We start from the raw sequence: 102,054 nt of genomic DNA on the forward strand, positions 1-102,054 counted from the left end.
TCGATGAGAGAGAAACATCGATCAGCTGCCTCTTGCACACCCCCTACTGGGGATGTACCCGCAACCTAGGTACATGCCCTTGACCGAAATCGAACCCGGGACCTTTCAGTCCAAAGGCCGACGCTCTATCCACTGAGCCAAACCGGCTTTGGCATCAGTACTTATTGAGTGCAGCTCACCTTCCATAGGAGACAAACGAGGCTCAGAGCAGTTAAGGTCGCACAGGTGGAGGCGCTGGTGGTCCTCCCAGGACACTTCACTAGGACATACACAGCTGCTTTCGGGCCGCAAGTCGGACCTGGAGGCTGCGGTGCCCAGTTCCCAGGACCAAAGTGTGCTTTCCACCCGCCGGGTCCCGCTCCCGCCCCGCCAGCGCGGTTCCTGCTTTGCCCTCTGCAGGCCGGGCGGCCGCCGACCGGTCAGCGCCGGGCCCCGCCCCGGGGGTGGGCCGCGGGCGGAGACGCGTCCCGAGCGGCTGCGTCGCCGGCTCCCTCGCTTCCTGCGCAGGCGCCGAGGGGTCGGGGCTGGACGCAGAAATGGCGGCCTCCATATTCTCCGGCCGGCTGCTGGCCGCCGCCGCCCTTAGGAGCCACCCGCCCCGGACGGCGCTGCGGGCCGCCGCCCAGGTATTGAGCCCAGCCTGCTCTTGCTTGGAGGGTCGGCAGGAGAAAGGGCGAGGCGGGCAGGGATCCGAGGCCGGACGCGGGGTCACTGCTCCGCCAGTGACATTGGTCGACTCGGGGCGCCCGCCGGGGAGTGCCGGCGGCCGGGACGACGAGCTGGCTCTCGTTGGCGTCGCCTTGCCCCGGCCCTCCGCCGGCGAGGAGCCCGGCGACCCGGCGGCAGCCGCGGCCCCCGTTTCCGCGGGGGCTGCCGCCGTGTCTGCCGCCTCCTCGGCTGGCGCGGGGGCCCACGGCGGTCGGCCCGCTGCGGGGAGGGGGCATGCCCTTGAGGCGAACTTTGTGTCCCTGGGAGCGCCGAGGGCCGGAGGACTGTGCCAGGGCCGGCCTGCCTGCTGACTGCGCTTTCCTGGGGCGAGGCGGCGACGTTTCTTCCCTCCCCCGGTAGTCTGTTCCTTTCTGCTTGTTAAGGGTGGTGATAAGATGGTGTGTACGAGGTTTCTCATTGGGGGAGTAATCTTTTGGGTCACTCCAGTTTTGAATCGATTATCGCATAATGGCCTCGGGTTTTGTGTTGCTTTTTGAGTGTTTACCGCGTGCCAGGCCGTCTCACTAGGCTTTTCAGCCACACAGTAAGGGAGTCAGCTACGTTTGCATCATCGATGAAGAAACTGTTGCCCAGAGAACAAGTAATTTGGGTTGTTGGGTCAGGACGTAGGTAAGGTCAAAGCTTAGGTTGAATTCCAGAACCGAATGGCTCCAGAGCTTGTGTGCTTGAATCTGCCCTACAGTGTTTTCCAGAACATAAGAATTGGCCGGTTCTTTTCAAGGATAAAACTTGTGGAAGGGCGTAATTGGCTTTGTAAGCCAGTTTGTTATGTTATGAAGTAACTCAGACGTGCCATACATGAACTGATTTTAACTATTATTTTTTCTTTTAAAAGCTGGTCATACTTTCAACTTACAGATAGTGAGTCCCATGAGTTTGCTTCCTAATAAAAGTGTTGTTTTTTTGGTCTTGAACTTCCTTATGAGTCGTAAAGGGTGCTGTCTAGTTTTTAGAATATGTTTTCATCCTAATCATAATCTTTAGCCTTTTGGAAATTCCTTTGTAAGCCTTTATGTCTCCATATGGAGATGCCTAATGTATTGTCTTAATAACATCTCTTCTACTCTCACATTAAGTAATGTAGCTTTAGAGTTTGGAAGGACCTCAGCTGCCACAACCAACACTCCCAGCAGCTGGGGCAGTGAGTGCTTTCGTGCCGAAGGGAGGATCTGGACAATACACCAGAATATCCAATACAGGCTTTGACTCTTAAAAACAAAACAAAACACTTTTTTTTTTTTATTGATTTCAGAGAGGAAGGGAGAGGGAGAGAGAGAGAGAAACATCAATGATGAGAGAGAATCATGGATCGGCTGCCTCCCGCACACCCCACACTGGGGATCAAGCCTGCAACCTGGGCATGTGCCCTGACCAGGAATCGAACTGTGGCCTTCTGGTTCATAGGTCGATGCTCAACCACTGAGCCATGCTGGCCGGGAGGCTTTGACTCTGGATTGTATGGAAGAGTAATGTTACCAAGTCATGCAATTAATCACATATCTAGTGCCAGGCAATTTGTTAGGTGCTGGAGGAATCCTACCTAACGAAAAGGTAATATGCAAATTACCCTCGACACACCCACAAGCCAATCAGAGCGAGTACGCAAATTAACCCAACCAAGATGGCTACAGCCGCAGAGAGCAAGGTTTCCCAGGTAACAGAGCAAGCCAAGCTTTCCGTGAGCTGTTGCAGGCCTAAGCCTCCACTCAAGCTACAAAGTTTGAATTATAGAAGGTAAACAAATTCAAACAGAAATGGCAGCAGAACCAAACAGAAATGGTGGCAGAACGGAGCTTGAGAGAGTAAGCCAGGGTTGCCGGCGGCAACAGGGGAAGCAAAGCTTTCCGCACACCCTGGCCGGGCCCAGCCTCCTCTTAAGGCTACAAAGTTTCAATTGTAGAAGGTGAATTAACTGCCACAGAAATGGCTGCCGGCCGCGGAGGGAGCAGCAGGCTTGGCTCCTCTCCAGGCTACAAAGTTTCAATTGTAGAAGAAAAATAAATACCAGATACCAGGGCCTCCCCTTGGGTTGCCAGGGGGCGTAGCTGGCCTGCAAACCACCACAGGCCCCTCGCTCAGGCTGCCCCACGCCCCAAGGGAACCCCCACCCTGATCTGGGACACCATTCAGGGCAAACCAGCTGGCCCCCACTCCTGCACCAGGCCTCTATCCTATCTAATAAAAGAGTAATATGCAGATTGACCATCACTCCAACACACATTATGTCTGCCCCCATATGGTCAAAGATCCTGCCCCCAAGTGGACACAAGATGGCCAGCAGGAGAGGGCAGTTGGGAGGCACCCGGCCTGCAAGGGAGGGCAGTTGAGAGGGACCAGGCCTGCAAGGGAGGGCAGTTGAGAGGGACCAGGCTTGCAAGGGAGGGCAGTTGGAGGTGATCAACCCTGCAGGAGAGGGCAGTTAGGGGTGACCAGGCCGGCAGAGGAGGGAAGTTGGGGGCAAACAGGCTGGCAGGGGAGCAGTTAAGCATCAACCAGGCTGGCAGCGGAGTGGTTAGGGGGTGATCAGGCTGGCAGGCAGAAGCGGTTAGGGGCAATCAGGAAGGCAGGCAGGCAAGCAGTTGGGAGCCAGCAGTCCTGGATTGTGAGAGGGATGTCCGACTGCCCATTTAGGCCCGATCCCACCCACCGGGATCGGGCCTAAACGGTCAGTCGGACATCCCTCCAGGAGTCCCAGATTGGAGAGGGTACAGGCTGGGCTAAGGGACAACCCCCCTCCGTGCACGAATTTCGTGCACCGGGCTTCTAGTGGTGGAGAGAAGAAAGTTGGGAAGGATTTTTGATTTGTTGGGCAAATAAGATTGGTTTTACATCTGCTGAATTTGGCCTTGAGGCAGAAATGCTTTGAATATCATTAGAGATATGGAAGTAAAGCTCAAATGAAAGATAAGGACTAGAGATGATGAGGAAATAGTTAAAACCACTAGGGTAACATTTGACATTTAGCTGGCAGATTAGCTTTTAATTTTAAATTGTAAATTAGGTACTGTGAATGTTATATTTTATTTAGTGTAATAGGTTTATTAGCGGCTATGAAGAACCAAGTACTATATAGAGACAAATAATTTTGAGAAGGTGTTTTTAATAAGAATAACTGCCAATTTAGTATATATAATTATATCCCCAATTTCTTTAGGTTCTGGGAAGTTCTGGATTGTTTAACAACCATGGATTCCAAGTACAACAACAACAACAAAGGAATCTCTCACTACATGAATACATGAGTATGGAATTGTTGCAAGAAGCTGGAGTCGCCATTCCCAAAGGACACGTGGCTAAGTCACCAGATGAAGCTTATGCAATTGCCAAAAAATTAGGTACTAAACTTAAAAAATTCATGCTACCTTGACATGGCAGCTCTGATAAGATGTGAACTGTACTTTTGATTTAATAACTTTTAGTTTTTATTTTATTAGTAAAATAAACAATAAATTTTATTTACTTAAAAGAGAAAGCAAAACTTTATGATTGTTGACATTCTAAAATTATTATGAACTCCCATAGTGCTAGTGACTTAAGAATCACTTATGTTGGCATTAGGAAGCTGAAGTGCTACTTTTAGTTGGAATATGATGTATTGAGAAGAAAATTATACTACTCCATAGTTTAAAAGTATTGTGGCTGTGATGATTCTTCAGGGAATTGGTGAAGGATAATCTTAGCTGTTTATGTGAGAGTAAAGAGAGGTCCAATATCCTCCCTCCCCTTTTTGACATTAAAAAAGAAGGAAGCTCAAGGGGAAAAAAGAAAGTCAAGCCCTAGAATGTAAACTCTATGAGGGCTTCTTTGTCTAATTTTGTTTACTGGTATCTCCCAAACTCAGAAGAGTAAGAGTATCTGACACTTAGGTAATCAGTAAATATTAATGTTTGTTAAATGAATTAAGCAATTACCTATGTTTATTAGTAGGTCCTTTTATTGATAACAGAAATCTTAATAGCTTATATTATTTGAATTTAATCTCTGAATTAAAAAATAAGTTTTGATTAGAAAATATGCTTCAGTTTACATTTTTTATAATTTAATATGAGAACTTAAGTAATATACTAGCTATATAATGCATTTTCTTTTTAGAAGTATTTAAAATTCCACCAATATCTTAGTGGGTTAACACAATTGATTGCTCTTGTATGTACCTTTGATTAATATGGCTTTAAATGTGCTTTGGTGAAGACTTTGTTTTTATTAATGTTTTAAGATGTGGAACATTAAAAAATTTTTTTTAAAGTTAAAGTTTTATCTAGGTTTGTACTTATTTGTTTCTAGAATGGGTTTTGTTTTTTTTCAAAAGTGAGGGCATATACAAGTTTATAATGTATATTATAAGCTGTTCTTTTGTGATTTCTTTGACTTGAAAAACATCATTTTTCATTTACAGTATTTTTTTGTTAATGTGAAAAAAATTCTTTATATTCATATTACAAGCAAACTTCTTTTTATTTAGCAAAAAGCCTTGTAAAAGTTCATACTGATTTTGGTGAAATTTTTATTAATTAATGGTGACCTGCAGTTTGAACTTACACATGGTGAGTGATGTACCTCATTTTTACCTTTGAAACAATCTATACTAATAAAAGGGTAATATGCTAATTAGACCCGAGTCTTCCGGATGTGCTTCCAGACAAAGCCACAGCAGGTGCTGTGAGGGCCGGGCCGAGGCTCAGGCCGCTGCTGTGGCTGCGAGGGCTGAGGCTCAGGCAGCTGTGGTGGCTGGCAGTGGCAGCAGCAACGGTGTGATGGGGGCATTGCCTTCCCCAGATCGGCCCAGTCGCCTCCCGCAGAGGGAGGCCAGAGGCAGCAGCAGCGAGAGGGTGGTGGGGGTAGTGCCTTCCCCTGATCAGCCGGTCGCCTCCCACAGAGGGAGGACAGACAGTAGGACATCCCCTGAGGGCTCCTGGACTGTGAGAAGGGGGCAGGCCGGGCTGAGGGACCTCCCCCCCCCCCCCGCAGTGCATGAATTTTCGTGCACAGGGCCTCTAGTGTATATATGAGTCTCTTAAGGGTCAAGGCTTAAAAAAAACTAATGATTGTACTTCATATATCTATAGTATTTCTTTTTTTTTTTAATAATTTTATTTATTTATTTATTTATTTTGTTTAAATTTCTTTATTGATTAAGGTATCACATATTTGTCCTCATCCCCCCATTCCCATCCCACACTCCTCCCCACACATGCCCTCACCCCCCTGTTGTCCTTAACCACTGGTTAGGCTCATATGCATGCACACAAGTCCTTTGGTTGGTCTCTCCCCTTTATCCCCACTCTCCCCTACCCTCCCTCTGAGGTCCAACAGTCTGATCCGTGCCTCCTTGTTTCTGGGTCTGTCCTTGTTCATCAGTCTATGTTGTTTATCATTTCCCCTAGATGAGTGAGATCATGTGCTACTAGAAATACACTTAAAATAACCAAAAATGAGACAAGCAATAATGGTTATGCTGAAAGGCAAATGAATCAGTCTGTAGTGAGTTTCTTTCTGGGCCAACAGTTCTTTTGAGACCCAATTTCAATGTCAAACAGTTCCTTATGTGTACATGTCAGCAATGATATTTCAGTTCTGGATGGTGGACAAATTGTGGTAATGCAGGTCCGACCCTCTCTGGTTTGGTCCTGGGCAACCAGCAGTGACGCACAGCTGCTAACTGCTAGTATGGGAAGGCCGCATCAGCGTCTTCCATCTCTGGACTGCTTCTCTTCTGTCTTCATGGCTGGAGTAGTCCTGTCGATTCTTCTCTGTTGCCGGAATCCACATGGTCTCGGAGTTGTTTTCTGAAAATATACAAACATATTCTTGACCAAAAGTTAATAAAGGGATATTTTCTATAAAATTGACTTGGGGTCCTTTTTCATTTTTTGCCCAAATGATTTTCCTCTGGCTTGTTTTGACACCATGTGTGTTTTTCATGGGTGTCTTGCTTTTAGCCTTACAATTAATTTTCTAAAGTACAAATTTTCTAGATGTAATTTACTTACAGGATATTTTTCCTTACATGATATTCTTCTACTATTCCCCCCTTTTTTGATTTAAATATTAGGAGGCTTTTGGAAATTTTATAATGTAGTCTTGATAGCTTTTAAATTTTAATTTTTTGCACTATAATATTACTGCTTTAGGTTCATTACATGTTATGCAATTTTATCATGAGATGAACTACCAATAAAAATTTAGTTAACACTTTAGGAACTGCTTTTTGTCCAGTACAATTAATTTTTCTAGAATATTCGCTTGTTTCAATTAGCCAATTTAAATTAGCCTGAAAACTTGACTACTATTTTACTATCAAATTTATTACTCTAACAACAATCTTATTTTACCCTGTAAATATTAGTGGAAAGGATTATTTGCCTTCTTGAGTAGGCCCTGAGCATTCCTGGTGCTAGGCTGGATTTAGATATCAAAAACCCACTTCCCCACACAATGGGTACACGACAACTCAAACAATTCTTGTTGCAGTGAGAGGGCAGCTGCTGTCGGCCAAGTCTCTGTCTGTTACCAGGGTCCCGATTTGAGCTGGGTATGGGAAGTTAAGCAGCCATGGGGGCAGGAGACTTCCTTCAGAAGGGGTGAGTGTTCAGGCCCCTGCAAAGTTGAGAGGGTGAGGGTCTGTGCCCCACCTCTGTTGACCTCCAAGTTCTCTCCTGATGGCCCCTCTGCGACTGTGCCTGTCTTAGGTTGTTCCTTCCCTGAGGAATCTTACCCGTCTTTGACTAACCAGCCATCCTCCGGGGCCAAGCAGGGTGCTGTGAGGTTCAGTTCTGTCTCCTTGGTAGCCTATGCCCCCGTGGCCTCCACGCCCAGGACCTGCCTTGGGATCCCCTTGCCTGCTGGTGGGGCCCCAGCACTGATCACATATCTTTTGGAACCCGGGTTTCTTCTCCAGGGAGGGCTCAGTTCGCCCCACTGGGTGAGCGACAGATCCATGGCACCAGTCATCACGAGGCTTCAACCTCGACATGAACAGAAAGCTCAGGCAACAGCTGTGGGCAATTGGATTGTGAGAAGAGTGTCCCTCTTGGGCAATATCTATAGTATTTCTTGCAAAGGTTAATTTTTAATAACTATTTTGAGATTCAATCTTATATGTATGACCTAAATGTTAATTTTTAAAGAAGACCTAGCTAAGAAAGAAGGAAAACTTGGAAATGTAATTGAAAAAGGATAAGTTTTTCTAATTCTATCCTGTTTCCTTAAGGATGAATTTCCAATCATTTGACTTTCTTTTTCTATTTTTGTTAGTCTAATTTCTTGAGTGATTTTGTTGTTGTTGTTTCTTTTTTTTGTTTTACCAATGTTTACCTTCATAATGCTGAATGTTTTTCATACCAATATTATTAGGGCCTGATTTATATACAGTGAAGTCAGTAAAAGTTATTTCTTTTTCTATTTCCAAATTATTATAATTGGTTTTCTGTAGTTTTCCATATACTTTCTCATTTAGTCTAATTTCACTATTTTGTTAAAATAATTTGTAGAAACTTTCACAAAATGAATAGGATTTATTTAATTGCCAATCTTTTTATTTCTTTATTCTTTGTAAACATCTTTAATGATTCTTAGCTATGGTAAAAAGAATAGTTATATTTAAGATATAATAAAACTATGATTATTTCTTGCAAGTTCTCTGGGGCTAGGATTTACAAGTAGTAAGGAGTAGGTAAGCTGCTCTGATTTTGATCCCCCCCTTGCTACAAAAAGCATCTTGTTCATCTAGAGAGTGCTTTTTGTTGTTAATTTTCACCCAAGGATATGTTTTCCATTGATTTTTCAGAAAGAGTAGAAAGGAAGGAGAGAGGGAGGGAGAAAGAGAGTGAGAAAAACAATTGATGTGAGAGACGTATCAATTGGTTGCTTCCCGCATGGGCCCCAACTGGGCCCAGAGATCGGTGTGTGGGTCGACACTCTAACCAATGAGCCATGCCAACCAGGGCTAGAAAGTGAGTTCTTCTTAAAGAACACTACAAATGAAGATTGTAGTGGGATTAGTAACTAATAAGGACCTTTAAATGTAGAGGAACAGAAACTACTTTTTTGTAATCCTCACCTGAGGATGTTTTTATTGATTTGAGAGAGGAAAGGAAAGAGAGAGCGAGAGAGAGAAACATCGATCAGTTGCCTCCCGTATGCACCCTGATGGGGTCGAACCTGAAACCTGGGTGAATCGACTTGAACCCACCACCTTTCTGTGTATGGGGTGACACTCCAACCAACTGAGCCACACTGGCCAAGGCTAAGGATAGAGATTTTTAAGAGCATACAATAGGACTTTGCCTTCTTTTTTCTTGTTTTTAAAATAATTTTTAATTTTTCAATTACAGTTGACATACAATAGTATATTAGTTTCAGCTTTATAGCATAGTAATTGTGCATTTTTATAACGTACAAAGTGATCTTCCTGTTAAGTCTAGCACCCATCTGACACTATACTTAGTTGTTACAAAATTGACTATATTCCCTGTACATTCCCATGACTTGTTTTTATAACTGGCAATATGCACATCTTAATGCCTTCCCCCTTTTCACCCATACTACACCCCCCTCCCATATGGCAACTGTCAAAATGTCCTCTATGAGTTCATTTCTATTTTGTTTTTTTGTTTTTAGTTTCCATATGTAAATGAAATTATATAGCATTTGTCTGTCTCTGACTTAGTTCACTTAGTATAATACCATCTAGGTCCATCCGCATTGAAAATGGCAAAATGTCATTAGTTTTTTATAGCTGAGTAATACTTCATTGTATATATGTACCACAACTTCTTTGCCTATTTATCTATTGATGGACGTTGAGATTGCTTCCATACCTTGCCTATTATAAATAACTAGAGGTCCGGTGCATGAAATCATGCATGGGTGGGGTCCCTACACCTGGTCAGCGATCAGGGCTGATTGGGGCCATCTCGCCCAGTCCAATTGGGGCCGGGCTGATCGGAGCCTGCTGGCCAGGGGGAGGGACTGCAGGAGGTTGGCCGGCTGGCCAGGGGGAGGGACTGTGGGAGGTTGGCTAGCCCTGATCAGGGTGAATCAGGGCTGGCCAGTCGGGGGGAGGGACTGGCTGAGGGGAAGGTTGGCTGGCTTCAGAGGGTTGGCTGTGGGAACGCACTGACCACCAGCGAGCGGCTCCTGCATTGAGCGCCTGCCCCCTGGTGGTCAATGCGCGTCATAGTGACTGGTTGACTGGTCGTTTGGTCATAACAGTTGCTTAGGCTTTTATATATATACTAGCGTTCCCGTTGCAGGAAAAATCCTGCAATAGGGTTTCCTGCTGCACTCTACCCCGCCCTGCCTGCTCTCCTCCCTTGTCCTCTGCCCCGCCTTCTCCGCCAGCCCGCCTGCTTTTCCCTTTTCCCCCGGCCCCGCCTCCGCTCCTCCCTTCTCCCCCGCCCCGCCTTCTCCGCCAGCCCGCCTGCTTTTCCCTTCTCCCCCGGCCCCGCCTCCGCTCCTCCCTTCTCCCCCGCCCCGCCTTCTCCGCCAGCCCGCCTGCTTTTCCCTTCTCCCCCGGCCCCGCTTCCGCTCCTCCCTTCTCCTCCTCCCTCCCGCCCCCGCTTGCTTGCTTCTCCGCAGCTTTGCTCCCTTCTGCAGCTCTTGGCTTCTTTCTATGCTGTCTTGATATGCAAATTAGCCGCCATCTTTGTTGGGTAATTTGCATACTCATCCTGATTGGTTGGTGGGCTTGGCTTGGCTGGTGGGCGTGGCTTGTGCATAGCGAAGGTGCGGTCAATTTGCATATTTGTCTATTATTAGGTAGGACTAGAGGCCCAATGCATGAAATTCGTGCATGGGGGGGGGGGTCCCTGAGCCCAGCCTGCACCCTCTCCAATCCAGGACCCCTTGGGGGATGTCCAACTGCCTCTCGCCATCCGGGACCAGTGGCTCCTAACCACTTGCCTGCCTGATCGCCCCTAACCCCTCTGCCTGCCTGCCTAATCGCCCCTAACCCCTCTGCTTGCCTGCCTGATCGCCCCTAACCACCTTTGCCTGCCTGCCTGATCACCCCAACCACCTATGTCTGCCTGCCTGATTGCCCCTAACTGCTCCCCTACCGGCCTGATCGTCCCTAATTCCTCCCCTGCTGGCCTGATCGCCCCTAACCGCCTCTGCCTTGCCCTGCACCCGGGACCCAGGATTCCCTCCTATGGTTGGTCGCAGTCACCGGGACCCGGGCTTCCCTCCCTTTGGCCGGCCTCAGGCACCCAGGACCTGGGCCAGCTTTGCCCGGGCCGGCTGCAGCCACAGGGGACCACAGGGCGGGCGGCTTGTACATCTTCCGGGCCACAGGCATAGCCGTTGGCACCCGGGACCACGGGGCGGGCGGCTTGACCCTCTCCCGGGCCGCAAGCTGGCTGGTCCCCATTCCTCTCTTGCGAGCTCATTTGTGCCTGGCTGCTCCACATTCCTCTCTCGTGTGCTTAATTTGTACCTGGCTGGTCCCCATTCCTCTCTCCCCAGTGTTGAGTGTCTGAGCAGTTCCAGCTTAAGGGCGTGAGGGTGTGATGACCATTTGCATATTAGCTCTTTATTATATAGGACTAGAGGCCCAGTCCACGAATTCGTGCACGGGTGGGGTCTGGCCAGCCCGGCCCTAATCGGGGTGGATCAGGGCCCAGCCTGTTGGGAGGAGATGGCGGGAGGTTGGCTGGCCGCCACCCCCCCATCGATCAGGGCCCAATCAGGGCCGGGCTGCCCGGGGAGGAGGGTCCACGGGTGATTGGCCATGGGGAGAGGCTGTGGGCGGTGGGCTGGCTGGCTCCACCCGATTGATGTGGGGGGGGCGGTCGGGGGCAGAGCTGGCTGGGGGGAGTTGGTCACAGGCCAATCGGGATGGTGGGGGCTGATTGGGGGTGGGGCCAGCCAGGGGGAGGGGTCGCAGGTGGTTGGCCGGCCAGCCCTGCTCCCGATTGGAGTGGGGGGGCCGAGTGGGGGCAGAGCTGGCTGGTGGGAGGGGCCGTGGGCCTATTAGGGTGGTGGGGGCCCATTGGGGGCAGGCTAGGTGGAGGGGCCACAGGTGGTTGGCTGGCTGGCCTTTCCCCCTGTTGGAGTAAGGGGGCGATTGGGAGTGGGACCGGCCAGGGGGAGGAGCTGCGGGCCAGTCGTGGTGGTGGGGGCCCATTGGGGGCAGGGCCTGTTGGGGGGTGGGGCTGCAGGAAGTTGGCTGGCTGGCCCCGCCCCCTGTTGGGGTAGGCGGGGTGATTGGGGGCAGGGCTGGCTGGAGGGAGTGGCCGCGGGAGGTTGGTCCCCGGCCCCACCCACAATTGAGCTGGTTCGCTGACCACAGTGTGCATCATAGCGACTGGTCATTCTGGTTGTTACAGCGTTCTGGTTGCTGGTTTTTATATATATAGATAGATGCTGCAGTGAACATAGGGATGTATATATCTTTTTTTTAAAAAATATTTTTTTATTGATTTGAGAGAGGAAGGGAGAGGGAGATAGAAACATCAATGGTGAGAGAGAATCATCGATTGACTGCCCCCTACTGGGGCTTGAGCCCACAACCCGGGCATGTGCCCTTGACTGGAATTGAACCTGGGACCCTTCAGTCCCTAGGCCGATGCTCTATCCACTGAGCCAAACCGGGTAGGATTATATATCTTTTTGAATCAGTGTTTTTGGTTTCTTTGGATACATATCCAGAAGTGGAATTGCTGAGTCCTTCTTTGTCTCTTGCTATAGCCTGTTTTGTAGTCTAATTTTTTCTGATATAAATATTGCTACTCCAGCTTTTATTCCATTTTCATTTGCATGAAATATCTTTTTCCATCTTTTTACTTCCAGTCAGTGTGCTTTTCTTAAATTTGAAGTGGGTCTCTTATAGGCAGAATGTGCATGGGTCTTGTTTTCTTATCCATTCAGACACCCCATGTCTTTTGATTAGAGCATTTAACACATTTACATTTAAAGTAATTGTTAATAGACATGTAGAAATTGCCATTTTAATATTCATATTTTGTCATCTTTTTTTTTCTTCTTAAAGAAGTTCCTTTAACATTTCTTGTACTAAAGGTTTAGTGGTGGTAAACTCCTTTAGCTTTTTCTTGTCTGGGAAGCTCTTTATTTGTCCTTTCATTCTAAATGATAGATTTGCTGGATAGAGTAATCTTGGTTGCAGGTCCTTACTTCATCACTTTGAATATTTCATGCCAATCCCTTCTGGCCTGCAAATTTTCTGATGAGAAATCAGTTGACAGTCTTATGGGAACTCCCTTGTAGATAATAACTAAGTTATTTTCTCTTGCTGTTTTTGAGATTCACTCTTTGTATTTAACCTTTGGCATTTAAATTATGTTGTGTCTTGGTGTGGACCTCTTTAGGTTCATCTTGTTTGGGACTCTGCTTCCTGGGCTTGTATGTCTATTGACTTTGCCAGGTTAGGGAAGTTTTCTTTTTTTCTTTTCTTTTCTTTTTTTAAAGTTTTCTGTCATTATTACTTTAAATACATTTTCAACATTTAGCTCTCTCCTCCTTCTGATATGCCTATGACATGAATGTTGTTACACTTAATGTTGTCCCAGAGGCACCTTAAACTAGTGGTCGCCAACCTTTTGGACTTCACGACCACCAGTGGTCCGTGGACCACTGGTTGGCGACCGCTGCTCCCAGGGTTTCCTTAACCCAGCAGTTGCCAACCTTTCGGACCTCACGGACCACCAGTTGGCGACCGCTGCCTTAAACTATTCTTATCTTTTTTGGATTTTCTTTTTCCTATTCTGATCGGGTGTTTTCTGTAACCTTGTCTTCCAAATCACTGATTTGATTCTGTGCTTCATATAATCTGTTGATTCTCTCTAATATATTCTTTTTTTTTTTTAAATATATTTTATTGATTTTTTACAGAGAGAAAGAGAGAGGGATAGAGAGTTAGAAACATCGATCAGCCGCCTCCTGCACACTCCCCACTGGGTATGTGCCCGCAACCAAGGTACATGCCCTTGACCGGAATCGAACCCGGGACCCTTCAGTCCACAGGCCGATGCTCTATCCACTGAGCCAAACCAGTTTCGGCCTCTCTAATATATTCTTCGTTTCAATTATTGTATTCTTAATTTCTGACTGGCTCTTTTTTTATGTTCATCTTCATTTTTACGTTTTCTGTCTCTTTGTTAAAGTTCTCATTGGGTTCATCTGTTCTTCTCCTAAGGTCATTGAGCATCCTTATGACCACTGATTTGAACTCTGCATCTGGTAGACTGCTTGTTTTGGTTTTGTTTAGTTCTTTTTCTGGAATTTTGTTCTGTTCTTTCATTTGTCTCCTCATTTTAACTCCTACCCTGTGTTTGTTTCTATGTATTAGGTAGATCTGCATGTCTCCTCATTTGGGCAGGTTGGCCTTATGTAGTAGGTGTCCTATGTGGCCCAGTGGCGCCATATCCCTGGTCACCTGGGCTGGGTGCCCTGGGGTGTCCCTTGTGTGGGTTTTTGGGCCCTCTTGTTGTTGAGCCTTGATTGCTATTGTCATGTCAGTGGATTGGATTGACCCTCAGGCTAACTTGCTGTGAGGACTGGCCATGAGTATAATGGACAAGCTGTTGTTTGGGACTTTGGTGTCTACTGAGTCCACCCTTTGGGAGTGTTGTTTGTAGAGCCAATTGGGAGGAGGGTGATGCTCTGGACACTTGAGTTTGCTCTGGGGCCTCTTGGAAGGGGCTCTGATGCAATCTAAGGTTAGCCACTGCCTGTGCCTGGCTCAGGGCCACCTGGTCTGAGCTACAAAATGATCTGTAGATAATTGCCTTGTACTTGGAGGTGCCTGGAAGAGGTTAAGCTGCCAACTGAGGCCAGCTGCCATTAGTGCTGGTCTTTGGGCTGCTTAGCAAGAGGTATGGGGCATGCCATGGCCAGTTGCTGCTTGTTTGGAGTTGGGAACATTTGAGAGGTTTTGGGAAAGTTTGCTGCAGAATGGAGACAGACCGTTTGTATGGAAAAGTTGCTGGAAGTTACTTGGTTGGGCCTGCAAGTTGGGTTGGATGGAGTCTCTGAGAATCAGCAGGGTAGTGCAAGTGGTGTTAGCCAGTTTAGTGTAGACTCAGATTTGGTGCCTGTCTGTGCCTGCAGGCTAGGTGGATGAAGGACTTACCTAGGAACAATGGTGTCTGTCAGCGTTTCTGTCTGGGAGAAAGCTGTTCATCCAGTCCTCACCTTGAAGCCAGACAATTCATTTCTTACCTGGATGTCCCTGGCACTTTTTGAGCTGCTGCCCCATTGCTGGAGTTCAGAATGAGTGAGTCCGTCAGCAAATAATTCTTGTGCCTGGGACTTCAGCAGCCCTCTGTGGAGCCCTGGGCTGGGGAGCCTTGTAGGGGGCATGGGAACTCCTCAACGAGGATGTGGGTGGTGAGGAGACTATGCAGCCAAGATATCCCTCCTGGTTTTTAACTACCACACCATGGATGTCGGGCCTTCCTGATCTGTCTTTTTGCCCTTCCTACCAGTCTCCATGTGGCTTCTTCTGTACTTCTTCCCCCTTCCTCTTCCCCTTCCCCTTCCTCTTCCCCTTCCCCTTCCCCTTCCCCTTCCCCTTCCCCTTCCCCTTCCCCTTCCCCTTCCCCTTCCCCTTCCCCTTCCCCTTCCCCTTCCCCTTCCCCTTCCCCTTCCCTTCCCTTCCCTTCCCTTCATTATTTATTTATTTGATTGATTGATTTTAGAGAGAGAGAGAGAAACATGGATTTTGTTGTTCCACTCACTTATGTATTTACTGGAGGCCCAGTGCACAAATTCGTGCACGGGTGGGGTCCCTCTGGGTGGCCTGCAGGGATCAAACCGAAACCCGCAGTCCAACGCTGCCTGCAGCTCCTACCTATCGCTCCTGCTCATCCCGGCCCCACTGTGCCTGCTGCAGGCTTGCGCCCAATCAGTCCCGATCAGGAGAGGCTCCCGCTGCCACAGCAGCACTCGTTAGCCATGAGCCCTGCGTCTGGCGCCCTCCCAAGGGGAGTGGCCTGTGGGATATGGCTGAAACCGGCTCTCTGACATCCCCCAAGGGGTCCCGGATTGCAAGAGGGCACAGGCCAGGCTGAAGGACCACATTGGTGCATGATCGGGCCGGGGAGGGACCGCGGGAGGGCTCCAGGGCATGTCCAGCCCATCTCGCTCAGTCCCAATTGGCCAGACCCTAGCAGCAAGTTAACCTACCGGTCGGAGCATCTGCTCCCTGGTGATCAATGCACATCATAGTGAGCTGCTGAGCAGCCTTAGCATGTCATTAGCATATTACACTTTGATTGGTTGTTCGGTTGGTCTGCCGTTCTGTCTATTCTTATTCTCATATTATCCTTTTATTGTATAGGATTGGTTGCTTCTTGAATGTGTCCTGACAGACTGGAGATCAAACCCACAACATTGGTGTATGGAGACAATGCTTTAACCAACTGATCTACCTGATCAGGGCCTGCATATCATTAGTTACAGTACTTCTGTTCAGCTAAGAGTTAGGCATTCTCATACATGGAATGCCTATTTTTTTTACATTGTGGATAAATGACTTTACTGCATTTAATAATACCACTTAATACGTATGCTTAAATAACAAAATATTCTGTCTTGCATGCTTCCCCATGCTTTTTATCTAATAGAAGTGTTTTTTTTTCTAGGTTCAAAAGATGTTGTGATAAAGGCACAGGTTTTAGCTGGTGGTAGAGGAAAAGGAACATTTGAAAGTGGTCTCAAAGGAGGAGTGAAGATCGTTTTCTCGTAAGTCATGTTTTTCTCGTAAGTCATGAAGAAAACCCATTAATGAAAAAATCATTGTAAAAAATTCTCCTATTTATTGAATTGATGAAATACTGAGATTTCAGTATTAGATGAGATGAGATTTTGTCTATCATATGCTTTTGTTTTACTCATTTGGAGGAAAAAAGAATTTGAGTTGTTTTTCTTATTTCAGTCCAGAAGAAGCAAAAGCTGTTTCCTCACAAATGATTGGGAAAAAGTTGTTTACCAAGCAAACAGGAGAAAAGGGCAGAATTTGCAATCAAGTGTTGGTTTGTGAGCGAAGATATCCCAGGAGAGAATATTACTTTGCAATAACAATGGAAAGGTCATTTCAAGTGAGTAACTATAGTCATGATATATTTAGGATTTTAATACATTCAGTTTCAGAAGTTGATTATTCTGTTTATATGTGTCAAAGCACAATACTTATTTAATGTCATTTTTTAAAAAAAAATAGCATGATTAATGCTATAAAGTTTAATATATATTATCATGGCAAAAGAAGTTATAGGCAAAACCCTTCTGAAATAAAATCCACAGGATTTTAAAATTGTCAACTTGCTAAGAGCAACTTTAAATCATCTCTAGATTTTATAGACTGAGAAAATAATTTCTAGCAGAGTAAAATATTCTAACCAAAGAGAAAAGTCTCTGAACCCAGTAAGAGAATGTGAATCCCTGGCTTCATCTTTTTCTTTTTCATCCTGTTGGTATTTTTTATAGTTTGGGGTTTCTTTCACTAGATAATTTGGTACTTGGTAAGTTGGAAGTTAACATTCAATAACAAACGATATGATTCTAAGGAGCATAACCCTAGTTATGCTTCCCTCTCTTAATGGAACCTAAAATGTTAGTTGTGAACTTAAGTCATCAGGTGAAGAGAAAGCTTTTCATAGACCTGGTGTTTAGAGAGAACATTGGTAATCATTTTGTATTGTAAATATTTGGCTTTTTGCATGCATTGGTTAAGTTTTATGAGCTGAGTCTGTAACTAGCTTGTCTTCTGGAATAAGCTAGATATGTATTTGGAAGCCCTGGTAAGGATTTGTTGTAATCAGAATTTTAAGTCATGAAAATATTTTTCTTATATAAAACAGCTTTTTAAAAATAGTTATTTTCTATATTGTGATTTTTGTTCCTATAGTTAATTAAATCTATTAATGTTTCAATGATATTTTCAAGTGTTTTTGTAACTTTTAAGTTTTATAAGAAAGTATTTCTTAAGGTAACATTAGACGGTAGTAAAAACTACTCAGGTTTCGGTATAATAAAAGGCTAATATGCAAATCGACCAAAGGGTGGAACAACAGGTCGCTATGACACTCAGTGACCTCCAGGGGTCAGATGCTCAACGCAGGAGCTGCCGCCTGGTGGTCAGTGCACTCAGGCAGAAGCCCTGAGCTGGCTCACAGTTGGCGAGTGCAGGGGCAGTGGTGGGAGCCTCTCCTGCCTCTGCGGCACCACTAAGCCATCAATCAGACATCCCCCGAGGGCTCCCAGACTGCAAGAGTGCGCAGGCCAGGCTGAGCCCCCCCCCCCCCCCCCCCGAGTGAATGAATTTCGTGCACCAGGCCTCTGATATAAGATAAAAAGCACTGATGTCTTTACCTCTGTAGGTGTCTCTATACGGTAGAATTTAGTTTTGTAAGTTATTTTAAAAATCTCATAATATCCTTATATATTATACACATTTGCAAAAATTATATTCACTACATTTTCATTTCCTTTTTATATCAACATCTATCATTTTGTTACTTATTATGTTTTCACTTTTGGTTATAGCCAGAAACAAGGTATAAATGCCTGAACAATTTGAGATATGAGTCCCATTATGTTGTACATTCAGAGTAGTTCATATTGATTGCAGTAACTGTAGCAAACTAAATCTGCATTATTAAAGATACTATAATGCTCTAAGTATATTTTATTAAAGATATATTAGCATTAGAGGAAAGGATGAAATTTGAATTCATTTTAAGAACTTCAATAATCAGAGAACTATTTGAGTCTCATTAAGGAAATATGTTTTTATTTCATTTGCAAAAGTATTACATAGTTGTAATAATCCAGACTAAAAATTTCATCGTACTAATAGCAACATTTGGCCAAAGATATTATAATGTTAGACTAATGTGGAGTTGGTTGGTGTTACTTTTTTGGTATATAGTGAATTGTATTTTTGAATCCCTGTGGACAGGTCCTTATTAAACAACAAAAAAATTAATCAGCTATTAATAAAAAGAGCATTTTTTATTGAATTAAATTCCTGTGCATAGGAGTTAACTGATTATTAAAAGTTGCTTTTGTTGTTTATCTATTTTTAGGTGATGAATCATAGGTTTCTTTAGTGTGTATTCCATCAGGAAGCCTGGGGCAGATACTATCATAAAGTTGGTGTGCTAAGAAAAATCAATTTAAGTACCTACTCTATCTTGGCACTTTTTAAAAGTCAGATTTCTTAACATTTGCTCAGTGCCTGTTGTAGACATTTCTAATTTAAAAAGTCACATTTGCTACTTTATATTTCTAGTAGAACATTATAATCTGCTGTATATGGGTGGTACTATATCAATTTTTTATTTTGCTTGGAATAGATATTAAATGTGTTATAAGAATTACATATTTTATTTTTCATGTTTTTACTTTTTTAAAAGAGATCTTTATTAAGTGGCTTCTTTGTCATATAATTTTAAAGTCAAATTTATTTTAAGGCAAACATTTCTGCAAGCTAAAAGAGAAGGGAGATGTAGGTTAAGAAGGTGAAAATAGCATTATTAATTTATTTGAAATTATAACTTGGCTACAACTTAGATTGTTCTGAAAGTTTATTACTAAAATTTAAAAATCAAATTGTTTAAGTAAAAACAGCTATTCACTCAGCAATCATTATAAAATTCAGAACTGTAGTAATTTTTTAACTGATCTGTATTTAACCCATATAAGCTTTCTTCTGACCAGCTGGCTACAAATTTTGAGGTTTCTTTCTAATTTGTCAGGGAATTAGTACATTAAAGCCTATTTACTCATGGTTTTTGTATGTATAATTTCATATGTATTTTGTTTAGCTTTTTATTTAACTTACAGCTAACTCTTAGAGATCTAATCATTACTTTAGCGAGAATTTATATTATCTTTTTTCCCCTAGAAGTGTTGCCTTCTGTATATATATAAATATATATTTTTATTATTGATTATATTACAGATGTCTTCCATTTACCCCCATTTACCCCCCTCCTTTCAGCCTCTACATACACTCTCAGGTCTTCACTACCCTGTTGTCCATGTTCATGGGCTATGCATATCCTATATAATAAAGAGGTAATATGCAAATTAACCCTCACACCCTCACAAGATGGCTGCCTACCGCCACGCCGGCAGGGGGGTTAGTGAGGGACGACCAAACGACTGAACAGCAGGCTACATGGGGTGACCAGGTCAGCAGGGGGGCCGTGAGGGGCAACCAGGCCAGCAGGGGGGGCTGTTGAGGGTGACCAGGCCGGCAGGGGATGCAGTTAGGGGCAACCAGGCTAGCAGAGGGGGGCAGTTGGGGGTGACCAGGCCAGCAGGGGGGCAGTTAGAGGCCACCAGGCCGGTGGGGGGGCAGTTAGGGGCAACCAGGACAGCGGGGAGGGTGCAGTTGGGGGTGACCAGGCCAACAGGAGGGCAGTTGGGGGCAATTAGGCTGGCAGGGGGGGTAGTGAAGGGCAACTAGGCTGGCGGGGGGGGGGGGGAGTTGGGGGCAACCAGGCTGGCGAGGGGGCAGTTATGGGTGACCAGGCCAGCAGAGGGGGGCAGTTGGGGGTGACCAGGCCGGCAGGAGGAGCAGTAAGGGGTGATCAGGCCAGCGGGTGGTGGGGGGCAGTTAGGAGCGACCAGTCCGGTAGGGAGGGGGCAGTTGGGGGCAACCTGGCCGGCAGCGGGGGGCAGTTTGGGGTTACCAGGCCGGCACAGGGGTCAGTGAGGGGCGATCAGGCTGGCAGGGTGGGGGCACTTGGGGGCGACCTGACTGGCAGCGGGGGGCAGTTAGGGGTGACCAGGCTGGCAGGGGGGACAGTGAGGGGCGATCAGGCCAGCGGGCGGGGGGCAGTTAGGGGCGATCAGGCAAGCAGGCAGGTGAGTGAATAGGAGCCAGCGGTCCAGGATTGTCAGAGGGATGTCCCGGATTGGAGAGGGTGCAGGCTGGGCTGAGGGGACCCCCACCCCCACAAGCACGAATTTCATGCATCGGGCCTCTAGTAAGTATATAAGTTCTTTGGTTTATCTCTTCTCATTCCCCCATCCCCACATCAATGTATGTCAGTTTGTTCCATGCCTCCATGCTCGGGTCTTACATTGTTGGTCAATTCATTTTGTTTATTAGATTCCACAAATAAGTGAGATAATGTGATATTTGTCTTTCTCAGACTGGCTTATTTCACTTAGCATAATATTCTCCAGGTCCATCCATGCTGTCTCAAAGGGTAAGAGATCCCTCATTTTTACTGATGCATAGTATTTCATAGTATAAATGAACCACAGCATTTTTATCCACTCGTCTACTGGTGGGCACTTGAACTGTTTCCAAATCTTAGCTATTGTAAATAACGCTGCTATGAACATAGGGGTGCATACATTTTTTCTAATTGGTGTTTTGGAATTTTTAGGATATATTCCCAGAAGTGGGATTGCTGGGTAAAATGGAAAATCCATTTTTAAATTTTTGAGGAAACTCCATACTGTTTTCCATAGTAGCTGCAGCAGTCTGCATTCCCACCAGCAGTGAGCTAGTGTTCCCTTTCCACATTCTCACCCGCACTTGTTTGTTGATTTTTTTATGATAGCCATTCTGACAGGTGTGAAGTGATATCTCATTGTGGTTTAATTTGCATTTCTCTGATTATTAGTGACTTTGAGCATATTTTCATATATCTCTTGGCCATTTGTATATCCTCTTTGAAGAAATGTCTATTCAGGTCTTCTGCCCATCTTTTTTTAATTTGTTATATTTTAATAATTCTTTATTGTTGAAAATATTACATATGTGCCCTTTCCCCCCCCCCCCCCCCATTAACACCCTCCTGCCCATCCCCGCCCCCCACCTCAGGCGCTCACCGCCCCATTGTCTATGTCCATGGGCCATGCATATATGCATACAAGGTCCTTGGTTGATTACCTCCCACCCACCCATCCTCCCATGACTCTGAATCCACTCCGTTCATCAGTTTATTTTGTTAGTTAGATACAACATATCAGTGAGATCATGTGATACTAGTCTTTCTCTGACTGATTTATTTTACTTAGCATGATATTCTCCAGGTCCCTCCATGCTGTCTCAAAAGGTAAGAGATTCTTCTTTTTTACTGCTGCATAGTATTCCATTGTATAAATATACCACAGCTTTCTTATCCACTCATCTACTGAAGGGCACTTGAGCTGTTTGCAAATCTTAGCTATTGTAAATTGTGCTGCTATAAGCATAGGGGTGCATACATTCTTTTTGATTGGTGTTTTGGATTTCTTAGGCTATATTCCTACAAGTGGGATCACTGGGTCAAATGGCAGTTCCATATTTAATATTTTGAGGAAACTCCATTCTGTTTTCCATAATGGCTGCACCAGTCTGCATTTGGACCAGCAGTGTACTAGAGTTTCATTTTCTCCACATCCTCACCAGCACTTGTCATTTGTTGATTTGTAATGCGCATCTTTTAATTGGATTGTTTGTCTTCTTTTTGTTGAGTTGTATGAATACTTTATATATTTTGGATATTAACTCCTTATCAGATGTATTATTAGCAAATATGTTCTCCCATTCAGTGGGTTCCCTTTTCATTTTGATAGTGCTTTCTTTTGCTGTGCAGAATCTTTTTATTTTGATGTAGTCCCATTTGTTTATTTTCTCCTTAGTTTTCCTTTGCCCTAGGAGATGTGTCGTCAAAAATTCTGTTACTTGAGATGTCTGAGATTTTACTGCCTATGTTTTCTTCTAAGATTTTTATGGTTTCACGACTTACATTTAAGTCTTTTATCCATTTTGAGTTTATTCTTGTGTGTGGTGTAAGTTGGTGGTCTAGTTTCATCATTTCCATGTGGCTGTCCAATTTTCCCAACACCATTTGTTGAAAAGACTGTCTTTACTCCATTGTACGTTCTTGCCTCCTTTGGCAAATGTTAATCGACCGTAGTGGTGTGGGTCATTTTCTGGGGTCTCTGTTCTGATCCATTGCTCTATATACCAGTTCTTGTGCCAGTACCAGGCTGTTTTGGTTACAATGGCTTTGTAGTATAGTTTGATATCCGTTATTTTGATCATTCCAACTTTGTTCTTCTTTCTCAAGTTTGCTGCAGCTTATTCAGGTTCCTTTATGGTTCCATATAAAGTTTTGGAGTATTTGTTCTAGTTCTGTGAAGTATGCCATTGTTAATGTGGAACACTAATCACAAAGTAAAATAAAGATAAAATAAAACGACACTTTTTAAAAAGAGGTAAAATAGTAGTTGTAATAATACTGATTGAAAATAAAAATGTAATAATTAAAAAGGTAAAATCAAGTGAGCAAAAAAGAAAAAAAATTTAGTTTCTTAAATAAAAGATGAAAAAAAAAGTGCAGTAGTGAAGGTCATTCACTTCCTCTGCTGTTCTGTTTGGCACACCTGTTTCCTAGTCAGGACAGTATTGCAGTTCCCTGTGTTCCACTGATCCTCGGTGTTGTAGGCCACAGTCCTGATTTTCAAGCAGGCAGTACGTTTTTATTTCTTATACTCCTTTATTTGTGTTTACACAAGAGTAAATTTGTGATTCAACCCCTGGGTGGCAGTGTTTCTGGATTGACCTCCAGGTCTTAGGTCCTCTCTAGCTAGTGTTTAGATTTTGTTTTCCCTGTGGCACTTAATATTGGTTTTGGGGAAAGGGCCACCCCAGAGCTGGTTCTCTGATCGCCACTCCCCGCTCTGATCCCCAGGTTCCACAAAAACAACTTTCCCCTACAGTCTCCTAGAGTGTCCCCAATTGGGTGCTCCTGTGCACTGGGCTCAGTAATCAGAAGCAAGGATCCAAACAGAAAAAATAACAGTAAGAATAGACAGACAAAAGTATAATAGAATCAAAGGGAAGAGAGAAATTAGAGATATGAAAGAAAAAAATAGAAGAAATTTAAAAAGGGGAAAAAGGACAAAAAACAAAGAAATCCACTAACACACACACACACACACACACACAGCAAAAAAACAAAACCACCCACACACACACTAAAAACCCTTTGGGTCAGCTATTTATGGAGCTTCCTGAATTTTGCTCTGATGTTGTTGAATCTGGTCCCCTTGTGTGTCCATTTTGGGCCTCTTGGGAGTTTCTCTGGTGCAGGTCAATGTGTGTCACTATCCCTTTCTGGCCCTGAGCAAACTGATTGAGGTCCGAGAGGTTGAAGCCCCTAGTAGTCCAACTGGCAGGGACTCAGTCCAGAGGCTGGATTGCCTTGATTCTCACACCTTAATTGTCCTTGTTCTGAGTTGTACTCTATTCTCCCACAGAACTGGCCCCAAAGGGTCTGCTGCAGGCACTCAGGGTCCTGCTTGTGTTCATTTAGCTCTGCCTTAGTGATGTCTGCAGCAGGCGCACATCACAGGATCCTGCTGGTGTTCACTTAGGTGCGCGGTCCAGGCAGTGTCTGCTGCGGTCATGCATGGGCTGTGTCCTGGAGGCTCATGTGTGCGTGGGATCCAGGGCAGGGTGCCAGTGGGTTCGTGCCCAGGTCAAGGCTAGTCTCTGTGGTGGTGAGGCTGGCCACCTAGTCGCTGCCACTCCCTGCAGTCTCCTTTTAAGGAGGACCTTATAAACCCTTCAAGATGGTGTGGTTTCAGAGCCAGAGCCAGGCCTAGGGAGTGCCTGTGACGGTAGCAGGGAGGGCTCTTTGGTCAGGAGAGCCGCAACCACCTGCCCCAGAGACTCCTGTGGGATTGGACTGTCCCTCACACATACACTCATGCACACATCCACACACTCACCCTCTCACTCCCTCACTTAAACTCTCTTCCTCACTTAAACTCTTCCTCTCTCTAGTCCTGCTGGCCACCATGTTGGAATGCCTTCTATGTGGTTCTTCATTTCTACTATCAATAGATATAAAAAGAAAAGGAAAATAAAACTAAAAATGTTCAAATGCTTTAAAATTTTGTCGGTTTCTGCCTCTTCTGTTGAATCAAATTATATTTGGGGTTATCAATAGATTACTTGATATATTCAACTGCACGATAGCAGTCGAACAGGTTCTTTTTAAATATGAGGTTTTTCTCCTCTCTTTAGAACTTTGTTAAAGTTCATAACTATGAGCTGCCTTGCTAGAGAAGAAATGAAAAATACATTTGCATTTGACATTTAGAGGAACTGAAAATTAGACTATAATTTAAAACATTTCTCTTAAGTTTGCTGCTGTTCTCCTTGTAGTCTCAGAAGACAAAATGAATTCTTTTATTAAAAAGAACTTATGTCTTTTGTAGTGAGTACTAGAAACCCCCAAATTTTTAGCCAGTTGGTCAGAAATGAAGGTTGATTTGCATATTAGCCTTTTATTATATACTAGAGGCCCATTGTACAGAATTTGTGCATGGGGGGGCGGGTATGTGTGTCCCTCAGCCCAGCCTGTACCCTCTCCAATCCGGGACCCCTTGAGAAATGTCGGAAATCCCTCTCACAATCCAGAACTGCTGGCTCCCAACTGCTCGCCTGCCTGCCTGCCTAACTGCCCCTAACCGCTTCTGCCTGCCAGCCTGATCACCCCCTAACCACTCCCCTGCCAGCCTGATCAACGCCTAACTGCTCCCCTGCCAGCCTGATTGCCCCTAACTGCCCTCCCCTGCCAGCCTGGTCCCCCCCAACTGCCCTCCCCTGCAGGCCTGGTCCCCCCCAACTGCCCTCCCCTGCAGGCCTGGTCCCCCCCAACTGCCCTCCCCTGCTGGCCTGATCGCCCACAACTGCCCTCCACTGCTGGCTATCTTGTGGCGGCCATCTTGTGTCCACATGGGGGTGGCTATCTTGTGTGTTGGAGTGATGGTCAATTTGCATATTACCTCTTTATTATATAGGATGATTAGAGGCCTAGTGCACGAAATTCACGCACAGGTTGGGTCCCTCCGCCTGGCCGGCAATCCGGGCCAATCAGTGCCATCTCGCCCAGTCCCAATTGGGGTCGGTGGCCAGGGCAGGTCCATGGGAGGGCTCCAGGGTGTGTCTGGCCCCGTCTCGCCCAGTCCTGATCGGCCAGGCCCCAGCAGCAAGCTAACCTACCGGTTGGAGCATCTGCCCCCTGATGGTCAGTGCATGTCATAGTGACTGGTCGGTCAACCGGTTGGTCGGACACTTAACATATCAGGCTTTTATATATATACTAGAGGCCCGGTGCACGAAATTTGTTCACAGGGGGAATGGTCCCCTCAGCCCAGCCTGCACCCTCTCCAATTCTGGACCCCTTGGGGGATGTCTGACTGCTGGGGCCGCTGGCTCATAACTGCTCACCTGCCTGCCTGCCTGATTGCCCCTAACTCCCTCCTCCCCCGCCAGCCTAATCACCCCTAACTGCCTCTGCCTGCCAGCCTGATTGCCCCCAACTGCCCCCCTGCTGGCCTGGTCACCCCTAACTGCCACCCTCCAGCAGCCTGGTCACCCCTTAGTGTCCCCCCTGCCGGCCTGGTTGCCCCCAACTGCCCCCCTGCTGGCCTGGTCACCCCTAACTGCCACCCTCCAGCAGCCTGGTCACCCCTTAGTGCCCCCTCTGCTGGCCTGGTCATCCCTCACTGACCCGCCTGACTGCCTGGTTGCTCCATGCAGCCTGCTGTTCAGTTGTTACAGTTAGGACATTGTGGCTAATTTGCATATTACCCTTTTATTAGTATAGATAGATAGATTGTAACTCACGGTGTGGAATGCTGGGCACGCACTTTCCCTCCAGCCCCTGATCTTGGAGACCTCATGTCCTTCCAAGGCTCTGTTCACCCTCTTTAGCTACCACACGAAGTAAATTGTATCATGTGCATAGAAACCCTTTGCAGGCTCCATGGGTGTGTCTTTACCTCACTGCAGTTCCGATTACCCCAGCATAAGGAGAGACACCCTCATTATCAGGTAACACCATCGTGGTAAGACCCCTGCTCAGCCTATTGCAGCGGTTTTAAATAAGCCATGGGTCACCCTAGATGGGCTCAGTGGATAGAGCCATGGCCTGTGGACTAAGGGTTCCTGGGTTTGATTCCGGTCAAGGGCACATTCCTGGGTTGCGGGCTCGATCCCCAGTAGGGGGTGTGTGGGAGGCAGCAGATCGATTCTCTTTCATCATTGATCTTTCTATCTCTCTCTCCCTCTGCCTTCCTCTCTGAAATCAATAAAAATATATTAACAAAAATAAAAATAAATAGACCATGAATCAAATGTTGCTACTCTCCATCCAGTCCCCTCACACCCTCTTTTATCTTTGCACTCCCCGCCACACACACGCACACACACTCGGCTGGGGTCTATAAAATGGGGTCAGGATTTCTACTTCAATCAGGGGTGACACTTCCACATGGCCCTCCTTCCCCACCCATCTCTGTCCCCAGTCCTGTGGGGTCTCCCTCCCTCCCCTCCATCTAACTGGGTGGGCCCTGCTCTGCCCCCTCCTCCTGTGACCTCCTGTCTGCAGCCTCCCCCTTTCTCCTCCAGGTCCGGAGCTCCCCAAAGGCTGTGCAGGGCAGGGCTGTGTGGGCGCAGGGCGGGGCTGTGCGGGCCGAGCAGTGGTGCGGAGCTGTGCAGGGTAAGCCCAGGCTGGGCCTCGGAGGAGAGCTGGGGTGACGGGTCATGGGGAGGAGGAAGGAGGGGCGTGGAGCCTGTCCCGTGGGAGAGGCACCGGGCTCCTCAGCTGCCCCCACCCAGCAGCTTTTCTAGGCCCCTGCGCAGCTGTCACCCTCTGCCCCTCGCTGCCTCCCGCTTCCTTTCAAGTTTTGGACTCGGTTTCTCCAACTCAGCCCCGCCCCCTCTCGCCCCTTGGCCTTGGGCAGGCGTGCCTAGCCCACCCCTCTCCCCCCATAATGGTGCTACCCACTCTTCTGGATTAGTGAAACTTAACAAACAAAAAGAAGGAGCTCTGAAGACTATAAATTGTGCACTGAGAACGCCACAGGCTGTGGAGGGCTGTGCAGTCCATGGCTCTTGGGTCACGGGTAGCAGCCTCCTGTGCCACCTGATCCCTCCTGGCTCCCACCCCCGCCCATCTCTGCCCAGGGCTCGGGCCAAACCCTGGGAGCTTCTTGATGGCTCTCACATCACACCTTACTTTCCAGTTCAGCCCAGCCCACCAGCTTCCGCAGCAAGCTAACCTATTGGTTGGAACATCTGTCCCCTGGTGGTCAGTGTGCATCATAGCGATTGGTCGAGTGGTCAAACTCCCACTGGAACTCTGGTCAAGGGGACAGTTTGCATATTAGGCTTTTATTATAGAGGATAGCCAAGATTTGGAAGTAGCATCTTTTGTGAGCATGATGGACCTTGAGAGCATTATGCTAAGTGAAATAAGCCAGTGAGAGAAAGGCAAGTACCATATTATTTAACTCATATGTGGAATCTAATAAACAAAATAGAAATAGACTTACAGAGAACAAGACTGACATCTGTAAGAGAGGAGGGAAGTTGTGGGGCTGGGTGAAAAAGGTAAAGTAATTAAAAAAAATTTAAAACCCCAAACTCATAGACAACAGTATGGTGAATACCAGAGGGAAAGGGGGGTGGGAGGAGGTAAAAGAGGGTATAGAGGGATAAATGGCTATGGAAGGAGATTTGACTTGGGGTGGTGAACACACAATATAATGTACAGATCAGGCATTATAGAATTGTACACCTGAAACCTAGGTAATTTTATTAACTAATGTCACCCCAATAAATTCAGTTAAAAAAAATAAAGTTCAGGTACTTAGAGCCATTACTCTCTGTATGGGTGGATGAGTGAAAGATCAAATATGAATAAAATAAATAAATAAAAAGAATAATAAGAAAATTTAGACTGGGGGAAAAAAGGAATCCCACTGGATACTCATAAGTAAATGGAACTGAAGGGACCGTATACTTCATTTCTTTTCTCTTTATGATTCAAATCATCTCCTCCTGCTTAGACTATAGCTGGTTGAATCTAATATGTGACCAAAATATATTAGATGATTAACACTAATAGAGGCCATAAGGAAATATTAACGGTCTCAGCCAGGTTTTCCCATGATGCACAACCTGTCCAAAAGCACATCCCCTCTCTGTTCATTCCTATTCTGGTCAGAAACACAGAACAAACTTTGGTCACTACAAAAAAAAAAAAAAAGAATAATATGTTCATTGTAAACAAAATTTGGGTGGAGGGGGGCGTAGCTGGTGTGGCTCAGTTTGTTAAGCACCAGGAGTATGAAGTTCATTTAATCCCCAGTAGGGGACATGCAGGAGGCAGCGATCAATGTTTTTCTCCCCCTCTCCCTTCTTCTCTCTGATATCAATAAAAAACATTTTTAAAAAATTGTTGGGGGTGAGAATAGTAACATATGAAATAACAAAAGTATTATCACTTATTGTTTTTATTTACCTTGTTTTTTTCTATTTATATGAATAGTGAGTAGGTGCACATTTAAACACAATGTTAAATTAAAAAATACACCTGAGAATAACCATTAGTAATATCCTTTAACCATTTTCTTGTTTTTGCATAAGATTATTTCTAGTTTTGTGCGTACATTAGCAAATCTATTAGATAGTTTTGCCTTAAGATTTTTTATTTTTGATTGATTTTAGAGGACTTAAAATTTGATTAATATTTATATCTTATCTTCTTATATTGTTAACTAGAGGCCCGGTGCATGAAATTTGTGCCGGGGGGGGGGGGGGGCGGGCGGTGGGAGTGTCCCTCAGCCCGACCTGTACCCTCTCAAATACGGGAGCCCTCGGGGGATGTCCAACTGCCAGTTTAGGCCTGACCCTGCAGGGATCAGGCCTAAACTGGCAGTTGGATATCTCTCTCGCAATCCAGGACCTCTGGTTCCTAACTGCTCACCTGCCTGCCTGCCCTAACCACTCTGCCTGCCTGCCTGATCCCCCTAACTGCCCTCCCCTGCCGGCCTGGTCACCCCTATTAACTTTTTTTTAAAAATCTTATCCCCTTCACACACAATTGTATTTGACTTCCTTATTTGCTTCTCCTTCTCACACAATTTTTCTCTCTCCTTTATGTAACACTTTTTCCTACTGACTCATCATTTATAAACTTTTCTTTCCTCCTTATTTCCTACTTCTGTTCCATCATCCTTCCTATCTTTCTCCTCCTCTCCCTCCCTCCCCACATTCCTTCTTTCCTTTATTTTTACCCCTGCCCTCCTCCCCTTTTCCTTCCTTCTCACCTTAATTTTTTTCTTCACTTCATCCCCCAGACCTGCTTTGCTCCCTGCCCCATTTCTTCCTTCTTCCCATTCTCCTTTTAAGCTCTACCAGCTCCCCTTTAAAACTTTTCTCCCCTGCCTCTTTCTCTCTCATCCTACCTTTCCCATACACTCTTCTTTACTTACTTCCACTGTTTTAATATCTACCTACCTGCCTAATTATCCACTATCATTTATCTATTTTCTTTTCTGACTTCTACTTTTAAAATCTGTCCCCAGTATACAACTATACTTGATTTTCATTATAGCTCCTACAGTTCACTCATACATCCTCTTTCCTTCTTTAACTCTGCTCTCTACTGACTCCTTTATAAAGTTCTTCCCTCCCTCCTTCCCTTCTTCCCCATCTTCCCCCCTCCTCCCTCACTCTTTCACTCTTTTTACAGGCTAATTAAAAATTCTATGCTTCTCGTCCTTAGCACTGACTGCTTTCCTCTCTGGGACCTGTAGCCGCCTCTGTTTGGGCACTCGGGCCCCTCTCGCACCAGCTTTGAAGGGCCAAGCGACGACGCAGCTGTGTCTTGCCTACTGTGGCCCGCGTGTGTGCATTCATACGTGCTCGAGGCTTTTCTCCGTTGAGTGCTGAAGGGGTGGGGGGGGGGGGACGCGGAAGCCTTTTCCACCCCCCAGCATGCCCGCTCCCACACCTCCAGTGGCTCTCCGTCTGCTCCCCTCCAGAATTCGCAGGTGACGGGCGTGCGTGCTTGCCCAGCTTGTCCTGGAGGTGGGGAGGTGGGGAGGCATTCCGCCCAGGATGTGAGCCCCGTCCAGGTCTGACCGGGCAGATGAATGAATGATGGCTGGAGAAAGCTGCAGCGGCTTCCCTGTGGTGTGAGGGTTGTCTGTGCACTCTCTGTTGTCACACCCGGGCCCTTCCTTCGTGGTGTTGGGTCCACACCCTCTCAATTTGTATGCGCGACCCTCCCGGGGTCACCGCCGATGCACGCAACCCCCAGTTGGCGTCTGCTGACTCTGCCCCAAGATCCGGCCTTCTGCCGTGTGGGTGTTGTCCCTCGGTTCCCCGGGGGGGGGGGAGGGGTTGGTGGCGTACCCGGGCAGAGTGCTCTTGGATGGGGCGCAGTGTCCCATGGGTATTTGTTGGGCATGGGCACCCCAGAGGGAAAGAGGACTCCGGTGCTGGGGACAGGGAAGCGAGCCTCACGCAAGTCCCCCTGCTGTGCGCACAGCCTCCTGCTGGTCTGTCAATATGCAAATTGGTCATTACTGTGACACTATAACACAATTTGTATGTTACCTCTTTATTATATAGACTAGAGGCCCGGTGCACGAAATTCGTGCACGGGGTGGGGGTCCCTCAGCCCAGCCTGCACCCTCTCCAGTAGGATCGGGCCTAAACGGGCAGTCGGACATCCCTCTCACAATCCAGGACTGCTGGCTCCCAACTGCTCACCTGCCTGCCTTCCTGATTGCCCCTAACCACTTTTGCCTGCCAGCCTGATCACCCCCTAACCACTGCCCTGCCAGCCTGATTGATGTCTAACTGCTCCCCTGCCAGCCTGTTTGCCCCCAACCTCCCTCCTCTGCCGACCTTGTCACCCCTAACTGCCCTCCCCTGCAGGCTTGATTGCCCCCAACTGCCCTCCCTTGCAGGCCTGGTCCCTCCCAAATGCCCTCCCCTGCTGGCCATCTTGTGTCCACATAGGGGCAGCTATCTTGATCTTGTGTGTTGGAGTGATGGTCAATCTGCATATTACTCTTTTATTAGATAGGATAGAGGCCTGGTGTATGGGTGGGGGCCGGCTGGTTTGCCCTGAAGGGTGTCCTGGATCAGGGTGGGGGTTCCCTTGGGGCGTGGGGCAGCCTGGGCGAGGGGCCTGTGGTGGTTTGCAGGCCGGCCATGCCCCCCGGTGACCCAAGCGGAGGCCCTGGTATCTGGGATATATTTATCTTATACAATTAAAACTTTGTAGCCTGGAGCAGAGACAAGCCTTCTGCTCGCTCTGTGGCTGCCGCCATTTCTGTTTGGATTTGTTTACCTTCTATAATTGAAACTTTGTAGCCTTAAGTGGAGGCCTGGGCCAGCCAGGGCAGGTTGAAAGCTTGGCTTCCTCCGTCACCAGGGGCAACCCTAGCCTGCTCTCTCCAGCTCTGTGGCTGCCACCATTTTTCTTGGGATTTATCTTCTATAATTGAGACTTTGTATTCTTGAGCAGAGGCCTGGGTCCGCCAGGGTGTGTGGAAAGCTTGGCTTCCTCTATTGCTGGGGAAATCCAAGCCTCCCTCCTGCTCTCTGTGGCGGCAGCCATCTTGGTTGGGGTTAATTTCCATACTCGCACTGATTGTCTGGTGGGCGTGGCTGGTGGGCATGGCTCATGGGTGTAGCAGAGTGATGGTTAATTTGCATATTACTCTTTTATTAGGTAGGATGATAGTAGCCTGAGATATTCTTTAAGGTAGGTAGCTTTCTGTTTTACTGACTTATAAGCCTGGAGCTTATAAAATCTGGAACTTTAGTTTATTAGACTTGTTCATTATGATTTTTCAGAAAATGCATAGGTTCTATTTCACATATACATGTTTATATTAACTTGTTATAAATTTTGTATATATTTTTAATCTTTTTCCCTCATAGAGAATTATTTTCTTTCTCTTCCTTTTTACTTCTTTTCCATAATTTCAGTTGAACATTTATTATAAGGGGCATTGTGCAGGAGATACTAGGATAAATTCTCACGGAAATTTAAAAATAGGAATGGGGCCCTAGCCAGTTTGGCTCAGTGGATAGAGTGTCTGCCTGTGGACTGAAGGATCCCAGGTTCGATTCCGGCCGAGGACACATGCCTGGGTTGTGGGCTCAATCGCCAGTAGGGGGTGTGCAGGAAGCAGCCAATCAATGATTCTCTGTCATCATTGATGTTTCCATCTCTCTATCCCTCTCCCTTCCTCTCTAAAATCAATAAAAATATATTTAAAATAAATAAATAAATAAATAAATAAATAAATAAATAAATAAATAAATAAAAATAGGGATGGGGAGTGATAGATGCATAAGTCTCATAGTGTGCACATAGAGGTTTTAAAGTTTTATTGACTGGTCCAAATAAAATCTAGATGTTTTAGCTGTTTACTCCTCTCCTAGGGTCCTGTATTAATAGGAAGTTCTCAAGGTGGTGTCAACATTGAAGATGTTGCTGCAGAGACTCCTGAAGCCATAGTTAAAGAACCTATTGATATTGTAGAAGGCATCAAAAAGGAACAAGCTGTCCGGGTATGTTGCATTTCAAAACATTTCTAGCTTTTGGTTAGGTATTATAATACTTGAAAAAAGAGAATCAACTTTGTACAAGAGAAATGATTGACAAAAAATTTTTTTAATGTTTTAAAGTGTCAAGGCATGTTAATATCTTGTTTGAAATGGAAACTTTAAGAAGTATCTACAATATTTTTCTTTATATCCTCTATAAATATTTCAATATGTATCTTTAAAAGATCATTGCCATAACTAGTAAAACTAACAGTAATTCCTTAATATCATTACTTATCCTGTCATTCAAATTCCCTAATTATCTCTTTTTTTTTTCTTTTCCACTTTGAATGGGGATCCATATAAGGTCTTTCATTGGTATTGGTTAATGTTTCATAGGTTCTCATCTAATTTATCGGTTTCTTTTCCCTCACTCTGCCATCTTTTTTCTTTCTTTTGTTGCGTAAACTAGTCTGGATATCACATCCCTATGGTGGCCTTTAACTGTTCCTCTCTCCCTTTTTTCCCCCTGAAAATTGTAATGGTAGGGATTCTATCTTATATAAACAAAATAGATCAGTGGTTTTACTTTTATGGACGCTTTTAAGAATCTGATGAAAGTTATAGACTTTCTCTGTGTACATACATACATGATAATTCTGTTTACAATTTCACTGGTTTTCTGTACTGTTTTTGTGTATTGCTTCCACCTGCCTTATGATTTTGGATAAAAACTTTATAACCATTTATTAATAGCTGCTATTTCAGTGATTAATGTTTGATTTCATATGATTTGTGCTTATTAAAATAGGTTTTTTATTTACAATAATTTAATGTTGATTGGATATATGTGGCATTCCTGTAATAAAGAGACAAATTGCTTTCAGCTTGCACAGAAGATGGGATTTCCACCTAATGTTGTGGATTCTGCAGCAGAAAACATGGTCAAGCTTTACAACCTTTTTCTGAAATATGATGCAACCATGGTAGAAATAAATCCTATGGTAGAGGATTCAGATGGAGCTGGTAAAGTATCTTGTTTTATCAAACATTGATTACATATTTATCCACCTAGTGTGTGCTTTACTAAGGAAGTTGAACTCATAAGGAAGTGAACTCATTCCTGTATAGAACTTATTTTATAATATTTATTTATTTATTTATTTATTTATTTATTTATTTAATTCTCACCAGAGGTTATTTTTTTTATTGATTTCTAGAGAGTGGAAGGGAGAGAAGAGGGAAAGAGAGGGAGAGAGAGAAACATTGATGTGAAAGAGACACATCAATTGGTTGCCTTCCACATGAGCCCTTACCGGGGCTGGTGAATCTGCAACCAGGGTACACACCCTTGACTGGGAATTGAACCCATGACCCTTCAATCTGTGGACCGAGGCCCTAACCAATGAGCCATACAGGCCAGGGCAGTTTTATAATAAATAGAATCAATGTAAACAAATATTAAAGAGGCCTATTTAAAGCAAACACCTTAAATATATATTTAGGTACACACAGAGGGCTTAAAACTGCATTGTGCAGTATGGTGGCCACCAGTATATTTGGGAATAAAATTAATTAAAATGATATAAAAATTAAAATATTTCTCGGTCACACTATTCACATTTCAAGTGCTCAGTAGCCACATTGGTTACCATAATAGCACACATATAGAACATTTTTATCATTGCACAAAGTTCTTTGGGCAGTGCTGTCTGGAGTATACAGTGTGGTAGTAAACAAGTAGTAGTAACTCTGGGGAATTAACCATCTTAATCTTCACAAATTTTAGACTTTGAGACATCATAGATCTTTATTTTTAGCCACTAGAGAAGCAAGATTAGCTTGTCACTTTGACGCTTTTCTTTTACATGTGTTTAAAAGGTAAATCAGATTCTGAATTATCATACCTTCCATGTATAGTTGTGTTGTGTTTTGTTTTTCAGTTACCTTTCCATCTTTATTATCAACCACAATAATTTGTTGGTTACATTTGACATCTAATAAAATCATATATACTTGTTTTTTAAAATTATGTTGCTTTATTCTAGTCTAAATTTTTGTCGATATTTTATATTGAGTGCTTCTGTTGCTATGATTTATTTGATTTTGTTTTAGGTCTCTTTGGACATTTCCAGTCTTAAGCATCTGTAGGTTATCTTTCATCTTTATACTTCTAATTAGCTTTATTTTTTATGACAGAAATCAGGTTTTTTGGTTAGTCATTTATATGGTTGTATAAAGAAGAATGAGTAAATTCTCTTATGATAGTAGAGGTGGTTTATAAAACTAAAAGTAATTAAATTTTTAAGGTGAAGGCTGAAGCACATTTTTAAAATGACACGTTTAATGAAGGAGAATTACCTGTATAAAACATATTTCTTGAATTATTTATTTTCTTCATTATATTAATTAATGACATTGAAAGTAAGACTCTTGAATTTTTTCTAATTGTGAAATTCTACAGCCATATTCTATTGCTAAGGGAATGTCTTTGTTCTCTTAATTTAGTAACTTTTTTCTTTGTATTCAATTTTTCTTTTCTTTGTATACATTTTTATATGTTTCTAAGCAGTTTTTTTCCCCTAAAGACCCTGAATTTGTGTTATAGAAAATTTTCAAAGTGCTAAGAAATATAGGTTAGAAAAAAGAACTCATTACCCAGCACCCTTTTAATATTTTACATAGCCCTAGCTGGTTTGGCTCAGTGGATAGAGCATCGGCCTGGGGACTGAAGGATCCCAGGTTCGATTCCAGTCAAGGGCACATGCTCGGGTTGTGGGCTCAATCCCCAGTGGGGAGCGTGCAGGAGGCAGCCAATCAATGATTCTCTTTCATCATTGATATTTCTCTCTCTCCCTTTCCCTTCCTCTCTGAAATCAATAAAAATATATTTTAAAAATATATATATATATTTAAAAAAATATTTTACATAGATTATTATAATCATTTTTGTAACTGGAATCATAGACTATTCAAATTATATCTTTCCCTTTTTAAAGTTAAAAGTATATAATAGATATTTTTCATGTAAAATATTTTTCAAAGATAGAGTTTTTAAGGGCCTGTATTGTATTTATATATAAATCTTTAATAGAAATTATTATCTTTCATGTAGATTCTTAGAATTAGATATTTTGGGTTGAAGAGTATAATATTTTTAACGTTTTGATTATTGGGTCAGAATAACATTTTGAAATGTATTTTGCCAGATTGTTGTTCTCACATACCATGTCCATTTCATTGTCTGCCTGTGCCAGAAGTGAGTGTTCCATTAGGTTTAATCTCTGTCAAACTGATAATCAGGAAATTGTATTTTAAAATATTTTCAGTTTTTTATTCCTAATGATGTTAAGAATTTTTAATTTTGGGGGGCATGTTTTCCTCAGTAGACAGAATTTTCTTTTGATGTCCTTTGCTACCTGTTTCCTTTAGCTACTATAACAAATTGCTACAGACTAGGTGGCATAAAATAGCATTCTCTCACAGTTTTGGAGGCCGGAAGTCCAAAATCAATATCACATCAATTCAAGGTGTCAGCAGTTCTGCTCCTTCCAGAGCCTCCAGGGAAGAGTCCAGTCCTTGCCTTTTCTTGATGGCATTTCTTGATTTGTGACCACCTCATTCCAGTCTCTGCCTCTATGGTCACATTGGCTCCTTCTCTTTGTGTGTATCTAATTTCCCTCTGCCTCTCTCAACAAAACACCTGTGATGTAATTTATGGCCCACCCAGGTAACCCAGCACAATCTCCTGCTTTCACAATCCTTATTTTAATACATCTGTAAACATTTTACCACAATAAGGCAGTGATTTTCAAACTTTTTCATCTCATGGCACACATAAACTGATTACTAAAATTCTGCAGTACACCAAATATATATATATATATATATATGTATATGTATATATATATATATGTGTGTGTGTGTGTGTGTGTGTGTATATATATATATATATATATTTTGCTAATCTGACAAAAAATAAAAAATGGTGTAATTTTGATTCATTCACACCGGACAGCTGTTTTTGTGTTTGCTGTTGTCATTATTTTACTTGACAATCTAAGGGAAAAGAGGCCGGCCAGTCCGAGGGATACATAAATACTCAGGTATACATGTTTTAAAAATTCTTGCTGCACACTAGTGTGCTCTTGTAGCACATTGGTTGAAAATCGCTGATATAGCCCTAGCTGGTTTGGCTGAGTGGATAGAGCATCGACCTGCAGACTGAAGGGTCCCGGGTTTGATTCCGGTCAAGGGCATGCCTGGCTTGTGGGCTCAATCCCCTGTAGGGAGCATGCAGGAGGCAGCTGATCAATGATTCTCTCTCACCATTGATGTTTCTATCTCTATCTCCCTCTCCCTTCCTCTCTGAAATCAATAAAAATATACTTTAAAAAAAAAAATAAAGAAAATCGCTGATATAGGATAACATTCAGAGGTTCTATATATTGGGATGTATTATCTTTGGGTGGCCAATATTCAGCCTACTAAAGTACCCAAAGGAAACATGGATAAATTTTCTTATTAATTTGATGAGGTTTTTGATTATTTTTAAAAAATGTATTTACATGGGTCAAAAATCAGAACAATAGACCAATATATTTCTACCAGTCTCATTCATTTATCCTGAAATTTTGTTTTCTCTCCATCCTTATCTAGTCCTATTTCTCTTGCCTCATTTTTTGTTTCTTGTGTGTTTTCCCCACTGTTTTGTGGTTTTGTTTTGTTTATTTGCAAATAAAAACAAATATGAAAATAGGTATTAACTCACTCGTTACAGAAAAGATTGTGTACTACTATATATACATTTCATATTTTTCGATTTTCAGTCTTTGCTTAATCAAGATTTTACTTTAGCTTTAATTCTTTTTTCCAAATTGTCAGTTTTTCTAAATACATTAAATGTCCTTCCTTACTGATTTTTGATACCCCTACTTATCATATTCACGTCTGATTTCATAGATCTGTTTGTCTTTATTTCAATAATTGTTCATTTTAAGAATGAATGTCTTCCCTCATATGCTTATTTTAAAATGCCTTTTTTTTAGAGAGGCGGCTCTTATTTGTTTTTTTAGTCTTGTATTACTGAATTCTTTGTGGGTCCAAGATCTTTTAAGAATGCAGTGAAGGACAGATAGCACAGCCTGCCTGGAGGCACCTGGAAGAGTCTGTGGGTTGCTTTGGCGCTCCTACAGCCTATTTGTCTAGCTAAAGTTTTGATCAGTTTTCTTACACTTTTCTCTTTAAAATTTTTTTAAGACATTTTTATTAATTTCAGAGAGGAGGGGAGAGGGAGAGAGAGATAGAAACATCAATGATGAGAGAGAATCATTGATTGGTTGCCTCCTGCATGCCCCCCACAGGATCGAGCCCCAAATCTGGGCAAATGTCCTTGACTGGAATCGAACCCGGGACCCTTCAGTCCGCAGGCCGATGCTCTATCCACTATTCCAAGCCGGCTGGGGCTTCTTATACTTTTCAAAGATCAACTTTTGAGGGGCTTCCAGTCAAGATGGCAGAAGAGAAAAACACTGTGCTCGTCATCTCCCACAACCACATGAAAATTATAACTAAACTATAGAACAACCATCATTGAGAACTGCCTAAAGTCTCACTGAACAGAAGTCCTCTAACTAAGGATTCACAAAAGAAGTCATATCAACTGGTGGGGGGGAAAGAAATTTAATGGGCTGGTTCCATACTCGTTCGTGGCAGATATAGCTTGGGAGGGATATCTCAGTTGTCGAGGTCTCCCCTGAGGCACAAGGGGTTCACCTTTTGGGGAGAAAAGTCCCCATAACTTCTGTCTGTGAAAACCAGTGGAGATTGTAGCTCCCTTGTCCCATGCATTCCTCTTAAGGTCACCATGCTTGGATGCAATCCTTCTGGACTCCAGTGCTAGGGAGGCAGCTGGAAAGGCACCGGAGACTTTACAGGAGAAACTGAATTGACTGGTTTCAGGGTGAGGGCTGGAGGAAGTTTTCTCCAGACAGAAATGCTATCAGAAGCCATTTTTCCCATTTTGAGCCTCCCGCAACCCAACCTACATGCTCAGACAGGCATCATATCTGAGTTTCCATCAACCTTGCTAACACAATATACTCCACCCTAGTGATTCTCTGAGACCCCTCCTCTCTAGCTTGCTGGCCCACCCAAACCACTTCAAGTACCTTTCCCCTTCAAAACACCTTGTCTAGTCTCATGTTGTGGACTTTCCTAAAATCTCTCAAAGGTTTACAGATCCCAAACCAGCATCTGGCCTCAGTATGCCCCTATACCTCTTGCTAAGCAGCCCCCAACCCAGCACTAGTGGCAGCTGGCCTCAGTTCACAGCTTAGCCTCTCCCAGGCATCTCTTAAGCCCAGGACAAGTGGCAACCATCTGCAAATCACTTTGTAGCTCATACCAAATGGCCCAGAGTGGGGCCACAGGCAGCAGTTGATCTTGGCCTGCACCAGAGCCACGAGGTCCCAGAACCAACATACATGATTGCCAGCTTCAGATCACACCAGAGCACTACCCAACCTCCTCCACAAATGGCACAACCAAAGGGCAGACTCAGCTGGCACCAGAGCTCCTTAGGGTCAGCCCCTGCAAAACAGCACCTTCATCATAATCTCTGCCAATCCTCACAGCCAGTCAATATGAGGGTCAAGCCTCTCATTGACATTTGAACAGCAATCAAGGCTCAACTACAACAGGAAGACACATACGACCCACACAAGGGACATACCTAGAGCACCTGGTTCAGATGACCACTGGGCCCTAATGGACACCTGCTAAGTAAGGCCATTGTATGAAGGCTGGAAGACATAGCAGCTCTACCTAATAGAAACAAACACGGGGAGGCAGCCAAAATGAGGAGACAGAAATGTCCCAAATGGAAGAACAGAAAAAAATTCCAGAAAAAGAACTAAACAAAATGGAGACAATCTGCCAGATGCAGAGTTCTAAGCTCTGGTTATAATGATACTCAGTGATCTCAGTGAGAACTTCAGCAGAGAGATAGGAAACATAAAAATGGAAATAGAAAAGATGAAAAATAACTAGGCAGAAATGAAGAATACAATAACTAAAATGAAGAATATACTAGAGGAAATCAACTGTAGATTACATGAAGCTATAGATTGAATGGACAATTTGGTAGCAGAAACACCCAATCAAAATAGCAAAAAGAAAAAAGAATTTTTAAAAATAAGGCTAGTTTAAGGGACCTCTGGGACAACAACAAGCATAACAACATTCATAGGGGTACAGAAGGAGAAGAGAGAGCACAAAGGATTGAAAGCCTATTTGTAGAAATAATGATGGAAAAATCCCCCTAACCTGGTGAAGTCAATAGATATATAATTCCAGGAAGTACAGAGAGTCCCACACAAGGTAAGTCCAAAGAGGTCCACACCAAGAGTCAGCATAATTAAAATGACAAAGGTTAAAGACAAAGAGCACTCCTAATAAGACAGTCAGCTGATTTCTTATTAGAAACTAGGCAGGCCAGAAGGGATTGGCATGATATACTCAAAAGTGATGAATAGCAAGGACCTAAAACCAAGATTGCTCTACCCAGCAAAGCTGCTATCTAGAATCGAAGGACAGATAAAGAGTTTCACAGACAAGAAACAGCTGAAGGAGTTCATTACCCCAAATCAGTAGTACAATAAATGTTTTAAAGGCATTTCTTTAAGAAAAAGAAGGGGGGGAAAAGGTTAAAAATGTGAATATTAAAATGGCAATAACTGCCTATCAGCAAATGGATTAAATGTTCTAATTTTTAAAAAAAGCATAGGGTGGCCAAATGGATGATAAAACACACTTACATACTGCTTGTAAATACTTTCAGTCAAAAGACAGTCACAGACTGAAAATAAAGGAATAGAAAGATATTTTGTAAAAATGGAAACAAAAAATCTGGGGTAACAATACTTACACCAGACAAAATAGACTTTAAAACCAAAGGCTACAAGAGACAAAAAGGACCCAGCAATTCCACTTCTGGGTATTTATCTGAAGAAACTTAAAACACTAGTTCAAAAAGACATATGCATCTGTATGTTCATTGCAGCATTATTTACAATAGCTAAGGTATGTTAGCAACCAAAGTATCTATCAGTGGATGAATGGATAAAGAAATGGTGCATATATACAATGCAATATGATGCAGCCTTCAAAAAGAATGAAATCGTGCCACCTGCAGCAAAGTGGATGGACCTAGAAGGTCTTCTCCTGAGTGAAGTCTGACATTAAAAGACAAATGCCATATGATTCACTTATATGTAGAATCTAAAAAAACAAGATAAAGCATAGACAAACACATAGATACAGAGGACATTTTGATGGTTGCCAGACGAGAGGGGTACTGGAGGGATGGATGAAAAAGGGGAAGGGGGGTTAAGAAGTACAAATTGGTAGTTAAGAAATAGTCATGAGGATGTAAAGTAGAGCTTGGGGAATATAGTCAGTAATATTTTAATAACTGTATGGGTCAAATGGGTACTAGATTTATTAGAATGATCACTTTATAAGTTATATGTCTAATCACTGTTATATACCTGAAACTAATATAATATTGCATGTCAGCGGTAATTGAAAAATAAGTTATTAAAAATACAAATGCAGTGAGAATTGAATGAAAACAAGTTCTTTCATCCAAGGAAAGTGCTCTAGTGTTCCCATGGGAGCATGTGTACAGGTACTATTTTTTTTTTTTCACTATGTTTTTATTTATTTTAGAGAGAGGGAGAGAGAGAAACATTGATGGGAGAGAGAAACATTGGCTGCCTCCTGCACGCCTCCTACTGGGGATCAAGCCTGCACCTCAGGCATGTGCCCTGACCAGGAATCGAATCAGCAACCTCTTGGTACATGGGATGACGTTCACCTAATTGAGCCACCCGGCCAGGGCCACAGGTACTATTTTTCATTTAGTCTAGAGCTTCACAAACTCCTTGAAACCTTTGGTTCTGATTTGGGTACTTGGATGTCATATTACTAAGTCCTATTGCTAGACAACCTATAGAATCCTTTTGTTAGATTTCAAAAAAAAATTATGCTAGAATCCTATTGGGATTGTAAAATTGGGGGAGGGGGTGTGGTTAATATCTTAGTAATAGTTTTTCCAACTAGAAATACAGTTTTTTCCATTTATACAAGTCTTAATTTATAAGATTTACAAGATTGTGTGTTTTTTTTTCCAGATTCCACATATAAGTGAATCCATATGGTATTCGTCTTTCTCTGCTTGACTTATTTCACTTAGCATAATATCCTTTAGATTTATCCATGTGGTTGCAAATGGCAAGGTTTCATTCTTTTTATTGCTGCATCATAGTCCAGTGTGTGTGTGTGTGTGTGTGTGTGTGTGTCTTTATCCATCTATCGATGGACATCTAGGTTGCTTCCATATCTTGGCTATTATAAATAACTAGAGGCCTGGTGCACGAGATTCGTGCATTCGGGGGGTGGGAGGGCCCCCTCGGCCCGGCCTGTGCCCTCTCGCAGTCCAGGAGCCCTTGGGGGATGTCCGGCAGTCAGACATCCTTAGCGTTGCCGTGGAGGTGGGAGAGGCTCCCATCACCGCTGCGCTCACCAGCTGTGAGCCCGGCTTGTGGTTGAGCAGTGCTCCCCCGGTGGGAGCACACTGACCACCAGGAGGCAGCTCCTGCATTGAGCGTATGCCCCCTGGTGGTCAGTGCGCATCATAGCGACCAGTCCTCTGCCATTCAGTTGATTTGCATAGTAGCCTTTTATTATATAGGATACTGCAATGAACATAGGAATGCCTGTCTGTTTTTGAATTAGTGTTCTTATTTTATTTGGATAAATACCCAGAAGTGGAATTGCTAGAATGTATGCTGTATCTATTTTTAGTTTTTTTGAGGAATCTTCATACTATTTTTCATAGGAGCTGCAACTTCCAGCCCCACCAACTATGTACAAGGGTTTTCTTTTCTCCACCTTTTCACCAATACATGCTATTTGTGTACTTTTTTGTAATAGCCATTGTCATAGACTGGTGTGAGGTGATATCTGATTATGGTTTTGATTTGCATATCCATGATGATTAGTGATGTTGAGCATCTTATATGTCTGTTGGCCATCCATATCTCTTCTTTGGAGAAATGTCTTTTCATGTCTTCTGTTCGTTTTTCGATTGGGTTGTTTATTTCTTTTGTTATTGAGTTGTATGATTTTTAAAAATAAATTTTGGCCCTAGCCGGTTTAACTCAGTGGATAGAGCAGCCTACAGACTGAAGGATCCCAGGTTTGTTTCCAGTCAAGGGCAAATGCCAGGTTGTGGGCTCAATCCCTGATATGGGGCGTGCAGAAGGCAGCTGATCAGTGATTCTCTCATCATTGATGTTTCTATTTCTCTCTCCCTCTCCCTTCCTCTCTGAAATCAATAAAAATATTTATATATATTTTGAATATCAACTCTGCAGGGATGGGGAATCTTTTTTTTGCCAAGGGCCATTTGGATATTTATAACATCATTCAAGGGCCATAGAAAATTACTAACTTAAAAATTAGCCTGCTCTATTTGTCAAACATTTAACTCACCCTTTATGCCATAGCAGGGTCAGACCAAATGATAAGTCCCGTGAGCCTGATGTTCTCCACCCCTGCCTTCTTGGTTAATATCATTTGCACATATATTTTCCCAGTCAGTAGGTTGCCTTTTTGTTTTATTGAAGGTTTTTTTCACTGTGCAGAGCTTTTTAGTTTGATGTAGTATCATTTGTTTATTTGTGCTTTTGTTTCTGTTGTTTGAGGGGACATGTCCAGAAAGATATTACTCAGACTGATGTCAGATAGTTTACTTTCTATATTTTCTTCTAAGATTTTTTTGTTTTCAGGCCTTTCTTATTAGTCTTTAACTCATTTTGAGTTTATTTTTGTATATGGTGTAAAAGAGTGGTCCAGTTTTGTTATTTTGCAGTTATCTGTCCAATTCTACCAACACCACTTGTTAAAGACACTGTTGTTATTCCATTATATGTTTTTGCCTCCTTTGTCATAGATTATTTAACCATATAAGTGAGGATCTATTTCTGAGTTCTCTGTTCTGTTCCATTGATCTATTTGTCTGTTTTTGTGCCAATAATATACAGTTAGATTAATACAGCTTTGTAGTATAGTTTGAGATCAGTGAGTGTGATACCTCCAACTTTGTTCTTATTTCTCAAGATTGCTGTGGCTATTCTGGGTCTTTTGTGGTTCCATATAAATTTTAGGATTATTTGTTCCTATTCTAAGAAGAATGACATTGGTATTTTGATTGGAATTGCCTTGAATTTGTAAATTGCTTTGAGCTTTATGATCATTTTAACAATATTAATCCTTTCTATCCATGAGCACAGCCCTCTCAGTTTCTTCCCTCAATGTTTTATAGATTTCAGAGAAGAGGTCTTTCACCTCCTTGGTTAAATTTATTCCTAGGTATTTCTTTTTTTAAAATATTTTTTTTTATTGATTTCAGAGAAGAAGGGAGAGGGGGAGATATTGAAAATTCAATGATGGGAGAGAATCGTTGGTTAGCTGTCTCCTGCACGCCCCACACTGGAGATTGAGCCCACAACCCGGGCATATGCCCCTGACCAGAATCGAACCTGGGACCCTTTGGTCCAAAGGCCAATGCTCTATCCGCTGAATCAAACTGGCTAGGGCTTTTCTTACTTTTTATTTGTGGTATACAGAGACTACTTGCTGATTTTATTCACTTGTAGATTTTAATTCTATTGTATTTATTTTCCTTAGTCTTTTAAAAAATGTCTCTGTTGCATTTCAGGTTGTCTCTCATGTTTCAGTTTATTCTCATATTTCAGTTTATTTTTATTTTGAATTTTTCCCCTCTATTTAACAAAAACATCCTATTTAATAAAAGGGTAATATGCAAAATGACCCTAACAGCAGAACTGGTTGCTATTACATGCACTGACCACCAGGGGGCAGACGCTCAATGCAGGAGCTGCCCCCTGGTGGTCAGTGCACTCCCATAGGAGGAGCTCCGCTCAGCCACAAGCCAGGATGACGGCTGAGAGTGTACAGCGGCGGTGGCAGGAGCCTCTCCCGCCTCCTCTGCAGCACTAAGGATGTCTGACTGTGGTTTAGGCCTTCTCCCTGTGTGGGGAGCGGGCCTAAGCTGGCAGCTGGACATCCCCTGAGGGGTCCCGGACTGCGAGAGGGCGCAGGCCAGGCTGAGGGACACCCCCGTCCCCAAGTGCATGAATTTTCGTGCAGCAGGCCTCTAGTAACAAATAATGTTTGTTAGGCAGTGTTGTAAGCACTTTACAGATATGAACCCTTTTATTTCATTTGATGTTTATAACAGTTCAGTGAGGTAGATACTACTTCTATCCTTATTTTATAGGTTAGGAAAATGTGTTACCAAGGGATTAAGTGGTTGCCTAGGGACTCATGGCTAGTGGTGAAGATTTGATCTCACTAACACTCCTTAGTGTTTTCTTGACCCATTGAACTTAGCCATCAATCCTATGACCTATCAAGGGTAGGTAGACATGGAGCTTTTGAGGGATGAGAGTTTAGCTGTCTGGGTAGTCTTGCTCTGACTTTGAGGCTGCCATCCTGTTCCCAACTATGGGCCTTTTGGATATTCTGGGGACATCTGGATGTAGTTTGGATGTTTGTCCTCAGAAGTTTCTGAAATGGGTCAAAATAATCTATATATATATATATATATATATATAAAGAGGTAATATGCAAATTAGGCCAGGATGTCATAACGGGTCATGACCAGACAGGAGGAGGTTGCGCGCACAGGTGAGGCCCGGAGCGGACAGGGCCAGAGTGGACACGGACAGGCCCCCCGGAGCCGGAGTGGATATGGACAGAGATGAGGGGGCCGGCCCGCAGCCTCTGTGGCCAAGCGCAGGCCCGGAGAGGAGAGGGCGAGCCCACCCGCAGCCTCCGTGGCTGATCGTAGGCCCAGAGAGGAAAGGGTGGCCCGCCTGCGGCCGAGCACAGGCCCGGAGTAAAACGTTGACAGCAAGTCCTTTCAGTATAATTGGGGCATTAGAGGCCACAGAATGATCATTTCCTTTTCTATGAAACACATACTCTGACACACTATTTACAATTAAATAAGTTTCATATACTTTGACATTTTACAGCCCTGGAAAGTTACATATAATGATCAGCAAAGTGAGAAGATGAAAAGAATTTTTATGCTTTTAAAGATGTAACTAATTTCTGTCTAGAAGACAAACCAATTCAAAAAGTGATGGTTTTATTATCCTATAGGACATTAGCCAGATTGTATCTAATTTAGCAGTTTTACTTCAGGCTTTCATCTTTGGCAATCTCCTTTGAACAGCATTATCATCCTTCCAGTCCCTTCACTGAGTTAAACAGAACTTTTGCATCTGCTATTATGTATTTGAATAAGAATTACGTATTTAACACGTGCAAAATTTTGTTTTGACACAATAAACACAGAAAAGCACAAACTTGAATCGTTGGTGTGGCTTAGGCTACTTTTCCAAATATTGTTAATAAAATTCATGTAGGGATCTTCACAGAGCCAAGAATTCGCTCTTTCAGGCCTACATATTCAGCATCTCCAAGGAGGAGGCCTGTTATTCTGTGTTTTGTTTTGTTTTTTAATACTCACCAGAGGATATTCTTTCACTGCTTTTTAGAGAGAGTGGACCAGAGGGAGAGGAAGAGGGCCCACTCACCGCTGAGGGCAGGCCCTTGTCAGCAGTTCCTCCTCTGCGTGTGAGCTGCACAGAAAACACCTTTTCTGACTGCTCATTGGCTAAGCTCCCCATACACCACTCGCAGTGTTCTTGGTAACTTGCCTAATAACAATCCAAGAAGGTGATCTAGGGTTTTTCCACCTCACTCCTGGAGGAAAAAACACAGGTCCGCTGCTGGAGGGTCTAAGAAATGTCATATCCTGCCCTAGCCGGTTTGGCTCAGTGGATAGAGCCTCGGCCTGCCAACCGCAGGGTCCAGGTTCAATTCTCGTCAAGGGCATGTACCTAGGTTACAGGCTCCTCCCTGGCCGGGGCCCAGGTCAGGGCTCATGCAGGAGGCAACCAATTGAAGTGTCCCTCTCACATTGATGTTTCTCTCTGTCTTTCCCTCTCTTCCACGCTCTCTAAAAATCAATGGAAAAATATCCTCACGTGAGGATAAAAAAAAAGAAATGTAATATCCTATGAAAGAGACATCTTGAAAATGCCTAAAGAAAGTTGTCATTTTTTTTGTGGTGAAGGGTCTGGAGTCCATGTTGATGAAAACACCTTGGCGGCTGCGGTGGCTGGCAGTGGCAGCAGCAGCGGGGTGTTGGGGGCGGTGCCTTCCCCTGATCAACCAGGTTGCCTCCCAGACTGTGAGAGGGGGCAGGGTGGGCTGAGGGACACCCCCCTCCCAGTGCACGAATTTCGTGCACCGGGCCTCTAGTTGTTTTCTGAAAATACACAAACATATTCTCTACCAAAAGTTAATATAGGAATATTTTCTATAAATTTGACTAGGGATCCTTTTTCATTTTTTCCCAGACAATTTTCCTTTGGCTTGTTTGTATCAATACCACAGCTTTTTTATTCACCCATCTGCTGATGGGCACTTGGTCTGTTTCCAGATATTAGCTATTGTAAATTGTGCTGCTATGCACATTCTTTCTGATTGGTGTTTTGGGTTTCTTAGGATATATTCCTAGAAGTGGGGTCACTGGGTCAAATAGCAGTTCCATTTTTAATTTTTTTGAGGAAACTCCATACTGTTTTCCACAGTGGCTGCACCAGTCTGCATTCCCACCAGTAGTGTACTAGGTTTCCCTTTTCTCCACATCCTCGCCAGTACTTGTCATTTATTGATTTGTTGATGAGAACCATTCTGACAGGTGTGAGTTGAAACCTCATTGTCATTTTAATTTGCATCTCTCGGATGAGCATTTTTTCATATGCCTCTTGGCCATCTGTATGTCCACTTTGGAGAAATGTCTATTTAGGTCCTTTGCACATTTTTTTTTCAATGTTTTTTCTTCTGTCATTCTTTTTTTTTGAAATTTCTTTATTGATTAAGATGTTGCATATGTGTCCTTATTCCCCCATTATCCCCCCCCCCATCCTCGCCACTCATGCCCTCACCCCCCTGTTGTCGGTGTCCATTGGTTAGGCTTATATGCATGTATACAAGTCCTTTGGTTGATCTCTCCCCCTTACCCTCACCCTCCCCTACCTTCCCTCTGAGGTTTGATGGTCTGATTTATGTTTCTCTGTCTCTGGATCTGTTTTTGTTCATCAGTTTATGTTGTTCATATATTCCATAAATGAGCGAGATCATGTGATATTTATCTTTCTCTGATTGGCTTATTTCACTTAGTATAATGCTCTCCAGTTCCATCCATGCTGTTGCAAATGGTAAGAACTCCTTTTTTACCGCAGTGTAGTATTCCATTGTGTAGATGTACCACAGGTTTTTAATCCACTCATCTGCTGATGGGCACTTAGGCTGTTTCCAAATCTTAGCTATGGTGAATTGTGCTGCTATGAACATAGGGGTGCATATATCCTTTCTGATTGGTGTTTCTAGTTTCTTGGGTTATATTCTTAGAAGTGGGATCACTGGGTCAAATGGGAGTTCCATTTTAGTTTTTTGAGGAAACTCCATACTGTTCTCCACTTTGCCCATTTTTTAAATTGAATTATTTGTCTTTCTTTTGTGAAGTTGTATGAGTTCCTTATGTATTTTGGAAATTAACCCCTTATGAGAAGGATCATTGGCAAATATGTTCTCCCATACAGTGGGCTCACTTTTAATTTTGTTGATGGTTTCTTTTGCTGTGCAGAAGCTTTTTATTTTGATGTAGTCCCATTTGTTTATATTTTCCTTAATTTCCCTTGTATGGGCCTCACTTTTAAAGGGGTATGCAAAATTAATAATACATACAAATGTATCATATCATTAACACCTCAGTTATCAAATTTGAAAAAAAAACAAAAGCACCGGCCATTCCCATCATCAGGAATAATGATACCAACATAATTATGTTCCCAGAACCTTTTACTTAGTTTTATCAAAGGTCATGGAAGAAACTGAGTGGAAGCTGAGTGAAAGAGAGTAGACTATATGAGTCTCACCAGGATGCCATTTTGTCCTAATTGTATTACCTGTGAACTTAAAATCAATGCATTTGTGATTGTGGGGTTGGGGGTTGGGACATGACTAATTTATCAATCTGTATTCTCTTTCAAATTTTTCCCTTTTGAGAACCATGATTTTGACACGAGTATGAATTGAGTATGGGTCCTGTTTACTGATATTGCACTCACTCTTGCAAGCATTGTCCATTGTTCTTTCTACTGATTGTTATGGGGTTCAGGCCTAAGAATTCTGTTTCCTAAGGATTTCACCCCAAGTATGTTTGCATTGGAGAATCATCTTCAACTAGCTCCTGAGTGAATCTTCTGGAGTCTGTACCCCAAAGTACTAGTAAAGATTAATGCCTTTGCTATATATTTCTCATTTATTTTTTGAACAACACATTAAATTTTTTAACATAATGGATATATATATATTTAGAAAATGCAGTTAGAAAAGCATTTTTTTCAAATACCAATTAAAAAGTAAAATACTGAGCCACAAATGAAAAAGTCTCAACAAATATTTGAGAATTAATAACATAGTTAATAGTCTTTACACACAAAGCAATAAAACTAGAAATGTCATGTTTTTGTTATTTAAAAAAATACTTTAATTCATAAGTTAATGAATATATCATAATGAAACCTGCAACATGGGTATGTGCCCTGACCAGGAATCAAACCCGTGACCCTTTGGTGCATGGGACAATGCTCCAACCTGAGCCACACTGGCCAGGGCTCAGTTTGTCCCCTTTCAAACTGCACCACCTTTCCATGGAGGCCTGGGCGTGTGGCATTGCAGCAGGTGCAGCCCATAACTCTTGGTCTGTTTCTCCTGCTCGGGTGCCCTCACCTGGCCCCGCAGTGTTTGAATTCCACCACATGGTCAACGGGCTCCAGGAGGTTCAGCGGCAAGCCCAAGAGGGGACATTTGTCACTGTTTTTTAAAAACCTTCATTTGTGTGTCCATGTGTGTATGTATAGATATGTGTATGTATACATTTAATTTTATCCCACACATAGATTTGTGTAACCACCAGCACAGTCAAGATACAGACCTGTTTCATTACCACTTCTCATGTAGTTCTTTTTATTCACATCCTTCACACAATTCTTCCCTACCCTTTCCTGTGCCCTGGAAACCACTAGTCTGTTTTCATCATTTTGTTATTTTGAAAATCCTATCTAATAAAAGAGAAACATGCAAATTGACTGTACCTACGCTACGCCCACAAGCCATGCCCACCACCAATCAGGAGCAAGTATGCAAATTAACCCAACAAATATGGCAGCGGCCACATAGCTGGAGCAAGCAGGAAACTTGGGTTGCCCCCAGCGATGGAGGAAGCCAAGCTTCCCACCAGCCCTGGCCAGCCCTGGCCTCCGCTCAAGGCTACAAATTTTCAATTATAGAAGATAAATAAATCCCAACAAAAATGGCAGCAGCCATGGAGCTGGAGAGAGCAGGAGGCTTGGGTTGCCCCTGGCGATGGAGGAAGCCAAGCTTCCTGCCGCCCTGGCCTGCCCTGGCCTCTGCTCAAGGCTACAAAGTTTCAATTATAGAAAATAAATAAATCCCAGATACCAGGGCCTCCTCTTGGGTCGCCAGGGGGCGTGGCTGGCCTGCAAACCACCACAGGCTTCTTGCCCAGGCCGCCCCATGCCCCAAGGGAACCCCCACCCTGATCTGGGACACCCTTCAGGGCAAACCAGGCGGCCTCCACCTGTGCACCAGGCCTCTATCGTATCTAATAAAAGAGTAATGTGCAAATTGTCACTCCAACACAAGATGGCTGCCCCCATGTGGTCAAAGATGGCTGCCCCCATGTGGACACAAGATGGCCACCACAAAGATGGCCAGCAGGGGAGGGCAGTTGGGACAGACCAGGCCTGCAAGGGAAGGCAGTTGGGAGTGATCAAGCCTTCAGGGGAGGACAGTTAGGGGCAATCAGGCTGGCAGGGGAGCAGTTAGGCATCAGGCTGGCAGGGGAGTGGTTAGGGGGTGATCAGGCTGGCAGGCAGAAGCGGTTAGGGGCAATCAGGAAGGCAGGCAGGTGAGCATTTGGGAACCAGCAGTCCTGGATTGTGAGAGGGATGTCCAACTGCCCGTTTAGGCCCGATCCTACTGGGATTGGGCCTAAATGGGCAGTCGGACATCCCTCGAGGGGTCCCAGATTGGAGAGGGTGCAGGCTGGGCTGAGGGACACACACCCTCGTGCACGAATTTCGTGTACCGGGCCTCTAGTGTTATGTAAATGGAATTATACTATATTCAGTATTTTGAGAACCACCTTTTTATTAGACAAACTGTCTTTGAGGTCTGCCCATGTTGTTGCATATACCAGTAGTTCATCCATTTTATTGCTGAGTTGTATTCCATTGTTTGGATGTACCAGATTTCATTCAAACACTCATCCTTTGAAGGTCTTTTGGGTGTTTTCAATATTTTGCTCTTACTAATAAAGCTACTATGAACATTAATGTATCAGTTTTACATGACCATAAGTTTTCCCTTTGAACGCTTTTTAAAAATATTTTTATTGATTTCAGAGAAAAAGGGAGAAGGAGAGATAGAAACATCAATGATGAGAGGGAATCATCGATAGGCTGCCTCCTGCACACCCCTCACTGGGGACCAAGCCTGCAACCTGGGCATGTGCCCTTGACCAGAACCGAACCCAGGACCCTTCAGTCCACAGGCTGATGCTCCATCCACTGAGCCAAACCGGCCAGTTCTGAACACTTTTAATATATCAAACAAGTGTTCTTTGAGCCCTTCTTTACTTTTTGTGCAACAGGATATTCCAGGATTATTATCTTTTACTTTCCTACAATTCTGCAGTTAGCTTTTGCACCAATGGACCCTGGTTCCTTTCATGGAAAATGGTATTTAGGAAACAAGATATGCATTCTATCTGTGCTTGTTGCTGCTAATGTGTTATTTTTCCTAAGCCTTTTCAGTGCACAGAGCCTAGAAAAAAAGAGAGAGAGAGCTCAGGTGGTGTTGCTCAGTGGTTGAGTGTCAACCTATGTACCAGGAGGTCACCGTTTGATTCCCGGTCAGGGCACATGTCCGGGTTGCAGGCTTAATTCCCAGTAAGGGGGCATGCAGGCGGCAGCTGACCAATGATTCTCTCTCATCATTGGTATTTCTTTCTCTCCCTCTCCCTTTCTCTCTGAAATCAATAAAAATATATTTTTTTAAAAAAAGGAGAGAACATGATAAAGAGTGTGTGTGTATACATACATAAAAATCCACCTATATTTTTATCTATGCCTATCTCTCTTTTAAAATCTCTGAATTTATACTGGTACCTCTAATTTCACTCCAGTACCACTAAATTCATTCTAGTTCTTTCCCTTTCCATATTTGAAATTCTTTTAGCCAGCATTGCTCATATAGACATATATTTATGGTATTATTTTCCTTTCTGTAGACCATGGTTTCTTAATGTTGTCATTATTGACATTTGGGGCCAGATCATTGGAAGGGTAAGGGCGGGAGAAGGCTTTCCTGTGCATTGTAGACTCAGATTCCAATTAGTGACCATTAGTTGGGACAACCCAAAATGCCCCTAGATATTGCCACATGTCCCCAGTGGGACAAACTGCCTTGTGGAGACCACTGCTGTAGATTCTAATTCCACATGTTTTATTCCTTGAGCCTGAAGAACTCCCTTTAGCATTTTCTCTTGATGTGGTCTGCTAGTTATGAATTTTGCCTCCATTTGTCTGAAAATATCTTAATTTTATATTTTAAAATATATTTTCACTGGGTATAGAAATCTGGCTTGATTTTATATATATATATTAGGGGCCCGGTGCATGATATTCGTGTACTGGGGGTGGGGGTGTCTCCTCAGCCCAGCCTGCCCCCTCTCACATACTGGGAGCACTCAGGGGATGTCCTACTGACGGCTTAGGCCCGCTCCATAAGCCTCCCTTTGTGAGAGACAACCGGGCTGATCAGGGAAAGGCACCAGCCCCATCACCCCGCTGCTGGAGCCACTGCCAGTCACCGATGACATTTCTTTCTTTCTTTCTTTCTTTTTTTATCCTCACCCGAGTATATGTTTCCATTGACTTTCAGAGAATGTGAAAGAGAAAGGGAAAGACAGAGAGAGACATCAAAGTGAGAGGAATACTTAGATTGGTTGCCTCCTGCATGAGCCCTGACCTGGGCCCCGGCCAGGGAGGAGCCTACAACTTAGGTACATGCCCTTGATCAGAATCTAACCTGGACTCTGCGGTTGGCAAACCTAGTCATTATCCACTGAGCCAAACCGTGTAGGGCAGGTTATGACATTTCTTAGCCCTCCAGCAGCGGACCTTCGTTTTTTTTCCCCAGGAGTGTGGTGGAAAAGCCCTAGATCACTTTTTTGGATTCTTATACCCAAGTTACTAAGAATATTACCAGTGGCATACAGGGAGCTTAGCCAATGAGAGGTCAGAAAAGGTATTTCCTCTGTAGTTCACACCTATCTCCTGTGATCTCCGGCTCCGCCCCTGCCAAGGCCTAAAGCCTCCAGCCCTTGGCAGGGACCCCCAGCTGGCTCGATCGCCAGGCTCTGCCCCTGGCCAAGGCCTCAAGCCTCTGTTTGAGGCTCGGGCCCTGGGCAGGGACCCCCAGCTGGCTCCAATCGCCCTGCTCCACCCACAGCCAAGGCCTCAAGCCTCTGTTTGAGGCTCGGGCCCTGGGCAGGGACCCCCAGCTGGTTCCGATCGCCCGCAGGGACCCCCAGCTGGTGCAATCGCCCGGCTCCACCCACAGCCAAGGCCGCAAGCCTCTGGCAGAGGCTTGGGCTCTGGGCAGGGACCCCCAGCTAGCTCTGATTGCCCACAGGGAACCCCAGCTGGCTCTGTCGCCCGGCTCCATCCAAGGCCAAGGCCGCAAGCCTCTGGCCGAGGCTTGGGCTCTGAGCAGGGACCCCCAGCTGGTTCCGATCGCCCACAGGGGACCCCAGCTTGCTCTGATTGCCAGGTTTTGCCCCGGCGGCCAAGGCTGCAAGCCTCTATCTGAGGCTTGGGCTCTGGGCAGGGACCCCCAGGTGGCTCCAATCGCCTGCAGGGGACCACAGCTGGCTCCGCTTGCCCGGCTCCACCCGCAGCCAAGGCCTAAAGCCTCTGTTTGAGGCTGGGCCCTGGGCAGGGACCCCCTGCTGGCTCCAATCCCCCGAGGGACCCCCAGCTGGCACAATCGCCTGGCTTCACCCATGGCCAAGGCCGCAAGCCTCTGGCCGCCCAGCTGGCTCCTATCGCCCGCAGGGGACCCCAGCTGGCTCTATCGCCCGACTCCATCCAAGGCCGAGGCTTGGGCTCTGGGCAGGGACCCCCAGCTGGCTCTGATTGCTCGTAGGGGACCCCAGCTGGCTCCCAACGCCAGGCTCTGCCCCAAGGGCCAAGGCTGCAAGCCTCTGACCGAGGTTTGGGCTCTGGGCAGGGACCCCCAGCTGTCTCCGATCACCGGGCTCCACCCCCAGCCAAGGCTGCAAGCCTCTGGCTGAGGCTTGGGCTGTGGTCAGGGACCCCCAGCTGGCTCCAATCACCGCAGGGGTTCCCAGCTGGTTCCAATGGCCCAGCTCTGCCCCCAGCCAATTCCGCAAGCCTCTCTCTGTTTGAGGCTCAGGCCCTGAGCAGGGACCCCCAGCTGGCTCCGATCACCTGCAGGGGACCCCAGCTGGCTCTGATCGCCTGTGGGGGACCCCAGCTGGCTCTGATCGCCTGTGGGGGACCCCAGCTGGCTCTGATCGCCTGTGGGGGACTCCAGCTGGCTCCCATCTTCCCCTCTGATCTTCAGCTCCAGTCGCCCAGTTCCAACCATGGCCGCTCTTGGAGGCTGCAGCCATCTTGGTTGGGTGTATTTGCATATTCGCTTTCTGATTGGCTGGTGGGCGTGGCTTGTGAGTATAGCGGAGTGATGATTTGCATATTACTGTTTTATTAGATAGGATATATATATATATTATATATATATAATACATATATATATAATATATATATATATAATTTCTTCAAATATTTTTTTCTGCTACATTCTCCTCCCCATCTCCTTCTAATTTTACATATTCTTAGATGACTTTATATTGTCCAATAGGTCACTGAAGTGGATTTTTAAATCATTTTCAGATTGGATGACTTCAGGATCTGACCTATCTCCAATTTGTTGTTAAGCCCACCCATAAATTTTTCATTTCAGATATTGTGGTATTTAAAAACAAATACCTTTTTATATTTTCTAATTGATTCCTTTTTAGTTTTATTTTCTGCTGAGATTACTTATCTGGTGCTTTATTATAATCATAGTTTCCTTTAAATCCTTAAACATTTTTAAAATGTTTCATAGCCCTCTGATAATTCCAAATCTGTCATCTTGGATTGGATACTCTTGATTGCTTTTTCTCTCTACTCTTAGTCACAAATGTAATATTTTTCATGGTATATTGGATATTTTTGGAGTTATGGTATAGAGATTTTGAATTCTGTTATCTTCCTCTGAAAGAATTTTGATTTTTTATATTAGTAGTTAACTTAGCTGGACTCCAAATTGTCTCTTGTGTTGGGCAGCAGCTAAAACTGCTCAGTTTTTTCAGCTTCTGTTGTTCAGGAACTGCAAGGAGGATGTTATCATTAGTTGGATTGGAGCAAAGAATGGGGTAGAATACTGAAAGATGAAGTTTGAGAGGTGACCTTCATATGAGCCTTTGTGTAGAGCACTGGGGGTTTAAAGCCTGATTAGAGTGGATTAAAGAAAGGAAGGCAGAAGAAAAATTTGATACAATGAATTTAATCACAGCAGTTGGGAGATAATAAAATTTTGGGCTTTGTGGGGCACATATGGTCACAGATGCTGCTGCTTTTCTTCTTGTTCTTTTTCCTCTGTTCTTTCCCTTTATTCTTCCCAGCCTATTAAAAATGTAAAACCCATTAGTAGTTCACAGGACATAAAAATACAGGCATGGGCTGAGTCTGGCCGTTGGCCAGTCTCCTGATCGCTGGTTTAAATAGACAACTCCCTTCATGAGTTCTGCTGTATAGAAAGGGAAGAGTAAGGGGGATATAACGGTTAAAATTCTTTTTATTAAGTTGGAGGAAAGAACAGCATTTTTTGCAAGTCAGTTTGATTTAGCCAATAGAAAAGGGGAGGATTTATAATGTAGGAAAAACAGAATTGCTGGAACAGTGTCATTGGGTGAGAGGGAATGGAATCGAGGGCCGAAGTGGAGGGTTTAGCTAGGAGCATCAGTAATTTTTAAAATAGTTAAATGTTTTTCAGGAATTTCCCCTCACCCCTTCTTTATCTGTTGCCTAGGAGAGATTTAGAACCAGTAACAGGTAGCACTTCAGTTTCAATTCCCAAATTCTCTTTTTCAAGAAACAGTTTGAATTAATAGTGAACATAAATTGAAATACTTTCAATAAAGTAACAAAATGTGTTTTTTCCCTAAAATGAAGAATGTTTGATTATTGGATAGTTTGTTGCATCTTGAAATTAAGATCATTTTCTTTTCTTTATTTTTTTTTTTCTTCAAAGTGCTGTGTATGGATGCGAAGATCAATTTTGATTCTAATTCAGCTTATCGCCAGAAGAAAATCTTTGATCTCCAGGACTGGACTCAGGAAGATGAAAGGGACAAAGATGCAGCTAAGGCAGATATCAACTACATTGGCCTAGATGGGAATATAGGCTGTCTAGGTACCATGTGTTTTATCTTAGAGCTGAGTTGGCTAAGCTTAATTCATTTTCTTTGTGTTTGTTGCTTACACAAATCATTTTCCTCTCTTGATAGTAAACGGTGCTGGTTTGGCTATGGCCACAATGGATATAATAAAACTTCATGGAGGGACTCCAGCCAACTTTCTTGATGTTGGTGGTGGTGCCACAGTCCATCAAGTAACAGAAGCATTTAAGCTTATCACTTCAGATAAAAAGGTAAGGGCAGGGCTTATGTTTTAGAATTTGAATGGTGTGAAGTAACTTGATTAATTAGCAGATGTGATTGTTACACTAGTTGAGCATTAAAATTTTAAAGTCTTCCATTGTTTGAAAACAATGCAATAACAATTAACTACAGAAAAAGATAAAGTTTCCCATTGTGATTTAGAAAACAAGATGAAGAAATGTTAGATTATGTTAGATAATATTTTAAATGGTAGTGATTTGATATGGGAGCACATGACTATGGAAAATATTATGAAGATGTTAGTTGACCACAGAAGCCCAAAAATCTGATAAGTCTGTAAAGTTAAAAAGATGAAAATAAAAAATAATCTTTAATTTTATCCAGAGATAACTTTTGTTGCTATTGATTTGATCTCTTTTCTTTAAGACTTTTTAATGATTTCACATACACACACTCACACATACTGCTTATTAAGATACTAGAGGGCCGATGCACAAAAATTTGTGCAAGAGTAGGCCTTCCTTCCCCTGGCTGCCGGCACCAGCTTCCCTCTGGCTCCCGGGACCTGGGCTGCTTCCCTCATCTGGCTGCTGGCAGGCACCCGGGACCCGGGCTGGCTTCCCTCTGGCCCTGGCTTTGTCAGGAAGGAGGTCCGGAATGACATCCGGAAGACATCCGGTCTAATTAGCATATTACCCTTTTATTATTATAGATAACTTACATAGTTCAGCCATTTATGTATATGTCTTTTAATGTACATATTTTGAGTCTTTTATTTTTGCTGACATATTATGAGTACTTTTTGCATTTACTAAGGTACTCTTCTAAAACAGCTATTTTAATGTTTGCATATTTGCCATATGCAGATATGCCATAAGGTAGACTTATGAATTTATAAGTGATTATTATCAGTATACAAGGGATGTGAAGCATCATTATCCAAAAGACATACATATTATCAGTCACCAGATACTTTTTAAGCAGTATAGCTACTATGTGGCCAATGTGGGTTTTAAGGCTTATGGAAAAATAAGATAATGGCCTCCCTGGAACTAGTCTTACTGAATTAAGACAGAATTCCTCATTGATAGGGATTATATCTTACTTATTGTTGCCTCTGGCAGTGGTTGGCATAATGCACAGTATATGTATAGGTCATTAATAAATACTTATTATTGATGATGTTGACAGTGTACATTTTTGTTGTGTTAGACTCTAGAATTGTTTGAAAAATTATTTTACTGCTCTTTCACTTTGAGCTTATAGACTTATTTGCCATCTTCAGTTTTATAAAAAGAATTAAACTAAAATGAGACACAAACTGCTTCTCCTTGTTGAATAATATTTTTTACAAATTTTATTGGAACTATATTTGTATAGCTTCTTTTGGCATAAACTCTAAAAGTGGAGTATTATGTAATTATCTAACTGTTGAGTCCTTTTGAAGGCCAACTGGAGTTTTTGTTATATTTTCAAGCGTGGCTTTTAGGGCCTAGGTACAAGAATGGATAAATGCACATGAAGAATTCCAGTGTTAGGGGCTGACATTAAGAGCATCGGAGTTGGAAACAGGCCCGTAGCCCAGGGAGACTATGTGGATAGCACTGAAGTAGCTGTTTACATCTTATGTCTCTGTGGACACTGTGCTTGGATTTGGGAATACACGGTCCCTTCCCTCAAGGCATTTATAGTCTGACGGGTGATACTGAATGCAGTGTTGTGGGAGAATACAAGACAATAACTGGGAGAATCACAATGGCGTTCACTGAATGGGTGATACCTTGAGCTATCTCGAGAATTGAATAAGTTATTTAAAGGCATGGAGTTTAGAGACAGCCACTATGTTCATGGAATAAGATGCTTATGTATAAGAATAGCATTTTGGGGGGCGAATGATAAGAGATAATGTTGAGTCCATATTGTGAAAACCCCTGTACTTATAGTTAAGGAGTTTGGAATTTAACCCCTCTACTCCAGCATCCAGCATATGTGTGTGTGTGTGTGTGTGTGTGTGTGTGTGTGTGTGTGTGTACTAGAGGCCCACCCAGTGCACGAAATTCGAAATTTGTGCACTGGGGGGGCGGGGGGGGGGCGTGTCCCTCAGCCCAACCTGCACCCTCTCCAATCTGGGACCCCTTGGGGGATGTCCGACTGCCTATTTAGGCCCGATCCCACAACAGGCAGTCGGACATCCCTTTCACTATCTGGGACTGCTGTCTCCCAACTGCTATCCTGCCTGCCTTCCTGATTGCCCCTAACTGCTTCTGCCTGCCAGCCTGATCACCCCCTAACCACTCCCCTGCCAGCCTGATTGACACCTAACTGTTCCCCTGCCAGCCTAATTGTCCCCAACTGATCTCCCCTGACAGCCCGGTCACCCCCAAATGCCCTCCCCTGCATATTCCCTCTTTATTAGATAGGGTTTTTTCTTTAACATATTGGACAGTGTACCTGCTGTGGTGTTGACAGACCAGTAAAAATGTAAACCCAAATTAAAAGTGTCATAAAATAAACTCCTTAAACAGGAATTTCATGAGACCTTGAAAAGGTGATATCATGTGGTTGTTTCTTCCTTTCTTCTCTTTCTTTTTCTTGATGTTTCAACTTTTGTCCTTTCTTTCTTTTTTCCTTTTATTCCTTTTTTGTCCTCTCTTTCTCTTAACTTTTCCGTTGGTAGAATTGTCGGTACTTGAATCTGTCTTGCTTCCAGAAGACAAAGAAGAGGGAAACACACAGTCATCTGAAGAAAAAGTTGATCTATGTTGGGATCGGTGGTGTTTCTGGTTTTGCTCTTTCCTGGTTTGATTGTCATTTCTGCCGGCCCCGGCATCTTCAGGACTTGTGCGTGGGCACTTCTTATTCATGTCTACAAAACCTCCCTGCCGTGGTGAAAACTGTAGGGGAAAAGGCCTTCCTGGGTGGGCTCAAGCCCTGCCCAAGGTGCTGAGGAACCAGGGTGGGGAGCACTCTGCACCGCCGCTGCAGAGCCAACCTCCGGACCTCGGGGTACTCTCCAGTAATGTAACTGCAATGTCCAGGTTTGCCTTCAGAAATTAGTTGTAAGTTACTTCCGATGTGAAACCCTACCTCAGACATTTCCTTTGCAGTTTCTAAAGATTTTAAACAAAACCCATTTACCTCCCTAACCTGGTCAGAAGTTTCTACCCAATGGGAGAGGTTTGCTGGGCAGCATCGCACAGATACCACCCTCCCTGCATCTCCAATCACTTGGCTGGGGGCAAGGGAAGTTCCAAGGCTATAGGTGTGTGTGGGGATCACTCCATTGGGGGCGCAGGCCCTTTGGAGGCTGACACCCCAGGCTGCTGCTGGGAGGGGATCGCTCTGGGGGGCGCGGCTGCCTCCCAGGCCTACACCCCCCGGCTGCGGCTAGGAGCTGATCGCTTGGCGGGGGGGGCGGCGCAGGCACTTCCCAGGCCCATGGTCCTGGCCGCGGCTGAGAGCGGATCGCACAGGGGGCGGGGGGCGGGGGAACGGGCGCCTCCCAGCTGACAGGCTGATGGCCCGGGCCACGGCTGGGAGCGGATCTTGCCAGGGGGTGGGGGGGGCACAGCCGCCTCCCGGGCCGCACGCTGCCGGCTCTCATCGGGGACTGGGGGACTCCGGTGGGCCTGAGAGGACTGGGTGCCGCCATCTTGTATCTATGGGTGCCGCCATTTTGTCGTGGAGTGAAGGTTATTTTGCATATTACTCTTTTATTAGGTAAGAGATATATTTGTTCTTTATCTTTTTATTTTCTAAAAAAGGGTAACTTTGCTAGTAGAGTGTGAAATGTAGAGTACAGAGGCACTGGTAGGATAGATCAATTTGGTTGTTATCTTCATTGTTAAAAAATACAAAGAGGTCCTGGCAATGGTAGTGTCAGTAAGAATAAAGCAAAGATATTTAGAGGCATTTCTAAGATATAATCATTAAATTTATTTCTCTTCTTTTTTGGGTAGCTGGAGAGAATCATCAGTTGGTGGTGATGCCCTTTGTGCCATCAGAGACAAAATGGAGAAATATGTATTTCTGAATGTGTTAATTTTGCACTGTGGGGACTATATCTAGTTGATGGTTATAAAGATATAGTTCCTCTAATGGTTAGATATATATTTGAGAGTCCTCAGTATATTGAGAAAAGTTGAAGTGTTAGGAGTTGGTGAGATGACTCAAAGGAGTGAGATGAGGAAACCAAGAATGGAACCTAGCTCTTCACCTACCCCTCTCCTCCATGTTGAAGGATTGAATAAAGCAGGAGAGATAAAATCTCTATATATAATACCCTAATATGCAAATAGACCGAATGGTGGAACAGCCGGTCGCTATGATGTGTGCTGACCACTGGGGGCGCGTGTGGAACATGGCAGGTGCCGGCTGCAGCGGGATGGTGGAGCAGGTCAGCGGGGGCACCAGACCACTGCGGGGTGCTGGTCGCTGTAATCGGAGCGAGCCTCTGGTGGTTACTGAAAATTCTTTGTTCCCATGTGCCACGGTCCCGCCTGGAGCTTGCACCTGCTGCTGGCACTGGCCCTGCTCGCACCCACTGCTGGCACCCGGTGCCAGCCCCGATTGCTCGGCGCCATCAGCAGGTGCGAGTGGCAGCTGCCAGCCCCGATCACCCCTGAGGGCTTCTCCACCTCCCCCTGCTCCTGAGGGGCAATCGGGGCAGCAGTTGCCAATCGCATCCACTGCTGGCGCTGGCCCCACTCACACCCGCTGCTGACGCTGGCCCCAGTCGCTCCGCACTGTCAGCAGGTGCGAGTGGGGCTGGCGCTGTCAGCACATGGGAGTGGGGGCAACGGGAGCAGGGCTGCCGGCAGAGAGGGGACCTGGGGCCGCAGCGGCAGGGGCCAGGCGGGGGTGTGGAGGATGGGCCGAAACCTGCCCCTGTGCCCACCGCAGCCTCGCAGCCCACAATTCCTTTCAAGGTGCATGAATTCATGCACTGGGCCCCTAGTAGAATAATAAGAGAGAGAGAACAAACTGACAGAGATAGTTGCAGATCAGGTGAGAGTGGTGACATTAAAGGCCTGGATGAAGAGTTTTGAGAATTAAGTGGATGGGCAACAGTGTCAGATGTTGTAGGAGCAATCAAGTACAGTAAGTAATAAACAAAATGATTAGGAACCTTAGTAAGAATAGCAGAGGAGAGGGGACCAGCTTCCCGTCAGGCTGTAATGGATTGAGTTGAGATACTTTTTCAGGGCCTTTTTTATGAAGGCACAGAAGGACATAGTGCTAGCAGCTGAATGGAAGTAGGGTTGAAGAGAGCTGTGTGGTATATGTTTGCTTGCTTGGGAGACTAAGAAGATGAGCTGTATCTAGCTGCATGGAGATGTGTATTGGAGAAAGGAGGCTCATGAAGAGAGTGAAAGGTGTGAGGCAGATTATTAAGGAAAGAATTGCTGGTGAATCATTATTATACTGCTCTTTGATTTATGCTAGTGTTACAGGATGGTTTTTTGTTTGTTTTTGCTGTTTTGCTTTCCTTTAAAGTTGGAATGGATAAGTTAATAGGATAGAAACGTCCAAGAATGCATTAATTGAATTGGGGTGGCGGAGGAAGACTTGGTATGAGAGAATTGGGCATGCACATGGCATTATCATTGAATTGCTCAACCATAGGTTCCAGGCTCTCTAGCAGGGGTGGGGAACGTCTGGCCCGAGGACCGTATAAGGCTTGCGAAATTGTTTGGTCTGGCCCTGCCAAGGCATAAGCGGTGTGTTAATTAAATGTTTGACCAAATATAGCAGGCTAATTTTTAAGTTAATAATTTAGTATGGCCCTCGAATGATGTTATAAATATCCAAATGGCCCTTGGCAGAAAAAAGGTTCCCCACCCCTGCTATAGTGAAGAAAGTCATGTTGGTAGAGAGCTGATACATCCAGTGATTAGAAAGGGGTTGAGGGACCAGAGGCTTTTAAGAGGAAAAGATTGGGTTTGATAGAGTTAGTGATAAAAGGAATTAGAAGTGAAAGAGGAGGCTGAACAGAAAATGGGATTTACACATTCGATATTGTAGAGATTCTCTTTCTGGTCAGGGGTTTGTCCTTGGTAATAATTAGTTGAAATGGACTGGAGGTAACAGTAACTTTAAGGCTAGGGTGTTAGATGGTGCCCTGTGGTGCATATTGTAGCTATCTAGAATGAGGGGGGAGGAAGAGAGCTAAGAAGGTGCCAGAGTCCACTATAAATTCTAGTCCATTATAATTTCTAGAAATAATAGTGGTAAATATGAGGAATGTGTGGCATAGCTCAGTGTGTCTCAACCTTTTTCATGTCATGGCATTCACAGAACGTATTTCAATGGGGCCTAGAAGGTAGATGGAGAGGCCACTAGCCCAGAGGTGACAGCTGTCCTAGAACCTTCCTAGCTTCCTTAGGGTTGAGGGGAGCAATATCTTGGTGTCTATAAGTTATTTATATTGCACTGGCTGAGAAACTCTGGTGTAGGTGAATGAACTACATCAGAGCAAAGTTCATTAAAAAATGAAAAGTAGCCTGGCCAGTGTGGCTCAGTGGTTGAGCATAATCCTATGAACCAGGAGGTCATGGTTCAATTCTCCGCCAGGTTACGGGCTGGCTCTCCAGTGTCAGGTGTGCAGGAGGCAGCCAAGCCAATCAATGATTCTCTCTCATCATTGATGGTTCGTTCTCTCTCTCTCTCTCTCTCTCTCTCTCTCTCTCTCTTCCTCCCTCCCTCCCTCCCTCCCTTCTTCCCCCCCCTCCCTCCCTATCTGAAATCAATACAAATATTTTTTAAAAAATGAAAAGTGAAAAAAAAAAGTTTGTAAATGATAGAAGAACAATGATTCAGATTATCAGTGTGATGATGAAAAAATACTGACCCAAACAGACCGTGAGGTTTGGATGTGAATCATAGCTAGTAGTGGGCATACAGAAATTCAGTGATTTTTGAGGGCCTTGTTTGTGTGAAGAGTTTGTTGAATTGGTGGGGATAAGTGAAGAAGAGATGATAGTCAAAGAACATAAGTTGGAGCTCTTGTATGTGACGTTGTCTTACAACATGATCTGGGATATCATGTTGGTAAATGGCTATGTTTAATAGGAAGCAAGTAAAGGAATCAGGTCTTATTCATATGAGACAGAAGAGAAGAGAATATGAGCCAGGTGTTGGAATTACCTGAAGAGGGAAAAACATAAGTTCTGGTGTGTAGTGGACTGCACAGACTTCAGTGATGGCTGTTTTGTCTGAAAATGGTTCCATGGAATTAAATTTCATCATAAGGTATAAATACTAATATTTTCTTAGGAAGGAAGGACACATACTCATTTCTTTAAAATTTTAATCGACCAAAAACATTCTGTTCACAGGTACTGGCTATTCTGGTCAACATTTTTGGAGGAATCATGAGGTGTGATGTTATTGCACAGGGTATAGTCATGGCAGTAAAGGATTTGGAAATTAAAATACCTATTGTGGTACGGTTACAAGGTGAGTGTAACATATATCTCACAATTGTTTTATAAACCCTAATTGCTTAAAAGTTCATGATTCTGCTGTAGGCGGTGGGAATGGCACCAGGTGACAGACCGGTCAGGTCGGACCAGATCTGAGTACAGCAACCTCCGTACTTGAGTTCTGGCTGGGGGAGAATTCAGAGCCAAGACTCAAGCTAGAAGAGAACATCTTATCTAATAAAAGAGTCATATGCAAATTGACCATCACTCCAACACAAGATGGCTGCCCCCATGTGGACACAAGATGGCTGCCACAAGATGGCCAGCAGGGGAAGGCAGTTGGGAGGGACCAGGCCTGCAAGGGAGGGCAGTTGGGGGCAATCAAGCCTGCAGGGGAGGGCAGTTAGGGGTGACCAGGCTGGCAGAGGAGGGAAGTTGGGGGCAACCACGTTTGCAGGGAAGGGCAGTTGGAGAGGACCCAGGCCTGCAGAGGAGGGCAGTTGAGGGGGACCAGGCATGCAGGGGAGGGCAGTTGAGGGGGACCAGGCATGCAGGGGAGGGCAGTTAGGGGTGACCAGGCCTTCAGGGGAGGGCAGTTAGTGGTGACCAGGCTGGCAGGGGAGTGCAGTTAGGGGCAATCAGGCTGGCAGGGGAGCAGTTAGGCATCAATCAGGCTGGCAGGGGAGTGGTTAGGGGGTGATCAGGCTGGCAGGCAGAAGCAGTTAGGGGCAATCAGGAAGATAGGCAGGCGAGCATTTGGGAGCCAGCAGTCCTGGATTGTGAGAGGGATGTCCGACTGCCCGTTTAGGCCTGATCCCAATAGGGATCCCAATAGGATCGGGCCTAAACGGGCAGTCGGACATCCCTTGTGGGGTCCCAGATTGGAGAGGGTGCAGGCTGGGCTGAGGGACACCCCCCCCCCCCCGTGCACAAATTTTGTGCTCCAGGCCTCTAGTCCTACCTAATAATAGACAAATATGCAAATTGACCGTACCTTTGCTATGCCCGCGATTGGCCAGGAGGCGAGGGGGAGCGGGACTCGGGGTGGCCGGGGTGGCCGATTGGGCCGGCAGGATGCTGAGCTGGCAGCGTGAGCTCAGCGTCTGCGCCGTGGCTGTGCTGCGGCACAGAAGGGGCCTCTGGGGCAGCGAGCTCACGTCCCACCGAGGACCATCAAAAGCGGGGGAGCTGGATGCCTGTCCACTCAGGCACCAGGCCTTTCAGAAGCCTCCGCCGCGCTGAGGCTTCTGAAAGGCCTGGTGCACCAGTGATCAAAAGCAAAAGCGTGGGAGCTGGGTGCCTGTCTGCTCAGGCACCAGCAGACAGGCACCCAGCTCCCCAGTGATCGAAAGCGAAAGCGTGTAGGGGACCCTACACGTGCATGATTCAATCATGCACTGGGCCTCTAGTTTATTTATAAAATCACAGAGATAGAAGTAATATTTGTAGAAGAAATGAGCTGAGGAAATGAGTTATAGAGGTAAGTAAAGGAAGGGCCCTTGGAGCTTGGAAGTGGGGAAGCAGATGGGAAGGTGCTTGGGTGAGGGAGAAGGGAAAGGTGCAGGCATGCTCCTGGGAGGGAGAGTGCCTTGGTCCTAAGGGAGGGCCCAGGGGAAGATCTCAGTGAATATTTAGCACTTTTCCAGGTGTGTTCTTTCAGGGTTGGGGTCGCAGGGGTCATTATCCAACGCAGCTGGTCCTGAGATCAGCTTGGTGGTTTTGCTGCTTTTCTGGGCTTGGAGCTGAAATACAACTGAGGCCTGGGTATTATCTAGGGAGGAAAGGTCAGTGTGTCCAAACTGCAGACCATTGATATGCTAAGGGAGGAAAGGTCCCTCGGGGGGTGAGGTCCCACCCTACAATTACCCTTTACACCTGGGGCTTTCCTTCCTGGTGACCTTCTGTACCTGGCCCATCTTCCTTGCTCTGCTCATGTCTGTCTCACTGCCGACCACAATTCCAAGGAGTTTCGTTATTTTTAAATACAGTTTTCAAATAGCTGTATCTTTTTTTAAAAAATATATTTCATTGATTTTTCACAGAGAGGAAGAGAGAGGGACAGAGTCAGAAACATTGATGAGAGAGAAACATCGATCAGCTGCCTCCTGCACACCCCCCACTGGGGATGTGCCCGCAACCAAGGTACCTGCCCTTGACCGGAATCGAACCTGGGACCCTTGAGTCCGCAGGCCGACGCTCTATCCACTGAGCCAAACCGGTTGCGGTATAGCTGTGTCTTTTAAATGAAAGTGTTAATATAAGAAACATTCAAACCTGTGAAGAATTTTTGTGAGTTTATTTGAGCCAAACTGTCAACAAATGCTGGGAAGCAGAATCTCAATGGATTGAGTTAATGCTCAGGAGAATAGCAGTTTTGCACCTTATTTTATACATTACAATAAAGGAGGTGATTGCTGTAAGTGGGTTATTGTGAAATCCATTGCTGATAGATTAGGGAGGCAGGAGAAAGCAAAGTAGGAAAACCTCTAGGACTGGATAAAGAGTGAAATGATGGACACACACTTCTTTTACTTAGATGAGTGCAGGATAGTTAACAGTCAAAATTAACATGATAATGATAATGAAGGTATTTGTGGTCTCAGCTCTGCACTTGGAGGGCTCTGAAAAAGGGAAATTACTTTGTTTTTGCAAAGGCATAGTATCCTAGATGCCAAAAGACAAATGGACTGGCTTAGTTAATGTGAAGATTAACTTTTGTTAAGGAAAAATACTGCCTTAGGACATGACTACACACCATAAACTGCTTTTAGTTTTAAGAAGTTTTAATTTTAGACCATGCTTTGTAGTTACTTTAGGTCTCTGAGTTTGCAAGGCCATCACGCAGGCCTCCACTGAGCTAGTCACGTTAGCATGTGGCCCTTTTTTGTCCACAAAAGTATTATGTAATAGGAAATTTTTAAAACATGGTATTAAAAACTTTCTAACATTGGGGCAAAATTGCTCACAGTTTTGGTTTATATGATCTGATACATTATTTGTTGTGCTTTGTCGTGAATTCTGAATTGCCATTGATGAGGTATGGCATGGTACTTCATGAGGTAACTAGGTTTTTACAGTATTTTCTTGGTTTAGAGCACGTATTATATTAAATAATGAACTATTCTTATGAAATTACTTGTGTATGATTTTGTGTCAATATTTAAAACATCTTTATATTTGCATATCTCACTTTCAGGTACACGAGTGGATGATGCTAAGGCACTGATAACTGACAGTGGACTTAAAATTCTTGCTTGTGATGACTTGGATGAAGCTGCTAAAATGGTAAACAGGCTATGTTAATCTAAGAACAAATTTGCAAAATGTATAAAGGATGTATAAATGTTCCCTATTGGGGTTATCGGCTGGTTCCTAAGTTCTTCTCGTTGACAAAGAAAAGATTTTAAGGTCAACAATGATGAAAGTAAAGCAAAGTGGGGTTTATTGAAGATACACTCCAAGCGAGGAGTGGGCCATCCATTCGAGAGAGATAATGGCCCGTAACTCCTGGGTGTAAATGAGGGATTTTCTGGGTGGAGACTCATTTGCATTCAGGGATGATTGACAGAAACGGGGTATATAACTATATTTCTTCTGCACATGCCCTTACCCATAATGCATACAGAAAAGCCCCTAGGGGTGTCAAAAACCACAATGCAAATTTTATTATAATTAGTCCAGGACCCTAGTAAGGTCGCATTGGCATTGAAGTCATGTTGTTTTCCTCTGATCTTGCCCCAAGAACCGGCTGGGTCTGAACCTGCCTGGTGTACCGCTGGCTGGGTGCGCCCATAGAGAGGAGGTCTGAAGGCAGTGTTGGCCCATCCCTGCTCAGGACCCCAGGGCAGGCCTCACCCCAGCCCCTCATGTCTAACTTCCTACCTAACGTAAACATTTAGATTCTAAAATGAACCAGCTAATATCACTAAAAATGTGTTTCAGATAAATAGTAGTATTTGCTTTCTATCACTTAGTAATAGAAAATAAAGTACTATCTCTTAGACCCAAACTCCTATCCCAATATTGTAAATTGAGATTGTGTATTTTAAAAACACACACTTATTTAGATGTGGCTTTCATTTATTTAGATGTGATTATACCTATCACCCATCTTAATTATCATCAATCTTATTTCATTTGTATTGTTACCTACTTCCTTCCTTGCCCATGATTATTTTGAAGCAAACCCCAGACATTGTATCATTTTATGCATGTCATCATCATATATATATAAAAGCCTAAGCAACCGAATGACTGGTCGACTGGTTGCTATGATGCCCACTGACCACCAGGGGACAGATGCTCAACGCACAGGATCAGGCTCCCTCCTGTCTGGATTGGGCCTGCAGGAATCGGGCCAAACTGGCTCTCTGACATGCCCCGAGGGGTCCCGGATTGCGAGAGGGTGCAGGCCAGGCCGAGGGACCCCACCAGTGCACGAACCATGCACTGGGCCTCTAGTGTATCTATAAAAGATAAAAGTAGTGATACTATTGATAATGATATAAAGAAATTATTTGTTTCAGGTGGGATAGTGATATTATATTTCTATTTCATAAAAAAGAATCTAGTCAGTGTTGACATTTTTTGGATTCTCTGAAATATATTTTGTCTAGGTTCTTCGTTAGTATTAGGATCATAGTAATTCTATGCATTGCAGTTGGTTAATATGTTACTAAGTTTCTGTTAACCTATAGGTTCACCTTTGTTTATTTTCCTGGAGTTTACTTTTGAAAAGACAAGTTGATGGTTTTACAGTGTTTCCTGTAGTCAGAATATTAATTATTCTAATCCCTGGGGTGTCCTCTACACCTGTATTTCCTGTAAACTGGTAGTTTTGGTCTGTAGGCTTGATCATATATGTATTTGATTTGGGGGAGCAGGGGGCAAGAATATTTTATAGTTGATGTTGTGTAATTCTATAAGGAAGTATATAGTTAATGTCAGATTATTTCTCTTTTTGTGATACTGCCAGTCATTGACAGTCATAGCTTAGGTGTAAAATTTCATAAATGCAAAGTGGTGATAATCTAATTCTGTCATTTATTAAATGGAATACCTAAAAAAGTAAAAATCCTTTTTATCAACTACTTATCATTATAAAGTAAATTTTGCATAGGAAAAGCAGGGCAGTGACTTGATTTATTTGTTTTTATTTGATGAGTTTTCAAAATAATGGGTTTGTTCCCATTAATGTCCTACAAAAGTGACGTAGGCTTTTTGTTTCTTTTTCTGTTGGTTTTTAGGTTAGTGTTGTGTGTGTATGCACATATGCACATATTATTTTGCACTCAGTGGATTTAAACCTATTTGATGTGGTTCAATCCATTTCAGTAATTGTTACTGATGCTCTATGATCCCATCTTTAGTCAATGGGAACCTCTTCAAGTTGACTCCTGAGTCTTTCTCACATGCCCTGTGATATGCTTTCTGGTTTGATAAGATGTCCTAGGCTCATCTTTACATTTTTTGCTTAAGATCTGAAATCAGCAAAATGGTTTTTAGAGATCACAAGGGTACTCACAGCTACAGGGTTGTTTCCAGGCTTTTAAAATGGTAAATCTAGGAAAATACGTATTTTTTTAAAGAGATAAATATATGAGTATATACTGATTTTCCAGTGCAAATCCAATAGTACAGATCTTTTCTTATCTCTCCCATGTCATATTGACATACATATAAATATTTATTTACTTTTTCCCTCAAAACAGACATAATAATTGTACAGTAATAATACCAACAATATGATTACTGAAAGCAATTTAAGATTGGTATGTGCAGTTCTTTCTGTCCTTTGAAGTATTTTTCATAACTTACTGGATTTTAAAGTTCACGTAAAATAGCTCTATTTTATCCCAGCTTGGTATATAATTATAGTATCATTTAATTTTTTTAAGAAATTGCTCTTTTAAAAATACCATTTTTTTTATATTATATAAATCTTTACATGGTCCCAAAGTCATAACTATAAAACCAAGTATATTGAGAGAATCTAACTTTTATACCTGTATCTGTTTCTTCCTTCCCCATAGGTAACCAGCTTTTAAAAAAAAAAAGAATTTTGGTTCATTCTTCAAGCAAATTGTGTGTGTATCTGTATAACACATATGTATGTGTGTATGCACACACATATATCTGTCCACTTTCCCTCGTTATATGATTATTACATGTATTTTGCCTCATTTATTTTACTTAACATTATATCTTAGTGCACAGTCCATAGTAGATGTAGAGATGTTCCTAAATGAGAACTTTTGATTCTTTCCCACCTATATTTAAAGACAATTCATGCAAGAGCTGTATGGTTTAATCAGTAATAGGCTTTTGAGATTTGCTAAGTTAATATAATATCATTTCATAAGAATAATAAAAGTCTTATGTTTTTCTTTGGGACATACTCTAGAAAAGTACCTATTAGTAAATGAAATTCAACTGCAGTTTAGAGACAGAGGCTCTTATACTCGATCCTAAGTTTAAATTAAGATTTGGGGCAAGGGAATGGTAGGGAGAAAGCCTATTTTGACTTTGAGATGTGGTATAAACTATTGAAGGGAAAAGTGAAGGATAGTAGGAGCCTGGCTAGGACAATAATTAGATGTGATGTGAGGTGAAGGTTTTGGATAGGTTATAACTTGTCTCTGAAAATATGCTTGTTTTCAGTGAGAGCCTGAATTAAGAAAAGCTTTTTGGACATGGAAAGAAAGGAGAAGACTCAGATAGACCATGAAAGATAAAAGTGAACAGTTGGTTTAAGTTGTGACTGCTGTCTTTTTCTACTGACTAAGATTATGGAAGTCATGACAATAATAATAATAATGTAATGATATTAGCTGCTACCATTTATCAAGTATTTATTGTGCTTGCAATGCTAAGTTTTTTTCTTCAAGTATTATATTATTTAATATGTTTGGTGATATAATCTCATTTTTATAGATGAGGGAACAGAGGCTAGATAAATTAACCTATTCAGGATCATAAGCATTAGAGATGGGATTTGAAACCAAGTGGCTAACTAAAACCTTCTCTTATCTACTTTACAGGAGAGGAGAGAAGCTGAATTCATTGTTTGGTTTTAGACATTAATTGAATTTAGATATTAATTGTATCTGTAATGATATTTTGTATGGTACCAACAGTAAAATACTAACTTCTAGAACCAAACTCCTATCCAATATTGTTAAGATTGTATACTTTAAAAAAAAAAAAAGGCAAACTTATTTATATGTGATTTGCATTGTGTAGTACTTAAAGATACTATTTTTGTATTTAAGAAAGATTAGGCAATAAAAAGCAGGTATATACATATATTCAGTACTTTCTAATTTATAGATATTATTGAAAGTATTGAAGTGTGGGTTATTAAGAGTTAGATTTGAATGGCAAATGCTTATAAGAGTGTGAAGTGATTGATGTCAGAATAGCTCACATTTCAAATGAAAAAGATTGAATGTGCATCAATTGACCAATAGTTCTTATTTTTATGTTCTAGTGAAAATAGAGACAAAGATGTTTTTTTTGTTTTGTTTTTTCTTTCAGGTTGTAAAGCTCTCTGAAATAGTGAACTTAGCCAAACAAGCCCAGGTGGATGTGAAATTTCAGTTGCCGATCTGATCTGAGAATCCAGCGGATGGCTGAAGGTTTTAATGTGCTATAATCATTAAAATACTGTGTTCTGTGTTGTTATTGTTCCTTTTCTCATTCATGTGTGAAGATTATAATTGCCATCTAGGCATAAAAACTTTTAAAGCATTTGGTCTGCATTTAATTCTATTGAGAGTGGGCTGCTTGTATGAAGAATGTGTAATGCAGTTATCTAGTTCTTTTGTTGCAGCCCCCTTTTTCACTTCTACAGAATGCCATTTGCAGTATGCCAGTTTATTTTTGTTGGATACAACATTCTTCATTAATATGAGTCCTATGAATAAAATAAATCTGAAGATAAAGCTTTATTCTTTAGTGTTAGAAATATATCTAATAACTAGCCTTATTAGTAGAGCAATGTATTAAAAGTGTTTTATATAAGAAGTGTTTATCTTCAACACCAAATTCCTAACTAAATATATCAATCACTATTTATAAACAGAGCTTTCAAACACTCCTCAGAATATTCTTTTAAATATTTCAGTGAAGTAACTTAATTATTTGAACATTATCTTAATTGTTACAAAATACCAATAACTGCAAGTCTTTATGATCCTGTGGTATTGAGAAGAACCTGTAGGTTTTCACCAAATAAAGGCATATATACTAAGGACTTGTCATACTAAATTAACCGTGTCAATTTAAGTTAATAAAAATCTGGATAATGTTAATAAATAATGGATTAATGTTTTCTTTTTTAAGTAAACACAGTAGAAGGAAGGTGTTGTGTTTATTATTGCACCAAACACCTTTAGGAACTGATTTGTAGATCATGTACTGAGGCATGACATTACCTTACATATTATTAAGCTGCCTGTGGATATTTCACTTGAATTCTGTTTATGTGTGCCATCTCGTACCTTCTCCAAAGATAACACATTGTTCTTTGTGTCTCTGTGTGTGTGTGTATAATCTTTTTTCACTGCATAGAGCAGTGATAACTATTAACCCTTTGCACTCGCTTGCTTTTTTCTCGATTCCTTTATTCTACTCGGGATTTTATGCTAATTGTGTCGAGTCACACTTAACATCCGAGTGCAAAAGGTTAATAGGGTTAATACTGGGCGATATTAACAGTATATATACCATGGAAGGAAATATCAGTCAAGCATTAGACTATGAATGCAGTAGTGATGAATTTGAGAACTTCTACTTATTTGGATGGTCATAAAGTGTGATCAGATATCCATACTGTGAGAGGTATCATACATAGCATAGTGATTATTAGCACAGAATTTGAAAGTAGACCATCTGGCTTGAATCTTGGCTCTACTGCTTACTAGCTATATGAGTTTGAGCAAGTTTCTGAATTTCAGTGTACCTCTGTCTCCTTAGCTCCTTTCTCATTCCCTGGAATTATTTAATGGGGGAGAGGGAGAGAAAATTATCAAGAGAACATATAAAATATATAGTCAAACCTTCTACACGAATATCATTATCTGTCCAGGTTGATCATGTATTTATCTACCTACCTATCTTCCCTACCATATTAAAGACTAAATGGAATCACTGAACTTTTTGAAATTGTGATAAAGTTATAATTAAAAGTTTAAGCCTTTAGCTTTTAATTTAAATTTTTCTTTTTAAAAAAAATTCATTCCAAGGAATGCCAGACAATGAATGATTAGTTCAGAAAAGATTGACATTTGTATTAGTCGGGATCTAGTCAGGCATTAAAAACAATGCTTGTTATTTCGGAGAGGATATAATACATGCTGTTGGTGATATTAGTGTTTTAGTTATCTATTCTTGCATAATACAGTCATGGGTCGCTTAATGACAGGATACATTCTGAGAAATGTGTCCTTAGGGGATTTCGTTGTGCCAACATCAGAGTGCACTTACACCCACCTACACTGCCATGGTACAGCCTATTGCTCCTATGCTACCAACCTGTACAACATATTGGTGTTGAATACAGTGGGCAGTTGTAACACAATGGCTAATATTTGTGTATCTAAACATAGAAAAGGTACAGGAAAAGTATGGTATAAAGATTAAAAACTTGTATACCTGTATAGGGCACTTACCATGAATGGAGCTTGCAGGACTGGAAGTTGCTCTGGGTGATTGGTGAATGAATGTGAAGGCCTAGGACATCACTGTACACTTAGGTTATGCTCAATTTGTAAAATAGCATGAGGACTCCTGGACTTAACCATACTCCAAGCATGTCAAACTCACGGCCCACGGGCCACATGTGGCTCACGACAATTACTTTTGCAGCCCAGCCAATATAATGGTATGTAAGAAACATTTTAATTAAAATTTCATAACTTAATTTTTACAATACCTGTTATACATAATCTTCTCTAATAAAATGGTAACATGCAAATTAACCATCACTCCGCTACATAAGCCACACCCACCAGCCAAGCCACGCCCACCAGCCAATCAGGGCGAGTATGCAAATTAACCCAAACCAAGATGGCTACAGCCACAGAGAGCAAGGTTTCCCAGGTAACAGAGCAAGCCAAGCTTTCCATAGCCGTTGCAGGCCTAAGCCTCCACTCATGCTACAAAGTTTCAATTATAGAAGGTAAACAAATTCAAACAAATGGCGGCAGAATGGAGCTTGAGAGAGCAGGCCAGGGTTGCCGGCGGCAACAGGGGAAGCAAAGCTTTAAAGCACACCCTGGCCGGGCCCACCCACTTAAGGCAACAAAGTTTCAATTGTAGAAGGTGAATTAACTGCCACAGAAATGGCTGCCGCCCCAGAGGGAACAGCAGGCTTGGCTCCGCTCCAGGCTACAAAGTTTCAATTGTAGAAGGAAAATAAATCCCAGATACCAGGGCCTCCGCTTAGGTTGCCAGGGGGCGTGGCTGGCCTGCAAACCACCACAGGCCCCTCGCTCAGGCCACCCCACACCCTAAGGGGACCCCACCCTGATCCGGGACACCCTTCAGGGCAAACCAGCTGGCCCCCACCCCTGTACCAGGCCTCTATCCTATCTAATAAAAGAGTAATATACAGATTGATCATCACTGCAACACACAATATAGCTGCCCCCATGTGGTCAAAGATCCTGCCCCCATGTGGACACAAGATGGCCACTACAAGATGGCCAGCAGGGGAGGGCAGCTGGGAGGCACCCGGCCTGCAAGGGAGGGCAGTTGAGAGGGACCAGGCTTGCAAGGGAGGGCAGTTGGAGGTGATCAACCCTGCAGGAGAGGGCAGTTAGGGGTGACCAGGCCGGCAGAGGAGGGAAGTTGGGGGCAAACAGGCTGGCAGGGGAGCAGTTAAGCATCAACCAGGCTGGCAGCGGAGTGGTTAGGGGGTGATCAGGCTGGCAGGCAGAAGCTGTTAGGGGCAATCAGGAAGGCAGGCAGGCAAGCAGTTGGGAGCCAGCAGTCCTGGATTGTGAGAGGGATGTCCGACTGCCCGTTTAGGCCCGATCCTGGTGGGATCGGGCCTAAACGGGCAGTCGGACATCCCTCCAGGAGTCCCAGATTGGAGAGGGTACAGGCTGGGCTGAGGGACAACCCCCGCCGTGCACGAATTTCGTGCACCGGGCTTCTAGTTATTAATAATGAACTACAACATTCGCTAATGACTGATTACTATAATCATATTGCATTCATTTCCCTTACACGCCTTACACACAGGTGCACCATTTCTCTCCACTAATACTAGCAGCGAATATTTTAGCAGCCGATTGCCACGTCATTAGTCTTGGACTGACTTGTTTGGTGTGCGCAACTGGAAATATTTCACTTTCGGAGAACAAGAAAAATAGGCTTATTTGCGTTATGTTTACTAATTTGTGCAGTTATTCAGTGTCTGGTAAGTTAATGTTCAAGAAAAAATATTAATTTTTATTAAAATGTTCTATTTTATGTTAACGATTACTCATTGATTTCAACTCTTTGTATTCAGCATGTCTCTATCGAAATAAACCTACGTTTCTATGGAAATTGAAGCTTTTGTTTTGTTGCGGCCCACATAAACTTAACCTTGTTTATTTGGCCCGTTAGCCTTTGAGTTTGACATGCCTGCCATTCTATCTGTGTAGGCAGAATAAGGCTCCTTCACGGAGGTCCACACCCCAATCCCTGGAACCTGTGCATGTTATGTTATATGGCAAAGGGACTTTGAGATGTGATTAAAGCTGTGGGCCTTAAAATAGGGGGATTATCTTGTATTATCTGCGTAAGCCTGTGTTCGTCTCTGGGCTTCTGTACCAAACACCGTAGACAGCAGAAATTTATTTCTCACAGTTCTGAAGGCTCAGAAATCTGAGGTCGAGGCACCCGCCATTCGGTGTCTGGTGGGAGCCCACTCCCTGGTGCATAGGCAGTGCCTCTTGCTGTCCCCGTGGTAGAGCGGGCGAGGGAGCTACTGGGGTCTTCAGGAAGAGCACGAACCCTAGTCATGACGGTTCCACTCATGACCTACCAGCTCCCAAAAGCCCCACCTTCAAATACTCTCATGTTGGGCATTGGGTTTCAACATAAGAATTTGGGGGGGGGGGCGGGGGGGCAGTGTACAAATATTAAGTCCATAGCAAGACCCTGTCTAATCACATAAGCCCTTAAAAGCAGAGAACCGTCTCCAGCTGGAGGCAAGAAAGATGCTGCGGAAAGGGGCAGTTGAGAAATTCCAAGCATGAGAATTCAGTGCACCCTTGTGCTGCTGAGATGTGGGAATGCATGTGTTGAGACTAGAGAGAAACCTTTAGCTGAGGGTGGTTCTCAGCTGACAGCCAGCCAGGAAAGGGGAATCTCAGTCCTGCTAACTAAAGGACTGGATTTTGCTAATATTGGAATGCATTAGTAGCCGATTTCTTTCCAGAGCCTCCTGATCATAGCTGGCTAACACCTTGATTTTGGTTTTGTGGGACTCTGAGCAGAGAAACCAGATAAACTTAATGGGACTTCTGATCTCCAGAACTGTGAGATTAGTAAATTTGTGTTGTTTCTAGCTGCTAAATTGCTGGTAATTTGTTAGGGCAGCAATGGGAAACTTAATACACTAACACATCCATACTCTTGTGTTAGTTATAGAAGAGTTACAGAAGCCAACTCTCAAACTCAGGTGAAGGGCCATTTTACAGACTTAGAGATTTTAAAACTTCTGATCTGTCAGGGACTGATTATTGGGGGGTGGGGAGGGGAGCTGGTTCTTTTATAGCATGTAGTAAAAACAGTTACTAGAAAAATGAAACTAAAACAGGAAATATAAGGCCTAATTCTTTTATTCTTTTAATTTAACAATACAAAATTGCTCTTTCAAATTTCTAAGTGCAGTTTCTAAGTGCTTTCTCTTAAATACCTACTTATTGTTTTGAAAGTTTGCGAACTGTGGATTGGCATTGGTCCACAGATCACATTTTAAGTAGGACTATGAGTAGCTTCATCACACAGTTTGTGAGGATGTAAACACACAAATTGGAAATAGAATGTAAACAAACATCTAGGGTTGAGAGGCTCAGTATTGAGTAGTTTCTAGTTCACATTATGGTACTCACAGCTTTGTACATTTATGAAGCAGTTGCCACTAAAAGTCCATGTGGTGAAGGCCTGGGGGAGGGCTAGAATGGGTCAATGCGGGGGGGGAAATGGGGAACATAGGTCATACTTTCAACAATAAAGGTTAAAATTAAATTAAAAAGCCACGTGACTGCTGCATGTTCCAGGGTCTAGATAATGATAATACAGAAATCAATCAGTTCAGCAAGTTGGGGGAGGCATTGAAAGGGCAGGGTGGCTTGAGATTCATGTCTGGTTTGTGTGTTGCTAATTGAACACTAACATCATCAGCATGTCTCTGGTAGGTTGGACTGACCACCCATCGAGACCTTGCAGTCACGCAGTTCAGAGTGACAGTATCAAAGAATGCTTCCGGGGTGGTGAGCACGTGAAGGTGCTGAGATGGTGTCCAACAGGAGAGAGCATGGGACTTCTGCACCCCCTAGCCTCTGCCCCCTCCACGTGGCTGTTCCTGAGTTGCATCCTTTATCATGAACTTGAAAGAAACTTACAGACTTTTCCTGCTAAGACGTCAATTTGTGTCTTAGAAAAGCAGAAATACTGTGTAAGATTGAAATAACCTAAATCATCCCAAACTAAGGCATATATAATGAAACAACTTCTAGTACTTATATAGAAAAAGGACATGTACTTGTAGACAGAATATCAGGATTTGAAGCAATTAAGAATGTCTCTGCCAAGAAGACAAATAGCTATTATTAACCCTCCACCACCAGAGTGTATAAATACTAAGAAAAATGGGAGATTGACAAATCAACTGCAGTATCTACAAAAAGTTGTCTTGAAGGCTTGATGGAAGCATAGTTTTTCCTGGCCTTTTCCGAGTGACAGTATCAAAATTATGGGATGGTCATTTCATAAGAAGAAAACTAGAGACAAATCTTTTATAGGTAGTAATTATTCCTATGATCACTTCCAAAAGCAGATAAGCATCTTTTTACTCTGTTTTTGATATACGTGTTTGATAAAACTAGCATAATTTTTAAAAAAGAGACCTTTGTTTCAGAGAAAATAATACTTGTAAAAAACAGCCCTGGCTGATTTGGTTCTGTGAATAGAGTCTTGGCCTGTGTATTGAAGAGTCCCAGGTTCCATTCCAGTCAAGGGCATGTGCCTGGGTTGCGGGCTTGATTCCCAGCAGGGGGCATGCAGGAGGCAGCTGGTCAGTGAATCTCATCATTGATGTTTCCCTTCCTCTCTGAAATCAATCCTATATAATAAAAGCCTAATATGCAAATCAACCAAACGGAACAACTGGTCGCTATGACGCACACTGACCAACAGGGGGCAGACGCTCCATGGCAGTGCTAAGGAGCAGCGAGCCAAGCGGTAGGGAGCAGTGAGCAGGCAGGTGATAAGGAGAGAGGGCTCCCAGACTGCGGGAGGGATGTCTGACTGCCGGCTTAGGCCCGACCCAGTGGGCCTAAGCTGCAGGCGACATCCCCCGAGGAGTCTGGGCTGCAAGAGGGTGCAGGCTGTGCTGAGGGACAAACCCCCACCCCAGTGCACGAATTTCGTGCACTGAGCCTCTAGTAAAAATATATTTTAAAACACCATCTTTTAAAAAAAAAAAAACACCCACCCTAATGATACAGAAAGTGCAAGTACCAGTAAAAATAAATTGCAATGCCAGAACCTAGAGGTAACTACTGTTAACCGTTTGGTAAACATTCTGGTCTTCTATATATATGAGCGTATGTGCACAGACATATGAACATACTATTCAATAGTTTGTTTTTCTTCAGTAAGCACGTAGGCATCTTTCCATGGTCTACTATCATTTTCAATAGTTGCACACACAAGAGAATGCATGTATCATTACTATACAACACAGTCTTGCATTGCTGACATTTGGTTTCTACTTTTTTAACATTACAAATAACAGAGGTTAATGCCTTGGTGCATATGTTTAGCATGTGGTTAATTTCTCCTTTAATAAAATACCTGTAACATGCAATAGCTGTCTAAAACTATAACTATACTTAACACTTTCATGGCGATTGTTGAACTGTTTTGCAGAAAGTCTTTACTAGTTACTCTCCCGTTCACAGTGCGTAACAGTTTTTCCATACCTTCAGCAATAGTTAATTGCTAATTCCAGTGGGTAAAAAAACATGTCCTTCCTATTTAAGTTGATTAGGTTCTCATTTATTTACATCCAGTGGAAGTCACACACATGTGCTCCACCACAGTGAACTAAATGAATTGAGAAATGTGACTTCCATTGGATGTTCTTTGACTATTTTTGTATTGACTGTTTATTCTTATTGATAATTAAGAACTTTTTACATATTTGAGATTAACCACAAGAAGAAAAATCAAATTATATTGTCCAGAGAAGAGGACTGATTTAGTTAATCTGCAGCCCCTAATTGCCTGTGAAATCTGTTTGAAGATGGAAGTGTAGAGCAGTAAGATGTTTCCCTCAAGAAACTTGAAGCTAAGTCTTTGCTAGGCCCTCATTAGCACTTCCGAACATCAGTTTAGAAGAAATATCCTTGACATTATTGTTGCATCTACTGTTACTTTATGTAGATTAAATTGCATCAATGCTTAAATTGTTCGATCTAAATGGGTCTACCTGATAATAAGTAACTAAAGGATTGCTAAGGTCTTTTCTAGCTGGCAGATTCTATGATTCTAGAATTCTTTCATGTACACAATTATTTCATGGATCTACTTCCAGCATTTGCTCAATTCATTCAGGAGATATTAATTGAGCACCTCTTTTTAAAAAATATATTTTATTAATTTTTTACAGAGAGAAAGGGAGTGGGATAGAGAGTTAGAAACATTGATGAGAGAGAAACACTGATCAGCTGCCTCCTGCACACTCCCTACTGGGTATGTGCCCGCAACCAAGGTACATGCCCTTGACCAGAATCGAACCTGGGACCCTTGAGTCCGCAGGCCAACGCTCTATCCACTGAGCCAAACTCGTCAGGGCTTGAGCACCTCTTAAGTGCCACGCAATGTACCAGGGATATCTTAGAATCCTATCTAATAAAAGAGTAATATGCAAATTGACCATCACTCCAACACACAAGATGGCTGCCCCCATGTGGTCAAAGATGGCTGCCTCCATGTGGACACAAGATGGCCAGCAGGGGAGGGCAGTTGGGAGGGACCAGGCCTGCAAGGAAGGGCAGTTAGGCGACTGGGCCTGCAGGGAAGGGCATTGGGGGGTGGAGGGGGGGGCAGGCCTGCAGGGGAGAGCAGGTGGGGAGTGACCAGGCCTGCAGGGGAGGGCAGTTAAGGGCAAACAGGCTGGCAGGGGAGCAGTTAGGCATCAATCAGGCTGGCAGGGGAGCAGTTAGGCATCAATCAGGCTGGCAGGGGAGTGGTTAGGGGGTGATCAGGCTGGCAGGCAGGTGAGCAGTTGGGAGCCAGCAGTCCTGGATTGTGCGAGGGATGTCCGACTGCCCGTTTAGGCCCAGTAGGATCAGGCCTAAATGGGCAGTTGGACATCCCTCAAGGGGTCCCAAATTGGAGAGGGTGCAGGCTGGGCTGAGGGACACCCCCCTTTGCATGAATTTTGTGCACCGGGCCTCTAGTATAGTGATAAAGAGAGACATGATCCATCATTGTGTTTATAAGGTGGATGGTGAGACAGACATTAAGCAATTAAATTAAAATAAACATACAAATAAACAAAGAGCTGAATTGTAAACCTAAGGAGAAAAGAGATGACAAATAGTTCAATGACTGTCATATATAAATTTCAGTTTAATTGAATTCAGCACATGGTTTTTGAGTGCCTACCTTGTACCAGCCACTGTGCTAAGTATTAAAGATACAGAAATGAGTAGAACATCCCTGTCAGATCCACGGCTCTGTCTTAAATTCCATCTGCTTTTGTTGGTTGATTTGTGTAGGCTTGGCTATTTTATCTGCTGTTCATCCACACTCCTACTGTAACAGTGAGTAGGGCTTTGTGGTACCTTTTTGTCTACGGATATAGGATTGCCCTTGTGTGTTTGTGAATTTGACCTGAAGAAAATTTTCGAATGATTATGGACTCTGAAGATCCCAGCTAAACGGCTGAACTGGCACACTCAGAATGGAGAGGTATTGTTGAACACCTCATTAAAGGGTGGCCTTAGAGTCAAAGTGATCACAGGATACGCTCGTTCCTTTTTCCAACATATCTGGGTGCCATCACTTTCATCAAATATTTTGCAATGCTTTTAGTTTTCTCATCTACAAAAGTGAGGCCATTCAAATGGATACTCTAATGTCTGTTCTAGTTATTGCATTGTAAGTCCATTTCTTCTCCCTGCCTCTGTCCTAATAGCCCCCGGACTGTAAGCTAGAGGAGGTCAGGGCATTGTCCCTATTCCCCTGTGTCTCATGGTAACTCCTACTGGGGGCAGGGGGAGTTTTTCCTGTCTCTTTTACCCACCTAACCTCATGGGGAGTAAACAATTCAGCTGAACATTCATTTCCAAAAAAAAAAGGAGAAGGCATAAGGAGAGTTGCATGAAATTTATTGTGGTAGATTAAGGAGGTGGGAGAAAACAAAGAGGGGGAATCTATAGGATTGTATAAAAAAATAAAATGAAGAGATGCATATTCTTTTTATATTTGTGGTTGCAGGCTATAAAAACTTTTAACATACCTCACTTACAGAGCTATGCAGGTAAACATCACAAGGAGCAACAATGGGGTCATCTCATCCCAGTACTGGGGTGTTTATTTCTGAAGGTATAGAGATGAGACCATTCTGATTTTAAGTATGTTCTTCTAGATGCACAAAAACAATGGCTAGAACTTGCTCAAGGTAAAGAATCTATCATATAGGCCTAGGATGTGACTTCCCATTATAACCTGCTCAGTTAGGAGTTTTTATCATCAGAATATCCTGTATAGTTACTTTCATTTATTGAGCTTGTCAGGCATACCCTGAGCTCATCAAGTCTATCAGGTAGCCCTGTTTTCATTTACATTACAAATGTATGTGCATACCACTTCTAGAACTTCATCTTACAGTTATATGTATAAAGTAATAGTTATAGGGGATCTTCATTACAGCATAGTATAGAATATTGAAACCATTTAAATGTCTACTAAGAGGAGACAGGTTAAGAATTATGAATGCAGCCGAAACCGGTTTGGCTCAGTGGATAGAGCGTCGGCCTGCGGACTCAAGGGTCCCAGGTTCGATTCCGGTCAGGGGCATGTACCTTGGTTGCGGGCACATCCCCAGTGAGGGGTGTGCAGGAGGCAGCTGATCGATGTTTCTCTCTCATCAATGTTTCTAGCTCTCTATCCCTCTCTTCCTCTCTGTGAAAAATCAATAAAATATATTTTAAAAAAAGAATTATGAATGCATACAATGGAACATTATATAGCCATTAAAAACGAAGTAGATATTTATATACTGATATGGAATGAGCTCCAAAATAAATTGTTAAAGAAAATGAAAATAACAACATGTAGAACAATTTGTATAGTGTGTTTACATTTTAGGAATATATATTACACATATAATACACACACATACACACAGATTTGCTTACAGATGTATAGGATATCCCTGAAGTTTACAAACAGAAACTCCTGAAAGAGTAATAGGGTTACTGGGAGAAGATCTATTATTAACTCTTGCATTTGAACTTTCTAAATTTTTGTATCATGAGCAGGAATTATGAAGGAGAGGAAAGAAAAAGAAAGAAGAAAGAAAGAAAAGAAAGAAAGAAAAAGAAAGAAAGAGAGAAAGGAAGGAAGGAAGGAAGGAAGGAAGGAAGGAAGGAAGGAAGGAAGGAAGGAAGGAAGGAAGGAAGGAAGGAAGGAAAGAAAAGAAAGAGAGAAGAAAGAAAGAAGAAAGAAAGAAAGAAAGAAAGAAAGAAAGAAAGAAAGAAAGAAAGAAAGAAAGAAAGAGAGAAGAAGGAAGGGAGGGAGGGAGGAAGGAAAGAAAGAGAGAGAGAGAGAGAGAGAGAGAGAGAGAGAGAGAGAGAGAGAGAAGAAAGAAAGAAAGAAAAAAAAAAGAAAGAAAGAAAATAAATAAATAAAGGAGGGAGGGAGGGAGAAAGGTTTGCACTCCCAATAGTATTTTTCTGAAATAAAACACAAGCTTAGACTTTTAAATTGACCTCTTTCCATACCTTGCTAGGCCCTATTTCTTTCCCCTTAATTTGCTGCTCTCTCAAGGGTGATATGACAAGGTCACTTTATAATTAGACTACATGGTACCTTTACATTTAATAGCTTCCAGATTCAGAAGATGCTGCCATTCTGACAGAGAGATACAGGACCTAGTGAAAGCTTCTCTGACTTGGAAGTATTTTCCTCTGAACAACCTCTTTGTACAGGCAGATGAAATTGCTTTAGTAGTGAGAGGAATTGAATCTCATGATTTTTTCTTTCTGATATATATTTTTTAATCAATGTAGCTGTTATTTATGTATTATAAATGATGTTTTGGATTTTAACTTTTTCTCCTTTAAGCCCTTCCTCCTTTCCTTACTCCAGAAATTTGCATGTAATACTCTTATATCTTTACTATATACTAAGATGTACATATATAGGGTGAAATTCCATAAAGTAGGGGAGCTGTGAGCTAAACAATTGTCAAACTTCACAGAAGGCTGGGAGGCCTTTGAGTTGGGACTAGCTAGACTAGAGAATCCTTGGTAATCTCTTGGGCTATTCAATACAGATTTCAGAAGGGCCATGCCTTAATAGTGCGATAAACTATCTGTAGAGCAAGGTCCCATTTGGACAGGCCCTAAGAAAGCTTAGGAAAAAAGCCTCAAACCCTCAATTAACTGACTGCCAGAACAAAGACCAATACTCTCTAAAGGAAGAAAACAAAGCACAGAGTCTCAGCATTGTAAAATTCATAATGTCTAGGAGCCAATAAAAAATTACTAGACATACCAAGAAGGGAAAATGCAATTCAAAACTGAAAGAAAAATCCATCAGTAGAAATGGATTGAAAAAGTACAGAGATGGTAGAATTAGCAGACAAAAAGAGTGAAAGTATTGCAAAACTGTGATCAATTTAAAAAACAAGATGAATATCACAGAAAAAGAAATCAAAGATAATAAAGAACTTTGAGAGATATAAGATACAGTATCTAAGATTAAAAATTCACTGATTGGAATTAACAGATTAGACACTATGTAGGACAATATCAGTAAATTCAAATACATAGCAATTGAAAATACCCCAAATGGAAAAAATACAGAAAAACTTACTGAATAATCAACGGAAAAGTCACAGGAGAGAACCCTGATGACTGAGGACCGAAAGTGGAGACCACATAGAGACTGGTAGGAGGTGTGAAAGGGCTGGCCGGGCACCCACAGGCAGCAGCTGAAGTTCCAGAGCGATATCTTAGCTGTGGGGGGTTGCCACTGAGAACTCTGCGGTCTAACCCCAAGCTGGGCCCCCCAGCAGAGAGCACCAGAACTGAGAAGGGTACCCACATAATATCTGGCTGTGAAAAGCAGCGGGGTAGCTGTCTGTCAGGGAGAGATGGCTGGAAATTCAGAAAAATACCCAAAATGAAGCACAGATGAAAAGAAAAGCAGAGCCTCAGTGACTTATAGATCAGTATCAAGTTGTCTCAGATGCATGAAATTGGAATCATAATAAGAGGGTTAGAAAATGGGAACAGAAAAAAGATTTGAAAATGTAATGAATAAAAAATTTCCAGATTTGATGGCACTATAAACCTACAGATGCAAGAAATTATTTATTTATTTTATAGATAAGATTAAAACACTATTTGACAAAACTTTTGATTTTAATAAAGAAATGGCAATTAAAATATTTTCACTGAGCACCAAGTAAATAGTTCCTAAACTTTTCACCAAGAACATCTTTATTATTGAAAGACTGCATGAAAGTTATTAAGTTTATTTAGTTTTTTAATCAAGAAATCTAAAGCTGTCAATCAGAGCTTCTAATTAGCATGAGATGTCCAGGTTAACAGTTTTAAAGTCATATGATATGAGATAAAAACAATTTTTAAACTTTGTTTAACCTAAACATTCTTATTGAGGGGATTTGTTGGCCTCAACCTGAATGCCATACATGCACAAACATGAGTAATAAGTATTATGTATAAAAGATAAATAATACATGGTGTCTGTATATTCGGATGAAAATAATGCCTAATTCTCATCAGAGGCACAGAGACATACAAATTACTAAACCTCAAGGCAGACCAAATAAGGTTCGTGGGGCTGCAGCAGAGAGCATGTGGGGACCTCAGAGACCAGGTGGCATCTGCACAAGATGGTCCTGTGAGTGGATGTCAATGCTGTGGAGAGGCGTGGTGAAAAGAAAGTGAGCCTTAAGGGCGGAGAAAACAAAGGGAGCCACTGTTCAGAAAACAGTGGAACATTTGTTTTAGGTAAAAGGATCTAATCTAATAAGAGAATGTAAACAACTGAGAAAAGAAATCCTCATCCAGGGAGAGCCAGACACAATGTGAGTCTGTATTTCTCAGCAGCCCGTCAATAGTCTCTGTCACCAACAAGAGACTAAAAAGTCTTCCCAAAGTGCCAAAGCTCTACATGCTCTTTGTGGAGGATGGATCTCCAAGGGTGACTCTGTAGCCCACTCCCACCCAAGACCCTTGGAATCAACACCATCTCTTAGCCAGAACCTTCCTTAATAAAAAAAATTCTGCTCCAAAACAGCAAAACAAAGCAACACAGCAAACAAAACTCAAAACAAAAAGAGCTACAAAAAAATAAATAATAATAATAGAGACAAAAAGGAATCATAAAAAGCAAAACAAGTATGTATACTAATAAAAGGGTAATATGCTAATTAGACTGGACATCTTTCGGGCGTCCTTCCAGACAAAGCCGCAGTGGCTGCGAGGGCCCAGGGCAGGCAGTCATGGCAGCTGCTAGGGCTGAGGGCAGGCCGCCAAGGAGGGCCCAGTGGCAGCAGCAGAGGAGTGATGGGGGTGCGCCTCCCCTTGATCAGCCCGGTCACCTCCCACAGAGGGAGGCCAGAGGCAGCAGCAGTGGCGGGGTGATGGGGGCGGCACCTTTCCCTGATCGGCCTGGTCACCTCCCGCAGAGGGAGGCCAGACTGTGGCTTCAAGGAGCGGGCCTAAGCCTTCAGTAGGACATCCCCTGAGGGCTCCCGGACTGTGAGGGGGGCAGGCCTGGCTGAGGGAACCCACCCCATGTCCCGGGTGCCTGTGTCTAGGGAGCGGTTATAGAGTTAAGCCTCGGACTGACCTGTTGGCAAAGCCACAAACAAGTCCCAGCTTAGAGGGCACAGCCCTCTTAGCATAATTAAGCTTGACCTTATGACGCTCCCTAGATCCTTCCTAGGTAGCTAATGGGCTGTGAGAGGTGCAGCAAGTGCTGCCAAAACAAGTGAAACTCACAAGAACATTGTAACTATGGTGACCACTACCTTGTTTAGCTCTGACTATAAAATAAAGCATCAGCTTGCCTTCTGGATCTTTCTTTGTGGCCTTAGCCAGGCACAGAAGATCCACCTAGACCCAGCTTATTCTCTTTGTCTGTCTTTTCTTCAATCCTTCGCCATCCGCCCCCCGCCCCCTCAGGCTCACTGAACCCTTGGCTGTACTGGCACGGCACACCTGTGGATGGCCAGGGGAAGGAAAGCCCAGGTCCTGGGTGCCTGTGGCCATCCAGAAGAGGGAAGGCTGGGTCCCGGGTGTGGGGGCCAAGGCAGAAGTGGTTAGGGGTGATCAGGCAGGCAGATGAGTAGTTAGGGAGATCAGGCAGGCAGGCATGTGAACAGTTAGGAGCCAGCGGTCCCAGATTGCGAGAGGGATGTCTGACTGCCAGTTTAGGCCCGATCCCCTTGGCAGTCAGACATCCTCCAAGGGGTCCCAGATTGGAGAGGGTGCAGGCCTGGCTGAGGGACACCCCCCCCCATGCATGAATTTCATGTACCAGGCCTCTAGTCCTATATAATAAAAGCCTAATATGCTAAGTGTCTGGTCTTCCAGTCAGCTGTTCAACCAATCAAAAGTAATATGCTAATGATATACTAAGGCCTCTCAACTGTTCGCTTTGACATGCACTGACCACCAGGGGGCAGACAGTCAACCAGTTGCACTATGACATGCACTGACCACCAGGGGGCAAACGCTCCAACCAGTAGGTTAGCTTCCGGCCAATCAGGACTGACTGAGTGAGACAGGCTGGACATGCCCTGGAGCCCTCCCATGGTCCCCTCCCAAATGGCCAACCTCCCACATCCCTCCCTGGCCCCGATCATGCACTGATGGGGTCCCTCAGCCTGGCCTGCACCCTCTCACAATCCAGGATCCCTTGGGGGATGTTGGAGAGCCGGTTTCGACCCAATGGCGAAATGACCAGTCACTATGATGCACACTGATCACCAGGGAGCAGACACTTAATGCAGGAACTGCCCCCTGGTAGTCAGTGTGTTCCCATAGGGAGAGTGCCGCTCAGCCAGAAGCCGGGCTCACGGATGGCAAAACTTAATGGTCCTGGAGGAAAACTGGCTGTACCAGTTTACATACCTACCAGCAATATATGAGAGTTTCTGTTTCTCTACATCCTTGCCAAGACTTGGTATTTTCAGTATTTTTTAGTTTGGTCATTCTACTCCATGTAGAGGTATATCATCATGGGTTAATTTGCATTTCTCTGATGACATTTTCATCTCCAGTTGGACTACTGCTGGGTTTGCCTGATCCTATGACTGACTGGGCCTGACATGATTTATATTATAAGGGGCTCTTCAGGCCACATGGTCATTTACTGTCTCATGACCAGGTGCTCCATTTCTTCTAGAGCCCAATAGCATGCCAGGAATTGTTATTTATTTATTTACTAGTGACCCGGTGCACAAAATTCATGCACATTAAAAGGGAATTAATTAGAGGAAATATTTTAATATTGCTATTTGCCCTTTCTCTATAATAGAAGTGTCAGAGATGAAAGAAAATTAGTAAAATGTATATGAAAATCTCCCTCCTGTCAGAGCCTGGGGCACGCCGCGGGACCTAGAGTCAAGTCCCGCCCACCACCCACATGCGCTTCGAAAACGCAGGAGACCCAGACCCAGCCGGCCCCATCCCCATTGGGTGAGACCCAGACCCAGCCTGTCCCACCCCCGTCATGCCCCTTTGGGTGGGGGGAGCAGCCTCAGGTCCCCTGTCAAGCCCCGCCGGGTGGGGGACGTGGCCTCAGGTCCCCTGTCAAGCCCTGCAGGGCGGGGGGTGCAGCCTGAGGTCCCTTGCCCCGGCCAGGTGCCATGCAGCCTTAGGTCCCTGCTGTTCAGTCATGATGTTACATCGTCCCAGATAATTTGCATATTCCTCTATTATATAGATGGATTTTTTTTTTTTTTAAATCCTCACCCAAGGATATCTCTCACCTAAGGATATTTTTCCATTGATTTTTTTTTTTTTTTTTTTTTTTTTTTTTTTTTTTTTAGAGAGAGAGGGGAGAGGAGGGCGGAGGCAGGGCAGGGGGAGAGAGAAACATCAATATGAGAGAGACACATTGTTTGGTTGCCTCCCATTCACACCACAACTGGAGTTGGGGATAGAACCTGCAACAGATGTACATGCTCTTGACCGGGAATCAAACCAGGACCCTTCAGTCCGAGAGCTGGATTACTGAGCCAAACCAGCCAGGGACAGGAATTGTTCTTTAAAGGAGTATGGTTCTCCACTGCAGATGACATGAACTTGCTTTAGAACCCCATTTGTGATTTTTTTTTCATCAAGGCTTTCTATAAATTCCATAAGGCATCTTTTCTGACCATTGAAATATCTGTTACCATAACTCTGCCAGATCACATGGTTCAAGTGGTAGGACTGCTTACATCACCTGATGCCATACTCAAAGCTTTATTGTAAGTTATTTATATAGGTCAGAGCAATATTTCTAGATGTAGAATATGCTGCTTCCCAAACCTGAAAATGCCTATGAGGCATTATGCTTCTTTCTTCATGGAGGATAGAGTAAAATGGAATACTTAGACTCTTACTTGGAGGGGATGACTCAGCACATTCCTGACCATTAACCATCTAAATATTTTATGTAATTGGCTTGCCCCTAAATCTTCATAGGGTTTATCTCTCATATCCAGGAATGCAATATTTTCCCCAGACCTCTAGTATTAGTCCTTTTTTAATCATCTAGATTAGCCAACATAATACCATTGATGTCATGGATTAATGTGAAGTTTGGCAACATGTTCAGATCTCTTTGGCTTGTATTAGAACAAAGGGCAGGAAACTTAATGGTCCTGGACCAAAATTGTAAATGTATCCTCTTGTCCATTCCAAATGAATGTAATCTGTTTCTGGCCATCTTTTCTGAATCAGATAAAAAGAATGCATTTGCCAAATCATTGATACATAATCTAATAAAGGGTTTGGCAAACTTTTTCTGTATAGGGTAAGACAGTAAATAGATTAGGCTTGGTGGTCACAACCAGTCTGTCTCAGCAACATATTTAGGGCAGGATTCAGGTAAGATTTCCTGACCTTTTAGTTCCTGGTTTAATCCTCTGGGCTGCATCAAGCAGCATCCTCTATTTTGATTTTTTAATTGATAGTCCTGTTTCTTGTGTTCTCAACTCTCCTAGGGTGGAAGACCTGTCTCATAATTAAAATCCTTCTGTGCTCAACACCCTAATTCTTATAAAGTGATGAACAAGAGTATATAAGAATAAATTCAAAATGAATTAAAGACTTAAATGTAAGATTGAATTCAATAAAACTCCTAGAAGAAACAGTGTTAGTATTTCTCTTAGTAATATTTTTTTCTGATATATCTCCTTGGGTAAGGGAAACAAAAGAAAAAATAAACAAATGGGACTACATCAAACTAAAAATTTTTGCACTGCAAAGGAAACCATCAACAAAGTGAAAAAATCTACTGAATGGTAGAAAATATTTGCCAATGATACATCAAATAAACGGGTAATATCTAAAATTTATAACGCACTCAGATAACACGACACCAAAATATTACCAATCCAATACAAAAAAAATGGGCAAGAAACTGAACATACACTTCTCCAAAGAGGACATACAGATGGTCAATAGACATATGAAAAGATGCTCGATGTCACTAATCATCAGATAGATGCAAATTAAAACCACAATGAACTATCACCTCACATCTGTTAGAATGGCTACCATCAATAAATCCAGAAATGACAAGTGTTGGCAAAGATGTGAAGAAAAGAGAACCCTTGAGTACTGTTGGTGAGAATGCAGATTGGTGCATCCACTATGGAAAACAGTATGGAGTTTCCTCAAAAAATTAAAAATGGAACTGCCTTATGGCCCAGCAATTTCACTTCTGGAGATTTATCCGAAGAAACCCAAAACACTAATTCGAAAGAATATATATACCCTTATGTTTACTGCAGCATTATTTACAATAGCCAAGCTATGGAAGCAATCCAAGTACCCATCAACAGATGAATGAATAAAAAAGTTGTGATATAGCCCTGGCCAGTGTTTCTCAGTGGTTTGAGCATCAGCCCACACACCAAAGGGTCTCAGGTTTGATTCTCAGTCAAGGGCAGTGCATAAGTTGTAGGTTCATTCGATTCCCAGCCCTGGTTAGGGTGTGTGCAGGTCAGAAGGCAACCAATTGATGTGTCTCTCTCACATTGATGTTTGTCTCCCTCTCTCCCTGCCTCAATTTCTCCCTTCCATTCTCTCTAAAATTCTATAAAAAAAATCCTTGGGTAGCCCTAGCTGGTTTGGTTCAGTGGATAAAGCATCAGCCTGTGGACTGAAGGGTCCGGGTTTGATTTCAATCGAGGGCATATGCCTGGTTGTGGACTTCATCCCCAGAAGGGGGCGTGCAGGAGGCAGCCAATCAATGATTCTCTCTCATCATTGATGTTCCTATCTCTCTCTCCCTCTCCCTTCCTCTCTGAATCAATAAAAATATATTTTAAAAAATATCCTTGGGTGAGGATAAATAACAAAAAAAGTGGTGGTATGCCGGAAGCTGCCCATTGTCCTCACTAGTAGAAAGATGTGGACAGGGAATCCGGAAGGCTGGTCAACCTTGAAGCTCTGAAAGGTCAGAGCCAACCACTCATTGTTTAGTTGAGACACTGGTAGCTGAAGCAGCCTCCACCTGTTAGTCTTATATAAATCCTTGCTGATTGGCTATTACTAGAATTGCCTGCCTAAAGGCTATGGGTGTATCCCATAGTCTTAATAAAAGGGATGGCAAGGCCAGAGCGGGGTGTAGTCCTCTCTTGGGCTTCCGCCTGGCCCCCATTTCCCAAATTAATATTTTTCTAGTCTCTTTCATTTGTGTGCGGCCTCCTCCAGAACCCGAACCCTGAACGTGGAAAGGTGTTTCCACAGTGGTACATATACACAATGGAATATTACTCAGCCATAAAAAAGAATGAACTCTTACCATTTGTGACAGCAGGGATAAACCTAGAGGGCATTAGACTAAGTAAAAGACAAATACCATATGACTTCACTTATATGTGGAATCTAAAGAGCAAAATAAAGAAACAAAATAGAAACACATTCACGAATACAGAGATCATACTGATGGTTGTCAGAGAGGAGGGTCTTGGGGGCTGGGTCAAAAAGGTGAATGGATTAAGAAGTACAAATTTGTAGTTACAAAATAGTCATGGGTATGTAATGTACAGCATAAAGCATCTATACTAATAAAAGAGTAATATGCTAATTAGACCAGGAGACCTTCTGGACGTCCTTCTGAACAAAGCCAGGGGCTTGGCCAGCCTGCAAACCACCTCTAAATGGCCCTCAGCCCCTCGCCCAGGCCAGCCACGCCCCTCAGCAGGGACCCCCACCCGGATGGGGGCTTGGCCGGCCCGCAAACTGCTACAGCCCCTCACCCAGGCCGACTCCACCCTCCCAAGGGGACCCCCACCCTGATCCGGGACCCACTTCAGGGCAGACCAGCCGGCCCCCACTCATGCACCAGGCCTCTATCTATACTAACAAAAGGTTAATATGCTAATTAGACCAGGAGACCTTCCAGATGTCCTTACGGACAAAGCCATGGTGGCAGGGCTGAGGCAGAGGCGGTTAGGGGCGATCAGGCCAGGAGGGGAGGGCAGTGGGGGTGATAAGGCTGGCAGAGGAGGGCAGTAGGGGGAGAGCAGGCCAGCAGGGGGGGCAGTTGGGGGTGAGCAGGCCAGCAGGGGGGGCCGTTGGGGGCAAGCAGGCTGGCGGGGGGGGGCATTGGGGGCGATCAGGTCGGCAGGTGGGGGCCGTTGGGGGCGATCAGGCTGGTGGGGGGCAGGCAGTTGGGGGCAAGCAGACTGGCAGGCAGAGTGGTTAGGGGCGATCAGGCAGGCAGGCAGATATGTGAGCAGTTAGGAGCCAGTGGTCCTGGATTGCAAGAGGGATGTCCGACTGCTGGTTTAGGCCCGATCCCCCAGGGGTCCCAGATTGGAGAGGGTGCTGGCCAGGCTGAGGGATACACCCCCCTGTGCATGAATTTCATGCACCGGGCCACTAGTATAGTCAATAATATTGCAATAACTATGTATGGTGCCAGAAATATCAGGAGGGGAGAACCACTTTGTAAAGTATATGATTGTTTCACTACTCTGCTGTAGACCTAAAACTAAATGTAATTGAAAAATAAAATTAAAAAAGAAGAAAAAATTATCTAAATGTTACTGGAAAGGGGACCTGGCCCTGAGTAGGTCTGCTTAGGCCAGCTGGTAGTATGTGGATTCTTGGCTTCATGCTGGAAAAATTTTACAACAAAGCTAGGGACAACAAAAGAAGAATGGGCTTAGCATCGAGGAAGCAACAGGAAAGCCTGGGCTGAGCTGCACTGGTTCTATGGGAAGTCAGACAAAAGGGGCCTTGGGGACAGGTTCAGGGGGTTAACCTGGGATGAGCTGCTGATGCCCATTGCTCCCCTGGTTGCAAGCCTCATGGGGTCCTTTAGAGCAGCGGTTGCCAGCCGGTGGTCTGCGGACCACTGGTGGTCTGTGAGGTCCGAAAGGTTGGCCACTGCTGCTTTAGAGCAAGCATGTCAAACTCAAAGGCTAACACGGGCCAAATAAACAAGGGTTAAGTTTATGTGGGCCACGACAAAACAAAAGCTTCAATTTCCATAGAAACGTAGCTTTATTTCAATAGAGACATGCTGAATACAAAGGGCTGAAATAAATGAGTAATCATTAACATCAAATAATAGAACATTTTAATAAAAATATTTTTTCTTGAACATTAACTTACCAGACACTGAATAACTCCACAAATTAATAAGCATAATACAAATAAACCTATTTTTCTTGTTCTCCGAAAGCAAAATATTTCTTGTTGCGCACACCAAACAAGTCAGTCCAGAACTAATGACGTGGCCATCGGCTGTTAAAACATTCGCCGCTAGTATTAGTGGAGAGAAATGGTGCACCTGTGTGTAAAGCATGTAAGGCAAATGAATGCAACATGATTATCAGTCATTAGCGAACGTTGTAGTTCATTATTAATAATTATGTATAGCAGGATATTGTAAAAATTAAGTTATGAAATTTTTATTAAAACGTTTCTTACATACCGTTATATTGTCTAGGTTGCAAAAATATTCGTTGTGGGCTACAAGCGGCCCATGGGCCGTGAGTTTGACATGCTCGCTTTGGAGTTTAGGAGATGCATGCCTGTGAGGACAGAAGGGAAAGGGAACCGGCTGGGGAGGGGGGGAGGCTGCTCCCCAGAAGGAGAGCTCTCTGAGTCCTTTGTCTTGAGGCGTTTATTTCTCTTGCAGACAGGAATCTTTGGGGAGGTCACAGGGGAGGGTTTCAACAGAACGTTCATCAGTTTTCCAGGTGTGCTCCTCAGGGTCATAGTCTCCACTGATTGGTCAGTGTCAGGGGAGGGGGTCATTAGTCATGGCAGCTGGACCTGGTGTCACCCATCTGGTTTTGCCGCTTTTCTGGGTCTGTAACTGAAATACAACGGAGGCCCAGATGTTATCTCTGGGGAGGTGACCTTCTGTATCTATAAATAGCTCTGTCAGTTTGTTCAGCTATCTCTCATTTTCCCTATTCCACTTGTCCTGGCTTACTGGCCTGTCTCATAAATATTTTTCTCTACTATTTTCGCAGCAAACAGAGATACAATGGTCATAACCATCTGACTCTAGGTCCATAAAATTTTTATGATACCTTTTGTCTCCCAGTATAAAATAATTTAAAAATTAAAACATTTTAATTATAAATGTCTCATTGCTTTTAATATAATTAAGATTTCAATGTTGACATTGAAAAGGCAGATACATAAAAATATGTATCCAAACAAAAGCAACGTTGATAGTGTTTTTATATTTTTAAGTTAAAGTTTAAAAGATACATTTTCAATATCTACCACAGGAAGCTGTATAGTCTAGTGCTCATAAGATTCTGAAACCAGATTGTTTATGCTTGATTCCACCCTCACCACTATTAGAGTTATAAACTTGGGCAAGTTCTTCAACCTCTCAATGTTCTTATTTATAAAATATGCATAATGAAAGCACCTTAGTCATAAAAAAAAGAAATCCTGGAAATAATTGACAAGTGATATGTAGCAGCCTTACAAGTAACAAGGAAATCTCTATGCTAACTGATAACTAATAAAGGTAATTAACTGACTCATTCACAATAAATTGATCAGCTTCATTCTTTGAGACTGTCTGGCCTCTACTCCATCCCCCACCAACTGTGGACATTTTCTTGGGGCCAGGTTGGGGGTGGAGCTGACACGCAGCAGGGCCTGGTCCTCGGGAACCACCTGCTATTTTAGGAGTGAAACCAGGAGCATGGGCTATAAACCTTGGAGGTGCTGGGGTGGGGCCACCAGGAGGAGCCGACCTTTGACCTGCAATGGAGACTACATCAGAGGTGACTGCAATTGCTGGAGCAGAGGTTACAGCAGCCCCTGGTTGCTATGGCTACTGTGCTGCCCAACATGAACCTTTGACTGTGAGGCTGAGTTGGGCATGGAGGTAACTCTGCTGGGACAACGGACCAGACCGGGGCTGGGCCACCACCTCCCTGCAGAGCCTTCCCACATCTTTGCCTGTGGGTTGGACGAAAGATCGTCCTCGTATGAGGGCTCAGCAGCCTCCCCTCAGCACCCCACAGCCCTGCACTGCCCAGTCACCCCCACTTATGCCAATCTTGGTCCCTTTCAATCCTTTGAGTCACTTATATATGACTAGAGGCCTGGTGCACGACATTCGTGCACTGGGGGTTGGAGGGTGTCCCTCAGCCCGGGACTCCTCTCATAGTCTGGGACCCCTTGGGGAGCAGGCCGAAATCAGCAGTTGGACATCCCCCGAGGGGTCCTTAGTGCTGCTGCGGAGGTGGGAGAGGCTCCCACCACCTGTGCTCGCCAGCTGTGAGCCCGGCTTCTGGCTGAGCGGCGCTCCCCCTGTGGGAGCACACTGACCACCAGGAGGCAGCTCCTGCATTGAGCGTTTGCCCCCTGGTGGTCAGTGCACATCATAGCGACCGGTTGTTCCCCCGTTGGGTCGATTTGTATATTAGCCTTTTATTATACAGGATTTGTCACAGCCACAGACCCCCTCTATCCCCAGTTCTCTTTTTTACATTAACTCCGCTTGATTTCATGAAAGGGTTTTTACTTCTCAAGGTTCTACACCTTCTGTCTGTCTGGCCTTAGGAAAAAAGTTCTTCTGACCACCTGGGTGTGATTTTGTTTTGCAGGATCCTGTTCAAAACGAGGTGGCTTCTCCAGCCATCACCAGAACCGGAAATCTAGGGCAGAGAGAATACTGGACTAGTAGGCCCCCCGAAGAGTAGAAAGGTGATGAATTGAAGAACGTTGGCGTGGTGAGAAGAGTACCCTATTCAAAACAAACACCCTTTCTCCAAGGAAATCTCAATTTTAATTTACAGTCGTCACCCATTTATTTCCTTTTTAAGTTTACTGGTATGAAAAGTTGACATCTTGTGTACCTCCTACTCCTGGTTAGTACTGCTGAGAGATTCTGCAATTTTTCAAACATGAAACAAAGCGGTCTAGTTTATGAGGATTTATACAGTGTAGTGGAAAGAGCAGACACAGGTAGGAGTTAGTGATCCTGTAGGCTTCTCTCCTAGGGTGAGGAGAGGGAGATAGTAGAATTTTTATGGCCCTGTACAGCAGTTTCGTATTCGGTTCCCAAATAGAGTGGTTTGTTTTCTTCATGCTAAGTTTCAGGCACTTGCCTAAACACTCAGTTACTTCATCTCAGTTTCATGGTAACCATGAGATAACTACTTTTATAATTTTCTCTGATTTTTTACTTAAAGCAGAAATACAGCCTGATTCATCTTATTGCTGTGAGACTTATGCTTAACATATTGTCATGCAAATACTTCTTTCAGCCTTAGATAGAATGAAGTAATTTTACTGCTCTAAGGAGCCTATTTATTTATATTGAATTCATTGGAGTGACAATGGTTAACAAAATTATGCAAGTTTCAGGTGCACAGTTCAACAGCGCATCATCTACACACTGTATTGTATGTTCACCACCCTAAGGCAAGTGTCCTTCCATCACCACCTATCCCCCATATACCCTCCCCCACCTCTCCCTACCTGCCAATGAATAAATGGGACTACAACAAAATAAAAATGTTTAACTCAGCAAAAGAAACCATTAACAGAGTGAAAAGACAACTCCTGAATGTGAGAAGATATTGCTGATACATCTGATAAGGGGTTAATACCCAAAATTTATAAAGAACTTATAAAACTCAAAACCAAAAAATACCAAACAATCCAATTAAAAAATGGGCAAGGGACTGGAACAGACACTTCTCCAAAGAGGACATACAGATGGCCAACAGACATATGAAAAGATGCTTGATGACACTAATTATAGAGAGATGCAAATTAAAATCACAATGAGCTAGCACCTCACAGCTGTCAGAATGGCTATCATCAAAAAATCAATTAAAAAGTGTTGGTGAGGGTGTGGAGAAAAGGGAACCCTCATGCACTGCTGGTGGGAATTTAAAATGGTGCAGCTACTGTGGACAACAGTATGGAGTTTCCTCAAAAAACTAAAAATGGAACTGCCTTATGACCCATCAATTCCACTTCTGGGAATATATCCAAAGAAACTTAAGACACTAATTTGAAAGGATGTATGAATCTTTATGCTCATTGCAGTGGTATTTACAATAGCCAATATTTGGAAGCAGCCCAAGTGTCCATCAGTAGATGAATGTATAAAAAAGCTGTGGTACATTTACACAATGGAATAGTACTTGACTATTTAAAAAAAAAAAAAAAGGAAATTTTACCCTTTGTGACAGCATGGATTGACCTGGAGAGCATTATGCTAAGTGAAATAAGCCAGTCAGAGAAAGACAAGTACTATATGATTTCACTCATATGTAGAATCTAATGAACAAAATGAACTAACAAGCAAAATAGAGACAAACTCATAGAGAGCAGGGTGACAGCTGTCGGTGGGGAGGGCAGCTGGGAGGAGGGTTAGAGGCATAGAGCAAAAAAGAAAAAAATAAAGAAGAAGAAACTCATGGACACAGACAATAGTGAGGTGATTGCTATACTACAAGGCCATAGTAGTCAAAACAGCATGGTACTGGCATAAAAACAGACATACAAACCAATGGAACAGAACAGAGAGCCCAGAAATAAACCCACACCTTTAGAGTCAATTAATATTTGATAAAGGAGACAAAAACATACAATGGGGTAAAGGTTGTCTATTCAATAAACGGTGTTGGGAATATTATACAGATATGTGCAAAAAATGAAACTAGATCACTTTCTTATACTATACACAAGAATAAATTCAAAATGGATTGAAGACAAATTTCAGACTAGAAATCATAAAAATCCTAGAAGAAAACACAGGCAGTAAAATGTCTCAGGCATTTCTTGTGGCAATGTTTTGTCTGATACATATTCTCGGTTAGGAACTTTAAGTAGAATTAGTCTCAGCCCCCTAATTTTACAATTAAAGAAATAAAAGTCTAGAAAGTGTCTTACTTAACCTCTGACAACAATCCTATATAATAATCCTATATAAGAAAGAGGTAATATGCAAATTGACCATAAATCCAACACATAAGATGGCCGCCACAAGATGGCCAGCAGGGGAGGGCAGTTGTGGGTGATCAGGCCAGCAGGGGAGGGCAGTTAGGGGCGATCAGGCCTGCAGGGGAAGGCAGTTGGGGGGGACCAGGCCTGCAGGGGAGGGCACTTGGGGGCAACCAGGCCGGCAGGGGAGGGCAGTTAGAGGCAACCAGGCCTGCAGGGGAGGGCACTTAGGGGTTACCAGGCCAGCAGGGAAAGGCAGTTAGGGGCGACCAGACTGGCAAGGGAGGGAAGTTAGGGGTGACCGGGCCAGCAGGGGAGGGCAGTTGGGAGCGACCAGGCCTGCAGGGGAGGACAGTTAGGGGTGACCAGGCCTGAAGGGGAGGGCAGTTGTGGAGGACCAGGCCGGCAGGGGAGGGCAGTTAGGGGCAATCAGGTCGGCAGGGGAGTGGTTAGGGGTGATCAGGCTGGTAGGCAGAAGCGGTTCAGGGCAATCACGCAGGCAGGCAGGCAAGTGGTTGGGAGCCAGCAGTCCTGGATTGTGAGAGGGATGTCCCAGATTGGAGAGGGTCCAGGCTGGGCTGTAGGACACCTCCCCTCCCCACCCCCCCGCATGCACAAATTTCGTGCACCGGGCCTCTAGTATCTATATGTAAGAGGATATGTGTGTGTGTGTTTTTTACATTTCCTAGTAGTAGCTTAACTAAAAAGTGAAGTTACATTTGCTCATTTTAAAATGTGATATTTTGGTTGACATACTTATTCAGTGGGATTTTTATTTTTTGGCAGATGTAACTATTTCTTTTCTGTGGTGTAGTAGAAATGTCAATTATAACAAATTGGTAATGTCATGATATCTTTCAGCTGGAATATTGCCCCAGGAAGATAGACACTTTGCCAAGAAGGAGATGATGCTAATAAAGTAAATCAAGATGTATTGGGTTGAAAATATTAATCTTGAGTACAATATAATTTAATCATTGTTAATTGTTAGTTTTTTAATACATTGGCTTGTTTTATTTACTAGTGAATTTAGTAAAATCTTAGTGTAGTGAAATCTGTTATTTTTTTAACATTTTAACCATTTGCTTCTGATTTTTAAAAAATTATCTCACATCTCTACACTGCACTTACCTTTGGATTATTAAAATCAGAATTATTAAAAACAGGTTGTTAAAGTTAAGCACCTTTTTTTTTTTACTGCATTTAGATTGTATATTCTTCTGAGTCAAGCATTTTTTCTAGAACAGTCAGTTGAATGTTAGAGACACAAGGTTGTGAGGCCAAAGAAGGAAAAAGAGGCCTAAATAAAATAACAAAATATTTCTATATACAGATTATGTGTCATAGAAATGTACACTTGAAAGCTATATAATCTTATTAACCAATATCACTCCAATAAATTTAATAAAAATAAATTTCTATTTCTGGAAATTTGAATTATATTTATTTGCTGAAGTGATTTGACTACATATTTAGTTTTTCTTTTTTTTAATATTCCAAAAGGATGGAGATATTACAATCCTTTTTAGTATGTGTGGGTTAGTGTTTAAATTTCCATTTTTTTAATTGCCCAGCCTAAAGGCCAAGATTATTATTATTTTTTCTTTCTCATTTTATTTTAAATCTTTATTGTTGAGAGTATTACAGATGTCCCCCTCTTTTTTCCCCCATTGCTCCTCTCTACCCTGTTCTGGCCTTCCCTAGGCCTTCACCACCCTATTATCTGTGTTCACAGATAATGCATATCCTTCCTTATCTAATAAAGGCGTAAGTGACCGTACCTCCGCTACAAAGATGGCGGCCCACATAGCACCAGGGTGGGACGCTAGCGTCGTCACCATGGTGACGACGCTAGCGTCCCATTCACAGGCCGCAGAGGGAGGAAGAGCTGCAGACAGAACACTGGGCTGCTGGGCAGGGGGCATGCTCAGAGCCGCGGCCCGCGCAGCTTGGAACAAACAGAAGCCCAGCTGACAGAAAGCAGGCAGTGGGCCGGCGGTGAGCTCTGAGCTGCCTCTGCGCGACATAGGACACGCCAAAGAGACAGACGCTGGGCCAGGGGCTGCTCAGAGCCAGGGCTGCTCAGAGCCGCCATTGCGCAGCTTGGGACACGCCCCCGGCCCACCAGAAGGAAGCCCAGATGACAGAAAGTGGCGGTGGGCCGGGGGTGAGCTCTGAGCTGCTGCAGTGTGACTTGGGACACGCCAAACGGACAGACGCTGGGGCCGGAGGGGGGGGGGGCTGCTCAGAGCCGGCGCTGTGCAGCTTGGGACAGGCCCCCGACCCAGCAGATAGAAGCCCAGCTGACAGAAAGCGGTGGGCTGGAGGTGAGCTCTGAGCTGCTGCAGCGCAACTTGGGACACGCCAAGCGGACAGACACTGGGCCAGGGAGCGATGCTGTGCAGCTTGGGACACACCTCCAGCCCAGCAGACAGAAGTGCAGCTGACAGAAAGCAGGGAAGCTGGGCTGAGGGCATGCCCCTGGCACCCCCCGCAGTGCAGCTTGGGGCATGCCCCCAGCCCAGTGGACAGAAGCCCTGGGGACACAATGCAGGAGGTCCTCTGTGCATGAACTGCAGAAGAAACACCTTTTCTGAAGCCTCATTGGCTAAGCTCCCTGTAAGCTGCCTCTCACAGTGTTCTGGTAACTTGAGTAATAAGAACCTAAGAAAGTGTTCTAAGGTTTTTCCACACTCCTGGAGGAAAAACAAAGGTCTGCTGCTGGAGGGCTAAGATATGTCATATCCTGCCCTAGCCAGTTTGACTCAGTGGATAGAGCCTCGGCCTGCCCACCGCAGGGTCTGGGTTCGATTCTGATCAAGGGCATGTACCTAGGTTGCAGGCTCCTCCCTAGCCAGGGCCCAGGTCAGGGCTCATGCAGGAGGCAACCAATCGAAGTATCCCTCTCACATTGATGTTTCTCTCTGTCTTTCCCTCTCTCTTCCAAGCTCTGTAAAAATCAATGGAAACATATCCTCAGGTGAGGATAAAAAAGAAAGAAAGAAAAGAAATGTCATATCCTATGAAAGACACATCTTGAAAGTGCCTAAAGAAAGCTGTCATTTTTTCATGGAGAAGGGACTGGAGTCCGTGTTGGTGAAAACACCTTGGCGGCTGTGACAGTGGCAGCAGGAGTGGGGTGATGGGGCTGGCACCTTCCCCTGATCAGCCCAGTCACCTCCCGCAGGGGAAGGCCAGACTGCAGCTTAAGCCCGCTCCCCATCAGTAGGACATCTCCTGAGGGCTCCCAGTCTGTCAGAGGGGGCAGGCTTGGCTGAAGGACCCCCCACCCCCCCCCCCAAGTGCACGAATTTCGTGCACTGGGCCTCTAGTATGCATATAAGATCTTTGGTGAATCTCTTCCCGTCCCCCTCCCACCTTTGCTCTGAG

At 43.6% G+C, this 102,054-nt stretch overlaps 1 protein-coding gene across 1 annotated transcript; it reads left to right on the forward strand.

The window, feature by feature from the left end:
• The first annotated feature begins 511 nt into the window (after window positions 1–511).
• On the forward strand, window positions 512–75,256 carry SUCLA2 (succinate-CoA ligase ADP-forming subunit beta). The gene is made up of 11 exons (XM_079778871.1): window positions 512–626; window positions 3,884–4,064; window positions 16,332–16,431; window positions 16,625–16,787; window positions 32,969–33,097; window positions 33,961–34,099; window positions 56,714–56,875; window positions 56,970–57,112; window positions 64,421–64,541; window positions 67,704–67,792; window positions 72,044–75,256. Exons 1-11 carry the CDS (start codon window positions 537–539, stop codon window positions 72,116–72,118), a joined length of 1,392 nt encoding a protein of 463 aa, XP_079634997.1. The 5' UTR covers window positions 512–536; the 3' UTR covers window positions 72,119–75,256.
• Window positions 75,257–102,054: the final 26,798 nt, after the last annotated feature.

This window comes from Cnephaeus nilssonii (assembly GCF_951640355.1).
Source record: "Cnephaeus nilssonii genome assembly, chromosome: 8".
NCBI lineage: Eukaryota > Metazoa > Chordata > Mammalia > Chiroptera > Vespertilionidae > Cnephaeus > Cnephaeus nilssonii.

Bases quoted from the DNA above. Each gene is read 5' to 3' on its own strand.
- SUCLA2 (XM_079778871.1), top strand. From the start codon at position 537: ATGGCGGCCTCCATATTCTCCGGCCGGCTGCTGGCCGCCGCCGCCCTT. The intron at 33,098-33,960 runs GTATGTTGCATT...AATTGCTTTCAG, and splicing joins AAAAGGAACAAGCTGTCCGG to CTTGCACAGAAGATGGGATT. The intron at 57,113-64,420 runs GTAAGGGCAGGG...TTCTGTTCACAG, and splicing joins TTATCACTTCAGATAAAAAG to GTACTGGCTATTCTGGTCAA.